General features: G+C 35.9%; 5 protein-coding genes and 1 long non-coding RNA gene across 13 annotated transcripts in view; 4 read left to right on the top strand and 2 right to left on the bottom strand.

Annotated features, from left to right (window-relative positions):
* Positions 1 to 709: 709 nt before the first annotated feature.
* nos1apa (nitric oxide synthase 1 (neuronal) adaptor protein a) lies at positions 710 to 77,606 on the top strand. Its single transcript, XM_043241906.1, has 10 exons — positions 710 to 1,393; positions 1,619 to 1,690; positions 27,947 to 28,039; positions 29,047 to 29,105; positions 46,638 to 46,746; positions 50,295 to 50,436; positions 52,621 to 52,778; positions 66,670 to 66,831; positions 71,806 to 71,971; positions 73,923 to 77,606. The coding sequence occupies exons 1-10, from the start codon at positions 1,289 to 1,291 to the stop codon at positions 74,366 to 74,368; spliced, it is 1,512 nt and encodes a 503-aa protein (XP_043097841.1). The 5' UTR covers positions 710 to 1,288; the 3' UTR covers positions 74,369 to 77,606.
* A 3,944-nt stretch (positions 77,607 to 81,550) lies between these two features.
* On the top strand, positions 81,551 to 88,699 carry LOC122346973 (uncharacterized protein C1orf226-like). The gene is made up of 3 exons (XM_043241907.1): positions 81,551 to 82,249; positions 82,999 to 83,290; positions 85,885 to 88,699. Exons 2-3 carry the CDS (start codon positions 83,010 to 83,012, stop codon positions 86,432 to 86,434), a joined length of 831 nt encoding a protein of 276 aa, XP_043097842.1. The 5' UTR covers positions 81,551 to 82,249; positions 82,999 to 83,009; the 3' UTR covers positions 86,435 to 88,699.
* Positions 88,477 to 94,620, bottom strand: LOC122346974. 2 transcript variants are annotated; one of them, XR_006251185.1, is made up of 5 exons: positions 94,481 to 94,620; positions 93,911 to 94,130; positions 90,756 to 90,835; positions 90,595 to 90,665; positions 88,477 to 90,108 (listed from the first exon to the last, which is right to left on the bottom strand). It is a non-coding gene; the product is annotated as an uncharacterized LOC122346974 (long non-coding RNA). The 2 variants fall into 2 exon arrangements; XR_006251184.1 differs by having other exon boundaries at positions 93,911 to 94,603.
* A 2,290-nt stretch (positions 94,621 to 96,910) lies between these two features.
* On the bottom strand, positions 96,911 to 104,629 carry uhmk1 (U2AF homology motif (UHM) kinase 1). Of its 2 annotated transcripts, none has more exons than XM_043242041.1 (8): positions 103,968 to 104,629; positions 103,154 to 103,446; positions 102,621 to 102,812; positions 102,389 to 102,483; positions 102,236 to 102,312; positions 102,048 to 102,146; positions 101,861 to 101,949; positions 96,911 to 101,251 (listed from the first exon to the last, which is right to left on the bottom strand). In XM_043242041.1, the coding sequence occupies exons 1-8, from the start codon at positions 104,266 to 104,268 to the stop codon at positions 101,105 to 101,107; spliced, it is 1,293 nt and encodes a 430-aa protein (XP_043097976.1). In that variant the 5' UTR covers positions 104,269 to 104,629; the 3' UTR covers positions 96,911 to 101,104. The 2 variants fall into 2 exon arrangements, with proteins under 2 accessions (XP_043097976.1, XP_043097977.1); XM_043242042.1 differs by having other exon boundaries at positions 103,343 to 103,446.
* Positions 104,630 to 105,250: 621 nt separating this feature from the next.
* On the top strand, positions 105,251 to 115,519 carry uap1 (UDP-N-acetylglucosamine pyrophosphorylase 1). Of its 3 annotated transcripts, none has more exons than XM_043242410.1 (11): positions 105,251 to 105,406; positions 106,013 to 106,305; positions 107,355 to 107,559; positions 108,449 to 108,624; positions 108,936 to 109,108; positions 111,957 to 112,150; positions 112,611 to 112,751; positions 113,328 to 113,516; positions 113,702 to 113,743; positions 114,241 to 114,307; positions 114,787 to 115,519. In XM_043242410.1, the coding sequence occupies exons 2-11, from the start codon at positions 106,029 to 106,031 to the stop codon at positions 114,877 to 114,879; spliced, it is 1,557 nt and encodes a 518-aa protein (XP_043098345.1). In that variant the 5' UTR covers positions 105,251 to 105,406; positions 106,013 to 106,028; the 3' UTR covers positions 114,880 to 115,519. The 3 variants fall into 3 exon arrangements, with proteins under 3 accessions (XP_043098345.1, XP_043098344.1, XP_043098346.1); XM_043242409.1 differs by having other exon boundaries at positions 114,232 to 114,307; XM_043242411.1 differs by lacking the exon at positions 113,702 to 113,743.
* A 1,849-nt stretch (positions 115,520 to 117,368) lies between these two features.
* Positions 117,369 to 121,896, top strand: part of ddr2a (discoidin domain receptor tyrosine kinase 2a) — a 29,044-nt gene continuing 24,516 nt past the window's right edge. For all 4 annotated transcript variants that reach the window (XM_043242696.1, XM_043242694.1, XM_043242695.1 and 1 more), the window contains exon 1: positions 117,369 to 117,550. In XM_043242696.1, the coding sequence (XP_043098631.1) occupies positions 117,430 to 117,550 (121 nt within the window). In that variant the 5' untranslated portion in view covers positions 117,369 to 117,429. The remainder of the gene's footprint in view (positions 117,551 to 121,896) is intronic.

Here is a 121,896-nt window from a genome sequence, read left to right as displayed (position 1 = left end):
TGCACAAAAACACATACCATGCATTTTTTGAATAAGCATACATGACTTGATTAGCTGGATCAGGTGTATTTAATTAGGGTTGCATCTTAACTGCAGGGCTCCAGCTCTCCAGGAGTTTGACACCCCTGAAACAGAGGAAATCTGGTATCATTTACGTTTCCATATTTATGCATTGTGTTTAGTAGCATTCTGTGGTGAAAACTAGTGTACTGGAAATTCCATTTTAAAAATGTTTGGCCTACTTTGTCCTGCTAACCCTGTTGAGAAAAAAAATTAAGATATGTTTGGAAGCTAGGATGCTGGTTTAAGCTGGTTTACGCTGGTCCTTTGCCAGCGCATGACCATCATACATCAGCAAAGGAACAGTTTAAACCAGCATAAACCAAAAAATACCAGCATTTGTTCCAAAAGGGAAGGCTGATTGCACTTTTTGCATAACTGAAAAAACTGCATACTAACAATTAATAATACTTTAATTAATGTACTTAATAAAAACTTAACCAAACCAACATCCTCCATCACCATTTAATAAACCACTTAATCATCTCACTTTGTTTTGGTGCTAACTTTTGCAGAGTGGGATCATGCTCTGAGCCGTGTTCATTTAACACTGATTAGTTAACTAGCTGGTCAAAGTAGTTCTTAATGCTGTCTTAACATAGTAGCTATGTTGCTTAGAACTTAGGTACGTTTTCTAATTTCCTTGAGGAATCAGCATGTGATGGGCATAAGATTAGATCTCAACTCGTACCGAGGTCTGCCACTAGGTGCCATTCTCCGCTCTCCTTGAACACCATTGTTGGGTGTTGAATGTGAAGCGAGGTTTTTTTTCTCCTCCTCCAAACCTGCGATGAAGCCGTGTTCCAATGAAAGCAGGTGGAATTCCCCCTTTCAACCAATGGCGCTCTGCCCTCGCAACAATCCTTTCGAAAAGGATGTGTGGGCTCGGTTATGGCGCTGGCGTGAAGTTGTTGGAAACGGACAAGCCCAGGAAGCAGGATTTTGGCACTACTACACCAGCTAAAGCTTAGGGCTGCCCGCTTGAATGGGAACAAGTGAGCGGACCGTTCATATTCGCTCAAACGTACACCTTGGAAGCCACTTCGGCGACGCCGGATTGAAAATAGTGATTTCAACAAAAGTTGCTCTGTCAAAAGCGAGCACGCATGAGAAATAAGAGTAACCTCGGGCTTAAAAAAAGGCATGGACCGCAGGAGTTAGACTGAGTTCCGACTCCCCTCGAGCTGTTTGTGTTTTTAACTGACGAGAAAGACTAAAAACAAGCACCATGCCTGCCAAAACAAAGTACAATTTAGTCGATGATGGACACGATTTGCGGATTCCTTTACATAACGAGGAAGCGTTCCAACATGGGATTAATTTCGAAGCAAAGGTAAGTTTCTTTTCACTTGGAGACGTGTTTTTCAGCAGCATGTTTTGTTTACATCCTGCTGCGAATCCTGTTTCCAGTCCCAGGAGACATTTAAAGTTGTTTTGCCAGTTGTTTACATTCCGTATTGTCAATTTTAATTGAGCGCGTCAATTCTGAAAGCACACTAAAGCCCAACTTGTCGACAGGCGATCTAATACATTTCATCTCGTTGGCTTTGATTTCCAGTATATCGGTAGTCTGGATGTGGCTCGACCCAACAGCCGTGTGGAGATTGTTGCGGCCATGAGGCGCATAAGGGTGAGTTTCTGTGGAACCGGTCTACTTGTACTGCTCCCTAAAGTCGAGTAAGCTTATAAAGTTTACAAATGTCGGTATTCAGAGCTGCGTTCGTTGGTATTCCGATAAAGCGACGCGACGTGACTCAGCCTCTGTTCCACACGGGTGGTCTCTTCACGCCTCGAGCAACAATCAAAACACAAAAGCAGGACAGATCAATGAGCAAATTGCTTACAAAATGAAAGGCTCGGATATTGAGAGCCCTGTCAAAGTTGCTTTGATACATACACCGGTTCTGTACGTTACGTCGCCTTTGGCAACCACAGTGTTTGTGGGTTTTCATATCTGTAAACAGAGAAGAGCCCTTTGAAGTGGGGGTCTTCTGCGTAAAGCACTTAAAGGGCCAGTTGTGGCGCCCACCAATGATACTGATGAGAATGTGCCGCCTTCTTCTGTGGCTAGACCCATTAATAAAGGTATCCTGCAGTGTTATCGTGTTTTGTCTTTTAAAGACACGTCCCTGTTTTGTAGATGGATTAGTTAAATAAAGCCATCCTATGTAGAAAGCTAGTTATGCTCCCTACTATAAAAGCTCACTTTAGCAGGCCCATTTCGCATTTGAAAGCCCAAAACTTAGTGTGTTTGTCCTGTTCGAAATGTTATTTTCACTTAAAGGAAAACGACAGGTAATTGATAACATTTCCTTTACATTGAGGTTTTAAGTGTGACCTTCAAACCAACCTGTTGTTGTCTGTTAGCTGTATTCACGGCAGGTTCTCAAACATTCACTACTTTATTATTGGCAGGGAGAGTTGTTTTACCTGGAGATATCTACTTCCTTTTCCTGGTAAATTTTGCAATGTATGGCCCGACTATTGCAGTGAAACTTATTTCAGGGAAGTGTGATGTAAGAGGGGTTTGAATGGAACAATTGAAAGGCTTTTTTTTTTTTTTTTTCTCCCAACATCCTGGATTCCAGCATGGCAGCAGACACCAGGTGCAAATGATCCTATTAACCTTTTCAGTGTGCTGGATCCCCTGCTATGGTCTGCCGGCTAACGGGCGACTATACGTGCCTATTAAGCAGGGAATTATTGCGTTGTAAAGCTCAAACAAAAGTTACACAAAACCAATCATGCTGTAGCAATTAAGTAGTTTTAAGATCAAGCGGTGACCGCATCGTTTGAAGTTAACTGGTTGGGGCTTGCAGTATACTGCCGTACTAAGACAAGACACATACAACGACGACTTTATATATTCATTTATTTATATTCCATATAATTTTGTACACTTTTTTTTTATTTATTTTTATTTCTACATATATAAACAGTTATGTCACCCATACTTCACTAGATGGATTTTGTCAGATCTATTGATTTATAACTTTTTGCACTTCATTTTTAAACGGCACATTGCAATTAATAATGGCTGAAATATTACAAAAAAAATCACATATAAAGATTGTGATATTTAGATTATGAGGAACAGTTATGTTGAACATTTAGAGGGACGGCTTTATGCGATAATGTTGACAAAAGAGATCCTACTTGTTTGGTTTCAAGTCCCATCCACTGTAATTTATTTGGCAAGCGGTTTGGCAAGCAGCTTCTCTGTATTATGGTCTATTGTTTATTGCTCACAGTTTGTTACTGTTGTGTACTTCTTTTACAAAATGTGCATCATGGCGTACGATAATACGTTCTAGCATAGGACATTTCGGTCTGAGGAGTCGTGTAACATCTCTAGAACGCAGTTTGCAACTTTAGACTGGCAATGTCAATGGGAAAGCTTCATATGCAGTGAAGTGCATAAATAGCTAAATGTTTCAGTGTAGTGTTAAGTATAAATCTGGTGTCAGTGCTTTCTGTTCTCAGGTATTTCACTTTGTAGGATCACATGATGTGGTGTCTGTAAATGAAAGGAGAACCTTTCAGTGGCTGTCAGAAATCATTTCTCTTTAATCTGCCTTTGATCTTAATTGCCATCACCTCGATGAAAGAATGTGGGATGAAGAGATCCAGTGATTTGTGAAAAGGTTTAACTGAAATCGAATAATGTAGAAGAAAAATATTGAGGTGAGATCAGGTGCCTCAGACATTTTGGTCGATAGTTAAGTTAAACACACACTGAGACGCTCTATTTGTGCAGGAAGGGGTGATTTAGAGTCCATTGGGAATTAAAAGCTTACAATCACTGGCAGTTTTCACCACACCCAGATTCCATTTACTGAGTATAGCCTGTTTTATTTGGTGCAAAGAATGTTTGTTATTTTAATCATCTAATAATAGAGATATATAAGTGTAAACATCCCTTATAACAGCTTCCCTTTTGTCTGGAATTTTTTTATAATGGTTTGTTATTAGACTGCTAGTTTCTCAGCTTCACTTTATTTCCACATGGAGCTTCCTCTATTTACTGTCTCTTTATTCTTGAGCATCACAATAACTGGCTTCAAATCCACTTGAGCTCCCTTCCTTGACTTTTAAGCCCTTGTAGTGTTAAAGATGGAGATTCACTTAAGCAGCAGCAGTAGTTGTTTGTTTTACACCAGTGTGTGACAAGTGCCTTCGTTGAAGACTAAATTATAGGCCTACTTGAATGTTTACTCTAGCGTCGTTGATTTACGAGATGCCTAACAGACACCTCATAAGAAAAGAGTCTGATTGTGACATTATCTTTGTGGAGATGATTAGCATTAAGTTGATGTCGCTGTCAGATTCGGAAAGGGGAATATTTACAGTCTTGCAATCCTCCCGTAAAAGCTTTCAGACTCGTAGCACAGCGCACTTTGCTCTTATTGCTGTGCCTAAAATTTATTGCTTTATATATTGTTAGGTTTAAGATGGTCAAGCCTCACTCTTTGCAAAAATTGATGACCTGCACTTTAAAACGGCACCTTAATTAACTGACTGATTAAGTGGTGTTATGAAAGAGTTCTTTTGGGCTGAGATCCTTCCTCCAGCATTGTGGAAGTGGAAATGTTGACTTGTAATTTATAGTTACGAATAGCTTTTTTTACTTTAGCCTTTTTCTTCATTGATTTAAGCTAAAATTAGGGGATCTTGCCTTGCTGTGAGACACTGCTGTTATAGCCTATCTGGTGGAGACCAGTCCCAGCTGAACCCTGTCAGCAAAATAAATTGCCTTATGTTCATATGGCAGCATGATTTTATGGACATTCCCTGAATTTGAATGTGAACGACTATAGTGCTTCTTTAAAATATAGGTTGCATGCAATAGAATAACCATTTTAGCTTCCCCAAAGAAGCATTCAGTTAATAGTTCTTACAAGGACCATTTTTTTTGTGTGTGAGGAGTGTTTTAATACTCTGAGGAACCTTTTGTGAAATGAAAAAGTTCCATGGATGTTAAAGTTTCTTAAATGCCATTGAAGAACTTTTATTTTTGAGATTGTACAGTTACTGGTTTCACAACGGATTTCTACTCCGCAGGGTTAGGTAGAGGGCTAAGCTCAACATTTTGGGACAGGGCCAGTAACTCTGAAGTTGTCACTGAATAGATGCTTTTCTGTTCTCCTTCAGTTATCTCTGTTGAAGCAGAAAGGTCACAAAGAGTGTTCCAGTGACCATTATTGATTCTCCCTTTCTGTTCCCCTCCATCAAACACCTTTTGGAGGGAAAGCTTAGAGTTTAGTCTAACTGTAGCTGCTGGTTAATGTGTAACTTGGTGGTTTGAATTTAAATTCATGATAAAACCAAAGTAGTGTTCGAAGAAGATCTTTTCTTTGTGTACCAAAGGAAAACACACAAACATGCTAATTAAAAAAAAAACTTCAAACAAAAGTCAAAAATTAAATGTACAAAAATCAGAGCCATTCTTTATAAAGAAAAAAAATAATAAAAAAAAAAAAATTAAAAATTAAACATTCGAAATATTTTATTTTTTGGTAAATAAAAGGGATGTACTATTAACATTTAAAGAAACATTTTGTGATTTGTTAGTTTCTTAAAGTAAAGTTTTATGAATGTAGTAGTAGTAGTAGTAGTTTATGTATTTATGCCCTTACTGAGATGGCAGATGCTGAAATCACAATGAGCATCACAATCTTCAGTGTATGTAGTAAACTACACTGAAACTCGCAGAACATGTAGTATTCATATTTTACCTGATTTTTGCAGCTTAATATTTACAGATAGTAGTCCATATAGCAAACTACAGGCTGCATTCTGCCTTTACAGAAATAATGGGGCCGTACGCGTGAAGAAGCGGGTTAACTGGGTACTCGGTACCACTGGTACTTAAATACTGGTACTGTGACGTTTTAAGTTCTTTAGCACCAACTTGGTACCAAAGTACCGGGTCTTATGACAACACTAACAGAGTGAATTTTACATTTATTGCAAAATGGCTTTGCTACAATAGGTAAGTATTTGCCAATTTTTCTTGCTGCCAATAAAATGGGTGACGATCAATATTTTTACTAATATTCGCTATTTGCTAAACTGGATGACATTTTGACTGCACCGTACAGTTTCCAGCCATAAGAGAGACTGTTGGCCAGGGTCCATTCTGTTGACATGCCTCATTTTGTCTGCAAAGGGCCTCTTTGGATTTAGAAAAGCTCTCTATCCCCTCAAGAACTGAACATCCTCTGTGTAACATTGACTAGCATCAGAACAACAAAGCCATAGGATACTCGAGCCTGTCCCCTTGTTAACCATAGTAACGGAGAACAGTAAATTGACTCATAACTCTCTTCCTTTCTCCTTGGAGTGTCTTTGCCTTGCAATCTGTTAGACGGATCTCTTTCACCCCAGAAAATTTCATCTTAAAACATGTTTTGTGCCTTTCATTGTAACAAATGAATAATCTGGACTAATTCGGTCCTCCTTTTTAATTAACGTCTACAGTGGCTCAAAGGTATAACTCATTCCTTTTTCCTTTTTTTTCTTGTGAGGGTAAAAAAGTCATTAAGCATCTCTGAGAAAAATCCAGCAACCAGGTCTTGTTGCATATTGCATTTTTATTTATTTATTATTTTTTTTAGCCGAGGTCAGCTTGATTAATAATGTTCTAGATGCGAAGAAATCACTTGATAAATTAACAAGCTTCAAGAAAACACCTTCACTTACTGTGGTTTATTCAAGTTTAATGGCCCCGGTGCAGCACCCGCTGTATTCCATCAATAAACTCTACATCTATTGATCTTTTCAGTTTAATAGTAATTTTTCTTTTAATCCAGCCTAGGTTTTTACATTTTGCGTTAAACATTCTTTAACATAAAATATGCCCCACACTAAGAACTCTCTGGAGTGGTTCAGTCATGAACATCTTTGAACTGTGATTTAGTATTGTGATACTTTCTCCCTTTTATAGCTCTCTTTCTAGTGTTGTTTAACCCACTTCGAACCCTATAGTGATTCAGTGTTTATTTTACTAGAATTGTGAGATTTCTGTTTTTAAATGTATATTTTTGACTTATTTGATCTATGAATCCTCAAACATATTTTTAAAGCATTGTTAATTTTAGTGTATTTCTCTACAAGCCTATACGAATTGTTCTAACCTTTTTTTGACTCAAAGGCCACCTGCTTTCCAAGACAGTATTTGAATAAAATTTTATAATAAAGGCTAAGCTGTTTATTGTATTACCTGTGCTGTAATTTTGACAGGTTTTTTTTTATTATTATAATAAATAATAAAAACTATTATAAATAAATTATATTTAATGGAGCTTTATTGATTTCAACAATATTATATTTTATTAAAGAGGGGTGTTTAAGAATTAGTCTAAAAACTAATCTTAAAATGAATTTAAATATTTGATTAATTTAAATACTCGTAAGTGTTGAAAAGCACTAGTCTGTACTGTTTTGTATATTAATTTAAGCAATGTTAAAGTAGTGTGGTAAGTAATAAGTTGGTGTTGAAACCAATCATTAATATCAGGGGAAAATGAGTATTCTACTGCATATAACTGTATTAATCATTGCATAATTAACTGTGAATGCTATTAGAGTCAGTTTGCTGTTGTTGGATTAGGTTGGCTTTGTGCTCTCGAATTTCAAAATGGAAGCGATATCTTTTAATCCAATATCATTCTGCCAAGCAGTTTTGCAGTGTGAATTATTGACCAAATGGACAGTTGTGGCATGAAACGCTCATGCCAATTAACAGTCAGTGGGCCAGTGGTAACAAATCAATGCTCACAATGATGTGAATTTTCTCAGCCCCTTGGTGCTGCTTCTCAAATCAGAAAGCTAAAAAATAGCCTATTCTCAAGCCTCTGGTTTTACGGGCCAATTTTGGCCACCTTCTATAGGGAAAAATCCACATTGTTGGCTACAAGTACTGCATTGATATGCATGCTTTTAAAAGGCAAATTAATTGCCTTACTTGACTTAATGGATATAAATTAATTAAACATAATCCAAAATTTGCCAAATATATATGTGGGTTTTTGCCAAGTGTTCATTGGTAACATTACACTTCATTCTGAATGAACTGCTGACAATCTGTCATTAAATCAGGGAAAAAACCTTCTTTACCCAGCAACATTAATGAGCTGACAGTGAGTATTTGAATGCAATCGTTCCAGTGCACATTGTCTTCTGTCTAAAGTCATTTCAGACCTGTCATCTCAGAATCCTTCTGTCTCTGGAGATAGTTTGGACTTGCGTTTAAAATATTGAAGCACTAATTATCTGCATGCTTTTGTTTTTCCAATTTTTTTTTGAGTCCTTCCTTCACATTCACAGCTTGAGTCATTACTATGTTCCACATACCTTTGATTATTCTCCTAACAAGCTCCCATCTTTACTATTGATTTACGGACACTATCATGGCCTCATCAGCATCAAAAATCGTTGTCTCTTCTGTTAGTCTGTAGACTTCTTTCCAAGAGGGTGGTTTGCTCGATAATATCTTTCAGCCCAATAAGTACCTACAAGCCAGACTTTCCCCTCCATTTATTGCATTTCTCACTATCTTTCTCGACAGCCTGATATTTTTTTTTATTCATGTGCTGGTGTTATATGAGGAGATTGTAGCTTTTGTGTAATGTGTAATGGTTAAACTGAGGCAATTGATTTGATGGTTGTTCATCATCTGAATAACGATGCATATTATGGTTAACAGGGCAATTGTGGAGTAAAGCCGTGCTGGGATTGACATGCAGTTTATGCTAGAGTAGAGTTATGGAGTGGAATGGGTTTCCTGCATTCAAGCCAGTTGGATAAATTAGCTTTTTGCCTAATTTCCCCTTGAAAAGGCCAGCCAACATGTTATACTAAATTATAACTCTTATGATCAAGCCACAAACAATTGAATGTTTTGATGCACCTAGTCATTTAGGTTTTTTTTTTTTTTTTTTTTTTCAAACTTTACAAAAATAATCCAAAATAAAAATAACATGTAGAAGTATAGGCACTGTGTATTATGCTGCTGTTTATTAGTACTTTAATCAATTCTCATTTTTTATTAAACTATATAAATTCTTTAATACCAAGAATATTATTTGGTCTACCCCTGTTTTCAGTATTAAAATGAACATAAATGAAAATCTGAAGAAGGGATATGCTTGCAGAAATCTGTATCATGCAATCACTGAATCATTGTTTACTGAAACAGTCTCATGTAGCATCTCATTTGCCCCAGATAGAAACATATTTGGTGACCAAAAACTTGTTAGTAATCTAGAAAAATTCTCTAGATAGAAATATATGCAGCATGAAATATATTTATTATAATCTTTACTGTTCTTCAGTGTTTAATTGAAGTATAAATAAATGGCCACCATAAATGTTTATATTTCAGAAAAGTTGTAGATATATAATTATGTAATTTTATTATAAAAAAAACTTAATTTGAGTATTTTAAGCATTTGTACAAATCAGTTTATTTTAACCTTCAATACTAACACTCATGTACATGTGACCTTTTAATCTTTTGAGAAAATTAGGTACACTACCTGAGACAGAGGTGTGTATATATATATATATATATATATATATATATATATATATATAATATATATTCTATAATCGAATTTAATTGAATCAAATTTGTGCTTTACTTATCACTTTTAAATCCACTTCAGATGTGATAACTTGTCATATGAATGTTGAGGTATTTGTAATGTATTAATTTTTTTGACTTCTTTTTATTCTGAATTCCATTTTACTAGTTGTCTGAGCCCTCGTTACATTAGAGTTCACCCCAAAATTAGCATTTTTTTCAAAATTGTCACCACCATATTGAAACCTGCATGACTTCTACAGAACTAAAAAAAAAAAAGAAGTTAAATTTGCATTTCTCAAATATATATATTTTTTTGTAACTCGAAAATGTAAATTTTTGAGTGAACTTCGGGGTGGGGGAAACCCAAACAAAAAATGTACTCTGATTTAGTACAAACTAGATGGTGCAATGTCTGAAACATTGTATTACGTGCAACTTATGTTTATTTACCTCTTTATGGTGAAATGCTTGTTGCATTTCTCAATTTTAAGTAATTTTCGATTAGTTTCTGCTAAATTAATAAATGTAAATGTACGAACTATTGCTTGCATTAGCCTTGAGTAATACACTTTGATCTCCATTGAAGCCAGAACAGTAGCATGAACAGCCTTTGTGTTTAAGCAGGTAATGACGTTGGCAGATGCTCTGCGATTTGTCACATACTGGTGGCATGAAACTGTAACCACCCTCCATTCACACAGCCCAGCCCCCAAACCATATGCTCATATAACTCCCGAGGCCTGGGGTATATGAGCCACGGCAGGAAAGCTTGACGGGAGAAAGGAAGTTAAAGAACAATGAGACAAACCACGCTGAGATGAGGGATGGGGTGCACATGTACGTACAACAGTGGTTTGGATGGTTATCAGTGCTTCGGCCAAAAAAAGATTAGGCCTGTCAGGAAGGAAGGAAGGGGATCCATGGTTGGTCAGTGCTTTGCTTGTATGGATACACCAACAATAGAAATGTTTATAGCATTCACCACACCTATGTCAAATATCAAGCGTGAGGAAGTGCTTTGGCGGTATACATACGATTGTAATGTCAATCATTCGTTACCATATGCATTTACTGAGCAATATCACTACTTGTATAACCTTTTTATTCCCTTTCATGTCTACAGCTTATATTCCAGAAATGTCTAAAGGCTATGTCTTTTTCTCCAGTAATGTACTGTATAACTCGGTGCTCACTGAAGTTGAAACAATTTGCCCTCTCAGAGTAATTGGTTGAAATGAGGGATTACTGCCCTGCCAGAACTTATTGCACATCATCTGGAAAGGTAGACAGCCTTTCTGACCCCTCAGGGCATGTGTCTGCATTTAGGCGGCTCGGTAGGCAGGGAAATCACAGGCACCTCTGCCAGTTGAGGAAATAACACGACCTATACATCTTAATGATGGGAAGCTCCTCAGTTTTGTGACACTCTGAGGGCCACTGGTTAGCCAGTAATTGGTTTCATTTGCATAGCTTTAAAAAAAAAAAAAAAAAAAAAAAAAAAAAAATCATTTAATTACCTTCATGCAATTCCAGCATATTTTCACTTGAAGCATAAGATCTTAGGTAAAGTGTTTCAGGTGAAGTATGCTGCTAGTAGTAGATGGTAGTATTGCTACACGCTGTGTGTGTGTGTGTGCGCACACAGGGGCAGATTTTGATTGGGCAAACCAGTAGGTGAAGTAAGCAGCTGCTTAGGGACCTAGGGATTTAGGGGCCCTGTCTGATTGGCCCTGTTGGCAAAAAATGCTTGGTGAAAATGTTCACTCACCGCTCAAAATGCAGACTTTTTGTCAGGTGCAGAGTTCTGCAAGCTAGTGAATCGTCTTATTATAACAAAGTGTAAGTAAATACGACAGAAATAGGAATTTCATTGTGCGGAGAGCTTATTAACGATTAACGATCGCATTGAATTGAAGTGAGTGACAGCTTTTAGTATTAGGCAGAGCGCTCTTTGCATGTATTCTAAGCTGTATAATACAGTCTGACTGTCACAGAACGGATATATTAACTTCAGAGAAGAAAGTATTGTTTTGTTTCTTGATTTTATGTCTCACCTTATAATAAACATGAATACATTTTTGAATGCCCATTTAAAATAAAATACACTGTTGCAGAAAGCTACTATGTTTTTGCTGTTTTTCATCACAAGCAGCTTTTAAATATGATCACCTATAGAAGGTGCTCAGTGTCATTCACACATACACTAAACACCATCAGCCTTATTTAAACTAAAATATACATTAAACATTCTTTTAACAACATTAGACGTAACATACAACTCTAATAAACATGTAAGAACATAATAAACTGATAAGAACTGTAGTGATTTTAAAGAAAACTTCAAATTTAATTTACCCCTTGGCTCGGTGTGCCCCCAATCTGCCCGGGTCCGTATACACCTACATACCCTGCATACCTAGACGCTACGCCCCTGCAGTTGACAGATTATTTACTCAAGTTGTGAAGGGGTAAATTAACTAGTTATAGCTTAGCATAAAATAGCATGTAGTTGTTGTGGCCCCCAATCTGCTTATGGCCCCCAATCACTAAGTCCGTCCCTCTCTGTGTGTGTGTGTTCACTAAGGCTAAATATCATGAGTTTTTTACATTTTTAAAATGTAATTGTTGCATCTACTGGCAAAGCTGAATTTTATCAGTAATTATTTCAGTCTTAAGTGTCAGGTGGTCTTCTGATATGCTGCTCAAGAATATATATTTTATTTACTTTTGAGTGTTCAGTAGAACAGCGTTTGTGTAAAACAAAATACACTGCACACCTAAATGTATCATTTTGTTATAAGGTTCTAGAAAAGAACTGTATGAAACTTATATATGGTTATATTGCTAACAAAATATCTTCAAAAGAAATGGACTATATCACATTGTATTGGAAAAAAGCAGCCTGGCTATTCTGCCTTACATCTCAAAAAAAAAAGAGGAGGGGGAAAAAAAATCTCTGAATGGAGCAACTTAAGGATAAGAATGTTAACAGCTTTCTTCAATAATCTGAAATAAAGGCCCTCTCTCATTCCTGTCGCTTTTTTGAGATACAGCACAGCCCTTATTTTCACGTAGCAAGTGAGCAGAGGAGGCAATTTTTGCAAGTGTAACTAAATGAACACAAGCCTCATAGGCTCTTTTATGGCCATGGCAGATGCAGCCCTACACGCTCCTTCTGGTGTCCCTCCAATGCTAATTGATTATATGCATCAATGAAAGTCTCTAAGCCACAATAACTTCCAGTGTAGTCTCTTGCTGAGGCCACAATTATTACAATGTTATGGGCTTGGTGTTTAACATTGATCATGTGTTAATTGGGGAGTATGACAGTGCAACCTATGGCTTTCAACCAACGCTTTGATTAATGCCTCCATAGTCTCCCATCAGAGTACACTTTCTGCACCAAAGCCTCTTATTTACTTACTATGTACACTTACCTCATGCTTGACTAACTAATAATCAAATCAGTGAACCACAGCTTGACACGGTTTTAAAAGCGAAGCCGATGTTGAATGTGAGACTATTATACTTGTTTCAGGGTTTGAAGGCTAACTAGATTTCAGAGCTACGCAATTAAGGTTAATAAACTGGAAATAATTTTTGGTGAAAATGATTCCCGCTCTGAGTAGATGTAAAGCTTTTACGTTTTGTGGAAAGGTAATTTTTTTTTTTTTTTCTACAAAAGGTAAGTTTATCATGGATTTATCCTTTTTAGTTTTATTAACTTCATACACTTCGAACTATAATCGAAAACATAATTTTGTCTCTCAAGACTATGTAGCACATCAGTTACCCAATTAGAGCATTATGAGATTTGTACATCTGCAGCTTGAATGCACCGTTTTGGTTATCATTCTGTCTTTTGAAGTACTGCAACAGTGTATTTGATAAATAGTTGAAAAGGGAAGCCTGTATTTGAACTTGGCCACTATAACAGTTGATTTTCAGCTCATGCTGAGCCTCTGTAGGATTTGTAACCAAATGTTTGCAGTCCAAAGGGTTTCAACAGCAAAGAGTTCACAACATAGACAGGATGGCGTGTCTAACAAACTAGCCTGGAATCTGATTTTTGTGTGTGGCTTGTTAAAAATTAATTTATTTTTAATTTATTAATGAAGAACTGTTTTAATTGATAATTGTTTTAATGTTTTATTTATCATCTTTACAAAAATTAGTTTGCAGTTTCATTATTAATTGGAAATGCAAATTGCTGTTTTATTTTTTCATAATTTATAGCTTTGTGGGTTTAGACCAGCATACAACATTGACATTGCCTAATACAGTTTAATATAATGATTAATTTACTGGTGACGTATACTGTGTTTGAATACTAAACTCTTTATAGAGAAGATTGTTTATAAAAATAATAATTAGTATTTTGTGTTTTACTTGCTGTAGTCCTATGTTCATTGTCATGTAAGCAGAATATCATATCCGTGTTATTTTAGTGTCATTGATATACTATTGTAGTATTTATTAATATTGTAAATTATATTTTTTTATTTAATATATATATCTCTCAGCAGTGTACTGTATATCTAATAAACATTTATGAAGACCCACAAATGCATACATGGGGAAACTTGCGCAAATACAAATTTCCTCTAATGGTTTCTGTGATATTTTGTGACTACAGGGTTCAGGAAGTATTGAAATGTAGATGATTATAATGGGAAATGGGGAGTAACCATGGAAACCTCACAAAAGTCTGTAGAATGACAGTAGGAGTTACAGAGAACAGTGTGGAACAGCTCAAGCCTCTTTTGATTAACTCTCAAGGCAGAAACATCATGCCTCTTGAGTAGAGCATTTATTCAGCAAATCTGTATGGTTTCCTCTGAAAGGAGCTCTATTCAACCGCACATGAAATACTTAGTGAGAAGTCTTTTGAACTTGAGTTACATTTTGCAGTATTAGGTTAATGCTCACATGTTACGGCTGCAGGTTTGGTATCTGTATCACTGAAACTTAACTTGGTGACTTGCGCTGTTTCATATAATGCTTTGTTTTGTCGTAATTGTCTGTTTCTGTGACTTTCGAAGGAAACTGAGCTGATTGCTGAGCCTTACAGAAAAGCGTGTGTATATTTAACAGTGAGATAGCAGTGGCTCTTAACACTGGCTGAGCATCAAGAGAGCTGCTTCATCCGTTTGCAGCAGGGTAAATCCTGCCTGCTGACTACTTTGATACATTACTCACCCGCAGCATCGGGGCCTTTGAAAATGCTCCAATTACATGGCTTCCATTCAGAGGCTTGCATATCTTCATGCTTCGTCTGTTGTGCACTGTCAGGGCTCCGTTTAGGGGAGAAGTAGGACGAGGGAGACGAGGACGACTGGATGATAGTGTAACGCCACTGAAAAATGTCAGTGGCAACTAGTAGCTTCGCAAAGGAGTTTACCGCTTCTGGGGTTTTGCCAATAAAAGTTAACAAATTAAGATATTTTTGATGTAGTCAGAGAGCCATCTGACCATTCATATAGCAATACAACTGAAATGATCTCAGATCCAGTATAGTAAATACATCAGTAAAACGGTGACATCGGTGGCTTAACTTCAGTTTTACGATGCTAGAATACACTTCCTGTCTCCAGAGGTACCTTCTTCTGCAGCATAGATGTATTGAGAAATACGGCCAGAAATTGAGAAATGCCCACTTTTGTTCTGCAGAGACCTCAATCTCTTGAAGATTACGTTCATGCGCCTGCTTTCCTCCTAGAGGTAAACAAGGCTGACTCTTCAAAGTGGTGGAAGACATAACTCAGGGGAAAAGTAAATTGTTGTTTTTGTTTTCTTAGAGCAAAAATATTCTAAAGTCGCAGAACCAAAGTTGAACCACTTATGTCACATGGACCGTTTTAAAATGCATTTACTACGTTTCTGGATCCGGGATCATTTCACTTGTGTTGCTGTATATGGATGGACAGATGGCTCTCTATATACATGAACATTATTCATTTGTCTTTCGAAGATAAGCACAGGTTTTATGGGTGAGTATTTGACAATATTAATTTTGAGGTGAACTAACTCTTTAACTTAGAACCTTGCTTGTTTGTATACAATTATAAATGCACAATTTCTAATCATTTGTAAATGAGTTGTATTTTTACATTTCTTATCTAATATATCTGCATTGGCAGCTGTATTTGAGTGGAGTGAGGGAGGCCCGCCTCCAATCACTTCTTCTCAGTTACAAACAAATTATCTTGATGGTGTTTCTGATGAGTTTCTCAATCTGCTATTATTGACCTGCTAGAAGATCTGTAATTGAGTGATACTTGAAAATTGTGCACCAAGATAGAGTGATTAAGCTGTTTATTTAGAGATAATAATTATCATTAGGATTTTTTTTAAGAAAATGAAACAACAGATGGTTACTACTTCTAATGCACTGCTTTAATTTCAGATGTGTTTTATTATTAGGAATGTAATTCACATGTTGTGTAGCATTCATAGCATTTGCACCAATAGGATCAACAATCTTTTGCAATGTGAAATTGCAGAATTTTATATGCAAAACATCGCCTTGTCATCCAAATATTTGTAGTCTGCTAAACCACATGATGATGATCACACCTGAATGCTACATACTTCATACCAATCTGTTTATATATTTCATAAAGAAATGAACCCTGTCGTTTTACCTTTTTGACAGATGTCTGTTGCTGACTCTTTACTAAAATATTTAACAAGGCACTTTATAAGAGATCACTCACCATCCAATTTAAATGACTCCATTTGATGTTGGCTCACGTAGCCAGGAGTGCTCTGTGGGGAGAAAAAAAAAAGTTTTCGCTTTAGCTTTAGACCAGAAACAGACCGTTATCTGGAGAATTTTTTACATAGAGAAATGTTATTTGATTTGACAGACTTCCCCCCCCCCCTTTTTCCCATTTTGGCTTCATTCCATTATGGATTTTGAAATGATGGATAATAAAACTTATTTTCAGGATACTCTTTAGTCGTTCAGCCCTAATTTACACAGACATGGTCAGGTTTTGTTTTTTTTTTGTCCTTCTGTCACTTAATTCAGTCGTGAACTACAAATGAAGAATACTGTTACAAAATATATGTGATTCATTCACACAATGATGCTGGCACATAAAGTCTATCTGCCTGTAGCTTTTGCACGTCATTGATGGCTCCAAGGAAATCAAAGAAATTTGTATGCAAACCATAGTATTTCACAGCCTGATGGCATAGTGATTGTTTCCACTGTCAGTTCAGATTTTAACAGCCAAACCCTTAACGTGTGAGATTTCTCTCCTTCCTTCTGTGTGTTTCCTATGAGACCCTTTTGCTATATCTCTCTTTGAGACAGATAAGCTTGCAAGTGAGGCCGGTCAGCTTCAATAATAAAAACGCCAGTTTCTCTGAACCCAGAGAGACATGGAATGCTGTGGTCATCAGTTTCATTCCCACAGCAGATCCCCGTGGTTTTCGTGGTTTTAAGTGTTGGATTTGATTTCACAGCAGAAATGCGGAGCTGTAGCATTGACGGGCCTTTGCTAACTTTATGAATTGCAGTAAGCAGAGTGCCAATAGCCATCCAGACTCCGAAGTAATAATGGTTGTGGAGACACTCGCAGCCTTTCTGCTGAAGGCCAGATTTATTTATTCTGCTTTATACCGCTCAGCGATCATACAGCTGTTATCACAAGACCAATAATTCAGTATTTGACATAAACAACTGCATGTCTGTTTGAGACATAATGTTGTTCTGCCCATATCAGACTGCTTTTTCAACAAAGTTGATTAATTAAATTAATAATAGTAGAAATAATATTTTTATAGGATTGTCATAGCATGAAAATAGTAAAATTTCCGTAAGAAATATGCCACTAGATTATTGGTTGTGCGGTATAAAGCTGAAAAGGGCACTTTCATGAAGTGATCTCATCTGCTTTATTACATAGCAATTTTAAAATGCATAACAAAAGAGCCTTATGTGTTTTGTCTCCAAAATAACACTTCATCTCCCTTTCAGTGGAAATTGAAGGCACTATATATTCATAGCCGCTCAAATTGAGAACTCATTCAGCTGAGGAGGCCATCTGAAGGAAGGATGATGGCCATTCTGTTTATATAGATAGCAAATGTGAGCGCAAGGTCAGAGGGGAAAAAATGGTAAGATTTCATAAGTTTTAAGGCAGAGAACATTTAAGAGATTATGCCTAGAGCAAGATTGTGTTTGTTCTGCGCAACCATGGTCAAAATCTGGTGTGCATTACGACTCCCACACAAGGAGAAATCCCTCTGGCTCTAGATGCTTTTAATTGGCTATGCAGTGAAGGGCTGTTATGCTTATCTAGGGCCTATTTGAACAATAATAGGTCAGCCTTTGTTTATGAGAGGGATTTCATCCATATAGGTCTCATGTAAAATCTGAAAAATTATCAGGAGCAGCACGCCACTTATGAATTTATTTTTAGAGTGTTGTGAATGTGAGATGTAAGCAGAAGTCGTGCACTCAATTCTGTTGCGTTGCACATTGAAGGGAAAAGTTATTCATCGTTTTGTGTAGTTTTGTTGTTGATATTGAACTGAATTTATTTGGTCTTTGTTATTTTGTTGACCTTGTTTTGAATGGACTTTCAATAGAGGAACTGTAGTAAAAATAAATTAGATTAGATTTGTTTTCAGAGTATAATTACAAAAAACTATATATAAATTTATTGTACTTTTTTTTTTTTTTTTTTCTTTTTCTCAATTATTACCATTTTAAAATTTTTACTTAAAGTAAAGGTCGTCTGTATGCACAATTAAATATTCATTATTGGCCGATATGATTAAACAAAAAAAATCAATAAACAATTAACCCTGCACACCTGCAGGATGATCGATGGGTGCATTGGGCATAGGCTAAAGTCAAAAATTAACATTTGAAAAGAAAAAAACTTACACACCATCCCCATATTGTAAAAAGTATGAAAAATGTATTATTTTCCGAGCCAGGAAAGGCCAATGTCTCTTACAGTGCAGGGTATATTGGGCATTCCTAGTGCTTTTGCTTTCTGCTTTTTAACATTTATTGGCCTTGCTGTTTGTTTTGAGACCTTCACTCGTGCATCATTAAAAATGTTTTCATATTCACAGTCAAGAAATAGTGGGGAACTTGATTCAGTCATAGCTCATTATACAGTCATTTCAGTTTCCTGTGGTCTTAGAAGATTCATCTTGTTTTTTTCACAGAAGTAGTGATTCACAGGACTGCGGCTAAATATCATCTCTGCCTACCTGTCAGAGACTGTTTCTCTGATTTTCCTTAAAGGAAGGGGTGTGGGGGCTGCAGTACTTCCTCTTGCCATGCATATTCAACTTCCCGCAGGTTTATTCAGAGGCTTTGCCAGCCCTTTGTTTTTAGCAATGACAGCAATCAATTTTTCCAACGCAAAATGGTGCACAAAGTGCCCTTAAATTATCGCATTCAGTTTAGTTTATTTGTACATGATGCTTCTATGCATTTTTGGATTGTATAACTAATGATAGAATCCTCATGATGCCAAAATATTGTGTGTGTATGTGTCTTTCTATAACAGACTGGCAGTTAGTGTTTGCTTTCAGCCAATGTTCATTATGAGACTTGTTTACTCTCAATAATAACATCCCCACCACGCAAATACGCATTTACAGTCTGTTTTGTTGTTTTTTTTTTTCTGTTCACCACAGTTGACTCACTGCTATATTGAAAGAAATGTTAGCAAATGTGTTCTTCAAAGAGTATGAAAAGCATTGTTGCTTTTAAAGAAGATACTGTAAATTTAAGATAATTGTATGCGGTGGCTTCAAACCAGGACATCCAAAGTGCAACGGCGCTACAAAGTCCATACGAGGATCTGAAGAATTCAATTTTAACAAAATTTGTAAGGTTTCCCACTAACTGTTAATCCCTGAGAAAAGGGCTTGGTCGACCAAAATGTTTTTAATCACTTAAATTGCAGGGGAAAAAAAATTCCACAAGAAGTGGTAAGGTCTAGCAGTCACTTGCTAGTAAAGGGCACCTCTTATGTAAAAACCACATTTACTTGATGTTTACTTAGACATAAATGTGTGTTGGTAGTGTATGAACACAACACAAACACCACTTATTTTGTAGTCTTTATTCAACCAAACAGTCTCAATAGGCATGCCATCAACTGGCATGCCATTTTGATTCTTAATAGCAATATATCACATAGCTTAGACCCCACCCACAGGATTTTACTGAGATCCCAGATTTGCCATATTTCTGCCTTCAGTTGGTTGTACACTGTTCTCCATCTTCATATGTTCTGAGGACACCCAAGGCCAATATTATATCTTGTAAAAAGAGGCATAATATATGCCCTTTAAAATATTGTCATGTTTGATCATATCAGATAAGAGTAATACATCTTTCAGACTTGAGTTTAACTTGTGTGCACTCACAATAACAACAAAACACGTGCTTTTGTAAAATAATAAATAAGTCTCTGCTAACTTGAGTGCATCAAAAAAAAAACTCATGCCTATGAAGCTCAATGTGTGACGTTGTTTTCGTTCCTTAAGTAATTATGCAAAAATTAGGCTTTATAAATCAGAACTGTGGACCGTTATTTGGTGTGAAAATTTAGGCAGAAATGTAGGTAGAGGCACATATTTTCAATGAGCCTATGCTTGTGGAAAGCTGAATATAACTTGCATGATTTTAATGAAGCCAGTATTGCAGAATTACTCATTTAAAACTTTAAATTGAAGTCCCACCTTGTCAGTTTCAGAATGTGTGCATGAGGATTGTTTTAATATAAACCCTCTGGATTTTTACATATTAGTGCAGCAATTTAATAGCAAGGCCAAACTGATTTCTTTGATTTTGTTTGGTGCTTGGCTCTCAGGCGCAAATTTATCTTGAATGTTTTGGATTGCTTCTTAAATAGCATTTGTCTACAGTGATGAAAAGAGAGTGAGGTTTTTTCCCCCCGCTACTCTTTTGAGAAATGGCCTTTTTTTGGGGGAATGTTTGTAGGTCAGCCTGCCATTGCTCCTGTAATGAAACAAGCTTTTACCTGTAAGTTCCAGCTGCGTAGAAAGGCTTTGCTTGCTTTCTATCTCAGTGTCATCTTTGTGGGTCCCTGACAGTGGTGAGAGGGAGAAAAAGAGAAAAGTATGGATGTGAAGAGGCTGTATTCCCCAGTGGGCTTTTATACTGAGAGCCTCTTCACAGCCAGTCTAATTATAATGTTGTGTCATTGTGCCTCTTTCTGCCCGTCTTCAGGGGAAAAGTAGCTATAAGCCAAAAGCCAATGTTTTCATGTTTTTAAAGGACTGCTGATCATGTTTTATACATATAACACTTTAAGTGTGATAGTGTTATATTATTTTTTTTTGCGTAATGATCGGAGTGTTACAGAAACTGGGGGGCTCTTTTGAGTTGGGCCAGTAAGCAGCAACCTAGCAATCATCCTCAATACCCTAGCAACCACCCAAAACCACTTAGCAACCACAACACGCCCTCAACACTCTAAAATTACGGCAACTTTTTTTTCGTGGCATAGGAAATGTAAAATTTAGTATCATGTAATTTTATTCTAAAGAGGGTCAATGTATTTCTTTCTGCCTTTCATTTTACCTTGCAGAGTGTAATGAAATCAGATCTTTTGTGACGTTCAGAATTGAATCTTTTCAAATTCATGAAACTTGGTTTACTCCATATGAAATAAACGGATTAGTTTCCCATATCTCACTGGAAGTTAATGCTAGACTAAAGGTTGGTTACTCGGGGATAATAATTCAAGATCAGTTTGTCAAAACTCATCGATTTATATTCAACAATTTGCTGTCCTTCTGGACGCCTTGAGGATGTCTTTATTGGTTGCTATGGGAACGCCATTCTTGATAGTATCTTGTGTAGCCATGGACACTGAAGAAATCTAAATGTTGATTCAGAGCGTGTCCGTGTCTTGTGCTATCATGGAAAAAAGGCTTGTTGAGTCAAAGTCAAAGTTTTTCCTCAGCTGTGGCAGTGAAATCTAGGTGTCGTATATCATCTGGATATTATATCAAGATTAGATTTGTGACACATTTTCAGTTGTTGTTTTTTTTTTTTTTTTTTTTTTTTTTTTTTAACTTCCAAAAGGAATGTGTTTCTCTCCAGCAAGGTCTGTCTCTTCTGAGACCTTTTTCTTCTCTCTTGAGCCTCTACTTTTTGATAAGCTGCAGAAATTGTCACGCAGATCTACCATGTCTGAAGATTAATGCTGACACGTTGTCTGTCCCATTGTGCTGCTGGAGGATTGTAGATACGGACGGCCCTGTGACTCACTCGCTCTCTTGAATGCAAAACTCTATCAAAAGAGGTGTGGTAAAGAGCCACGTCGTGACTTTTGTAACCCTGGAAAGTACAGAGTGCATTGATTTCATTTCTATTCTTTCTTTCCAGGAACTGTCAGAGTGCCCTTGGTGAAAATGAAAATGTTATAATGAATTAGGCCAAAAATATATGGTTATGTTATGTAAAGGCTCTGCAACATCCTTGAACATCTGTTATGATGAATAGATTAGATCCCTAAATACAAAGTATTCTCATTGATTTTCAGGTATTTTTATAATATGCTAATTTTTTGTTTTTATATAATTTAGGCTTGTTTTTGTTTTTTTTCAGTGTATAATTTCATGTTTTAGTTGATTTTATTACAAAATTGGAAGTTTCCAATATTTTAGATCATTTAAAATGATTTATTAAAAATGTACTTCTGTCAGAAGATTCTTTTAAGAAATATATATATGTATATATATATAATGTTTTATTTAGCAATGATGTATTAAACAATGATGTAAAAACTTCATATCAAAACTTCATACAAATAAAATATTAAGCTGCTGTTACCAAATCGGCATATTAGAATGATTTCTGAATAACACTTTTTCTTAACAGACGTAACTGAAAGTATCAACCACTTGCGAGTCAGATGTTGTTTCAGAAGGTGTTCTGACGGATTCAGTGTATTCGTTCAGTGAAGGTTTCATCAGAGTCGTTTCTGTATAAATTGTATTCAGAAAATAGATTTGAGGGTAACAGTTGGATTTATGGATTTATGAAAGCAGTTTGCATGCTTCTGAGTCATGCGCCAGCTGAGCAACTCCTATTGAGTTTAACGGAAATGTCAAAGAGTGGCCTTCACCAGATGCGTTTTCTATGCACGGTGCAAAAACCAATTGTTTATGAAAATCATTATTGACTTGAAGATCAAATTTTAGTGATTAGTTGATGCAGCATTATTTTCAGTCTCACCCACATGCATGATCAGACTATCAAGTCTGCCGTGTAAGTATTGTTGTCTGGGGACGAGACCAAAATAAAGTGTCACCTATGAAAGAGGGTGTCATTATGATGGATTGCCCAACCTCTCAGGGCGGCTCAATAATCAGCCCATAATCTTACATGTTTGGATGGAATGAATGAATGTGTCAGATTTAGTAGTGTAGCAGTGTAATAAAGGAAAGTCTTTGCCCCAGCCTGTGTACGTTCATGTAGCTGTCACCAGTGACCCAGGATTTGATTTGTAGATTGCTGGCAATGTATCCCCCTGAATCTCCTGATCCCAGGAGGGTTACTAAAATCCTAATCTAGCCTCAACAGCGTGTGAATGTCATTCTGTTGAAAGATGCCATTTCTCAAAGGCCAACGACATAGGATATTGTGAATGCTGTTGCAATGAGCAAAACGAGCCTGACATTTTTTTAAAGGTGCACTGTAGATCAAATGAATGGCTTCTGCTCTGTTAGTTGTACGTTATATTTTAACCACCTCACAGTGGAGGAATCTATCCTTGATATCTGTGAAGTGCATAATGGATAATAGCAATAATGATCCCTTAATTTTTATAGCAGAATCAGCGTGACTTTAAGGCCTAATAGGATCTGTATGTATAGTGTGCTTGTATTATTTAGTCAAGCTGTAAGTGTAAACTTCAATAATCTTTAAATAATTTTTGTCTGAGGAACAGGATTCCTATAGGATTTTGTTTGTGTAGCCACTTACTGCAGTTGAGTGAGTAATTGAAGACAGTACATTTGAAGAAGTCTTCTGACCTGTTCATTCTATCATTAACACTCTAGTGTTTCACAGAAAAATCCTGAGAGAAATATATCATGTCTTCTACAGTTATTGATATTAATAAGAGATGATTCTGACTAAATTCGCATGAAGGATTATGTGACCCTGAAGACTGAAGTGGCTGCAAATATACAGACCTTACAGTAATAAATGGCATTTTAAAATATAGCAAAATAGAAAACAACCGTACTAAACTCGCTGTAATAATACATAACAATTATTGTACTTACTGCTTTTTTTGAGTTTCTTAGTTCATGTTTACTAATGTTTTTAACTAATGTTAACTTATGAACCCTATTGTGAAGTGTTACCAAAAAATCTTATAGACCCCAAACTTTTGAATATAAGTGAAAAAAAAAAAAAAAATGTTGCTTTATTTTTTCTTTTTCCCTAAAAGTAAAATAATAATAAATCTTTCTGGTTTTGTTGCTCACAAGCTTTAGTTAACTGTAGTCAATTTTTGTGTCTAACAATCCCTTATTGAATAATACATCTGGAAAGGTGTATCTGTGCAACTGTGTAGGTTTTAAAGTGCATGATTTCATATCAACAAACAGTTACTCTGAGAGGTTGCTCTGGCTACATCGGGTCAATTCTGGTCTTTTTGTGAAGGATTCATAGTTTGTGCATTTGAACAGTTTATTAGAAGGTTATGTCCATAAATTAAACTACCGGTTGTGCTGTGCTTCTGTTACTCAAATGATTCTTAATCTTGCTTGTTGCTTTTTTGGTTCATTGATTCAGTACAGAAATCACTGCCATATTTGTATTCAATTTTGTATGATTATAGATTTTTTTTTCTCTGTTCTCCTTGTAAAACATTCAGGTTTAGCTCTGAAACCGTTCTGAAAGCATGGTTAGATTTCTCATCTGGTCATTTGAACTTTGCTGTGACCTTGTAGGTTCAGCTTGGAAAGGAATTCAAGACAAGCTCAATGCTCCTCATTGTTTGACTTTGAGTATGCATGTCTCAACTTCGTTCTGTTTTCAACACCAGTGTGAAGTTTTTGCCATGCCTGTTATGCACATCTTGAGCTAATTGAATTCTTTCTTAAAGGGAACCCTGGGTATTAAGACTTGTATGACTGAAATGATATAAATATCCCTTACTGAAATATGTAGAAGAAAACCAATGAATGGTTTTTGTTGAAAAAATCACATTGTTTTATGGATATTTTGGACTGGAATGGGCACCATTATTCTGATTACTTAAAATAGTTGCGCTCGGTGAGCTAGACAACTCAGAATACACTCGGGAAATAAAATACTGATATAATGACCACAGAAAATGAAAGAGCTTATAGCATAGGCTTAAACCAAATGAAGATGGAGACAATTTTTTTTTTCTAAATGCCCTGGATATTGAGGGAAATCCACGATAAGAAACTCCTCCAGTAATAATAAGTTTGGGTATTTGACATCCTAATGGGATGGCATAACATTTCTTGTCTCGGCCGTTTGTAAGCTCTTTCGGGAGCTGTGGTCTACTAAAAAAGTCAAAGGCATCAGAGCTAAAGTGGACAGGACAAAGAAAAGGTCTTTATGAAGTTTTATTCCTCTACAGGCATTTTCCCATTATTTTGTCCGACTCTTATCACTAGGAAAATGGCTAGGAAAGTCACACATCACTTCACTTATTGTGTCGTCTTTGGTTGTAATTTTTGGTCAAAGAGCAATATGGCATCTTATCAGAATATTATTTTCTGAAACGTTTATTCTGATTTGTTGCAGTAAAAAGCGCCAGTAGCTCACAAAGTTCAAATGTTTGACGTCATCGACATTCTGTGAACATAAAATAATGGTGCTATTTCTTTTTATTGTATGGTCAGAACCTGAAAAGGAAAGTTGAATCACAAAAGTAGTTTTAGGCAGGGTCTAGTGAAAAGGTTTTATCTTTTGGTTTAATCTTTAATTCATATGTCTCTTACAGACAGCAGTGTATCTTCTTTGACCCCAGTGTGTCAATACTAGATGAAATTTCACTCAGCACCTGCTGAGAGACAAGAAATGGGATCCAGGTGGCTGAAAGAAACTCAATTAAAATGAGACAAACAGGAAGGCATTACTGCAGAGAGGGGGTAAAAATGAAAAAGAGCGGTAAACAGGTTAGTGTTAACACCTAGGTGCAGCCTTGACAGCTTGTAGATTAGTGCTTTTGTTGTAATATTTTTTTTATTTATTTATATTTTCTGTGCTGTGCTGAGTGTTAAATTGTACTGAATGATGATGGGCCCTTAACTGTAAAATAAATATCATATATAGGGCAGGGGATTTTATAAAGTAACCCTGACATTTCGGCGTATGCTTGTTTGCTTGTTCTATTTATGTATCATTCTCTTGTTCATGTATGTTTTCATGAATTTTGTATTTTTTATGACTGTGTGATACGTTGAATAGTGTTATTTTCAGTATGTTGCCGATATAATTGCTTTTACATTTTTTTTTTTTCCTATTGATTCCTATTTAAATGACTTGGATGATCTTGGATCTTTCATCGAGCAATGGTAAATGTCATATGATAAAATGTTTTAATAGCATCTGTCATTTTTAAAGTTTGATACAGGGTTAAGTGAATAAAAGTCTTTTTTGCGTTCTTGATTTAAAAAAAAAAAAGAAAAGAATAGGGATGTCATCATATATTTTAAATGTTTATTGAACTATTTTAATGGTTTATTTATTACTGATATGTATAGTGCCGGCCAAAATGATTAGAGCACTAGTATTTTTTTAAGCCAGTTATTTCCATCTTTTGCTGTAGTGTCAGCAGGAAATATCCGTTTGCATATCCAGTGCCATTAATTGTAATGAATCTTTCAATAATATAACTAATAACTAATCAGCATGCAGTCTGTCTGGAATGACATAAAGAAACAGAAACTCAAACGGACTAAATCCAGAAGAACAATGTCAATGTCTTCAAGATGCTTCAGACCTGCAAAGCTACAGTACTGGGAACATCCCAGCTGAAGATAATGAGGAAATGACATCACTCCATTTGCCAAGTGCATTCCAAACGACCAACGTAATGGCACGCACATGCTCTGCTCACTCACTCATGTCTCCACTAACAAGGTGATAAGGATGATCACTTTGACTTGGAAATGCCTGTGAATCGTTCAGTACACAATACGCGTATCATTATACTCCTACGATCTTTCCTATCGACACACTACAGCAAAAGATAGAAATAACTGACCTAAAACCATTTTTAGCTATTGGAAATACCAGTGGTCATTACTCTACATGTATTTTATCCATATAAAGGTATTCATATTGTATTTGATCTTATTTAGTGCATCTTGGTGTTGCGTTTTTGTGACAGTTCTAGCTGGTCTGAGTTGTGGTTTGCCAAAACAACCCAAAATGGGTTATACTTTTTTTTTTTTTTTTTAATCTTTCAAATGTATGTCTGTAAGAAGGAGGACACATAAGAAACTAACTTTCTCCTTATTATCTAACTGTATCTAGCAAACAAACAAGATGCCGAGAAGCTAGAAGGACTATGCTGTGGTGATATTGGAGTAAAAATTTCAGCACGTTGCTTTGAAGGATGTTAGGCTCGAATTTAATGTTCTGTGTATTAATTAAGACCCAGTGGCAACTTGGTGTACTTTTTAACAATATTGTTTGTGTCCCTATGAATGTGTATACTGTACATGAGTCGGAATGAGAAATGAGAACACTCTGCTCTTCATGCTGTCCCTGTGGAGACTCTTGTTTACTTGTGTAAGAGTGTTTGCTCACAGTTGTTTGTACCGACACCCTCATCTATACATCTCTAAGCAGGCTAATGCCTCTCTGAATAGCGGAAGAGCGCTGCATACATCATAAAGTTAACCCAGAGCTGAGAAGCTATAGAGAAAGCCATTTACTAGAGAACTCGATTCTATCCAGATGCACTTCAAAGGCTTTGCTGTTCCCTTTCCGATTTCCACACTGTTGATAAGCGCTTGGCTCATTTAAAAGTTCCAATCTTGCATTTCATTTGTCGAAATGTTAATGGCATTTGAGCTCGTTCTCCGCAAGGGCATATGCGCCAATAAAAAGGGTGAAGTTATTGATGTTTGCAGAGGACGGACCACATGATTTCTGTTTAAATGGGGTTTTGGATTGAATTTAATTAATAGAAGTATCCTTGGGTGTCCTGGAAGGGTGGAAATTTAATTACTTAGTATTGATATTTCTTCCCATAATGATCTCTATCTTTCCTCTCCTCTTTACAGTATGAATTTAAAGTGAAGAATATCAAAAAGAAGAAAGTCAACATAATTGTGTCCGTGGACGGGGTAAAAGTAGCGCTGCGGAAAAAGAAAAAGGTAAAGTTTAAAACTATTTATGATTTAGGTTTCATTTTTTTTTTTTTTCTTTCATGCATGTATTATTATTTTTTTTACATTTATTTAATTTGTTACATTTTATTCATTAATTTATATATTTTTCATATTTTTAGCGTTAACAGCTAAAAGATGCTACAAAATTCAGTTATGACAGTATATTTTGCAATATATATTGCAGTATATATTTCAATACTTGTAACTAACTGTTTGTGTTATTCTGCATCAAATTTTTTTTTTTTTTTTTTTTTAAGTGCGCAAAGTTTATGCACATAAAATGCAGCAGGAACTTTATATTGTAGCATTTTCTTGTTTCAGACCGTAGAAACCTTGTTAATTGTCTACAATTTTAATGATTCAAATATTGTGACATAAATAGTTTTATTGGGCTGTAGTAGAAATTGATTCATCGTAAGTGTTAACTTTGAATGTGAACATTTTACATAACATATCTAAAGGCAAGTTGATTCAGTGTCCGTTCGCCAAGGTTGGTCTGCTTAGTTCCTACCTTGTTTTCAGTAACAATAACTGCAGGTCATAATTTAGATGCATGTTGGGAGCAATCTAGTGTAAGCTTCAAGTAGCTTTAAGCATAGAGGCTGAGGGTTCGAGGAGTTTGTTTGTTTGTTTGTTTGTTTTTGTTTTGTTTTAGTTCAGATGAGAATAACATTTTTATCACAGTCTAGCTCTGCCACGTTCACACTTTGGCAAGACACTTTGCCTTAAGGTGGTTGGCAGGATGGTTTTGTCCTTTAGCAAGATGCCTAGCTCAAAGTTAATAGGTACAGTCACTCCCTGCAATTTCTGCATCTTAAGTTGCCTCGTGCTGTTCATTTAAACATAAATTATTGATTTACACAGGTGCTTTATCTCTTGGTTTAATTTAGAGCTGGAACGTAAATGAGAAAATTGATAGAGCAGGCTTCTGCCTTGGATATATTATCATATATTAAAGCCTGAACTGAAATGATCACTTTCATTTCCTGCAGAAAAAAGAATGGACCTGGGATGAAAGCAAGATGATGGTGATGCAAGACCCAATATACAGGTGAGGAGCTTCATAAAATAGCTCTTTTATTTTAACTGCATTCAGCACTTGACCAATGTAGCTGTCAGTCTTGAAAGTAAGTGAGTAATGCTGTGAGCCAGCTCTCAATGGGAGGCTTTCAGTGGGAAAGGAGAATAAAATGATCGTGTCATGTTTGCCCCTAAACTGTGTACCTAAATATATCACCTTCACACTCACAATGGCAGCGTTTGCAGTCTGTGTTTAAGACTGACAGCCATTTTAGTAGCAGGTGAGTCTCAGATCGTCTGTACAACAGCCTGTTATGATCAAATTATTTCTGAATGGATGGAATACTGAAGTCAGTCTCCTTCTCTATCTTGAAAGCAATTACTATAATAATAGTAGTGATGGGTATTTTTGTTCTTTTAGTGTTTACACTGTTAAAAATAAAGGTGCTTAGAAAGTTTCTTTAACTGAACAGTTCTTCTGTGTCATCTCTGTAAAGGTTCTTTTAAAGGGCCGTCTCTTTCGAACCTTTTATAATTTGAAGAACCTTCTTTTGCCACAAAGAAGCTTTTGTGAAACCGAAAGGTTCTTTATGGAACCATTTAGACAAAAGGTTATTCTGTTGCATTGTGAAGCGCCTTTTATTTTTAAGAGTGTAGATACATACAGAATTTCTTCCTGCTTTATTTTGCACCATAATTGCACATAATCAAGTTGTAAATATTTAAATAGTCATCTGTAATTCCTTATCTATCTATCTATCTATCTATCTATCTATCTCTATATATATATATATATATATATATATATATATATATATATATATATATATATATATATATATAAACATAAAAAAATAACTCAACTTCATTTTCTTGTTTAGCAGCCCAAAACAAGACAGAAAATCATATTTTTCTGCTGTTTTAATTTTACCATTGCCATGTGTAGTTCCTTAACCTTAAAATATTTTTCAAATCTATTAGTAAAATAAAGATCTCAAATTGTGATCTCTACATAACAAAAGTCTGTTTTTGCTATTTTGCTTGGCGTTGAGTGTCTCGCTCTGCCAACACACAAACTATTTTATTTCATTTTAGAACCTGAAAGAGGGGGCAGCCTTTAAGGGATAGATCACCCAGAAGTGAAAAATTGTTGTTATTTACTCAACCTTGTGTCTAAACCCATAAGAATTTTTTTTTTTTTTTACTCTTCAGAACACAAATTACAATGTTTTTAATGAGACCTGAGATGTTTACCTAAATCTAAATCTCTGTGACCCGAGTCATTTCAGATAAAAAAAAATATTCTTTCATAACTGAGCTCTATGTGAACGCATTTAGTTGAGCACTTCAAATAGTACAGAAAAACATATTTTGCTCTTGTGTGAATGTAGCCAATGTGATTTCGCTGTTACTAATGTTTTGTTTTCAGGCTGCAATTCTCCATTGAACTCAGACTAGTTTGCAGCAGCCCTCGTCACCCTGAACAGATGAGTCCTTCTAAAAGTCTGTGATTATCTTTAGTATTTCTCTGCTATATGAGATTTGCAGTGACTGCCTCTTAAATGCCACACATGCCTAACCACTGTTAATGTGTTACATTTCATATAACAATAAAAGCCGTCGAACAGGTACCAAAATAACACGCATAGTCAGATCGGCAAACTTCAAATAGTAAAAAAGGCCTCAGTTGCTGACCAGAACAATTTAATAAATGAGATGGAGAGATTTAATTGCGCTCCATTTCATTTAAGTAATTAGACAGTGGGAGGCTCAATTAACACTAGGATTAGTCTTTTGATTATGCAAATTAGGACATCCAGTGTTGTGCAAATTGGAAAAAAAAAATCATTGAACATTGCAATGAACTACTCATTGTATTGCAGAGTATTGAATGCAACCTTTATAGTAATGTATTTTGGAGTCTCTCAAGGAGAATCTAAGTGAATTTTGTGGAGCAGATCAGTGTGCATGCTGTTTGCCTACTGTGTCTGTCAAAGCCGGGATAATGAGATGTTGTGGTTAGAGTTCAAATCTTTGGATTAGTCTGAAGAAAGCAATGGACTGAACCCATGTGGTGGCTGTGGTACAGATGGGACAGCAGACAAGGTCATTGTTACCTTACAGCTATTCCATACACAGCCAGTGACTGTGTTCTAAGTCTAGCTAAGGAGAATGCAGGACCCAATTTACCAGTCGCTGACAGACTTAATGAAAAATGAGACGACTACCGCACTATGTCATCAGTATTAATCTTCGCTTGCACTTATGCCCCGGTGCAAAGCGTCAGGCTGATTCAAAGCTGGCGGGGAACAACTGCATTGTCACAAAACCTACACCCAGTGCTAACCACAGGACCGTCTTCTGAGACTTGAAGCGAAGAGATGACAAGGAGCATGTTATACAGCTCTAAATGCCATCAGACGTGACTGGTTCACAGCCCATGACCTGATGGCTGAGATACAGTCTTTTTCTTGTATCCACAATATTGCAGCCACCTGGAGCACAAGTATTTTGTGCAGGATCTGGTTTATCCCTTAGACTCAAGGGCATTTCAGTAAAACGCGGTCGTGTTGGTGTGTCTGTAAAAAATAAATAAATTTAAAAAAAAAAGCCATTTAAATGTGGAGTATAGAGAAGCTGATTTACACTTGATCTTTTGAGAGTCTTTTCTTGGGTTAAAAGCGATATGAGGGATTATTTATATACATGAAGTAAAAAAAGGTTTGCAGGTTTGGATGTTACTCAATTTAAGTAATTTTTCCATTGGTCATTTCTACCTTTCAATAAATGTAAGAAATTCAATAATAAATACTCTAGTCAAAAAAGCATATTCGGATGTTGAGATGCACTATTAGTGTGCATATTTGTTTCTAAAAACATAGGGTCAGTAAGATTTTTTTTTATTTTGTATTAAGGATAAGGCTGGGTATCGTTCAAAAAATGTTGATACCGATAACCTGAGTTCAATACCGATTCCTGAATACCTTTTTATTAAATCAGTTTTAATATTAAATTATCTTTTTTTTAGCTTGTTGACATTTATACAGACTCAAAGCCTCATCTCATGAGCCACTGCACAAAGGAAATGGATATCCAACACAATAAATCAGTGCAAAATAGTTTTAAAGTTCAGTTTACACATCTGTCATGCTACCTTTACACTAGTGTGTTCGTTTTAAAATGCATATAGCTCAGACAGTATCATAATTTCTATAAATTTTCCACAGATTTACAGATGAGCCTGTATTTTGTCTTCAACAATTGCAGTTCTGACTTGGAGGAATTAATATTTTTTTAGCAACATTACATGACCAAAACACACATTAGATGGCAATCGGAAACTATTGCAAACACTCGATGGTGGTTTGAAGTGAGCTTTCAGTAAATGCAGAATATAAATCAGAATATAAATCCAAACAACCAAATGCAGGACAAAACGGCACGTTTTTAGCGTTTGAGTAGCGTTGTCAAACTCTTTAATACCGTGCTGTTTCGTCTTGCATTTGGGTTGTTTGGCTTCCCATAGTCTGTGTTTGACTTAAGTAGCATTGCCGCGAGAGCTACAGAGAGCAGACTGCTCCGTACATGTTCAATCTGTTCCGCGCCATTTCTAGTCAAACACACCGGCTAGTGCTGCAGGCTTATTGGCTCACTGGTGTTGATGAGATTAACCCCTTAGGTATCGAAATTTGGTACCGAAAGAAAAGACGTTTTTTGATACTCTGTGGCAACGAGGCAATTCGGTTGGTACCTAAAAAGAACTCGATACCCACCGCTAATTAAGGATGCAATAAATTTATTGAAAAAGTTGAAGAAGCGTATAACGTATAGTTTGGTGATCAAACCATAAGTTGTATGTTTTGAAAGCCATATGTACAGTTTTTGTTTTGTTTTTTTTTTTGCTTAATGAGCGTTTGTTGAAAATCAGTCTCCAATATTAGGGCATGCAATAATTTTGTTCATCAACACATCTTTCATTGATCACAGTGTTGGGATGGGTCCAATACAATAGCCAACATCTACATCAGCACTGCTGCAAAAGCCCCAGAATGCTTCATCTCCCAGGCAACATGCAAGCACAGCGTCCCCATTAGAATATGAAAAGCTTTCTCCATCGTCCTTGCTCAAGGGTATGTGTGTGTGAGCACGTGTGCATTTGTTTGTGTTTGTTTGTTTGTGTATTGAGGACACACAAACCATTAGTGGCATTTTATGAATACACTCCCATTAGTGCCAGAGTATCCACACAAGCAGCCGGTAATACATGAATCCATGATTAAAACTAACTCAATCATGATGGATACCCCACATACTGGCATCTTCATGTTTATGCAAGGTTTCCAGAATTGGCAGGCATGCATTACTCCCAAATGCATCTTTCTTTTACTGCAGATTGCTTGCAGTCTCTCTTATTGTCTAGAAATATGGTTTTAGTAGATGTTTGGCAAGACAGATGTGATTGTTCTTCCAGATCCTCACGTTCCCTTTGCCAGTATCATTGGTGAAATGCTTCGACAGTCCCCACAAGAGGTGGACTACATTACAGTATGTACTAGGCGAAAAGCACATAATCTCGAGATAATAAATAATGAGTGGCTGGTTTTTGTACCTACAGGCTCTGATCAATGTGTTTACGAGTCTACCGCTACCGCAATGTTCACCCAATCCATATAGTGTGATTGTGGCTGATTGCTGGCTGAAAGAATAGACCAGCATATGAATCAAGTCAGCTGTCTTAATTATAAATAAGAAACTGGCTGATCAGAACATCAAGGACTACATTTCACTGTTTGTATAGCAAACACTGGGCGACTGCATGGAGAGCTGAATGCGTGGCAGGTTTTAATATTTATAACTGGAGCTTTGAAGAGCTTACCTTAGTGCAACAGGATTTTATGTGATGTCGAGGTTTTTGTCCAGTTTGCATTCCCTGGGAGTCTTTGTCATCATTTTGCTCCATGTAAAATTTAACCAACCCTCAATATAATTCATGTCTCAACACAACAAACTTAAAACCATTCTTTGCCTTTATATTGCCTGTCTTTTTGAAATGTGCGGTTATGTTTGGGTGAAATATTCTTTTAATATAAAAAGTCACTGCATTTCCTCAAAGGTTTATATTTTGAAAGATTAAAAAAAAACCTTTGCTCACCAAAGCATTAAATTTTTTTTATTAAAAATACAGTAAAACAGCAATACTGTGAAAGCCCTATGGAACAACCCTTGTGGTCCTAAAAACACACGCCTGGACACATGTCCTGCCCTTATATTCACCCTTTGAGGCCCGCATTGGCCTCATGCTTTATAGGAGCAGTTTCAGAATGTAGACCACCAAACTAGCTTATTCCTCAGATCCTCCCACTGTAGCATCAGCTAAAATGGTCCATGAAAATTCAAAAGAGCTCATTCTAAATGCCATCTCATGCCTTCATAATACCTATTTTATTAGCTTCTCATTCTCATGCTGTAGCCGTGGACCATAATTGGGTGGGTGTTGTAGAAAATCTTATCATGTAAGCCATACCTCTACTGCTCGACTTCCTTTGTTACAAAGCAGAGACTATTCATTTTATTCCTTTTAATGAGTGTTGCTGTGGCGATGCAGTATCACTTTATTATTTAATGTGCTCGCACATTAACCTGATTAAGCAGTATTTCAGTGTTTATGCTCTGTTCCAAGTTCGACAGTTAATAACATCCGTTATGGATCATCTGATGCCGAGCGTTCGGAGTAGTTGACACGCATCTAAAATGTGATTGCTTGTGATAGGGTTTCAAAGGGAGGGGCCATATGTTATCATGTCTGAATGGTTTTCCAAATGGTTTTGTAAGTTGTGTCATTTGAGATGCATTTCTGGATGTGCATGGATGTGTGGTTTTAGTTACTGGATCCATTTGAACATGTTACGTTACATCTGTAATGCTGTCCACTTCCATGCATACCAGGTTTATCTGACTGCATCAGACCATTTACCCAATAGCTTGTGTTTAGTTTGAGTCACTAGGGAAAGGGTGTGAAGACCCGGTTATGGGTGGTGGCAGATTGATTTTAGTGTAAATACAGTAATTAGGCAGTCACTATATTCTGTGTGTGTGCAAGTGCAATTTATTTCCTTTTGAGTGCACATGGCATAGCTGCCAAATGTTGTTCTAAACACACCCTGATAACCGTTATATTATCCAAATAGTTTCCTATGCTGTACGACCAATGAAAGCTTTGATCACACTGAAGTCAATGCAACTGCAGATTCAGTTCAAAGAGAGAAAATATCCTTTGTTTTTCTTCTTTTAATTGTTTTTATTTTTTTTTTTGCTGAAATGGCAACTTGTGTGTTTTTAGTTTGATGTTGCTACACAAACAATTTCTGGTGCTTTCCACGTGTTAATTAGTACAGTTTAAAAGCTTGGGGTCAGGGAGTTATTTATTTACCATGGAAGCCCATTTCTGCCAGTGAATGAATAAGTAAAAAAAAAAAAAAAAAAAAGAGAGAGAGAGAATTGTGATTATATTTTTTTTTTTTTTTTTTTTTTTTTCTTCACAATACTGACTGTTTTTCTTTATAGGTGCTACTAATAATATGAAATGCAAAATATAGGGCCTAAAGTTAGTTTTTTTTTTTCCTCAGAATTATGAGGTTATATAGATCACAATTCTGAATCAATAACTCTCAATTGCAAGTGTTATAAAGGCAGAATTGCAAGATACAAGCTTGTAATTCTGAAAAAAATAGTCAGAATTGTGTTGTGTAAACTCGTGATTATGAGTTATACTGTAAGCATTGCCAGTTTATATCTCAATTCTGAAAAAATTTAGTTCTTAGATGAGCTCACAATACTGACTTTAGAATTGTGTTATAATTCTCAGATAAAAAGAAAATTGGCTTTTATTTTTTTGGTTTTGTTTTGTTGATAAGTGGCGGAAACAGGCTTCAATAATATAATATACTTTTAAGTACTTTATAAAATACTTTAAGAAATTTAAGTTCCTCTATTATAGGTTATAGAAGGTTTGTATTTTTAGTTTTAGGTGTCCCCAACGACAGGTTGACATACATGCAAGGTCAAAAAACACTTTAATTTTCTTATGCATTTATTTTTGCCATATTTGTTCAACAACTTTAATAATTAATTTTTCCAATCCACTTCAGTGATTAGTCTATTTCAAAAGCAGTGTTTAGGAGCTTTTAACTCTCCAAAAGCAGCACCTAGTGGCAAATAATGAGTTTGCATTTTAATGCAAAAATCAAGATCTGCACGTGCAACAAGTGGGCGGGCATTATGATATGGTTTCACTTTGATGTCAACATGAAATGGCTTGGGACTGGAGTATGTTTTAATTGACTTAGAGCTGTTACACACTGCATGAAAGGTCATTTTTAAAATCCACAATAGGGGCACAAAATTTCTTTTTTTTTTATTGTATGGAGCACATGGTTCCAAGTCTGAAACCTGAGTGGATGAACCATGTCTAAAGTTGTATTCACCTTTTTCCTGTGCGCGGAAATAAGCCTATGGGTGGGGCTTCCAATTTGTTAGACGCTATAGGGAAATAACAAGGAAGATTACAATGTGCAAAAACATTAAAACTGTTTGTACTAGTCCCCAGTGTGTTCATAATTAAAATAATGCATTAAAATAACATGATAGGACACACCAATTTTCAATATCAAGCAGCAAAACCAAACTGTTTTGTACAGCTAAAAATAGCTGGAAGCTATACCCATACGATTTACAAATAGCAGTGCCCATTTTTGCATCAGGAAAAAGGTGGATACACATTAAATTGAATTCTGTAGTAAGGTGCCAAGTTGCTATATTGCTTGGCAACTATACACAGTTTAGCTAATGAACTGAATTACTTGGCAGTACAATTGTTTATTTTGATACATACTTTATTTTAATCTACTTTCACTGAACATTGTTTCATTGTATGAACTATAAGGCAGCCAAGGCAGTGCGTTACAGTGCTTCTTCCATGTTGTGCAACCTTAACCACTGTAAAATGTACTGCACAGGCTCATGTGGGTTACTGGGGTTTTTAAGTTTGTTGATGGACAGCTCTGTCTAGACTGACATCCAGTTCCCTGTTTTGGTAGTAAGATGTACAGATGTGAACGTGTACTCACAGTAAGTGTACACATTTACAGAGAACAAAGTGTCTGCATCCTGGCAGGAACAGTGGGAAGCTTGTGTTTGAATTCTTTACAGCGACGCATAACCCAGCATGAGCTGTTGAAGAGCCAGCAATGTAGGATTTCCCCAAAGCTTTCTTTTTATTTAGTTCACTTTCCCCAGATTTTTTTTTCTGTTATCCCGCTACCCTTTATCAGTTAAGTGTGCAGGAAAGATTGTAAGCCCTTCTGGGAAATCTTTTCCATACCGACACAAGGGTCTAGTTGTCTGTGTCTTATTAAAGTTCTGACTTGTTTCCATCTAGAAGTTGATCATTTAATCATTTCCTTCAGTGATTCCTGCCTTTTCTCAAACTTTCCCTAACTAGAGGTGTAGACATCATCCCCCAAGTAACTTTCCGTAGCTAGGTCTTCCTTATACTTTTAATTATTATTTCATATGTAGGAATGAATATTTGATTGCTGCAATGATGCGCATTCAGGTTTATCAAAGCTTTCATTGGATTGCAGTTTAAGAAGTTCCATAAAATACATGAATCTCTGATGAGTTCAGTTAGTTTGTGGGTGTTTTCACAAAGTCTAAGACCACATTGCAAAGCTTTGTTTGTCTGCAAATTTATTTAAATAATTTATAATCAAGTAAAAGTTGAAGCAGAAGCAAATATTTAAAATTCATTTTAAACTAAAAAACCAACAACAGATCTGTGATAAAAGAAAACGAATGGATAGATTAGAAAAAGAATATGGAATGGTAGCGTTAGAGGGTCATTATTTATAGTAAATAAAAAAAGAAAGTAAAAAGTATTGGAGAATTCTACTGTCACAATAACTAAGTCAAATCAAAGTCTCTATAATTTTTGTGTTTAATAGGGGAAAACATTGTCCAAAAATAAAAAGAAATGGTATTGTTTTTTGTTGTTTTGTTAATCTGCACAGTTAATTTTGCATGTTTTCTCTGAAAAACATAGAGAATGGCTGTAATTTAAAGTTACAGTAGATCTGAATTGCAGATGTCTCTTGTGGAATGACCTTGGTGCTCTTCAGAACTCTGAACTTTATTCAGCAGACATTTTCATCAGCAGAGTAGATGAGTGAAGGCCAGCAGGAAAACTGCTGACACAGTGGCTGATTGGAATTGATACTCTTTCTTATACCACTGACGCAAGTAATATGGCTTTAAGAATGCAACATACAGAGGACTTTTATTGTTAATAAAACAATCAGGTGTACTTAAAATCAGACTATTCCACTATTTCCATAATGCTTTATTTTTTGAATAATTATTTTGCTTTAATTATTTTGCTTTTTGGAAATTGCGTGTGAGAGTAGGCCTGAACGATTGTTGTTATTTTATGTGTTCCTTGAAGAAAGTCAGAGATGAATGTTATCAATTTATGTGCCAGACGGATACGTAATTTCCTTAGCCATGCACACGAACTTTCATTTGCGTAAAGCTCATCGTGTAGCACATTTAGCTTGTAGCACTGCATCCGATATTCCATGAATACATAAAAGGTCCAACGCATTGGTCTTCTAAATGAGCCTCCGGAGGCCATGCAGGGTGTGAGGTGTGTGGCTAATGAAATGCGCCGAGCACGTCCTCTGTTTGTGTGTGATTACTGTCAGAATGCTCTGAATGGCTGTTGATAAAGCAGAGGCAGAGGCAGATTTGCTCTCGGCAAGGCTTACTGCATAGACAGAGGCTTGTCTATTTCCCTGTTTAGTGTTAAACTCAATTGCAAGAGGCTTGGAAAGTCATAAGCTATAACTTTAGCAGAGATCGTCCATGAGAACCCATCACACACCTCCAGAACACTGGTATTTGAGACTTTGTGGGTTTAGACCTGGAGGGATGCACATAAAAGTTCTAAATATCCCACACTGTTTGATCCTTAGCCAGCCTTGAAGAGGTTTAACTAAGCAGTTGTACAGTACATGGGGTTGACTGCATCATCTTCACTTCGGTGAATTCGGTAATGTGAGCGTTGAAGTTTAGAAAGGCACCTTAAGCACAATGTAGCTGTAGTTGTAGGATTGAGGCTCTCTTTTTAGTTGCATATATTTTTATTTATTTATTTTTTCTTTTCTGAAGTGTATTTTGATGGACTGTAAAGTCTCCTCTAGGGTTCTTTAGTTACACAAATATTTTTAATAAAGTGAAACTTTAAGTTAGATTTTATTTTATTTTTATTTTTTTAAATCAAAGGCAAACTTTTAAAAACTTAATGTTTTTTTTTTTTTTTTTTTTTAAGGCATGGATAAAGTTGTATTATAAACAATTAATAATTTAGTAGATGTGAGTTAGGTATGAACTTCATATAAGCTACAGCAGTGCCAAATTTATTTATTTTGTGTTTTTACCATAAATTTTCTGAGACCACTTAATGTTTTTTTTTTTTTTTTTTTTTTTTTTTCTTCATTAATTCTTTATTTTTATTTATTTATACACATTTTTTAAAAAAAATGTTCATCAGGTTTTACACATCCCCCTGCCCCCAATTCTCCTGAATTGTTCTGGTGATGATTTTATTTCTTTCCTTTTATTAGAATTGGAAGTGTTCTTAGATTCTTAAACTCATTCATTTGATCCAAACTTCAGATTGGCCCATCTGTTGGAGCGTTTTTATTGTGTTTTATGCATTTCTTTGTTTTCTTTGGTTTTACTGTGAGATGTTTGAACTGGGTGACACCATTTGTCTTTGGAAGGAGACAGCTGTGTGTGTGCTTGCAGATTTCCAAGAGCAGAGAGAGGTCTCATTAGATGTGTCAGTGGGAGCTCAGAGGAATGGACGGATGGCTCTTAATTATTGACCCGCTTGGCAGCTTACGACACTGAGATTGAGATTCCTCTCGCCTTCCTCTCTCTTTACTGCCCTGTCACTGCGAACCAGACACATCCATTCATAGTCCGTCAAAGCTGCTGAAGGAAATACAAAAGTGATTACTGTACAAACTCATCTATTCCTCTTGAAGAATGGACATTCAAAGTTGATATGTTTTTCCCTTTACACTGAACAGATCTCCTGAAAAAATCGGTTCCGTTTTTAGAGAGAGGAGAGAGAGAGAGAGAGAGAGAGAGAGAGAGAGAGAGAGAGAGAGAGAGATTCTGTTGCTTCCTGCTGATTTTTTTTAATGCTTGTCAAAATAAATGATCTAATAGGTTATTCATTAAATACAAACACGTTTGGAAGAGTTCATTCAGCTTTAAGAACATTTAAATCAACAATTCAGTATTTCTCTGGTGCAGCTGAAGTGAATGTCAAACTCATGCATTTCACGTTTCTGACCTGTCCTGATGTTATATCGTTGCCATCTGCTTATCCTATTCTCTCCCGGTTTCGTGTGTGTGTGTGTGTGTGTACACCAATGGCAGTGCAGTTTTGTTGCATGCAGAAGGGCTATAAGTGAATGTTAGTCAACAGTCTTCTTATCTTTTATTGTAGCTGCATTAATACAATAGTTTGAGTATGGAAATCATCAAATAAAAGGCATTTTCTTTTTATGTTATGCTGATAGCAGAGAGAGAGAGAGCAGGAAATGTTAACAAGAATTGAAGGAAAAAAGATCAGGAAATGACGCAAGCCAAACCTAAACTCCCACTGGAACTTGTGCTAACTGCTAAGACCCCTTGAAATTGAACAAAGACATTTCAGCATTTCAGAGTTTAAAGTCCTAGAAAGGCTTGTGCTGCTGTTATGCTTTTCCTAATGAAAAGTTTAAATGGCTGTGTCAGCGCTAGACCTCTTTTCCTCCTTCACTGTCAGGAACGTCTCTCCCCCTTTCATTGTTTTACTTTCTCCCATGTTTTTGTACAACAGCCAAGTCAGGAAAGTCGGTCTAGGCTTAAATTCTCTCATCTGTTTGATAGCACTTGTGAAAAGCACAGTAAAAAAAATAAAGCAATGCGTGATGCTTTTTGCCAGTAATTAAGTGGCAAGCTATTTTTTTGTTTTAATGAACAATTGTGCATTTAAATATTTTGTTAATTAGTTATTCAGTTAATTGAAATTCAGGAGAGAAACTGTCATCCTCAGCTTTTTTTTTTTTTAAATGTAACATGTCAGCGGTATGCTGCTGTTCAGCATAAGCCCTCAATTTGCTTTTAGCCTCTTCCGTTTCTACATTTCTTGCCATTTTTCCCTGTCACTGCCATTTTATCTTCTCGTTCATCTTTTTCATCTACAAATGTATAGCAGAGGTCTGCTATGTGATCCAAGCCTGAAGGGACCCAACCGTTCAGGATTTAGTTTAAATTTGTTTTGAGTTTGAGTGCTGTTGGGTTTTTAATGCAATTCTCTTATGCTTCACTGAGGCTGCATTTATTTGATCAAAAATACAGTAAAAACCGAATGGTGAAATATTACAATTTAAAATATCCATTCCTCATCGTTTTTAGTTTTTTTTTTTTTTTGTTTGTTTGTTTTTTTTTACTTTTAATGTCTGTGTAGACCATTGTCTCTGAACAGTTCTGTGGTAAGCTTTTGTGGTGTAGATTGGATTTTTAAACAGTGCTTTTAAAAGCGCTCGAATGTCTCAAGTAGACATAAAATACAGTTAGACTAATTTATTTCAGAAGTATTTATGACCAGTAATCATATATTCCTACCACACAGTAGAGAAATGAATCATTCAAGATGCTGCTTGTTGAACCATAACTGTTCTAATCTACTACAATCATGCCAAAGCGAGCAATTTTATATTCATGAGCTCATTTTGTGCAATCATAGGAATTAGGCAGTAGACCCAACATGCACTTTGTGTTTGCAAGAACATGGTGACATTTCACGTAGAGGTACTGTAATGGCAGTTGTGTACCTGTACATATTAACTAGAGAAAACCCTCAGAAAATTAATCAATTTGCATGCCATGTAATTTAGGCTTTTTAAAGTCACAGCAAAAAGTGAGTTCAGTCACCGTGTGACCAAAAGACACCCTGCTTGTTTTTGTGAAAATGAAAAGAATCACCTAACATGTTCTTCTGTGCTTTTCATTTCTGTAGCTCTGCAGAAAATGCAAATATTGTATGGTAATCAGAGTGGCAGCAAATAAGCTAGAGGAGAAAGTGCTTAGAAGTGTTTGTTCTTTGCAAAGCCTTTTAGCAACGCAGTTGTTCCTTATGTAACCGCTGCTGATGGTAACAGTATAAATGTGCAGTTTAAAATCCTGTTTGGCTGTGTGTCCGCAGCAAATGCAGAATCGCATGAAAGCCTAATCAAAACACATTAATCATCTTCGCCAAAATTTGCTGCTTGAACTTGACAACATGCCCATGCAATCCCCTGACTCACTGGATGAGGCAGCTGACATGTCAGGACAATATTTATTTTTATCTGGCAGACCTGAACCCAGTTAAACGATTGGGGTCTGTTGGCCCTCTTGAATGGAGGCATTTCGTTTTAAAATATTTAGAGTTGGTTAGGCACAATGAATGAATACACAGTCACATCCAAAATCATTTCCATGAAGATAACACTTGAGTTTGACAGTAATTTGTGCCTAGTTAAGTGATTACAATGAATATTGCGATCCAACAGCCTGCTAAACCAGGAGCAGCAACCCCGGGAGGCTTTTGACAGCTTTTGCAGAGTGTGTTTGATTGCAAGCTGAAGAGACTGAATCATGTCTGTATGGGGACTCTTTTAGGATGATGGGATTGGGACCGTGTCAGCTCTGAAGGTGTGAGGATGTCTGCTGTTGCCCCCCTTCTGAAGAGCAATGGTGACATTTGTGCGTCTTTATTGTCACCCAGAGCATAAACTTGGCACCAGGAGCAGGGAGAACTGGCCTGCTGGTATTAAGAGATAATAAGAGGCATCTATAATTCAGATCTCCTATTTGTAGTAAAGTGCAAATCATGGCTCCATCTACAGTCCTCATGACTGCACTTGCCTGTGTAGAAACATATTGGAAAAATTCGCAAAAGAGGGACAGTTTGAAAGTGATGTAGGTATAGGGCAGATTTGTTACTTGAATTGGTCCAGTTTTGTTTTATGACCTTGTTTTACATTTATTGTAATAACTCTGTTTTGTTAGTTTTGTAGGTGGTTGTTAGGGTATTAAGGTATTATTGGAGGTTGACACGAGGTGGCTGTTAATTGTCTAATTCTGCATTTTTAAACTCAAACGAACTGAAAATGAACAATTACTAGCAGTTTGTGTCTGTAAATGTCTTTTACGTCATTGACTCATTCATTCATTCATTCGATTCCTTTTTAAGCTCCTGGTTCATTCAAGAGTGAAGTAAATGTTTATGAACCGGCCATCGAATCATTGGTCCACCGATTCAGTAACAAATTTGAGATAGTTCTGCTGTGTTTGTATAAGTAATATTTTCATTGTCAAAACTTAGCAAAAACAGGCAATGTTGTAGCCCACCTAAAATATAACAACTTCTTATGTACTGAACTGTTGTTTAAAATCACATTTGCACTGATGCTTTTCGGGACAAAACAACACTCATTTGATATTGCTTGTCATATGATGTAAATACGAGACAAAAACTCATTCAGGGGAATTTTTTTGCCCCATTATGGTAAAATTTATGGCAATATTTATAAGTTTATTTTATAGGCTACTTTGCTGTTGCCCTCCATCGTACAGCCGACTGTATGAAATGTAGCATACAGGTCTGGGGCAGGGAGAGCGTGTTAATTCTAAAATATATTAAAAATATTTGTGTTTTTTTTTTTTTCCATGGCTAACTAATTGAGTTAAATATGCTAAAATGACAGCCATTATATTTAATAATTCAACAATTTAGGTATAATTTATGGCATAATTGTATGCAATGTCTGTAGCATAAACAGTACAGAACTTGTTGCATGCCAGTTTAATAGAAAGTTTAATAGACTGTAATATACTTCACTGTAAGTATGAATAATAATACCTGGGTAAAAAATAAAATTGTGCAATGTCCTGCATATGACATTTTTAGCTAAGGCAGGCATCTCTAAAAGTCATCACTATTGATTTTCCTTTTTTTCATTAAATCCGGATGAATGCTTTGAGATTAATGCTAACTTATCATCGCTTTAGCCTTTTCTTTCCGTGTTAAATGGGAACTCTTAGAATATAGAAATAGCACAACTTAGTCAATTGTATCTTATACATCTCAGAAATGGGCAAAGCATCACTTTGCCTTCTAGTAGATACTTTCATTATATTCTTAATCAGACATTTTTCGAGCAGAGCAACCCGTTAAATAAAGCTACGTAATGGTTGTGGAGTAAAGTCACTCTCTTTCTATGATAATGGGCGGAGTGGTGTGCATTACATATACTCAGCAGATACTTCAGCTCCTCATTTTACTTTCAGACTTGATGAATTAAAATGACAGGGAAAAAAGCTCTTAAACAGCATGTGTCATCTGTGCAAATCGCTGATGCGGCATGTCTGCCTGAAGTGTCAACAGCAACGAAGGAAAATTCAATTAAAGAGTGGGGTGTCTCTGCACCCATCTGTCCAGCCCTGTGTATCAGAATGTATCCCTGAGCGGACTGCTGTTTAAGTACATCTTCTTTTTACAGGGTGTATTCGATCACTTTAGTATCACTGCAATCTTGTATCTGCGAGCTCTGACATGTAATATGCTGACATTCTCAGTAGTGTGAGCGTCGGATACATATCAAGTCTGCACTGGTCCAAATCAAGACTGTAGTGATCGTAAAATAAATATTTAATACACTAGCTCAGGATGTTTGTGAGCTTTAGAAACAGATTTCCTCACTATCAAGCCTTTATCACGAAAAGTCAACCTACACTTGTTCTTGGTGAGATCAATATAGTATTTGATTAAATTACAACCAATAAGTTTAATTACCATTTTTCTGTTTGACCCTGCAATATAGTGCTTATAGTGTTATTTTACCCTAATTATTACATTTCTGTAGCTGAATACTACTGTTATCCATAATTTTATTTGTAATGGTTACATTTTATTTATGTTTATTTGCGTATTGGTTCTTATTTACTGGCTGTTTACTTGCCTTTAATCATGTCAACTTTCTTAGGCTACTATTATTTGCTGTGGTTTTAAAAAAAGTTCTTGAAGTGTAATACAAAAACAATGTTACATTTAATATAAAAAAGTGTGTGTGTGTGGGGGGGGTTACGTGTTTTTAGACATTTTCACACAACTGTAATTTTTATCTCTGTGAGAATTGTTCTCAAGATGCAACGTCAAGTTTTAGAAACTCATCTGTTCAGTTGAGCTGTTGGATATATGATGGCCTTTTTTCACCCTGATGAGCAGTTTTTTTTATTTTGTTTTGTTAAAGGTATTGTGTGAATTAAAGTAAAGTTCAGTGTTTCTAATCCATATCAGAAGTTTCCAATTACCACACGTCCGTTTAAGTGTTTTGTATATACAGAAAGATGCACACACAGATTGCTTGCATATGCAATATCTGCCTAGCTGCCTTACAGATATTGTATGATACACGCCACATGACCTTCCAATCTGTGTAATGACTTTGCAGCTTCATATGAGTCACATTCTCCGCTCTAATTGTTTGGTAGTTATGGCTGCACAAGTGATTCTTTGTAATTAGAGAGAATGAAGAGTCTCTGGGTACCAATACGTTTCTTTCATATCCGTAGTATCGTGATTTGAATGCCGTTTTAGGCATTTCTGCTCCGTGCTGCCAGTTATTCAGTCTCTGACAAACCCACTGAAACAATCTAAAATTTTTCTTTTTGTCTGTCAAGGTTTAGTGATAGCAAAATACAAAGTATCCCCGCCAAACTGGCAGGCACTAAACCAGCTTGCTTTTTCTTGGTGAATGTGTCATGTTGTCTAGCAAACTAGCTATTTGTCTATCATTTCTTTGGCACTTTAAGGTTCTCTCTGAGATTCTCTGAGGATGTGCATGAAAGTAGTTGCAATTGACAACATAGATGTGTTTTATTCGTGTTTTTCAACAAGATATCTGCTCAGGAATTTCCTCAGTGCTTTGTGACAGCTGCGTTGTCTCCACTCTGTTGTGGAGGAAAATTGATCTGGATTTGCATGGTGTCAGTTATTTATCTTTTGGTTTATGTAGTGTTTTACACTCTGATCTGCTTTGCTACTCGTTTCTTGCTTGTTTGTTTCGGGCTAAACGCACTCACACAGTGTCACACTAAAACTGAATGTGATTCTTTGACTCATGTTGCTTTATTTGGTGCACTTCAAGCACCATTTTTGTCTGGATGCCCAACAAAAATACACAGCCAAAGGTCATTTCTAATCACAATATTAGTGGATTCCTTCTAAAAGGGTGCACTGTGGTCTTTTGGACCAAAATATAGCAAGACAAATGCAGGAATAAAGGGTACAAGCTTTTAAGGGTACAAGAAGTTTTCTAGTAAATACTTTTCTCGTTTTTACTCCAACTTAACCTACTGTCCATGACGGTACTGAACATTGTTGTTTTTTTTTTTTTTTTAACAGGATATTCTACGTATCGCACGACTCTCAAGATCTGAAGATCTTCAGTTACATAGCAAGAGATGGACAGAGCAACGTGTTTCGATGTAACGTCTTCAAATCAAAGAAAAAGGTAGGAATCTCTTGAGCGTGTCTTCTAGTCAGGACATTGAGTGCTGATGGTTTTCCTTGGACAATAGAATCCTGTCATTGAAGCTCCAAGCGAATGAAGGCTACTGACAGTTCTTTCCCTCTTCAGCACACTTGTTTCATTTTACTTCAAGGCATATAGTTGAAAAACCCATCAGAAAAAAGGGAACAGCAGCCCTTGGCCATGAAACTGAAGTGCACTTTTCAGAATGGCTATATTTTTCTTCTCAGTCGGTCTAGCATGCAGAGCACTACAATGATCCAGCAGCAGCTCATGTAGATGATATACTGACAGCGCATGCTTTTAGTTCTTAAAGCTGTCGAATTCTGATCCCTTTCATGCTTCTGTACTGGATTTGAATCAGGCAAATATGAAAGCTAAATAACTGTTTAAAGACGCCCACCACCTCTGAGAAGGATTTGACATCTGAATCTGTTTTTCTCTGCTTGACTGCTTTAAATATTTATTTTTAATATTGGCAATTAATCTACAATGTCATGAGAATCAAAATAAGATTTTTGAAAAAGAGAAAATAATTATTTTAATAATTTTTTCCTCTCCAGAACTGGTGCCTACACAGTCTATAAATATATAGAGGAATTCATGTTCGGCAGTAGTTGTCACCATGACACATCACATCACATTATGACAGAAGTTTGTATACACAAGGATCTCTGAGCGCTAAGGGCTTGAGAACAGACTGTACAAGAAGTGTATGTGAAAATACAAGACGTCAAATAAGCATGGGGGTATGGGTACTGTACTGGACAAATACAGTATGACTGCATTAAGTCACCACGTCATCTGCTGTAGTCGTTTCTTTCTCTCTCAATCACTGTAAAAAAATCTTTTTTATAGGCAGTTCCTCCAGAAATTCACCATAAAAATAGTGTCAATCTTTACAAATAAAAATACAATTGTTAATTGTTAGTCCATGTTTGCTCAGATCCTATGAATAACGATATTAGATACATACATACACAAAAATAAATAAATAAATAAAATAACAAACGGAACCTTCTGAATGTTTCTTTGCTTTTGTCATTTGTCACCATAAATGATATGGTAGTTTTTTATTAAAAAAAAAACTTTTTTAAAATGACCCATGAATTATTATATTTATTTTAATTATTATAGGTTTTTTTTATGTTGAATTAACCAATATTTAAAAAATGTGTTAAGACCTAAATGCAAATCACCATCATATTTTTCCACTGAAACTAGTCTGTGTTTTGTTTGTTTTCTAAGTCTGAGCAGACCTTTCACATGAAAGACTCTAAGAGACACAACAGACACTAATCTGAATACAGCTTTCCAGTCATCTATAATCTGACTTTGTTTGTTTCATGCCTCGTTCTTCTTTAGATGTGAAATTGCAAATAGCATACAAAATGAGCATACTGTGATGAGCTTGCCACAATATTAAAAACTATGTAGCATAGAAAACGGTTATTATGAAAGCCTGACACATGGACTAAATTTTACCCATGTTTCTTTCATCATTAAAAAAAAATGTGGCTCATCAATAGCCATAGAGTTATACAGCAGAAGTTTGGCCATGGGGAAAGGCAATCAATAAAACAGTATTCTTTGTTTAACAAAGATTCCTTAGAAAGAAGTCGCTCATTTGAGTTGAAAGCTTTGTCTGGCCCATTTCACCCCAGCATCACGGAGCGATTCAGAGCTGCTCTGGGTAATTGTACATCAACTGCTCGTGTGCTCTCAACAAACTGAATAGATCTGCACTGATTTAAATTTCATCTCTTACGGTCTACAGACATTTTAGCTGAAATAATGTTGTTGAATTTTTTTGCCATCTATCAAAAACTGATGACAGTTCTTCAGCATTTTGTGGAATAGGTCATTTTTTTTGCAATGCTCTTATGGAGTCTGCAGACCAGCGGTTGTATCCGGTGTTTAAATGCAGCTTGACTAATGTTTTAACACTTAATGGATTTTAACAACTAACAATTTACATAAACTGACATTCAGATTAGAGTCTTATTTCAATGAAAACTGAGAGGTTAAATTAATTGAGAAATTTGCATCAGCTTTCAATCAAATATATTTCCATACCTTTTATATATGTTACTGCATTGCTTCTGTGCAAACTATGGTACTTAAAAATATCTTTAACACTTTAAAGCATTCTTAAGTTTTAATATCAGATTTAAAAAATTGCTAAACTTGAAATTTCCTAGTGGCTGCACTTCTGTTTTCCACATTTGCTGGCTTACAACAAACCTCTAAAATTAAGTGTGGAGTGGAAACCAAAAGCTGTCATGATTTTATCAAATGAACAGGTATGAGTCATATGAGAATTTCTCTTTTGTTTGAGTCCTTTTGTTTTTGTTCCCTGACTGAATGGAGTCTTCAGAGGCTTCTTAATATCCTCAGCCAGTGTCAGATTTTGACAACTTTCAGTTGCTAAAGATCATCCAGTGTATATACATATATAATTGTATAAACTTCCTATTATAAACATATATTATATAAACATCCAATTTTGCATATCCCTGTCCAAATGGTAATTAAACATCTTGAAGTTACTTTATTTGTACATTTCGCTGACAGTCATCAGAAGAAAGTGCATATAACATAGCGTTTCTGACAGCGCGTGATCCAGATTAATTCTGCAATTCTGTGTATGTGTGTATTTAAGTATTCACGCAAGCATGTCTGTTCTGTCTTAAGTGAACAATTGGGGAGCTGATGAGGGAAAAATATCTGATGCGTAGCATTTAGATATGTGCAATAGCCTATCTCATATGTTAATCTAAGATAAGAGGAAATCACCCACTGCACTTCACTGAACTTTTGTAATTTTAATAATCAATTTATTTGTAATGAACACACTGCAGTGATTTTTATATTTTGATTCTTTTTTTTTTTTTTTTTTTTTTTTTTTTTTTTCCCATACGAAAATGCTTTTGTTTAGTTGTAAAATGATACAGTCAATGCATTATTGGTGTCATTCTAGGCGATATCAGATAAAGGCAACAAATCATAATTGGGCATCAAGACCTGCAGTGTCAAATTGTCTGTTGGTAGAATATACAGAATGTGTACGTGTGTGTACTATATGTCCGCTTGTGTATATCATACGCAATATGTATCTGTTTATGTATGCTATATTTATCCTGTATATCCTCATTTATTAATTTGATCTTTCATGGGCTTAGTTATTTGCTTATGCATTTGCCTATTTTTTTTTTTTCATTTATCTGCATACATGTTTATGTATTTGTTTATTTTATGAGTCAGTGTTTTTTGGTTCTCTAATAGTTCTGCATATTTTTTTTAAAACCAGCATAAGAAATGCATGTCTAGAATGTATAAAGTAAACAGTCCGTCCATTTTTATTTCTAATAAAGACCCTTGTGTTATTAATTAAATATAATTATATAATTAAATATAATGAATAAATTAATAATAATTAAATTAAAAATGACTTCCAGAATTTTTGTTTCCACCAGGAACTTTGATTTCGTGGAATTTACATTACTAAGCACTTTTTCATTGCTCTGTAGAGCCAAGCCATGCGGATAGTGCGGACAGTGGGTCAGGCTTTTGAGGTCTGTCATAAACTTAGCCTGCAGCACACCCAGCAAAACGCAGATGGCCAGGAAGACGGCGAAGCTGACAAGACGTGCACAGATTCTGGAGTAACAGGTATTTTAATGAGCTGTAGCCTCTTTTCTTTCCACTTCTTTGTCATATCAGTGTAGTCATCCTTCACTACAGGTTTTTATTCTTCAAACTCCCTCTAATTGATTGGCTGTTTGTGCCCCTTGAACTTGGTGTGATGAGATTACAGATGAGCGATCTTCTTGATGATCCCTGACACACTTTGATTTAGCAAAGGGAGGATCCATGCGGTTGTTCAAGGTATTTTGGTGCAATCCAGCGCAGTGCGTTAGAGGAAGCCTTTGTGAGCCGGGAGCTTTGATAGGCAGAATGGAACAGCACCTATGATTGCTTGTGTCTGAGGGGCAGATCTTACGGTGCATGGGCCAGAGGTTCAGGCCGATCATCCTCCCACAGCTCCCTCTGGACAGGTTTTCTTTTTCAAATGCAAATGAGCTCTCATTCACCCACGCGCTGCATCTAATCCGCACAGGATTCCCCAGCGCCAACACTCTGCAGTGTCACATGGAACGGACTCACTACGGTTAACAGCTCCACTGCTGTCCCAGTGATAGGACAGGGAGACCTTAATAACCCCTTTCCATAGGGAAACAGCAAACCGGTCTCAGAGCTGACACTTCAGAACCAAACTGCGTAACTGCTTAAATTACTGCAGAAGCTGCCAACAAATAAGTATAGTGTTTTATAGCCTATATTTAGTGGAACAAATGAAAAAGAAAAAAATAATTGGTGCCACTTTATATTAGGTGGCCTTAACTGTGTGCTTGCATCAGAAAAAATAAGTACAGTGTACTGTTCTTATGAATTACCAAACACTTTTCTTGTTGTTGAGGTGGGATACAGGTAAGGTTAGGGACAGGTTTGGTGGTATGGGTAGGTTTATGGCTGGGTTTAGTAAAGATGGGTCAGCAGTGTAATTACAAATGTAGGTATAGAAACTAATTACAAGTGTAGTTACATGCAATATTTTGTTATATAAATACATGTAAATGCAATGTAAAAACATGTACAGTATTTACATGTTAATTTTTTATTTAATTTTGAATGTAAGTACATAGTAGTCTACTTAATATAAAGGTTGCATATATGCCAGCAAGAGATGTTCTTAACGCAGAAATAAAATCTGTGTTTTGTAAATGTGCAAGAGAAATATAAAGTAGCTGGAGATTTAAATATATTTTTGCATCTTTTTGCGATGTCAATTAACCTAATTTCCAAGTATATAATTGAATTGATATAAATTAGCTTAAATATTCGCATGCTATGAGTTCAGATTTGATATTGGACAAATGTGGGAATGTCTGTACATAGGAGTATTATTTTATTTATCTTTTTGCATCTTCCTGAATGCAGACTTTTTTTTTTCTGCTTCAGATTTGCCTTTTAGACAGTGGAAATACTGGAGAAAATCTGTGAGGGACTGTGTGTCCCATTACTGTACGTGTGTTTAAGTGTACAGTAAATGCCTCTGACCCCAGTCCATTTCCTTTTTTAACTCTCATGCTATGTTCGGTAACACAATACAGAGTTTATGATCTGGGTTAAACTGTCACCCTAAAATAATTCCTCCAAATTGTATTATAATTTGATGCCAGTTAAGTTATTGATTGATTTTTATTTATCTAATTTATAAATGTGTGTGTGTGTATGTATTTATTTCTTGATTGTAATTTACTTCAGTGTGACAAGTTTTTCTAAATATAAATATTCCATTTAGTCCTTCAGTTAACGTAATAAATCCAATGCATGATATACAATTCCAGTAAAAGAATGTTGTTCAGAATAGTTTTACATGTAGTATAGCATGTCGCACCACAGGATACGGCTGTCACTGCTTGCCATGTCATGTCAACTATCCATTTCCAGAAATACTGTACAGACCGACTGAAGGTGTGGTCAAAACATACATGGGGCCCCATATCAGTAACACCACCGTCCTACATGGGATCCACAGTTAACACACTCAACATCAGTGTTTGGTCAAAATGAATCTGTGTATATACCTGCTTGTGAATAAAAGCATCCAAAAAAAAATCAGTCCCTTTGAAAATTCCCATGTTCCAACAAGACAATGCGTATATAGGTAGACAAACTACTAGGCTTATGCTTAATTTAAGTTTTTTTTAGTGAATTTTTCCCTTAACCCCTATATCATGCTTTCCGTCTCGGTAATAAATATTTATCAAGATGAATTTTTTCTCTTCAAAGGGCGGGAGCTCACAGGGGCCGAAAAGCCGGCTGCGGATGAGACAGACATTGATGCAGAGGAGCTTCCCCTCCCCGACAGCACAATGGACGAGTTCAGTCGTGGAGTCACTGACCTGGATGCGGCCAAGAAAGAGGAAGATGTCACCAAGGACAAAAAGGTATCCAGCTGCGGCTCGCTTGCCCACTTAATTATTCAATCCATATCAATAATTAACCACAATTTCCATAATGTCGAGCTCTCGAAGTGGTTTGCTAAAATGCTTTAGATCAGCTTTTACGCACACATCCTTTGCGTTGTATCTTCCAATTAACTTGAGTAATTGAGGGAAGGTTATTCAGCACGTATTTATTGTTTTGCAGATTAGGTTTGTTTTATGCTCGCGGCTGTGTTCAGCCTGGGGTCCAGATGTAGCTATAAATCCATTAGCATAATCTTGTACTGTGAAAGCCGCTGTGCTGCGAAGGATTATGTAATGATAGTGTGACCCTGACTAGCTCAGACATTCTTCAAGAGAATCATTATCGTAATGACAGTTTAGTGCAGAGGAGAGGAAAGTAAGAAACAAGGTACTGGAGTATCGGTTGCATAGAATCGGATTCGTCTCTATGAATAAGTTTCACCATCTGGACGTATCCAAATGACAAGCATTCTAATAGAGTTGGACTGAGGATTCGAGTCAGCCTATAAATAGCATTATGAGTATTCATTCCATTGAATGCAGGCTTTCTGTTGTCCATATAGCTTATTTGTTCTACCTCGCTGATGCCTGTTTATCTTTCCGCTCAGGCATAATTTTGCGGGTTTGTTGCATCAGTGTCTGAGGCGATGAGGCTGGAATCATGTCTGAGGCTGATAAGACACTCCTCTGCTCAGGAAATTACAATGTCAGAAATGTTTGGGTTGTCTCAGATGATTGTTCCATGATTTATAAGCCAGTCAGAAACTTTTACTCTGTGCCAGAGAAAGCTTCCATGCCAGCCTCGGAGGTACCGTGTCCTTATTTCATTTGGTTTCAAAGGGTTTTTTTTGACCCAAATGGAAATTTTGCTATCCAGTATAACTCAAATGAGGTTTGGTCTCATGGATAAAGGGGGCAGTGTGATTAACAAAAATGTGGCTCCTAGATAAAACCCATGCCTTGTTGTTTCCTTGAGCATCAGCTGCTACCTGAATTTTAAATAAGTATCATATTTTTTGTTATGTCTTCCTTTGGTTTGGGCTTTATATTTGAGAAATTCATACCAGTCTTAATTCCAAATAAAGAGGCTATGGCTAAAGTGCAGTCTACAGAATGTGCTTTTATTGTTTGTTTAATAGATTTGTTGTTGGGATGAACAATATGTATGTTTTATTAAATTAATTTATTGATTGATTGAAGCAATTGCATGCAAATAATTTATTGTATTTTTCAATATTTTATTTAAAGTTTTGGCATAATGTAGTTATAATGTAGAATTTTTGCATTTAAATACAGAGTACTGCTTGTACTTACAGTACTTTATAGTTAGGTATTAATTGCCATTTAGTAATTATTGAAATACTAATTACACATAATGTATAACAAAGACACCTTAAAGTGTTACCTAATATACATTTAAAATATTGGCTGTTTATCATTCTCTGGCCATTATATGTATGAACTTATTTGTCAGATTTTTACAACTATTTGCGACAAGCTCACTGTCACAGACAAACTTTATCACAAGTTTAGGTGTGTGATATGACACCCACTGACATTTTCTATTGACATCTGTTACTACTACCATGGTAACAGATATTATTCAAATTACTGACTTCGGTTGCTTGATCATACAGGCAGTATTTTATCCTTTTCTGCCTGCTGTTGTGTGAATGGGACAGTATAAGATTACCAGTAAAATACCAGTTCCAAACGCCAAGAGTGTGAATGTAATCGAAAAGGTTGTTTGATCTTAAATATATAATTCCCGTTTTTGGTTTTCAAAGAAATGTCACTTTTATAACTGAATCATACATGTGTACATTTGGCACTTTTGGCAGGAGGTTAAATTTAGCATTTCAGCAAATGTCTTTATGAATAAAGCCTCTGAGAGCATGCTGTCATACTCCTACATAAGCAGATCATTTTAGATTGTTGTACACTGCAGAACAGGGATACTCATGCTATCCTCAAGGACTTGTGGAGGGGAAACGGACTGATTGTGTAGGAGTTCATGCTGTTTTTTAGGGTTGGTACAAGTGTCAGAGCTGTTCGTAAGCCTGCAGTCAGTTGTGCTCTGTGTGCGTGTTGAGTACCTTTACCAGTTCAACAGTACCTTTTCGGTGTGTGATAACAAAAAATTTGTCCATAACTCTCAATTTCAACATTTTGAAGATTAAGACCCTAGAATTTTTTAATTATTATTCTTTATTTATTTATGTATTAAAGACATGAAACATTTTTTTGGAAAATTGAGTGGTTAGTGAGGATAAATGTGACAGTGAATGGAATTTGTGAAAACATATATTATATTCTGCAAAAGCAATAAAAGTCAAATATATTTCTGTTTGCTGTGAAGTTTCTGTGTGTATAAAGTATATGATATAATGCTAGTTTTCTCAAATGAAACAGTAAAATTCTTATGACACAGCATTTCTGGAGATTTAAATTCTTGTTCATGCCGTCACGTAGTGAGCTGCAGAGGCCGAAAATGACCACGAGTTCACGTGTGCTTCAGTATTTGTGTAGTAAACAAAACCGCGTCTCCGCCATTCATACATATTGAGGTAAATGAAACATGCAGGATTCATATTTAAACCGTCTTTTGCATTTTAATATTCACATACACTAGTTCATGTAACAATTAGAATGAAGTGACCGACCTTCTTTTATTCATCCAAAAAGTGATGATGAATTCTGTGGCATTCTGTGGTATAGAGTAAATTATGTTTCTATGAATGGACTCCGCCAACGAGTTTTTGCAGAAACCGTATGACCATAGAAATGTAAGCACACTTCAGAACATTTTGGTTCTGCCCTGTGTGTCGTGTTTTAAAGAGTTGCAGGGGTGACATGTCACAGGGTCTCTCTCGCGCTCTCTCTCAAATTCAAATTTTATTTGTCACATACACATACATACATGGTACGACATGCAGTGAAATGTTCTTTACAACCGTCCAGCATCAAAATAGAAAAACAAAATTTAAATGTATATATAAATATAAAATATACATTTAAATTTTGTTTTTCTATTTTGATGCTCTCTGTTTCTGTGTAACATGCGCAATAAGATGTGATCTCAGGTACCAAAATTTGGTATCGATTGATTTAATGTGAATCAGTAAATTTTTTTATTTATTTTTTTTAAACCTTGCTAATTCTCAGATAATTAATTTCTTCATCAGTAACTGAGAGGTTTTAAAATCCCAGTGCATGCTTTAAAGAGAAACTTTACCCAATTCATTCTTGGAGATCTATTTGTAGAATTGATTAGTAAGTCAAATATGTGTGAATGGTTATAATGAATGGATATAGTTAGTGAGCAGAATGCAGATTTTTTTTGGCCCTTTCTGAAATGGAATTTATATATAAACAGATTTTATTTTGACTGGTATTTCACTTAGGAATGTGACCTTTTCTATTTTAAGTGCATTTTTAATCCACATTTTGAACATGACCTTGTCACTTTATTGTAATCGCTAATCAAAATTGTCAGGCAAAAGAATAAATGAAACTCAAATGGTCTAGTGTGCTACTTCAATTTAATTTAATTTTAAAGAGAGGTTTTTATTTATTTAATTTGTTATTTTTTAATATTGTATAAATATTTCAAAATTGATTCATTTTAGAACCAGAGCCTGAATCTTTATGTATTTTACCCACATTAAATGTGGGATGGTTGGCTTTACATCAGTTTACAGTGACATTTACAAATATGATTTGTGTGTGTGTGTGTGTGTGTGTGCTTGTTTAATATGCAAAGTAGAACAAATTACCATGTTTATTGTGTTTCCTATCCTGCAGGCAGTTAATTAGAGCAGCAAATCTGTGGTTCACCCCACCATATTGTTTTTGGAAATTGGCAGATGCTTTCTAATAAAAAGAGAAGTTTGGAGATTCTGTGACTGTTTGAATGGCGTTCCTCTCTGAGCTTTGATTATGAATGGGCTAGAGACTCTTGGTGTGCACAAGTGGTTGCATCCAATTTTATAAGAGACCGCAGTGTGCTTTGGAGGATTTCTGCACAAAACGACCACTGAATAACTAATGAAAGCAATTAGTCCTCAACAGTTCTGAACTTTACCCAATGTCAGGCCTCCGTACCACAGTCTGGAAACTCTGTGGCAGCCTGCTGCTGTGGGAATTTCATAGCTGAGGCTGAAATATAGAGAAATGAGGCTACCTCAAAACTCTGATCATATCAGACAATCTCTGCCAGGCAAACAGCCAGGTTTCTACCACAAAATAGTTCCCTTTAGTTACAGGGCCCATATATCTCCTGGATTCAGGTAGAATAACTCTCTAAAACCAGCCAGACCCCTGAGGAGCTGGACATCACAGGCTGAAAGTGAGAAGACTGTGTGTAAATATATCCCTGTTTCTTTATTTTGAAGAAGCAGTGTCTATCCAGATCAGACTGTCGATGTGAAAAGTGTTTGGAGATGGGATTTTGGGGAATGGGGGAATGGTGGTATGGAGGCTCGTTCTCAAGAGCCCTCAGGCCTGAAATGCTAGATGGTACCCGTAAGCCAAAATGTGCTTCAAAGCAATGTCAGTTTCTCTGGATAATTCATGAAGAACTGGGTTCAGCCCATGTAACCGTGCAAGAGGCAGCTTTACTTTTGCCCTAGTGCTCAATTTTAGAAAATCCTCCCCAATGCATTGCTGTTTGTAGCAGATTGGAGGTTAGACACTTTAGAGAAGCCAGAGGGTTAGGGTGTGCTGCTTCACGTCTGTGTTAGATGGGACTAGAAATTTGAGGCTTTCCTCCCCCCTCATCACTCCAGTTTTTGTTTTTTATGATGTTTGGTTTTTGTTTAGTTTTTTTTTTTTTTTATCTGCAGTAGATGGGATTATAAAGATTTGTGGTTCTTATTTAAGCCCCCCTTTACAATTCCACTTAGTTAAGGATAAGTTCACTCCAGAATTAAAATATCCCAGTAATTTATTCACCCCTATATCATCCAAGATGTTCATGTCTTTCTTTCAGTCGAAAAGAAAAGGTTTTTGAGGAAAAACATTCCAAGATTTTTCTCCGTATAGTGGATTTCAGTGAGCATCAAAGGGTTAAAAGTCCAAATTGCAGTTTCAGTGCAGCTTCAGAGGGCTTTACACTCGGTCCCACCCGAGAAATAAGAGCTTTATCTTTAAACGCTCTGTAATTTAAGAATAAAAAAATACTACTCTTGTGTGTATTCATCTGTGTTTTGTTTTGTTTTAATAACTTTTGTTTAGTAACTTTTATTTAGTTTCCTAAATTTCCTAACTTTCTTGCTTGGCTGGTCAACACAAACCCACTGTCCTTGTTGCACACAATAAGAGAACATGATGCCAGCAATGTTCAGGTCATGGGTTCCATCTGACAGATGTGTCGCTCAGAGTTGCTTTAGATAATGCTGTCTTGTAAACAAGTTTATATATAGATTGTATATATTTATTTCTAGTGTTTGTTTTATTTCGCAGCTTCCAGTCTTCCTGTTCCATAATATTCAATTCAGACAGCAAGCTCACAGCGCTTAGACACAATTTCTTTTGCCGTGTTGCTATAGATTTGCCTTACTTTGCCTTAATTAGCATCCTTTTCCTTTGTTTTCCCTCTAAATGCATTCACTTGATTGCAGCTGAGAGGCGACATTAAAGAACCGACTCGGCGAAGGAAAAGCTTTCTGCGTTGAGAGCCTTTGCGGCCAGTTTTGTTATATCACTTTGAAGTTTGCCATTCGTGAGCTCTTGAGAAATGAACTCATATATACCTAGAAAAGTTAGTTACACATTTTACTGTTTACTTCGCAATTGCAAACATAAATCTTTTAAAATAATGCATGTTAGTTCGTAAATGTATAAAAGCTTTGTATTTTGGTACTCCAATGCATTAGAGTGTCACGAATGAAACAGAAAAAACTTAAGGTGCTTTTTCTTCTGCAATCTTTAACAAAGGAGGAAATGCAAAATAAGAGATGGACAATAAAATAAACACTTTTGATTTAGTATTCATGCAGAAAACTGTAACCGTAGGAAACCAAACAGATGTTGAATCGTTTCTGCTAGGTAACAATGGATCTCTAAAAAAGCTAACTATAAATGAATTTCAACTGAGCAACTTCGACTATGCTGGGACGTGTAGTCTAAATGCTGATAAAGCTTTGGCATTTCACTTTCAATGATCTTTCAGACATTATAACAAAGCCCTTTTGTCTTTATAATTCATTCAGTCATAAATTTAGAATTTTTCGAAAGGATGCACGATTATTCAATGCATGATTAGTTCATTCACTTCTATCCATATGCTAATGTGTTACAGTGACATTTAACATTAGTTTGAAAGCGTGGAAGACAATAAAAGCCAACAGCTTTATGGTGGCACTTAATCATCCTTGGTGTTAGTTAGCTATTTAACAGCTTGGACCTCTTTTGATTCTCCTTCAGAGTCTGACAACCATCCCAGCTCATGATATTTAACGCCATTCTGTATTTTTCAAGGTGCTGAATGAAACCACCACAGTGGGAAAAGGATCCTTTATAAATTCGCAGTAAAAAGTCGTTATTTGAGATTGTTTGATGTTTCAGGTCATTGTTCTATAGTCTTTAAATCCTGACATCTCAATGGAGGAAATCCACGTGGACTGTGTTTAAATAGACACGCTAGTTTTGTCTGATCTTTTTGAAGCTGTATTATTGTCTAGGGTGTGTCGGTACCCTGAGGCAACTTTTAGTGTTATAAGTATAACAATGCAAACGGCTTTCTCTTGTGACTTCTCAGACATTATTGTCTTGAGACTGTCATGTTAGTGAGAAAGGTAACAGTGCTCACTTACATCCTCACTGACTTTGCTGTTAAAATCCTTTAGCATTGTATTGTAGTCCCCAATGTCATGTTCCTCTCCTCAGGGCTACTCAAGTTTGAAAAGCTCAAGGGCCTCAAAGCCTCAAGATCTCAAGAAGCCGCATGTTTGATTTGTCTTATTAATGAGGCTGGTAGACTACAAGTTAATGTAGTCTACTGTAATTTAATATCCAAGTAAGGGTGTTTTTATCACATCTGAAGCCTTTCTGTGACACTGTCTTAAGAGTAGGCTACAGTTTCTACAGAATTCTTTTTTTTTCTTTCTTTAATTTAGTTTCCAACCATTTATCAAACAAAATGAATAAATTATTTTTTGCTAATTATCTGGGAAATCAGACTTCTAATATTTTAATACCCCCCCATGTTCTAGCTTGTACTTTTTTTTAGATTATTTTTAAAATTATTAATGACTAGCATTGTTGCTAGTTATTGCCTTATATTCATAATTTGCTCATTACAATGAGCTTTGCATAACATTATCAGCTAAATAAATGTAAATTATTCTTATTTTTAAACATTTTTCTTTTCTTTTTTTTCCCCAAGCAATTTTTTTTTTGTGACTAAAGAGTGAGACACCTTTTTGTCAAACAAAATTAATCAATTAATCATTTAGTCTTTTATTATATTACTTTAATTTCACATTATTTGCTTAATTAAAATTCAGAAGTAGCCAATCTGTGACACCTTTTTTTTTTTTTTTTTTTTTTTTTTTTTTTGTATTTGCTATGAAAGTGCTGTAGTAAATTTTGCAATCAAACGTTAACGAACATTTGTATGTAATATGCTTCTCAATGCTGTCACAAAAAGCTTCTTGTCTGAGAAACCCAGAAGCTAGAAAGCAAATTTGTGTAACATCGCAGTAATTCCCTCTATACGTCTCTAACACTGTCAAGGACGTCTCAGAAAAAAAAAGTCAATAAACAGGAGGCAGCAATCTGCCTTGCAGAAAGCCCTGAGCAGAAAAGCAATGAGGGCATTTGTGTGGCCGCTAGCAAATCTCAGTCAGCCCAGCTGTGAGCTGAACATTGCTCTTTTACCCTCGTTTACCCTCAAAGGCTCAGTGCTCTCACTAGAGTACAACTGACACTTCACATATTCAGAAAGCTCGAAATATTGCACAGGTTTAGGATAGGCAATATGTCTAGTCTACAGACATGAGTTATAGCATTTTGCTCCCCAGCTTGTTGTATTTCACGTGCTGCTGAGTGCGTTTCGATGTGTGTCGTTCTGTGTCTGACTGGAATATCAAACAATCTCTTGAAAAAAAAAACCTCCTTATTTACATTCAGGTCTTTAAGTTTGTTCCTTGTATAATGAATATGCAGCGCTGTTAGACTCCTGAATTGTTTCACCAATTATCAAAAAGACCAGCATAGTAATTGTGTGCTTGAAAGAAAGACTTGCATTGTAATACTCAGCATTTTTTTTTTTTTCATGCAAGATGTGCAGACTTTCTCAGGCAGAGGTGGATTAGTTTGTTGTTAGATGTAATCCACTTTTATATGCATTGCTTTCAAGTACAGAACATCCATCCTGGGCTATCAGAGACCTCAGCACATTTTCATCTTGGCTTTACGTGCCAGATAAGAAGTGTTTTTTTTTCTTTTCTCTTTTTTTGATGTTTAGAAGGATACATGTAGGCATCAACTTTTTTTTTCCCCAAGAAGTTTCTCAGGTTGACAGTTAGCTCAACTGCTTTGTAAAGTCGATACACACTTTCGCAAACTTTGGGTGATGTTTTTTGACTAGTAGGTGTCTTAATAATCTCAGCCTCAGATTTACCACTCACAGTGTTCACTGGCTGACTGATGGGTTTTGTACAGGAAAATAGTGAGAGCTGACTCAAAAGCAGCTGTTACAATTTGATTGGCTCACTTTGTCACAATTTTGTGCCTTGAAACTACTTTTGAGTGTAAGGTAATTACCGTATATGATAAAATTGGGCTGATTTGTGCCAACAAATCTTCAGATGCTGAGAGATTGATAGACACTCAAAGCAAGTAAAATGTCAGCGAGGAAAAAACTTTATAATGTTTAAACAACGTTTTGCAAAATGCTAAAGGGATTAATTTTTACTGTTTTCGAGATTGATAAGAAATGCAACTGACATTATTAGAATGTAATATTGTGAAATATATAGTTAATATATATAGTATATAGTTAATTCAGTGTTTGGTGCATTTTTGATCAAATACATTCAGCCTTGGTGAGCATGAGAGACTTCTTTCAAAAGCAAAACAATCCCCAAACTTGAACTGTAGTGGAGAAAAAGTCTGTACTTTTACATGTGGATGGACAGAAAAGTCTAGGTTGGAAGTTTGCTTGTGCAGAGAAAGCTGCAAAATGGAAAAGGCTTTCTATTGGTTGTCAAAAGTCTGGCAGTGCAACACAAATCTGTGTGACACACAAATCTAAACAAGTTTTTTAAAGTTAGCGTTATATACCTTCAGTCTGTATGAATTTTCAGTCGGAAAAACATTCAGCAGCTACCATAATAATGGATTAACATGGGCACAGAGCAAAGAAAATAAGAGCAAAAACTTTTCTGATATTGTTATTCTTCACTTTGAAGCATGGAAAAAAAATTCTGAACTGAAGACAGCTGTAGAAAACCCAAGACATCTGCTGTGACAATATGAAAATATGAAGATCTGTATGCAAGCTGTAGCACCTGTGGAATTATAAGGTTATTTAATAACCATACTCCACCAGTGGCATTATATTTCAGGCATGCTGTAATCTATTGAAGTATGAGGTTATAATAGCAGTGTATGCCATAGATTGCTGTATTGTTTGGTCACATATAGACACCGTTTTTCTTTTCTTTTTCTTTTCTTTTTAATCCTCTTCAAAAATTTAGGGTTTTTATTCCCATTTTGATGTTATACTTAGACATTAGAGATTGTTGACATCGTACTGCATTTAAAGTCTTCCAATATTGAAGTCTAACTGCCACATGAGAATTGCCAACTACGAAAACAAGGGAACATGTGTGAAGATTTCATCGTTTCGTGAAAGATTCCCATGTGAAACGGCCTTTAGAGAGTTGAGTTTGTGAAGCATTACAGATGTTTCCACATTCTTCCTCACTGACCTTTTTCTGCCCGCTGTAGGTTTATTTTTGACCCATTCCGAAACCTCAGGTGTTTGTGGATCCTGGAGATGATCGGTAAAGCAGCACTAAAGGCTTTGATTACACATCCATCTCATAATCACAGATTAACTAATTATGTTTTTCTGCAGCGGTTAATTGAAAGCACTCAAATGAACGCTTATTTCCCATGATACCTTTTAACAGATGTGTTTTCTTCAACCATTTTACCAAAGACTGTTCTGCGTTGTATTTTCTGTTACGCAGCAAAAAAAGTGTACAGATTTCAGAACAGATGATAGTGTAATTATTCCCCGTGGAGTGATGGAAACATTCCAATAACCATCATAGATAAACTGTATTTGAGTTTCCACAAGGAAATGCTGGTGCTTACTAAGCAGCAAAAGCTTAAGCTCTGCATAAATGAAATCTCAAATTAGAACAGTCGTAAACTTTGTCGCTGTCATAATGGCTCGTGTCTTGTTTTCTGTCGGCTGTGCGTGATAATCCAACACGCAACATGGTTTCTGTGCCAGCTTCGCAGCGTAAACAGCTTTAGATGATTAAATATATGTAGGCAACAGATCTCAATTCCAAACTCGATTACACACACATTTTAAAAATAATTTGATCGTTAAATATTTTTGGATAATATGCCTCATTTTGAGAAAAATGCCAGAAAGAAGCGGATCGAAGTGTTTTGTTTTTTGACATCATAAGCTGCCAAAACCATGGTGACAATTCAATAGATTGAGCTCAAAGTTCAGTTTTAAACCATCCTGTGGTCTGATAATCTTCTTTATTTTTCTCATTTATCGTAGCAAGAAAAACACATTCTAGAAGAACGAAGAACTTTTCTTCTTTTCTATAGCCAGCATGAAAAGGCCCTTTAATCTGTCTCGCACATCAATGATCTGTTTCTGCAGCATTTGTCGAGCCCCGCTGTACAATTTGAAGTCTGTAAAATATATTCATCAATGAATCATTTATTAAGAATGTGCTAATTCATTAAGAAAATATTCATTAAGCGTTCAGACTTCTTCCCGTGCTTGTTTTTCAGACAGTTGCAGCGCGCTCGGTTCAGATACTCTGTTCATAAAAAATGACTTTGTCCATGATTTATGCTTCGTGATATGATGGCTTCAAACTTGCACGGCACAAAAGTAGCAGATATTTTATCAGCGGAGTCATGCTTATCTTCAGTTTTTCGGTTTATATCATAAGATGAGCAGTAATATAATTCACGGAATATTTTCCCCTGACACAATATGCAGATTTTTCGAGCTATGAATTCAGAGGATGTCACCGGTCTCTCCGGCTGAGGTAGATTCACTGCGAGACGTCTGTGAGAGCAGGTGTTGTTTACAACATGCCATTCTGCAGCACTGCCCAAATAAACAGCTGTCAGTAGACACACAGAAGGAAATCCTCATCAGTCGACCTCAACCACCACTCAGCCAATATGTAAGAAATGAAAAACATGAGAAGCTGAGATGAACATCTTTTCCAATATATTACCTGCAATCTTATTTTACATCAATCTTCAGCAAAAGCCTCCTTCGCTCGATGCTCGCTTTTCTAGAAATGTATGTAAAGGTCGTCTGTGTCTTTTGATTATGAATTGTTTAAAGGAAAATGTACTTTCTCTGCCACTTTCACATGTCAAGCAGTAGCAAATAATAGGCCTCGTTCACCGTTTTTAAAACTAGTTAAAACGCAGTAAACGCATAGATTAGACTACATGTCATTTGGCGGTGTCTTACGCTTAACAAGGCTGCACGTATTTGATTAAATACAGTGAAATCAAAAATCTGATTAAATATTGCTTCAATTTAACTAATATATATTAATATACAGAAATTAGCATCTGAAGTGGATCAACATCTTTCATTAAAACTGTCCTAAAACCAAAATGTGTTTTTGGAACTTCTTTTGATGTTGACTTATGTACTATAAATGTGCATTTTTTTGTGTGACGGCAAAAGCTGAATTTTCAAAAGTTGATTTGGTACTCATTATTATCATTATCTGTGTAGAAAAAGTGCTGCATCATTTTTTCTTTTCCTGAGGAAACCATGATACAGTTTTTTTTTTTTTCATTTTCAGTATTCTTTAATGAAAGTTTAAAAGAACTTGTTCCATGTTCTTTCTCCTTTTATTAATGTGTCCTTAAAAACAACCAGTAGTGAATATTAAAAAAAAACTTGGCTTACAATTGCTTAAAAACTACAGAATTTTATCTTATATACGAAATAAATTTTAATTTTGATGAATCAAGATTAGTATTTAAATTGTGATGATTTTACACGCTAACATCTGTTTATCATATTAAAATCAACAGTTCTCTTTGTGTAACACTCTCTAACACACACACACACACACACAATATCACGCAGGAATCATGGCAACTGCACTCCTCTCTGAGAGGCAAGAGAGCACGACCGCATGTGCCTAAAAGAAAGTAACATCTCCATTCGATAGTAAATTGTCGGTCTGTGTTAAATAACAGGCAGTGTTACGGCGAGCTCTTCTGCCACTTCTATCAGTCTTCTCTTGGAGCTCGTGCATAATGCTTGTCTTCACTCAGTCGATCGAACGCTTTGTTATGGTAAAAGCGCAAAACAAAATGGTCAAAAACCTGTCTTTTCTCTTGGTATACAATCACACTAAGTAATACCGCTTTGGTTTTAATGGGGGTGGGGACCCTCAGAATTAGAGCCCGGACCCTCCGAATGCTTGGTAAAGCTTCTACCGATAGACCATCAAAGCAGTATAATGTGTGCAAATGCATATATTTATTCACTACTATGAATACTCTCTGTATTAATTAAATTGTATTATTAATATTTCAATATAACTTAATAGTGCGGGTGCTCCCCCGCTTTACGGGCCCCAGTGCAGCTGCACTGTCTGTAGCTACGCCACTCTTAATAAAATATAAAATGCTTTTCAGCCCATCTTCCCTTTCTGACCTGCTGTTTTCCATTGTTTGCACAGGTAGTCCTTCTCAACTTTCAATCATCTTTTTTTTCGATCGCTCCAAAAGCAGAGCTTTGAAGCGCACTCGAATCAGGTGCTGAACAGCATTCTTGTCACATTAAATTGGGATAAGAGAACTTCTGGGGAAAAAGAAAAAAAAATGACACTTGAAATGCATGCTTTAGGGGCCCCATATCAGTTTTATGTCTAGTAGATGCTCATGTTCGATTTTTCAAAAGACTGAGGTCTGGTTTGGTGTGTCTAGCCATCCGTTTAGTGATTCAGCACCAGGCAATGCCTGAATATTTCAAAGGGCTCTTTGCAGCACATCAATCTCAGCCAAAATCAGTCTTATCTCTGGCCACTGCTGCTGCGGCTTTCATACTCGGTCCCTCATTCTGTACGTGGGAGGTCAATATCTGACAACTGGCATTACCATATTTTCATCCCGACTGGGGTATAAATAAGTTGGCCGTGTAGGGTAAAACTAACAATTTGTCACAGTTGACTGCCTCCCACCCCTCTGAGCTCTGTTTGTTTGTACAGCTACGCAAGCTGCAAGTGCTACTGTAATTAATATCTGAGTCTCAGTAGGAGCCTGCAAAGAGACGTCTTTTGACCACAGAGCTGGTCAGAGCTGTGCATTGTATCCTAATGGCAAGCATGCAGTTGTTTTTAAGGTAGAGACATCGGCATAAAGCACAGGGGAAAAAATGAGTTTGTTGTGTACTAATGACTGCTAAACTAGTTTGTATTGTTATTTTGCTGATTATTAAAGACCCTCGCCAATTTTGCATTGTCTGTTTTAATGCCTCTTCAACTTATTCTGCTTTTTCATGTCATTTGTTATCCTCATACAAAGCTATCGTATGGCTACAGAAGGCTTTTTTTTTATCATGAACATGTAGATTAATTACTGATCTTCACAAAACAACTCTTCTTGTCTCTTTCTGCAGCCCTCCGAAGAGCCCAACATCCTGCTGGCTTCCCCCAAGTTGCTGCTTCCTTCAGGCAGTCAGCTGCCAGCCAGCACTCCCCTGTCTGTGCACCACCAGCTCCAGCTGCTCCAGCAGCAGCTCACCCAACAGCAGCAGCAGACACAGGTGGCCGTGGCCCAGGTGAGATGGACTAAATGAAACCTTGCACTTTTAAGTGGATGTTTAATAGGGCTGGGGTATTTTCTGATTGTTGTTTGCATTTTTTAACTTTGTATAAGTGTTTAAAGTATGAGGTCAGTAAGTTTTATTTTATTTATTTTATAAAAAAAAAAAAAAAAATTAAGCCTGTTATGCTCACTTGCAGATTTTTCTTGATAAAATGGCAATATTGTGAAATTCTCTTACAAATTAATTCTCTCTTTTTTATTTCCATTTTAATTTATTGTTTCAAAAAATAATTTATTCCTGTGATAGCAGATTTTTTTAAAAGCAGTCACTCTGTAGTCTTGATCCTTCAGAAATTATTCTAAAAATGCATATTTGGTGCCCAAAAAACAATTCTACTTGTTGAAAACAGTGATTAATGTCTGTAAAGACATCATACTTTTTTCAGTATTATTTTGTTAATACTTTGAAATAAGTATTTTGTAACATTACTGTCACATTACATGTAGTGTCTCTTTTCGTCAGTTCTCCTTTGTTTTATAAAAGTACAAAATCTTACTGACCCAAAACTTTTGAGTGTTTGTGTAAGTGGAAGGGCGTATAATTTTAATTTAATTTATTTTTCCTCTATAATAACATGTATTATTTTTTTGAGCGTGGTTTCATTAATGGGATTTGTGCATTATGCAAATTGTTTCATTATGGGTCAGGTGAGTTTAAGTGATTTTATTGACTTTAATTTATTTTCACACAGTACAAACAATAAGTGTTCCTCCATAAATTAGAGCAGGAAAATTTGGTAAAATATTTCTCCACTGACAATCTTAGCATTTTTGTCAAGTGTCAGCTGTTTTGTCAAATAGTTTGCTCAATGTATTATTGAAATCCAAAATAATTTTATGTTACTCGTGTCTTATCAACCTTATTTGTGGAGTGAAATGTTGGTGTTCACCCAACATTGTTATTCTGTGAAGAAACTCAATTTCTTGAAGTAGCACTTTTACAAAAACCGTTGCCTCCAATTTGAAGTCTTTTCTCACGCTCGATAAGCTACGGTGGTCTCGATGTGAATCTTTGCTACAAATCTCAACATTAGAACTGGTTGTGAATGGCTTGGAGTGCACAAAACTACTGTATTCTAGTGTGTCTGAAGCATTTTCGTTGTTTCCGGCACTAGACTGGTTTATTTATTCTGTATTTAAGAGCATGCGGTTTGCTTGTTTAGCCACAGTTCTACACCAAGTGTTTGGCAAGAGGAGAAAGACGTTGTTTTTCAGAAGCATTATGCTCAGCCAGAGGGTACTCTCTCTCTCTCTTAAGAAAGTGCTTTTTGTATGTGTGTTGAGAGAGAGAAAGACACTTGGCACTCTTCACAGGTCTGAGAATGGTGTTACAGGGGGCGGAATTTTGTTCCACGCTCCTCTGACCCACATCTTTGTGCCTGCGTGTCGCTTTGAGGTGTGTTGAGGATAGTCAGGGATGTCCATCCTGTCATAACTCTGATAAGCGAAGCCAGCCAGTTGAAAACATACCCAGATTTGCAACACAACACGCTCAAAGAGAAACAAGCTGTGGCTTTGCTCTGGCTGCTGCGATGTCTTCAGTCAACGAAGAAGAGGAGACGCTTTGAAGCGCGCTATCAAAGCCGCACACGCGAGTCAATCGTCGCTTATTAATTTATTTCTCCATTTGTTTTGCAGTGGCTCTCATCCTTAGGGAAAATGATCGGCAGATGAAACGATATTTGCTTTTCTGAAGTCTGAATTAGTGTTGGAGTGGGTTATTTGTGGAGGAAGGTTTTTGTGTGTTTTGTGTGTCTTTTGGTTTGCTGGAAGATTCTCATGTAGACGGTTCATTAAAGATAACGCATTTAGCTTCTGCCATGTCCTGAAAACGATGCCCATGTCAAATCTCCCAAAAATCTGTTTTACATGTTTGTTTATTTTTTTCTGAGAGCATAATTTCTAGTACTGCACGAGTCAGATGGTTTCTCTTAAATGAAAGCCTTATGGTTGCTGTTTAGTTAAGAGATATATATACAGAGGGTTTATAGAAAATAGCCTCTCTGAGTGCTTCGTATTTCAGCACGGCTTGTTTTCCACTTATTTTCTTTCATGCCCTCTTGCAGCTTTCAGTGGGGTTTTTAAAGGAAAATCAACACTGAAATATTTGACGTAATTTCTTTGTGCCATTTGAGGGCAGCAACAATGGAATAAACAGCCCTATTAAAACCTTGTAATGACTACAGTGCAGTGGAAGAAAAAAGATTACATTTGTGCTTTGAAATGACTGTGGTCATGAAAGTCTCCATCTTAAATATGTGTGATTAAATAGATTGTTGGAACATGAATCACACAAATTACCTTTTTTAGAGCTCTCTAGGTTATGTTAGTGAAAGTGAATCATTTGATGACATCCAAGTGCCATTAAATCAGTTCTCTTGAGAAAGCATGGTAAAGGGTTTAGAAAACATTTAGAGGTGTTTTTACATAAGATTAGTGCATGCAGACTAAACATGGTTTTGTTTTGTTTTTAAAAGGATAGTTCACCCAAAAAGAAAAATTTTGTCATTAATTACAATCGTCATAAAACCTCCATTCTCCTTCGCGACACACATTTATATAGTATTGATGAAATCCGAGAGCTTTCTGACCCGGCGTCAACACAACTGACACATTTAAGTCTACCACAGTTTTTTCTTTGTACACAAAAAGTATTCTCATAGCTTCATAATGTTGCGTTTGAACCATTGATGTCACATGGACTTTAACCTCACTCATTTTCTGAGCCTTTATGGTACTTTTTTGTTTTCAAAGACTAATTTGGGATTCAAAAAGTAACTACAACTTATCAAAAAAACATTTGAAATGTAGTATTACACCATGATACCACCATAACATGATAAGAGTATGAAGAGTAATCAGGAAAAAAAAAATAGTTGATACCTACACATGCCTACTTGGACTTCACCTTAGAGGCTTCAGACCTCATTAAGTTTTCGAAATTCATGCCCTTGATGTTGAATCAGACTCTGCTCCACTTGCCTTGTAAACTCCTGCTTTTTTTTTGTTGTTTTTTAACCACAGCAGTATAACTAATATATCTCGCACTATACGCTAATATTGCTGCCAGAAAATATTGTTAATATTTTCCGCCACACAGTCAAAGATATTACTGTTCTCTTTTCATTTTCAAGCCATAATTGAACAGAGAACTTTTAATTGCTTAATTAGTAGATGTGATAATTAACTGAAGAATAACTGATTGCAGTGGCAGCGCATTGACGTTAAACAGTTCTTCATTCCTGCTTTTGTTTACTTTTTTTAATGACAAGGAAAAAGAAATAGTGCTTCTGTGTGTCATCGAGGAAAATGATCATCATCAAAGCATTTGGACTCCAATATTTACCCTGACTTGCCTTGCTGATGAATGTACCCCATTCAGATTGAGATATAAAACCATGACAGCATGAAATATGAGGCTTGTATACCTTTACATCCTATATCCTTTTGAAAACAACATCTTTTGTCATGGTAGGCAGCTCTTTCCCCAAAGACGATCACTCTTTGTCAGAAAACATACACGCACACATACATACAAGCACTACACTTCAAAACTGATGGCAGACGGCTCAACCTGAACTAAGCTTTCCGTCCACATTTACAGTATGGTAATTTTTTCCCCTCAATCTTTTGCGCTACTCCCTGCTGGCCTGATCTTGATGGCTCATTGGCTTTGTCTGGAGAATGTATTGTTCTTAAGGGCAGGCAGCGCGAGCAGGCACGCTGTTTAAGCTGGGTCATAAATCACCCCGGACCCCTTGGAGGGCAGCCGCGGTGGCTTTAGGAGCAAACAGACACTTAGACAGTGCTCAGGATAAGCTACTGGCGGAAATGGATTTGCCCGTCTATCGCTGGGTAGAATCGTCGGACTTATGAAGGACACTCAAGTGCATCATAATCGCTTTGGAAAATCTTTATAGCTGGCCATTTGTCATTAGCCGGACAAACCAAGCAGTAATTCATAACACAACGTGTGGAGTTTTTTTGGTACTAATGGAAATAGAGGTTTTCCTTTTCTAGGATTAAGTTAATTATTACTTGACTGTGTAAATTAAATGCTCTTAAGCTCTCAGTGATAATATTTATCTGTAATATTGAGTGGCTTATTTTGTGTTTATATAATTTTTTTGCTGAAAAATATTGCTCTGATTTAATTATTATTATTTTATATGTAAATATAAAAGTATTGAATAATGATAATAATATTAGTTGTTTTTTTAATGTAATTTTTTAACAATTATAACAGGCCTTTGTCTTGCCACTGTTGCTCGTATCATTATTCTTCTTAAAATACAGCTGATATCAGGAACACATCTTTTTAAAAGATATGTCATGATTTGACATTAAAGAAGCTTTTCGGATGAAAGTGCTCTTTAATTTGGCATGAATGCTGCTACCTACACAGTAAATGAGATGACCTTCATAGTAACACTTTATAAAAATTTGCCATATATTTTTCATATTCAATATAAATGTATTCAAAATATATTAAATAGAACTGCATACCAATTTGCTTAATGTGGTGACTATAGATGATTTTTTAAAAAAGATGTTTTACCTTAAATATATTAATAAATTAAAGTAGTAGTACTTTGAAATTCTTAGAAGAACTCTAAAAAGATTCTTTTTATTTCCTTGAACTCTTGAATCCCAGACAGGATCCCAGTGTGTTCAGACATATATTCTTCCAAAGCTGAACAAAGGCAAATTCGGGTATTAATTATGAAATAATGTTTAATCAAATGAAAACCTAAAACTTTTTCTTCTTTTATTTTTTAAAAAGTATCACTTTAAACTTACATAATGCTTTTCAGTTACAGCAGACTCTAGGATAATACAGCATATTATCTGCTGGAGGTCTCTGTGTTGGTTGGCTGGTAGACCACTCTGCTGTAGTTAAACATGCATACTTTGGTGTGTACTTCAGGTTCATCTGCTGAAGGATCAGCTCTCTGCGGAAGCTGCGGCGAGGATCGAGGCCCAGGCTCGAGTTCACCAGCTGCTGCTGCAGAATAAGGACCTACTACAGCATATTTCTCTCCTGGTCAAACAGGTTCAGGAGCTGGAGTTCAAGCTGGCTGGGAATGGCTCTAGTGAGTATCATTTCCTGTGTTCAGCAGTGCTAGGGAGTAACTTTAAAAACCTCCATTGTTTTTGTAGCAGTTTTTAAATGTGCCCTGTTTAACACCCCTCATAATGGAAGAAGCGCAAGCACAGGAGGTCTCTGTTTCACTAAAGCATCTTTTTTCATTCTTTATCTTTTGACCTTCTGCATTTATTAAAACATCTTTAATGCATTATTTGTTGTTAAAAAAAATAAGTGCGTTAAGATTGAATATACTTTTTTTTGCAAATATTTATTTAGAATTTGAATTAAGAATTAAGATGCCATAATTCACAAATAATTTTTATTTACTCTCATCCTCAGGCTGTACAGTACAATAGTTAAACCTGAACAAAACAAAAGTTGAAATTAAAAAAAAAAAAAAAAAAATTGTATAAAAAGATTTTTTTATGTTATAGAGTAAATATTTAAATACATTTATAATTTCATTATATTTTGTTTTATGTCAAACCTTCATAGTCTTGTGGCCAAAAATAACAGATTTCATACCTGATTTAACTGATTTAATTATATATGTATAGTTTCTAAATTCATCTCATGAATATTAATTAATTTACTTAATTCCAACAAGTCAACATGGTAAGATACTCAGCCCTAATTTTAACTTTATTATTATTATTATTATTATTATTATTATAAATACATTGTTTATAAAATAACCTTTAATAAATGTATTTTTCATATTATTATAATAATAATAATAACAATTTAAATTTAAAGAGGCCTAGCTGTGACAACCTCCAGGAAATTATGCTGGTACAGCATTCTAACCTTCACGTCAGAGTACAATGTGGTGTCATTATTAAAGCGGATATGAGAAGAGATTTGACAGTCATTTACAGCCATTTTTTACAAGGTGACTTAAGTGTGACAGTTGGGACAGTCAAGGATGAGAGCTCTTTATCATGCAGGCTAATGTAAAGACGCCACATCTCCAGGTGCTGCTGGTCTATGAAAGTGTGCTTTAAAATAAGCACAAAATTAACCCCTGTGGAGTGCCATGATGGGAAAGAGGTTATAAGGCAGAGAGATATTGTATGTGATGAGGAGGGAGGTGGAACAGATGGGAGGGTCTGAGTGAAAGAAAGCTGCTGAAACACATCAGATCTATTCAGAGAGGGCAAGTGAGGATGTTTTGCAGGGGTAGGAGCACTGTTATTAACCCACTGGAGCAGAAGAAAAGGGAAAAAAAAGTGGAGCAGAACTGACATTATGAAGAGTTATATAATATGAAGGAAGGCAGATGACATCCACAGAGAAGAAAGAGTGGAAAGACTGAACCCAAGGGTTACTTTGAAACAGTATAGTGCTAAGGTACTTTGGAACAGTAGTTCGAAAATATATGTGAATCTAAAAAGTTTTAAAACTGAGAATGCATCTAATAAAAAGAATAATAAATATACAAAAAATATATACATACATACATACATACATATATATATATATATATATATATATATATATATATATATATATATATATATATATATATATATATATATATATATATATTTTATATCATTTTAAAGGGTACTATGATTAAATCTAATTAATTGCAAACTAAATTTGAAAAAAAAAAAACTCAAAGATAATTTAAAGGGTTAGTTCACCCTAAAATGGAAATTAATTACTCATCCTCATGTCATTCCAAACCCCTAAAACCTTGTTTCACCTTCGGAACACAAATTAAGATATTTTTGACAAAAATCTGACCCTCCATATACATCAATACCACTGAAATGATCCCAGATTGAGAATTGTAACATTAATAAACACACATTAGTAATTACATTTGACAACTTCAGTTTTGCGACACTACGAGAATAGTGAGTAACTATGAGTTATTTAGAGTCCTTTACTTTAAGATGCTCTTAAAATTAAGTCTAAAAAAGCCCCAATCTCTTCTTTCCTCTTAATAGTGGGATCCCAAGACAGTCTCCTGGAAATCACCTTCCGTGCCAATGTGCCCCCAGTCCTATGTGACCCCACCACCCCCAGACCAGAGGACGCCATTCTTCCTCCACTCAATGATGGGACACAGCTATCCCTGCCTCTGGGCAGTCCTATAGGTAGGGACCAGTGCTTGATCAAGTTTGAGTGTTTCCGCTTTCTTCCGGGACCACCCCAACAGGAGGAAAGTCCTGACACGCCATCCCAAGGCATCTCGCCTTCATCACGGGACGAGCTTCTGGGTAGCCTCGAGCTGCTAAAATTCCGTGAGTCAGGTATCGCATCAGAGTACGAGTCCAACACAGATGAGAGTGATGAAAGCTGGGGACAGCAAGACGAGAGCACTCTTCGTCTGCTCAATGTGCTCAACAAACATGGCCCCTCTGACTGCTTGGAGGACGAAATTGCTGTTTAATGTGATTTTTGCGCACTGCTTGATGCTTTGCTTAGAAGGTTCAAGTCAATCAATGTCAATATTGTCAAAACATCTACTGCTGTTTGTACTACAGATGGAGAGACCGGGAGACCAAGGTGACATTAACGATGGCCGTATCGTTTGTCACATTTTATGTCATATATTGAAAATCAAAGAGTCCCAAGGCATAGTAAATGCTCTTGTCTTCATTTTAAAGTTTAGGGACACTCATCAGATGCCAGAATCTTGTATCTCTACTTGAACGTTCACACACTCAGCAATGGAGGTCGCCAAGTGGATATATTCTTGGTCATAATGACCATCCCTACTTCCAAGCACTCCACACACACACACACACACACACACACACACACTATATTGCCAAAAGTATTGGATTACTTTTCTAGTAACACTTTACAAGTTCAGTTTGTTAACATTAATTAAGTGTCATGAATTGACAGAATTATTTTCATTTCATTTTCAAATTATTTAGTAAAAATAAATCATACAAATCGTATGTATGGCTGGATGGATAGATTAAACTTATAGTGTAGTGGTATATACACTATAAGTACAGTATATCTTATATACCATTAGATATTTTGTTTATACTGTATATAATTAAACACATAAATTATGAATATTGAATAAAAATAACAATTATTTACAAATATAGTAATGTTTTGTTGTATTTAAATAGTTTAACATTGAAATGTAATTATAAATTATATTAGTATGTTTACTATATATATTTAAATAGTTTATTTTTTAATTGTTTTGAACTAATTGAACATTATTGTAAAGTTATAATATTTTACATTCTTGCATGTCGACAGCAACTGATTTAAAAAAAAAAAAAAAAAAAAAAAAGATAAACGTAGAAAAGTTAAATCACAGTAGGAAGATTATTTGTTCACCAACATCTTCCCTCCTATTGGTAGCTGCCACATAACTCATTTGCATAATATAATAATACATCCCTGGACGCTCCCACTTTTTATTAACTCCCGCTATTGGCTTTGACGTCAGAAACCGCTGTATGTGTTAACGCTCTTTTAGAGTCTACAAGCGAGTGCTGGTTATTCTCAAACAAGTAATTGTTTTTTAACTGCAAGAGATACATGTGAAACGTAGAACAAATTTTATATATCAACCTGTGAAATTGTATCTATGACATCAGTTGTACAGTTGCGGGTTTGCTTCTGGGCGGTATTGGACATGTTTGCTCTGATTTGCTCAGCCAGTTAGATCACCTTTCATCTCAGAAATGCTCAGAATGAAGACAATTACCCAGCTACATCTGTTTTAGCATGCACGACAGAACAGACTCTTAATTGAATGACTGTGGACTGAGGACGCTAAGCTAATTATACCCTAAGGGTAACGAGGCGTCTAAACCGGTCAGATCTTTACCAACAGGAACCCCAATTAGAGTGTCAGAGTTTTCACAACCCACATCCTTTATTCATTATTTTCATATTCAGAAAAGCTTGTCGTGTCTGACTGCTTCACATATTAACTTTTGTACACATTTAGCTTTTCTGCGTTTAGTTTTTCTGTGCTTCTAAAAAGTGATATTTCGGTGTCTTACCTGTATCTCTCTGATAAACTGCTGACTCTTTAACTTCTCTGTTTATATTTTGCAGTTTTTCCCTCTCGCTCTCTCTGTTTCTCTCTGTGTGCCCAGTGTCATTTAGAGGCAGACAAGTGCACACAATTAGACTGGTAATAATAGAGTGGTAAGCGGTTCGTCCCACACATTAAGGACATCGAAAGCGCTTTCTGTTGTTGGTTTAGTCTTAAACGTCTGTATTTTCATTAATTTATGCACTGATATCTTTTTTTCTTTTCTTTCCACCAAGAAAACAGAATTTACCGTCTTTAAATCTCCTTCAGTCTTGTAACGCTCTTCCCACAGATTCTTCACTGTGTCTGTAATGAGGGCTCATGATCAGTCGTGTTGGTTCACAGCAGGTCTGGAGGCCAAGACCCAGCTGTGAGCTGTGAGCTGTGGTCTAAATCCTCCACAGGAAAACGTGTCATCGTCTGAACAAAAAAACCAAAAACAAAACAAAACTGTATTTTCATTTATTTCTCCTCCTTCAAGGACACGGTATATTTGTATTAGTGGTGTTTGCTAAGGCACATGCATCACTGCTGCTGTTGTGTAAAATAATTTTTGGAGCAATAAAAGTGGGCTCTTTTAATTGAAAAAAGCAATTAGCATAGAACCGCCCTAGCAACTGCGCAGCAATGGCATGGAATCCAATCAAAACACTCAATTTAGCAGAGAGTTGCTTTTATATGATATTTATGCCTGAGGAAGCACGGCTAATTATTAAAAAATCATCATCATTGATCTTGTCCTTGAATACTGGCCACTGTTAGTTTTTGAAAAAAATAAAAATTCAATAATTATTCCACTGAAAACCTGCAGTAACCTACAAAGGGACAATTCATGGTTTATTATTCATGACACCAAAGGCTGTTTTCGAAGTATATGACTCATTTCAAAGCCATTTTAAATGAGTTGTGTCATTTTTAAGAGCTTTGCGGTGACACAGCGTGACTGTGTTCATTCAGTGTCATTCTCGGTGAATATTTGGTGACGCGCATCGAGTTGAATTAGCAGGTCAAGGAGTTTTATGAGCTAGTTTTTCAAATTGCCTATATGAACTGCCTTTACTTTAGTAGCAAGTGCACACTGGTTGAGTTACACACGCATCCATCCATCATGAATACATCTGATTGACTTTCCTAGTTAAACTGTGGTTCAGTCGTTCTGCGATTCCAAGAATTGCCGGCATGCGAATTGAACCACTTCAGACACCATATGCACACACAGCTGCTTCAAAAAATAGAAATAACCACTAAAACGTGTAGCGCTCACAAAACGAGCAAGTGCAGAGAACGCCATCTGAATCGCTGTGTAATTTAGAGGATGTTCTGGAGCGTCCCCGTCTCATCTTTACTCGCTCAGGGAAACGAGCTGCTGTCGGATTGATCCTTCTCCCTGCGGCGTAATTGAAATTGCATAACAATATCACATCTCATTTTAGTACAGCTGCTGCTTCTGAGAGAAGCTGTTGGAAACTCGGGTGCCTCTGAATTAGAGGCTCATGCCCGGGCCCACCTGCTCGCTCTGGAGGCTTTTGAGAACATTCATTCTTCTGAAGTTGCCAAGGTACTTTGACTCAAAGTGTTCAGCTCCAACAATTGCAGAGACCATAAACCTTTTTTTTTTTTTTTTTTTTTTTTTTTTTTTTTTTAACCATGGCCTAGTAGTGAACAAATCTCCACAACACAATGGAAATAAGCCGTGTGTGTGTGTGTGTGTGTGTGTGTGTGTGTGTGTGTGAGGGTGGTACCTTTCTCAAGTGATCAGCATTCAGCATTACTGCTGCTGTATCAGTCAGTGGTTAGTAGTCAGGAAACGGGACAAGGGAGTTATAAATTAAGCACAAAATACCGCACGTCCTGTTTAATACAGTTGGCAACTTTATGCAACACAATGGAAGTAAGTCACAACAAAACCAAAACATGGCAATGAAATTAGACAATGAAATTTGCGCAACACAACAGAAACAAGCTGCAACACAATAACAAATTTTAACAAAGCGAAATGACCACAAAACAACAAACTTAGTCTTGTGTGTTGTGTTGTGCACTACTGGGCCACCATATTTACTCCATTTCCTTTTAGAATTACAAAATTATGACCTACACGGATGCCCAAGGAGGTCCAGGGCATGGTCTCTGCACTTGGCTGGAAGAAAAATCCTTCATGTTAAAAAATGAACTCCAATACAATTGAATTGATTTGAACTCATTTATGCCCCACAAGGGTGACACACCATGAAATTAAAAACTGCCTTTAAAAAAATTTAATTAATTGACTATATTTCATAATATGTGCCGTTACGCGCTGTTAGTCCAATCAGACTTTAATGATTTCTTCAAAGACACGTGATCGTCGATCAAGTATAAAAGCTGTCATTATCTGGCATCACAGTGTACTTGCTCCATATCCCTTTATTTCATCAGTGCTAAACTTGCAGATTGTTGCACTGCATGCATGTTGCTGCTTGACATGACGTGTCGGAACCTTTGATTAATTATTGATCTGAAGATTTGAAGGCGAATGAAAACGGGGGTATTGTCCCCCCGTTACGTTCACTGTTATTTTTACATTTCAGTGGCAGAACATTGCCATAATAACAGCTCCACATCTATTTTTGATGTGTTCAGTGCTGCTGTTTGGTCTCACCTTAATTGTAAGACTGTTCTGACATTTTTTTTTTTTTTTTTTTTTTTATTTATCATATTTCAAAAATCAATTTTTTTGCCAATGCATTTTAAAGTGCTGTTGTAGGTTTCAGCATGCCGCTTAACATACAAATAGATATTGACCAGAAAAGTTTCCATGCCATCTTGGGTGGTGGTGTTTTTGTTGATCTTTAGGGGATATTTATTCATTTATTTCCTTTCAATCCTTTTATGTGCTTCAGTATATCTACAGTACCCAAGGAGACTAGTCAGCCAGCAGTGCTGTTCAATAGAGATAAAGCTAATGGATAGCCCTAACAGTGCAGTTTACTTGTAAGGTTTTTTGCCCTTTTCATTTAAGAGTCCTTAGATTGATGCTATTATTCTGGGTTGCTGTGCCACTACGGTGCTCCACCTCATTTGTGTTAATGATTGAGTTTATAACAGGGAGTCAGTTGGTGCAAGTGCATTCTCGAGTTCATCCACCTTGACCCTCTCATCATGTGTTATCCAGGGCTAACTCTTTTTCCCATCCCCCTGCCCTTGATTAAATATTCATGCTAGAAAGGGGGTTCAAATGAAATATTGATGGTTGACCCATCTTCTGCTGACCTGAACATTGAGGTCAGCCAGCTTGGAGATAATGGGTTAAATTGCTTTATTTATTCATTGTTATTCTTCGATTTGTCCGTGTAGAGATGGTAGGCTTTTGTGTTAAATGATGTAGTGCATCGAAATATAATCACACCAAAATGTAGCGAGTCATAAGAGAACGCAAGTCTTTATTTCGATTAGTCTACTTCAGACATTCTAACTAGCAGTCATTAGAGTATTAGTAGACCGTCTGCTTAATATCTTCTAAGACTTTTTAACTTCCTTGCAAGTATATGTCAACTTATTCTGCTAACCCTAAACATAACCTTACAGTTATTAACTCGGAGTTTGTACATGTATTTGCTAATGAATGAGAATTAGTTGTATTTGCATAGTTGCTTGTAGTTAGTAGAATGTCTAAAGTGGACAAATCTTAAAAGCATAACAGGATTTTATCATCAGTTAATGGAAAACCTAGAAATATGTCTTCATATATATATATACATTTACAATTATTTCTACATCAAAAGATAGATATGTATTTTCTTTCTGAAATGGAATGTCTTTTCTAAGACTTTGTAAAACTATGAATCATTTTATTATAATAATGTCCAGCATAATTGTAGAATTTTGAAATTGTAATAATAAAATATATTTTTATATTTTATATATTTAAAAGGTATAATTTAGATGTTGTATTTCCTATAAAACGTCACTGTCAAATAGCATTTTTAATCCATGTATATCTTTTAATATTTTTTCAAATATAGTTTTCATATATATATATATATATATATATATATATATATATATATATATATATATATATATATATATATATATATATATATCAAATATTATAGCTTATATAATAAGTTTGTTATAATAATTGTAGGTGCATGCGGTTATAATTTCTTGAATAATTGGAATTTCTAAAATGTGACAGATACTGAACACTAAAATATTTAATCAGTAAAAAATTGTGGCTGTAAAAAAAAAAAGTGTAGGCTGTAGAAGATTTTTTAATGTCTTCATGCACTAAACTCAAACAGCTGGAAATGTCATGGAAATTAATTCTCAGAAAAGAGCGTCAACCCATGTGGCGCGTGCGTGCGTGCATGTCTCTGTGTGTGTGTGTGTGTGTGTGTGTGTGTGTGCTGGACAGTGTTTGGTCCAGAGGTTTCCTGCTGGGACACATCAGGAGCTCATAAACCAGCCCAGAATAGCAGCGTGTCAGATGCCCTCCTAGCATTTGCTACTGTGGCGGAGTCTCAGTGAGGTATTTTAAACTGCAGCCTCGAGCCACACGATAATGTCCAGCCCTGTGGAGAAGAATCAATGATCACTGCATCACACTCAAAATTGGAATCTGATGATTTGCTATACATCCTTCTCTCTCATTCTCACTCAAAATCTAGTCTCACAAAACTATGCAAGTGATGAAGCATTTTTTATGTGTTCTTGAGTGAAAGCTACCGAAGGCTGAATAACATATAACTCAACCAACCCATGCTTTGATTTTAGTTAGTTTTTGGAACAGAAAAAAATAGATGATAATACTAGAATAATAGGCTGATGAAAAATACTTTATACTTTACAGTTACACCATTGGCCAGTGAATTTTGAGTAACTATTAGACTAGGTTGGAATGAAGCCCAGTTAAGTTGTTTTACTAGTTGGACTGAAGGTCTGTCAGAATTTCTAAAGAATTTGTCCCTATGGAGTCGTGGTGTTTCACACATACAAGTTTATTTGTATAGCGTTTCACACAATACAATTAAAAATAAAAGTTATATTTAGGAGAAGCAAGGTCATGTCCATACGTCAGAAATGTACAATAAAAATCGTGCAGTTAGTTGATGGCATGTATTCTGTTAACAGCAATGATTGCAGCAAATGTGTAGCATTATTTGGTAGTTTTGTACATGCACACAAATGTTTTTGCTTGTGTGTGATATGCATCAGACGGTCAGTGAGAGAAATGTAGGTGGGCCGTGGGTGGCCCGTCTGAGGCCGGTACTACTCAAACATAGTAGAACCGCTCTGTGTATTGTATCATCAGCCAGTGAAGTGTTTAGCAGCTTGGGCATCAATTATTTCAGTTATTAGCACAGATAAATATGTGCAATGATACAATCACCTGAAATCACAGACGAGTACCATCTTTTCTCCTTCTCATTTCTCTCTAGTACTCATTATAGCAGCATGCTGTGCTAGTTTAAGCTTCATAGCAAAATTAATTCAGTGTTATGACGCACATTGAAGATCAATTCTGTGAATGATTTAAGCTGGTCTCGTTACTCAGCGGCGCGTGTCTAGAAAAGAAAAGCAAACCCGTCGCAAATGGTAAGTTGTGGGTTTTTTGTTGTCATTTTTTTTTTTTCCCTGATTGCCATGACAACGACATGCTGTTTTTGGCACATAAATTTCCCCTCATTCATCTGTTTGTCTTTGCCTGCAGAGCCAAGACATTGTCGGCATCAAAATAACTTCGCTTTGTCAAATATTTGTGTGGAAAATCCTCTCTAGTCTCGTATGTGGCCCGTGTTTGTCGTCACTGAGAGACTGTCACAAGCTAATGAGAATTCTTACTCTTCCGTGAGTAAGTGTTGAAACTATTTGAGTTTAACAAGCTGGAAATAACTATGCCACATCAAATGCCTTCAAGAGTTTCGTAAAATCACATTTGATTAGAGCCAGAGTAATATACAGCTTTTATTGTAAACAGTTTTGAATGGCCTAAATTGAAGCTGAAGTTGAAATAGAGCACCGTGTCAGGGTTGCTTTTGTTGGCAAATTGCAAATCTTTCCATCTTTGTCAGTCTCCCTCTCTTCAGTCACTCTTTTAAAAGGTAAAAACTTTGTGTTTTGTTTTTTTTTTTTAACATTGTGATGTCCATTGGCCTATAAATACTATTCGAGTTGCATGTATGAGCATTAATATACTGTTTTGTCAGCTGCAAACAATAAATTATGCTCTCTTTGTTACTCAAATGCCAACCATGAAATAATGGTTCTGAGGTAAGAAACGACTTCTCCTGACCTGCCAAATGCTGTTTTTTTTTAATTATTATTTTATTTGAATGGCTATTTTCTGCCAATGTTGATGTCCCTGTGTGTTTTTTCTTTCTGCATGAACTTGTCCATTGTTCAACCTTTGATGCATAAAATTTTGACTATGATTTGAGATATATTTATCAACATGAGAATCCAGTTTAGAAGGTTGCGATCCTTAAACCCATTTGTATTATTTATAATGATTATGATATTATTATGAATTTATTGTTTACACTTTACAATGAGGTTCAATTTGTTTACTGTATCTAATTAACTAACATTAACTAAAATGAGCAATAAGTATTTGTTCACATTCACAATTAGGTCTATTAATAAATACTTTTCATTTTAGTAACTAATAAATGTCAGAATCAGCATTAACTAAGCCTAGTGAATGCTTTAGAATTATTTTTTACTGTTAGTTTAACTAATGTTCACAAATGGTACCTTTGTTGTAAAGTGTTACCAATTTATGTAAAAGAGCTCTCAGTTATCAGCCAAAACATGATAATGCATCCCTACATTTATTCTTAAAGATCTTAGAAAACAACAATATTGAGTTTATGTTGAACAAATTGAAAACTCTTCCATTTTAAACAGTCATGCCTTTAATCTCAGCTCACCTTTAAATGTTAATGTGGCATGAATGTTTTCATTAAAGGTTCCCCAGTGCCTCCCTTTGTCTGAAAACCTTTTATTTTTTTGTTCCTTAGTGGACCAAAGCATGTTTGAGAACTGCAACGCTGCAGAACAGCCGAAGCTGAGCTTTCGACAGGCGGGCAGCAGCACCTCCACAGACACATCTGCGGGATCAAAGACGGGAGGCAGCCAACGCTTTCAGAACGCTTTCAACTTGGGCAAAGCCATGGGAGCCAAGGTAAACGACCTGCTTCGACGAAAAGATCCCAGCAGCCTCGGAGACATCGGAGTCACAGAGGTGAACAAGAACGTGGAGCCAGTGTGGTCCAGCCTGGCTGAGATGGGCCACACTACAGCAAGAAACAGGTAAAGATTTCACCCTCGCTGCTGCAAAAAACCAATGACCTCAATACGGTCATTATATTCAATTGACTTCACGCTTGGAATAAAATTGCTAGGAAGTTGTCAGCCATGGTACTTGCTCTTGACATTTAAGGCCCATAGTGCCTCTACAGAGACAGATTCAGGGCTGGACTGCGTCATGTCCCAATTCGATACCCCCTCTTCACTGTCCCGTCTAATAAATGTCAAATAAACAAGGAAGTCAACACAATATTCCTCTAAACGTGGGGAGATTTTTTGATCTGGTTCCAGTACGCCTTCACTCACAAATGCTGAATGAATGCATTTCATCCTATTAAAAAAATATATCAAATATTATTATTTCTGTAATGGCTCCTTAAATGATCTTTCGGGAAGTGTGGAGTGTTTTTTGGTTAAAGAAATTAATACTTTTATTCAGCAAGCATGCATAAATTGATCAATTGATGTTGCGTTATGTGTCCTTACAAGATTTCTATTTCAAATTATTGATCAAAGAATACCTTAAGTATCACTGTTTCCACAAAACTGTTAAGCAGCACAGTTTTCAGTATTGATAATAATAATAAATGTTTCTTGAGCACCAAATCAGCATATTAGATCTGAAGGATTGTGTGCTGCTTAAAATTCAGTTTTGCCATCACAGAAAAAATTATAAAATTATTATTTTAATATAAATATAAATTTTATAATTCAATATTTTGGTTTAGATTTGAAATAATGTTATTTCTTAGTTATAATCTTTTGTAGAATAGTATAGAAAATTGTAATGTTTTACATTATTACCGTTTTTATTGTATTTTTGATCAAACAAATGCTGACTTGCTGAGCATTAGAGGCTTTATTTTAAAAACAAAAATGTAATTAATCCGAGATACATCCCAATGCTTGTTGATTAGTTCATTCAGCCCTTCTAGACGATATTTTATCGTTGTAGATGGCCTGTACCATTTCTCTATTTCTCATCTCTTTCAGCATTGAATGTGAAAACAGGACAAATGCGTTCTGTTGTTATGTGAACTCCGTTCTTTCTAGCAGAGATTTGACTGACATCTCTTTGAGGAGGGGGGGGGGGCATCTGCCATCATTATCAGCAGCCTTCAAGCGAATGTACATGTGTCTGTTTGTGCGAGTCCATGTGCATGTGTTGCATCAGGCAAACTTTGGCTTGTGTCGAGGCTTTGGCTTAATTGGCTGGATTCTTTCTTGTTGTGTAACATTTAGTATACACGTTCCTTACAGCTTTTTTTATTGTACCTGCTCATAAATTTTATTGGAATAATGCATTTATAGTAAGTTTAAAATTATAAAGCTTGTTAAGACGGTGATTGACAGACATTTCTGCTTTGAGTTAGTGCTACAAAGACAAATGTTAAGTAGTGGACTTCACAATTTGTGCAAGAACTCTTAAAATTCAGGGGCCTGATGAGATATGTTATTAGACTTTATGGCTTTCAGCAGCATTTTTATCTTCAGCAGAAAAAGCGCAAAGTCCACTGTCATAAAATGATACATGAAATGATGCATTTACCAGAAACCAACTTCTTATCATTTCTAGTAAGGCTATTATTGCCCAGATATGTGCCATTATTGAGGGAATTGTGTCGTGGTCCTGGGATATTTATAGAAAGTTCACTAGAGGAATGTCACTCGATGACGGTGAGCATCTCATGTGACTGGAGAGGACAATGACATCATTGCATCTGCTATTATTGTCCACTGACCTTTTTTCAGTGTTATATTAATGTATATGTTTTACAGTTCTGTAGTTCAGTAGCTTGGGATTTTGAACGAAAACTCTCTTTCTCACCAAAATATAGTCAAAATAACTTCTTATACTTTTAATACTTCTTTTCCTACTATCTTTATTCCTTTTAATGGTAAGTAAATTTTACAGTCATTATATCAGTCTTCAATGCCACATGATCCTTAAGAAGTCAATCTGGTCAATAAAAAGTTCTTGTTATTGTCCAATTAAAAAAATGTTACTCCATGTAAGTCTGTCACCGAATTGCTTGCGTTCAATGCATTTTTGCTGAATGTAAAATAAATTAATAAATACATTTATACTTTTTTTTTTGTTTGTTTTAGTTTATTGTTGTTGGGTTTTTTTTGTTTTTTTCATAAAACATTTGTTTTTCATAATAATGTCTCACAAGTATTTTAAGTAAACTACAACTTTCACAATCCAAAGTTCAAAAATATTCACATTAACTTTCCTCCTTTGGAAATATGGCAAAGCTAATGAGTTGTCCAGCTGTTTTTTCATCTTTTTATCCTGTCTAAAAATGATCCTCTGAATTCAACAGAAAACCTGTTCTACGGTTTACTTTTGCCCCTTCTCCCTTACTCCCAGTCTGAGCTTTAAAATGTATCTTTAATAAGATTTATTCAAATGAAGTGTGATTTTTGTATTACAGAGGGGAAATATCAGAAGGAGTTGGAGTTAATCTTTACTTTTTAGAAGGATTATTTTGGAGAATAAAGAAATTCAGGCCACATATTTGCTCTGATCTTTTGTGGTCATTATATCTTGTATGATTACATTGTGTCTTTTCTTTTCTCTCTCTCTCTCAAAGTCACATCTCCTTGGATTCCTTCCCTCGGCTGGATCCCCCACCTCCCACCGGCAAAAAGCGTCTCCCACGGGCCCTGAAGACCACCCAGGACATGATGATATCTTCTGACCCCGTGGTAGCCTCCCCAGAATCCTCCTTCGTCTCCTCACCTGACAAGATCTCCAAAGATAAAGCTGAGCTTCAGCCTGAAGAGTCCGGCCCTGAGAAACCTTCAGGACCCGGCGACCGTGTCGACAGCCAGATGGAGAAGACGCCTGGTTCAGAACTAAAAAACGAGCCCACAGCTGTGGTGACGGATGAGAAAGATTCAGAGGAAGTCGATCAGTCACAGCTGCTGCTCTCTGTTCCAGATCTCATTCACAAAGACAATCTGGACCCAAAGAAACTGGCCAGCTCGGAAACTAGAATGGCTTCCACCCCGTGTCCAGGGAAAGGGGGCTGCCGCATCAGCGTCACTGAGGGGGAATTGTTGGGGAATGGCACGGCGGATTACCGGACCGTCAGCCTGGAGAACGAAGAATCCCACCCCGACCTGCTGTCATTCGAATAACAGGCTTGAGACCCTCAAGATCATTGATTCTCCAGGCTTCTGCGATGACAAAAACTGCTTTCATTCTGCATTTCATATTTTGCCTTTAAGTACCGCTGATTGTACTTAGTTATTTCATAGATATAATTATTCAAATGATAAAAATCACTGTTGTTTTTTGTTTTTAATCGTAGCACCATAATCAATTTAAAAGATTGTATTTTAAAGTATTTGTGGACCTGTAACAAACAAAACATGATGAATCAATTAACAGAAGCCAAAGTCAATAGTACACTGCAAAAAGGAGTTTTAATTAGTATTTCTTGGCTTTTTTTCCAGTCAAATATTCCAGTAGAACTTCAAATGAATTAGCTTGAAGCAACACTACTGCAAAAGAATATTAAGGCTTATTCTCATTATAGCATAAATATTAGTGAATTTTGTATTTCCTACTGCACTGAAAGATTGTTTCACTCAATTTAACTATAAAAAATGACTAATAATGATACAAAAGATTTTGAATTCACATAAATGCTGTTCTAATGAATTTCAAATCAAAGAATCCTGACACAAATGCATTCAGGATCAGCATATATCTGCATTTTAGACTGATTTCTGAAGGATCATGGAATAATGGCTGTTAAAAATTTATTTTATATATAATATATATATATATCAGTTTCTTTTTTTTTATTAAATATTTCAAAGCATTTGGTCAATTAATTGCAGCATTGTAGTTTTAATGTATTTTACTTTTACATTTTGTATGTAAAGAGTATGTAAATGTGTTTTTGGTTTGAAGGATTTTTAGACTATTTTACTGGGAAAATAGCCAAAAATATTCATTAAGAATAGAATTTTTCAGTGTTATTGTTATACCTCTAAAGCTGTCTTTGCAGTTCCGCAAGTACCATTTCAAGTCTTATGTGTTGTTTTTTTTTTTGTTGTTGTTGTTTTTTTTTATAGTTTCATATCAATTCTACATCCATGGCTAGCTGACCACATCTCTTAGCTTGTGCTCTGTGGCAGTATAAGCGAGCGCACATGACCTTGGGTCAGTCTATAAAGCGTTATGCACCTAACAGCAGCAGTATGGGCTCCTTCCAAGTTATTTTTGACACTATGTGACCTCCAGATCAACTTTCCCAGTCTGATGGAGAAAGTCTAGGATCCTACCTTTGTAGGCAGTGTCATAGTGATAATAGTCAAGGTGATGATGGCTCGAGGAATGCCAGTAATGAGGCTCAGTCAACATGAAGGTATGCAGAAGGGTTCTGAAATTTCCTGGAATGCTATAACTCAACACTAATCTGGACTCTCGTCCTCTTGTTTGTGTAGACAGCCTGACTCCCATGACATTCTCTCAGGCCTGTTCTTTATCCCACACAGAGATTTTGAGCTATTCCGATGCTAACAATGCCACTATTTTCACTCCTGTTATTTAAAGAGATATACTGTCATTCTGCATATATGTATAGATGTACTGAGATGTTGATTGTAAGTCAAAGCTGGGAAGAAATGGCTGATATGCGTTAATGAAATTGACTTTGTATGTATTGGCAATATAGCATTAATTAATATCTGAGCTTCCGTACCATGTTTTGGTTACACTACCTTTGTGATACCAATAGTGCAATGATGCATAATTCATAACACTACAATGAGAACTGAGAGTAAAGTAAATTCATGCAGATACGTTAACAGTTGATGAATTAATGTGGACCACTGATACTGTGTAACTGGACCGTAAGATATGAAGTGTTTTATGACGTGACTGTGTATATGTGCTGGTGAGACTACAGCCGAATGAATGAAAGGAAGGAATATTTATCTTTTGTTTAGCTTTTAAAGACACTCTTTAAAGTTGAGAAGATGCTTGGTGGGAACTTAAAGGAATAGTTTACCCAAAAAATTCAAATTGGCTGAAATTCCACTCAGCCTCAGGCCATTCGAGATGTAATGCTGAATTTCTTTAAATCTCTTTCAATAAAGAAAAATACTCATCTTAATCTTAGATGGTCTGTGGGTGAGTACATTTTTTAGCAAATTTATATTTTTGGGTGAATTATTAATTTAACGTTGAATGTCGAATCTTATTTCTTCTTTTTTTTTCTCTGTGTGATGATTCGTGTATATTAATTTCAATCAAAGCGGTCCCATCATTGTCACGGTTTGTTTGAATGAAGAAAAACGAATGTTGAAGGAAAAACGCATGTATATGAAGGTTTTATGACTGCACTGAAATGTATTTCGAGAAGCTGGGTATATTAAAGTGATTTCCCATTATGCTAGCTGTCTATTCATGAAGTTTGGGTGCTGGTGCCTTTATTTTCAGCAAATGGATTTTATGCAACTTTACTTTTCATTGAAGGCAGTTTATTGAGCAGAATTTACAGGGTCTGCGTCGCTGTAATTAAAGAGCCTGCTTTAACAATAAAGCATGTCTTAATGATTGCTGTGCGAGGTTTGGTTTTACAGAACTGATTCACAAGTTTGCCATCACCTTGAATCCACACCAGACTGTATATTTCAATCAACCTTTCCAGTCATGTTTAACTTAAGAAATATTTTATAGATTCAGGTGCATGGACGCTTCATAGCATTTTCTGATCACTACAATATCATGAAATTTAAAGCTGCTTTAATCACTTTACTACTCTTTATTAGCTGAAAACTTTAACTACCTTTTAATTATATTATATATATATATATATATATATATATATATATATATATATATATATATATATATATATAATGTATGCTCTACTTCAGCATACAAGCAATGCACATTTTTTAAAACACTTAAATGCTTTATTTCGAAATAATTTCATCTCTTAATCCAAAGGAATGTGTGAAATATTGAATCTTAAGTTTAGACCGCATTCTGGTGCTCTACACAGTTTTATCTCCAATTAAGCTTTTGCTGAATTAAAAAACAAGCAAGCAGTTAGATGCAAATTCTGATCATTTGGGGCAGTGGGTGGGATCTTTATCCTCTGTCCCATCTCAGTGTTTATTGTAGTTTTACCATTTCTTTTCCTAAAATATAACCTTGCATCCTATTTACCACTGCCAGCCAGACATTTTGTTTAGACTGACTGCTTTGAGCGTGAGGGTAACTTTTAATTCGAAGGAAAGATTTTGTCATACAAGTAGAATAACGGGTGATGATGGAGTACTGAAATCAGTTGTGGAGTTGAATTACTTGTCAGTCAGTATAATATATGGGGTTGTCGTGAGACTGAACTCGTGATCATTGTTACATCTGCCCACTTTGCTCACAACATTTCTCACCTGTTCCTGTGCAATTCAATTTGTTCATCATTGCAGTTGTTACTGGTGTTTTATACCGAAATGTACTTGTGATTCAGTACGTTATAAAAATAAAATGTTAAGGCAAATGGCATTCTGTTGCATTTGTTTTATTTGGACTTATTTTAAATTGTAATATTTCACAATGACTGATTTTACATGTGTTTTTGATCAAATAAAAGTAGCACAACCCAAACTTTTAAATGGTTATGTGTGTGTGTGTGTGTGTGTGTGTATAGTAATTTTAGATAAAATCCCACTACAAAGGATTGCTGATACTAAGAATCGAGATCAAATAAGACATTTTTCAGACTGGATGAATCTGCTGCCACCAGACTTCTTGGAGAAGGGAGGGACACTTTAATTTAGTGCTGGATTTCCTGCAGGACATGAAGAATGCATTGTCAGAATTCATTTGTTGTCCTTGAATGTCTCTCTGCAGGGTTTGAAGTATTTCTCTCTTTTTCAGTCTTATTCACCTTTGAATATTTAACCTTCTGTATCCCAAAACATCCCGCCTTAAAAGAGTCCCTTATGCAATGTTTATAAGTTACCCATATTGCCCTAGGATCATTAAAGATTGTGTGAAATGATTTGAATCTTTGGTCATTCGTTTCACAATTAATTATCGATGCGTGTACGATATCTATAAACAATCACTTTGCATTTATATGTCGTTATTGTGAGGTAAAATACACAAACAGAGATTGAGCCTGTTTCCCAGTATAGTCACTCAGCAGGATCCCAGGAGAAAATACCACAGTTGCCATATTGGCTGAAAGGGCCAATTTTGAAAGATGAGAGAAAGTTTCCAATGACAAGACTTATTATGAGAACAGCAAATCAGGAAGTACTACGTCACCCACCTGGAGCTCCTGGCGCTTCTGCAGGCATTGTTCCACTTCAAGTGCTTTCCGTTGCACGCAGACAACATATGCTTTTGGCAATATGGAGAACAGACGCATTTTCTATTTGATGTCGTCTAACAAACATATCAGATTCATGATGGTGAACCACATGAACTTACGTTATATGTAGCTTGCAGTTTACAGGTCAGCAGCAGCAGCAGAAACAGTAGAGCGAAATCTGCAGGCACGGGAGGTTGGTCTGGGGAAAAAAAAGTGATAGAAAAATCTACTAAAACAATGGCCTGCAGTCTGTATGCTAATGTGATAGTTTAAATTTACATGACAATGAATATCCAAATAATGTGGTCTGAAACCTCATGTAGGACTGGTTTGATAAGCGTAACTACCTAATTGCAATAAATGGATGATTTATTCTTAATAGTGTTGAATATTAATTCAAAAATAAATCTGTGACCCACAATGAATGCGTACATGCATGAATAAATCGGTGAATCAATGAATACTGTTAACGAAGGACGTTGCATTCGCATGCGGTTAACCTCTGTAGCGCTTCTTCTGCGATGTATTGTTTTATATTTAAGATGTAAATGAATTGTGGTGCTATTTGTGAACTGGCACTAAACTGGTTTAGATTCTACTCGTCAGATTTCTGATATCTTGTTTGTGCAAACCTGAGGTAACAATGGCAAAATGCGATGCGCCTCCTTTGTTGTTCTTTCTGGGTGATATTATTAGCAAGCATGGCATTAGCATTTGACGGCCTCTTTTCTAATGTCTCTCGTTCATAACAGCGTTTTTCTACCTCATAAATATGTTTCAAAATATCTTTCTATTCGAGATGCAGAAAAGCTCAAGACTTGATTATTGTAATGCACATTTGGCTGGATGCCCCAGTGTTTCCATAAATAAGCTGTGGCTTGTTCAAAATGCAGCAGCAGAGATCAACCATATCCAGAAAATATGATCGTATCAGTCTAATATTCACACATAAACTCAGATCACCCTCTTAGTTTAGTCTAAACTGAACACTTATCTCTTGTAAAGTCGTAGTCAAATTCCTATAGTCTGTAGATGGGTTTGTTTGGTATATATATATATATATATACTGTATATATATATGATGAGCATTAAACCTGATGAAATATCATGTATGTGCTAAAGAATCATATTAAAGGTAAAAATAACTTATGTAGACACTAAATAAAAGGATATTATGTTTTACAGAAAATTAGGACTGGAACGTTTACAAAGCCAGTGCTACACAAAAAAATATTAATAAACAGAAGACATCAGCTTGAATTGTTATGCAGGTGCCCAAAGACCACTATTAGTTATTAAATAACATTAATTGTTAAACATAGCCCAAAGCAGAACTCAACAGGGTCGAGGTACATGGGAAAAGGGAGCATAAAATGAAATAATGACATGAAATGAAATTAAAATAAAATAATCTCTGCAGGGTCTGTGTTTATCTGATCATTTAGTAGCATTTGCAGGAAAGATAAAACCTCTTCTAGTACATCCTTCCTGATCTAACAGTTGGAGAATTAAGAGGATTTCCTTGTAGGGGCAGGATTTGAGTCATTTGGCGTTCGTGCACAAATTATTTGGACTCCTCAGCAAAAAAAACAACTCATTTCAACTTCCCGTAGAAGAAACAAATAAAATATTTTGGCTTCTAGGTTATCATATATTTACTCCAACGATTCATATCAACCTCTGAGAATAGTAAGTTCTGTATCCATTTAATTGATTAAAAGGCCCTACCGTTATGAATGTTTATGTGTTTCCATTATTAACCGAAATCTCTTTTATGCACCAAAGGCATGATTACACAGCAGATCATTTAAGTGTTAAAAAAAAACATGTTTTTGTACCAGTTATGTTTTTAAATATAGAAACTCTAAAACACCTCCCGTATATATATTTGCTGTAGCATAATTTATTCCCCTAGACGTCCCAGAGAGCCTTCAGCCTGCATGACTCTTTATTCAATAATAATACTCAGCTAGAAGTCCAGTTTGAATCAGGAGGGTTATACTGTGAAAAGTGGAAAAATAATCATGTCACCGGTAGGGTGCTAAATAAAGATGACACGCTGCGTATTCACAAATCTGCCTCCTGTTTACATTCCAGCTCCCGTTCATCTGTCTGCCAAGAGAAGACCCAGAATGCTGTTTGTGTAAAGAGACTCTGCAGGCACAATACTAAGAACAGAGTTTGAATTGTTATTGTGTTACTATGGTGAGAGAAGGTCACCGCTGTGCCTTTGTACAGCCAGAATGAGCAAAAGCCCATGCATTTTTGACATGAAAAAGTTGCTGCTTGCCTAAAAAGCACAGGGAAAATAACTGGAATGTTTATGACAAGAATTGTCTAGTGAAGAATAAGCTTGAACAACCGTGCAATTGAAATATTAAGAAATATCGAACTGTGCTAATAATGTTTTTTTCCCCACATAAAAGGACACAAAAGTATCATAAAGCGGTCCGTATGATTCATGCACTACATTACAAATAGTCTGAAACCATACAAACCTTATATGAATAAAAATTAAGAAATACGATATCTAATATTATTTTTAAAAAGTAGTGTTATTTACTAGTGCTGTCAAATAATTAATCGTGGTTAATCGCATCCACAATTTATGTATGTATAAATACACAAACATACAGTGTATATTTTACATTGTATTATATATGTTTAATAAAGTAATATATTTTTTATATACATAACAAATACACACAGTATACACACATACTATGTGAACAACCTTTTTAATCATTATTAATCGCTTGATAGTACTATTATTTACTCATATGCATGTCATTCTAGACTCATATGATGAAGAAAAACTGTCCTAGTGGCTCTGCTTTCATGTAATTACAATGAACAAAGACTAAGGCCAATTTCAAAAAGGACACAAAAGTGCCACAAGGTATCATAAAAGTGGTTTGACTTTTACAGCTTAGTGCAAAAAACAGGCCAGCACCTAACTGAATCATTGAATTAAATTCAAAGCCTTGAATCCATAATCCAATTGCAGTAGTAGAAACATCAGTGAACGATGACAACAAAGGTGGCTTTGAGTCATATGGACTATTTTATGACACTTGTACAGTGCTATTGCGTCCTTTCGGGAGTTTAAAACTTCGGTCCCCATTCGCCGTAATTGTATATAAAAACTTGTGTTTGTGCTCCACTGCAGAAACAAAGTCATTTGGGAATAGCACGAGGTTGACAGACTAGCATAGTATTGACCGTTGTGTACAGTATCCCTTTAAACTTAAAAAGCACAGTCCAGACCACTTACTGGATCTTCCAGAAAACTGGAAACTGACGGAGAAGTTCGTGAGATCTGGACACAGCGCTGCTGATAAGAATCAGCCATCAGTCGATGCGGTGTACTAAAACGCAGAAGACTCCTGGCTATGTGGATATGGCCATCTTTCCCCCGTGGTCTGCAATCACACCAATCATTGATGTTTGGGTCTCACGCAGATTCCCATCAGTGATACCCTGACCTCTGAGTGCTAGAAGAGAACACAATGAGACTGTATGAGTCAGCTTCAACCCACCGAGTTATCATTTATCTGTCTTATTGATCGTCACGGTGCAGCACACGTGTGTGTATGTTTGTTTCAGATAAGGAGCAATGTTTAGTAAAGAGCCTTTCCCCCAGTAAGGTTCCCGATTTATCTACACGTTTATGGTCAGGCCATATATGAGTGACAAGACGAGAGAGTTGAACAAAGAGAGCGAAAGGGAATCTGTTCTATTTTTAAGGTATTTTGAAATCAGCGGCTCTAAGAAAATAGCTAGCATTAGTGAGGAATGGGCAGTACAGCGGCAAAGTAAATACGCTCTTCTGGCTGTCTCAGACCTGTGCTCTGTGGTCCCCGCAGCTTACGATTCCATCCACTGTAACCGAAGGCAATGTTTTACATTTTTGCTGTTCAGTCAAGTGTGGTAAGGCCTGAAGCATCGCTGAACTGGTCTGGGTCCGGTTCTAAGCTGTAAGAGCAGATCTCTCAAGGATGGCATTAAACAAAAAAGCATCAAAACAGGCTTTAGTAGGCCTATGTTTGTTTGTTCTGTAAAGATTTTTTAAATAATGTATATATATATATAAAAAACTGTGCAAACCCAAGTGTTTAGTTTGTCGAAAGAAAATGCTACATCTCCATTATTATATTATTGTATATTACATTATTTTTTAATATCATATAACAAAAAAAAACATGCTGCAGTTGTTTTCTCCACATACAACAACATACACAGTACACTTACATCTATTATGCAAATATGAACTTTTATTTGGGATTTTTTAATTGCCCTGCACTAAATATATAATACAATACATAATCTAATACAATATAATTAGCTCACCTTTTTTCAAATAGCTGCATGTTTTGAGGTATCACTCATATGGTGAAAGTGTTGCAAAAATCAATGTGCTAAAAATTATTTATAGGGAGAGGGGTTTATTAAAATCCCTAACTACGTATAAGAACTGTAGGAATACTGAAGCTTGCCTTAACAAACAGCCTACTAAAAATGCATAGGCTTGGAATTCCACAAGCATGATCGAGAAATGCTGCTTTATGATGTTTAAATTAAATAGGATAGTCCTTCTCTCAAAATAACGCATAATCCATTTAACAAAAGGGTAAGCGTGCTTTCTTGTGTGTTCCAGAACTCAAGGTGTAGGTGTAGGTGCATGTGCATGTCGTCAGTATGGAGACACTGTAAGCACTTGAGTACCCAGAAGGCAGTGATCCTGAACCATAACATTCCCTGGATTCCCCTGTCATTTTGCCATACATATGCAGAAAACAAGATTGTGCAATCGTGCATAGGTATTATGCAAATTCAAGTGGCAAAGGCTGCAATGCAGGTTAACATTCACTTTCTAAACTAAATATCCTGATTGTGAACAAGCCCTTTTATTTCAGAGAATTCTGCACTAATTAATACCCTCTCATTAAAACTTCTCCTCTTTTGTAATTCGTTGAGTTGACAATGTTGGGAAAGCGCCTACCTCAATGAGAACCCTGCACAAGGCCTCTTTTATTAGACTGCAGTAAATTGCTTGCTCGCCAGGGATGTGGAGCTATAGAGAACCGCAGGGAACTGATGATACAGACGTGCCATGGGGGTCTTGGGAATGTAGTTGCCAGGAGAGGGTATTTACGGTCTCCATCCTAAATGAGAAATACAACAAAACCTGAACGACTGAAATGTTTTTTTCCTACACTGTTTTATGACTTATTACCCCAGATGGAATCTGGGAACGTTTTTGCGTTTCTTTTAGCGAAACATGAACAGAATGTTTTTAATGCAACTGAATGTATCTTTGTGTATTTTTACGACTTTCGAGCCCCCTACAGTTACGTCAGTGTAATTGCATTCGCTGCTGCCGTAAAGCGTTCCGCCCTTATCGTAGGACGCTTTTAGAGGGAGTGTGGAAAAGAGACAGAATCCATTTAAAGTTGCTGTATTTACGTTTTTGTCGTAAAAATACCATAATATGTTTACAGATACTTTAATGCTAAGTTAGCGTACTTGTTTAGCTGGAAAAACAATGCTACAATCAGTTATTCTCCTAAATGTGCGTTCAGGGTCTTTGTTTTAGTCTGTGTAACCTACCCACCGCCAGTTTACTCAGCTGTATTGTGAAAACACGTCATATTTCATTTCATTCATGGTCATGTTTTCTCGTTCCTGTTGATGTCGTCAATCTGGCAACATGCACGTGCATCAAGTCTGAGGAGGCTCGTCAGAATTTGATTTACTACATTTAAAGATGAAAACATACAATCGCTTTAAACATTGTAAATAACGTAGACAAATATATTTAAATAAGTATTTAATAAACATTCAAAGGGTTAGGAGTTCTTATTGGACATATAGGAGATATTTTACACTAATCAAGTACTAGGTAACACCTGAAACCTTTGTGTATAATATAATATTAGTTTTCATGCATTATGCCTTGTTATGCTCCTTACGCATTGTACAATTATTATTCTTACATGCTTTTACAGCTGTGCATGAATTCAGTGGCAAATTTGCTTAACTTTCAGTAATGGTATCCATTTCCACAATACCCTTACTCATTTTCAAGGCAGTTGCAGTACACTAACAGTCAGAAAGGCAGAGCTGCCATCTAGTGGTCTGTAAATCGCTTGCATTATAACATTTTTCAGTTAAATTTGAAATAAAACTGTTCTGTTAAGAAGTAGCTCGAAGTTGCAGCCTCCATCTTAAAAAGAAAAAAAAAAAAAAACACTCACGAAACAAAGACACAAGGTCATGATACAGACATTAACATTTTATTGTGAGAAACATGAATATTATTAATTCCATCCAGAGCTTTTAATCAGTCTCCCATGATCCTCAATGGACTATCATCTGCTCTAATACAGAAAACACTCATCCTCACACTCAATATTAGATCACTTTTATACTTTGTAGCATGTTCAAGTTTAGTTTGTTTTCCCTGCCACATATTATGTGGACTTTAAGGCAGAGCTTCACAAAGAATTGTCTTTCGACCAATCACATCTCAGTCACAGGGATAAGACAAAAAAATGAGGAAGGTAAAAAAACAAAACAAAAAAAAACAATACATGATTGTCTGAAAATGGAGCAATATAATGGTAATGCAAGCCACCAGCACTACACCTCCAAAGTTTCATTCAATTTCTATTTACCTTAACTATTAAATATTATAATCTCCTGCTACCAAAGTGAGCTTTACACTTTAAACATCTACACTAACAGATTTGCAAAAAATCTTGTTAAATGTCAGCCTGTAAAACATTTTTAATGCTTTGGAGGGAGTTTTCACTGTTGAGAATCTGTATTTTCAGTAACAATTAAATGATTGGCAAAGATGAAAGCACATAAACATGTTTAAAGGGAACACTCGTAAATAGAGTCTGCATACAAATCATTGATAAGACATTTCATCAGAATTCACATCATTATCCTAACTGCTTTGATCCTAAAAACCCTGCACTTCAACCACTGTAACGCACTTACGTATCACAAATGTACTGTAAACACCAATTATACAAACCTTTTGATCATGTTTCTATACGCATTATATACCTTTGTGAAGTCAGAATGTTACCATAACTTCACTGCAAACAGTAGATCTCACACTAACTCACTTCTCTTGTGTTTACTCAGCTTTCAAATTAACACGTGGTTTGAAGAACCATCTAAACCTCCGATCCTCCAATGCAGTGCAGAAAAAAATAGCTGATTTCCATAATACACAGTTTTCTTGATTGTTTTTCACCTTAGCGTATTCAGTCTTTGGCCTTCACCCTTATATTTTATCATCTACACGATTCATGCCAACTTATCACCTTACTGCCTATGTTCACGCTTCCCCATTAAACCACTGTCAAGCTCTTGCCCTTTTCCTTTAAATGGTCATATGCATGCAATGAGATATGTGTGACATGTATGACTTTACCTTTCTTTATTGCAATACTGAAACCAAGAAAGAAGCCAATACATTTTTAAGAGGGTTGCAAAAGAAATGATCGTAAATACGAAGGTAGAAGTCGTTTATGTGCATCTTCTCTATTTCCGATTAAAACTTCAATACGTCTGTTCTAGTAGTCACCAACTCAAAATCTTTTTCACCATTCAAGCTGCCATTTAGTTCTCCAAGCTTTGTCGAGTTATTAAGGCCCAAAGAGCATTTCACTCCCATGTCTATTTGTGGTTACACCCTGCAGTGTTTTCTCTTGGGAGGTTCATTATTCACTACACAGACACAAAGGCCAACTAAACTCCAGCACTGTGCTTTACTGGTTATGTGATCTCTGGCATCGGCATCCAACTGGAACACATTTTATTGTTTCTGGACACATCTAAAGGCATTTGAATGCAATTTAAGATAAAGGTGTATGCGGTGTATATATGGTTTCCCTGCAGTCTTGGGTATTTCTCCTTGGTTGCTGGTGGCAGGGAAGAAAGGAAGGCTTTTGGCACTTTTCTCACAGTCTGGCATTTACTGACTGTGACATTATTACAGCATACAAAAAATTAAGGCAGCATGAAATGATCCCTGACAGACACCCATCTCAGGTTCTATGCAGTAGTTAATTGTGAAAAGAAATCTTTGTGCTTTTCTATTTGAGCAGCTTTGATGACATTGCTTGAGCGAAAAGTAAATGATCGTTTTTATTTTGGATTTATAATAATAACGGGGTGGATTTAAAGTATTGATGACTCACAGGCAACTATTGCTGTTGTCACATTTATGTCAAATACTGAACTCTTCCCATCCTTTTTCAATTTTTTGTTGCATGTAAGCAATTTTCCTTGACCTGCATAGTTCATAAACAACATAGTTCCATCATAATGTAAATTTTGTAATAATATCAGAACTTCTTGTTTCTGATTAAATATATAGTGTCATTATTTAACATTCTAAATGTCAGTTATTTGTTCAATGTAGGCGTTCTCCGGTCTCAAACAGGAATAAAACAAGACAATGTAAATAAGCAGCCTGGGCTACTTCATTCATTCATTCAAACTCATACAGGTTCTCTTGCTGTACTTACAAGGTTTTCCCAAACAAGTAACGCCTACAATTAGTAGCACAATCCAATGCGTAGTGCATTTAAAGACAGTCAAGCTCAAATGTTTTAGCAACTGATTTTTTCTTTCCAAGAGTCACATTTACCAATGGCAGCAGTCCAGATTTACATGGGCATGATACTAAAATATCTCTTGCTCACCATCTCCATAATTCTCTCAAATGTCATCACCATTAGCGTGGAAGAGTGTGAGAGAGAGAGATATGAGTGTATAAAATCTAGATCAATAACAATTTCTTTCCAATGCTCAGTAAATAGCCCATTTCTGGAATGACTAACACTCAGAAAACGCATAACCAAAGTGCCCTTTTCCTACAATAACAGTCCTAAAACATTCCCCTCCAAAAAAAAGTGAATAATAATAATAACTATTGGCCACAATGCCATCTAATCCACAAAAAAAGTAGTTAAAGCTTAAACCTCTACATCTAGAAAACCAGTCTGTTTTTTTCACACTGTCTTGTACACTTATCATATTACAGCTTGGAAGTGAATATCATATTTCTATAATTTAGGACAGAGAAAACTGACTTTATGGCATTGGTTGGACGGTAAAAAGAAAAACAATCAATGCTGGTCAATCCAGGATGACTGAAAAAAAAGAACCAGGCGATATTTATGAAGTAAACTTCCGAAGAGTGTCAGAAAGCTCTGTACTAGAACTATTACAGACTCCACATCATGCAATCACAGACAAACTGACTGGAAAACACAATGATACCAGGAACACTATACCTATCACAACTGGAAAAACCTTTATATAGCGTTATGATTGCAAAATCACTTGTCATTATTGTACAGATAGTAAAATCCATTCAAACAGTAGATATAACTGACTTAAACGTGTCTGTAGCAAGCATTTTAGCTTTAAGCCTTTCTGAAAAACATTTTTGAAGTCAATGAGTCTAACAACAGCATTATTTCTCAATGCACCAAGGCAGTCCATCTTAATAAAGACACAGATTAGATTATTTGCTCCTTAATTTTCACATATTTGTGCTATGAAGGTATGAGTTACGTTATTTCTCTAAGTCCACTTTAAATGTTTCGATGAGTTTTCAGACACATTTTTTACTAAAACTAATATTATCCTTTGGAATTCAAGTTCAAAATTCTAAAACTATTGTATAACGTTCAAGAGGTTTTGGATGAGAAAGATTGTGGCTTTTGTGTTAGACATGGAGCCTCATTCCAGTCAACCCTGAATAAGCAAAAAAAAGTCACTTAAGAATGATCTATAGCACAAGGCTACCCGCTCTGTCGTATTTGTGCTCTCTCTGCAGATTTCCATCTTCAGTTTAAATGCGGTTAAACAGCTTTCATGGTCAAGTTGAACATAAATGTTAACCACGCCACAGTGCATGCAGGCCAGTGTATTTTGCCAGTAGTTTATAAATATGTGCATAATTACTGGAAATACCAACATACCTTCACTAAAACAACAGAAAAAAAGAACGGAAGAAAACAGGCCACATAAACTACACATTTTTTTTTAGAATCGTAGACATTCAAAAAGCATGTAAACCTAGTCTCTGAAGTGATCTGTTGTTTAGAAGGCAGTGTAAACCAAAGCAGTGCATCAAACCCACTGCAAAAAAAAAAAAAAAAAGCATACATATTGAATGTCTGCAATCATCTATCACACGGTAAATATAATTGTCTTATTATAGTGTGACGATTTAGTAAAAAAAGGGAAGTTGGAAGCAGGCACTAAAACTTTTCTCCTTGTTCCACCCAAGTTAAATTGCATGTGTGCCTATATTCACAACAATGTTGATCTATGTGACACAAGTAAGTATTAAAGGTAGCACAATAGTATAATGCACAGATCAAGGGTTTGAAAGCAATCGCATGATTGTAATTTACATGTTTTGTATGCAGCCTTACTGCACAGTTTGGTATAAGTAACCTCTCTTATAGGCACTCAGTGGATAAAACGTAGTGACCACGAACTTGCCATCAAACGTTCGTCCTGTCAGCAGTCGCTGGGCTTCTTTGGAGTCTCCAGCATTTGCATACTCCACAAACACCTGCAAAGGTTATTTAAATAATAAACCTTCACGACTGAACAGTATCCAGCACAATACAACCTGAACCATTGCCTCTCTATTCACCAGGCGGTGGAATTGACTCCTGCTGCACTATTTTGCAGTTGCTGAATCAACAACATCATGGGAAAAACAATTTTTTTTGTGAGCTTGAAAACAGAAATAAATGTGAAAAAAAATGTGTAAAAAACATATACGTTTGTAGTTATGGTATGATAGTATGCAAGTACAGACAATCTTTATTTGAAATCTTTTTTTTCGTTTGTAAATATTATTTCTATTAAATTACAGCAATAATATAAATGTAATATTTTTCATTTAATTGTATTAATATTTTAATTTATATATAACTAAGCAGTGCATTAAATAAAAGTCAATAAATAAGTCTATTGCATCGTCTTGTACAAATAAAAGTGTAGTCTAATTAAAAAGAAATAAGCTCACAATACACTTCAATGTTTTTGAGCCATTTACGGTTGCTGGATAATAATATTTTTACATCAGTTTTATTGAGATAAAACATGTTTATATAATGAAAATGATAGGTTGAAAGAAAAATGACATTCACTATTCAAATTCCATTTTGCTCACCTGTCCCTTGCCGGGATTCTCTTTTGGGATCAATAAGGATACAACCGTGCCATACTTCTGACATTCTTCTTTCATATCTTCTATTATATCTAAGAAAACCAAAAAATAAATGTAATTTTGGAACCTACTAAATAAAGAAACCATAGTGAAAATACATTTATATCAGATAAAACAGACAAAGACTCACCTTCGTACTCATCCTCATTATACAGGTGGTTGTCATCTATCACGTTTAGTAGTCTCAAGACAGGTGTAGGCAAAAGAACCAAATCTTCAATATGAGGTGCTAAAACCCAAAGCATTCCCTCACTCACAAAGTTTTAACACCAAACACTGGGCAATGTAGCAATGTTTTAGATGCGGAGTCATACAAACCAAAGGGAATGCTGAAGAAAGGGTTGATTAATGCGGTCTCAGCTGTGCTTCTCAGTTTAGGGTCATTGTGAAGCATACTTGCAACGTAAAGACACACATTACTTATTTTAGTCACGTCTAAAGAACACACTAATACAATGCTTAGATACTTACCTTTTGATCAGATCCCTCAAATGAAAAACAGGGATAGCTGGGTAAACCACAGCATTGCTCGAAAAGATATGATCTACTATTGCAGAGCTGTTATCCTGTAGAGACACAACAACACAATGCTGTCTTAGCGAAGCTAAAGAGGTCAAAATAGCTCGAGGAACAGCAGACTACTAATTCAAGATTTAAATCTGACATGATTTAAGGCCATATAGAGTACTGCTTCACAGCTGACCTTCCATTCCTGAGACTTCACAGTTTCTTTTAGTTTGATTCCTGAGAACATCTCTAGAAGAATGATTCCCAGACTCCACAGGTCCACAGCGGTTGTGCAGCTAGAATCGCTCTCCAGACCTGCCTGGGCCAGTGAGTTCTGCAGCTCGGCTTCAGGAGCCCTGTATCCATCGGTCTGGATATACTTCACATCCTGTAAGAAACAGGAAAGAACACTTAGGCTCACTGCTAGACACCTAGATCTAAATACTGAGGCACATTAATACTACACTACCATTTAAAAGTTTGAGGTCAGCAGTATATTACGATGATTTAAATAATATTAACGACATAAAAAAAACAAAATCATTCAGCTATGAAAAACATTTGAATATTATTGTTCAACTATTTTTATCAAATTAATGAACACTTGGTGAACATTTGGAACACAAAAAAAATTATACAGACCCCAAATTTTTTGAACGGTAGTTTACGTGAATAAATTCAGACAGCAAATGAATAGGTGTCTCAGGCAAACCATATCAAACTCCTCACCTGGTGTCCCTCTTTAAAGCTAAGGCCGAAGTCAATGAGCTTAAAGCACTCGTCATCAGCGCTCCAGAGAATGTTGCGGGGCTTGAGGTCAGCATGTACGTAACCTTCTCTGTGCAGGAAGCTAAGGGCCTCCAAAACATCACGGGCACAGTGCTGAATCAACCACATGGAATGCCCCTGATTACTCACCCTGACCAGCAATTCTGACACACTCACATCCAAAAGCTCCAACAACAGGCAATGAGTGGCCACACCAAAAGAGTTGTGATTGGTGAACATCCCATACAGCGTCACTGGAAAATATCAACGTTACAACATATCTCAATGGCAAATTGCATAAGAAGAAAGTAAGAAAGTATATAAGATATAGCATATAGTAGTATATATATATATATATATATATATATATATAGTAGCTGTACTCATTCTATAGGTTACACCTCTCTATGAATGACTAGGTAAAATTTGATTCCAGTCATGATGTACAAGGGGTGCAAAAATGTTGCTTTTGTGTAATGGAGGGAAATCATGCTTACTATGGTGAAAGAAACATCAATTTAACAAAATTTGGCTTTTTTAACATGATTTTAATAATAATAATGGCATACAAAGCTGTTTAAATCAGTGGTCCCCAATATACTCACAGGCCAATAAACCCAACAATATAAGTATTATGTTGTACAATACTTTTGTTTTTAGCACTTCAACCTAGATTATACTAATATGACTAAAAAATGTACTCCTGGCTTAATTATGAGAACCACTGGTTTAATTGTGTATTTGTTAGCTTGTTCTTTTTGTCTGTGTGGTTTACCGATATTTTTATGTCCCTGAATCTTTTCCAGCACAGAGCTTTCCTTGAGGTACCCGTAATCTCCGCCCTGCGCGTCCACCTGGAACTCTTTGACTGCAGAGCTCGCCCGGCCTGAGTTCACCCGGTACACCGAGGCCGAGACGCCCTGTCCCAGACGAGCCTGCACGTTCCAGATCTTTCCGTAAATCTCAAATACAACTGGGTTTGTCTTCTGATCCACGGCGTCTGGTGTCACTGCCACGGTCGGTGTGCTGACATTTGGACCGGACATTTTTGCATTGGAGCCAGAACTACAAGCCATGAGTAATATCAATAATAATCGGAGTTAAATACTATTAGGTTTGTAGTGAGTAGTGTTTGCTCCATTAGTTGCCCTTTGCCGAAACTTTTTTTTTTTGCTAAACTGATCTTTGCATAGTGATTTTCTGCATGCCAAAGTTTACAGCTTACTACCAACTGCTAACGAACATGGATTCAAATGCCATATTTTAAAGCAAACGCCCAAATTGGTGCGAAGTGGGGCACCATAGTCGGATCTTAACGATCCGAAAAGCCTAGATGGCGCCTCAAAGACACAGCGGATCCATAAAACCCAGTTTTGGACCGAGTTGCCAAATTCCTGCCACTGTTTTGGTGGCCATGATACCGGAAATGACGACTTTGCTATTCAAAGTCGTGTTTTCTACGGTCAAGAAAATTAAGTTTAAATTGTGGAAAATGCTCCATGCCTACTCCATAATACCATATTAAATAAAATGAATGGAAATTAGCAAAGGTATATGTATGGTAAAAATATTATTCGTACATCTTGGCTTTTATTATATTTTTGGGAATCCACTATTTTAAATATTTTTTAATAAAAAAGCATTTAACCCCATTTACCTTAATTAAAATTCGGGTACATGGCTTGATATGATGCTATATGTGAAGTATTAAGTATGATATGAAACGTAATTTTAATCAGCAAATTCTAGATTTAAAATGCTCCATGTCTACTCCATTTTTATTACTCCATTAAATTAAATCAATGTTATTCATTAATTAATTCAAAAACAATTGATTAAATTTTAAATTTGTGTTGTTACATTTGGCTCTGCAACTGCGCAAATGAATGAAAACTTGAATACAAATGTATTTTTCAGTATTGTTCCGCCTTTAACCTAAACTCTGTTTCACTGTTGGCTACGACGATATGAGTGACAGCTCCCCTGTCTATTCGCAGACTGCATAGAGGCTGTTAGACCCGCCTCTAAGTCTGAAGGAGGTGGAGCTTTCTGTAAACTGGTTTGGCGTTTCCGCGTGTCCTGCCACGTCAGTCTCTGACGGATCTCGGAGGAGGATCTCAAGCAGTGAAGGCGGTGCTCTCAGGAGATGTAGCCGTGTCTTTAGTCCTGCTGAAGTGAGAGGGAAGTATTAAGTGGTCAGCAGCTATTCGAAAGGTAAGAATATTATGATGTTGTTAAATTTGCCTTGCGACATTATTTCGCATTGTTTGGTTCGGCAGAGAGCCGTAACGTTACTGTTGTCAACGACAGGGTGCAGGCGACAGTACCGCCACGCAACTCTAATCAAACACAGTTTTACCAGTCTATAGATTTGAGTTTGAGAGAAAATATGGGCTAGATGTGGGTAATTTTTTACGGGGTTCATATCTAAAGACGACGTGTTCCTTTTTATTAATGTCTGTGATAAATTTTGATATCTTGTCGTTAATAAACCAGGTGTTTTCATTCATTAATGTTGAACTTGTTATGTCTTGAATATGGGAAGTATCAGAATTGTATCAAACTTAATTACTGTCTCAAAGCTTTCAAATGACCAGAAATGGTCTATGTTATCTTCCAGCCAATCAAAAATGATACTAATCTTTGAGGAGAGGAAACACCTGACCTTAGACTTAGCCAACCTTGGGTTTATTCGACCTAGCACGTACACAGAGTAGTTATCAATTTATGGGTGGGATAAGAGAGGGATATCTGTTGGTGAGGTTCTTAGATAAACCGTGTCACTTGCTTCTGCCTCTGTTCCATCACTGACTGATCCAGATCTAAAGGAAAGACCATGGACACCAGAAAACTGTCTGAGAGACTCGCTGAAGCCAGACAGCCTCATGTTCTCCAATACTGGGACCAGCTAAGCCCCGAGGAACAAGCTGAAATGTTTGAGGATTTGGAGAGCCTGAACTTTATGGAGATCAATAAATTCTTTGAAACTGCCATGAAGGCGTCTGGGCAGAATTCACAGGAGAAGGTGGACACCAGAATGGAACCGGTGCCCCGAGAAGTTTTGGGAAGCGTAACACGCGATCGTGAATGTCTCAAAGAATGGGAAGAAGAGGGTGAGTTCAGATATTTTAATGTTTCACAGCAATCCTGTGTCCATCACACGCATTATTGAGCGTCAAGTGCCATCCCAAACTAGCCAAGGTGGAGTTTAGCTGGTCAGCCGCTTGGTTTCCTTGTCTGACCAAGCAGACAGGTAGAGGATTTTATATAAAAGGCTGTTTTAAAAAAACTTAAAAACTTAAAAAACTTATGTTTCATATAATATAACCCAAATGTGATAGTAATTCTTTTAAGTCTTTTTTGAGGAGAAAAAAATGTTGCTAAGAAATATTGCACAACAAAACATAACGACTGATGCAATGTCTTCTCCACCCAAATGGACCCCAGAGAACCATTCTTAGTCAAATCATGACTCCCAAGACAAAAGAAATCAACAGCCTAGGAGTTCTGCCCAAAGTCTGTCTAAAAAGGTACTCGGTTATTGAAATAACAATAGGTTTAAAATTCAAATAAACACTGTTTTGTCCCAGAACTCCATTTTTGGGTGAGGATGCTTCAAAATGGATTGAAAACATCTGGTTCTGGTTAGATTTGATGTAAGTGTTTGCAACAGTCATGTTGAGCTCATTCAGCATCACATCAGCTTTAATCATACCATTCTCAACAAGATTCTCAAAGAGTGCGTCAAAGAGTGTGTCATGTTTTGTTTGCTTTTTTTTTTTTTATTTAATAATTTTTTTTTACTAATTAATTTTTATATCGCATTAAAGTCGTATTTTACCATATTCAACGCTGTTTATGGGTGAAGTAACGTCAAACATGACAGTAATTTATGTTAGATAAACCATCCCCTATAAAGATAATCTGTTGTTATCTGCAAATAATTAGACACACATTGTTTGCTAAAGAATCCAGGTTTTATACCTACAATATCCATCTCTTTTCTTGCCAAAGTTGAGTTTCAGTTGTACATTAAGGAAGCATATTTCACTTTATGGGCTTGCTCAATGTAAGCAATGACCTATGTTTGTTTATTCCTTGGTTTGTATGACATAGTATTAACACCTGCCTGCCTGACCTATCCTCCTATCATTTCACACAGGCCTTCGCTGTATATCAGAGAACAAAGTGGCAGTTCTTCTATTGGCTGGAGGGCAAGGGACACGGCTGGGTGTATCATATCCAAAAGGCATGTATGACGTACGCCTCCCCTCTCACAAAACCCTCTTTCAGATCCAGGCGGAACGAATCAGAAGACTAGAACAGCTCGCTGAAAAACAGCACTCGAGGAAGTGCTGTATTCCATGGTAAGATGATCAAGAAGCACAAATCAAATGTGTTCTGTTACAATGCACTTACATTTGGAGCCGTAGGCAACCATTTCCAAATTCCCAAAGGAAGGAGTAGTCAATGATTGTTCAAATTACTTGGATTATCAGACTTGTTTTGATCTTAAGGAAGTTTCTCCCCTTACTGTAATGCAAGCGACCTTCCCGCTATGAATGTCATTAAATGGTTTAGTCAGTGTGAAATCAGGTTGACGTAACCAGCATGTCGTCCTGAGGAACTAGGACAGACCTCAAGAAAAAAAGATTTTATAGCCAAAGTCTGCCCAGCAGACCTATGATACGTGATGCCCTAATGATCACCTCAAATCATAGGGCATTATTTAAAGACTAATGTCTATGTTTGATATCTAGTCATATGAGCGTATAATTTAAAGAACACCACAATTTTACCATCATTTTTAGAAAACATTATTGCCAAAAAAAATGCATTGTTCAGCAAAAGTGACAATGAAAAGTTATTTGTAAAATTCTACTGCAAAGAAATGCAGTAATTTTTCTCAAACATATTAATTAGCAAAATTTTTAGTTTAATTTTCAGCTGTGATGTTATGAAATAATTGTTGAGGACTAAGTCCGCATATCGAAATGATTTCTGATCATGTGTCTTAAGACTGGAGTAATGACTGTTGTAAATTCAGATAACAAGAGTAAATTATATATATATATATATATATATATATATATATATATATATATTATATATATATATATATATATATATATATATATATATATATTTATTTGTATTTATTTATTTTTTTTCAAAAACAATAAATTACACTTTAAGCTAAGATTCTGTCAAGAGATTGGACTTGCAGTAACATGATCAATGTTTTGATTCAATCAGGTACATTATGACAAGTGGCAGAACAATGGACATGACCAAAACTTTCTTCATACAACAGAAATACTTCGGCCTGAAGGAAGAGAATGTGTTCTTCTTTCAGCAAGGCATGCTTCCCGCTGTAGACTTTAATGGGAAAATTATTCTAGAAGGAAAAGGCAAACTGTCCATGGCACCAGGTAAGGTTTTTAAGCAAGATTATCATCTCTAGTTGTATAGACAACTTTAAGCATCTTCACTCATTAGGTATGCATATAAATAATGCATGTTAGTGAGTGAAACATTGAAGCCTCCTCAAGTAATCTGAACCATAGACCATATTTTAATCAAAAACACTTTTCTAGAACCCATGAAAATATCCCAAACCCCAGGTTAATTAGACTTTACAGTTAGCCTGCAGCATGATAAAAAAGACTGAACGGATTCAGAATTATAAATACTCAAGTAAATATTCACAACTTGTATATTTTCTGTGAATCTTCTCATTCAGATGGAAATGGGGGCCTGTACAGAGCTCTTGGGACACAGAACATTGTGAAAGACATGGAGATGAGAGGAATCTCCTACATCCATGTCTACTGTGTAGACAACATTCTTGTGAAAGTGGCCGATCCTGCTTTCATTGGCTTCTGTACACTAAAAGGAGCTGATTGTGGTGCAAAGGTCAGTTCTTAACATACCAGCCCTGCCCTTGCAGGTATTTCCTCTTCTATGCATAATGCAAAAAGCTTTATGGAAATACATTTTGCATACGAATTTGTTCATTTAATCATTAAGCTTGTGCACCTTATCTAAACAACTTTTGTGTGTCTGTGTGTCTGTATTTATGTTTGATTCCCTGGCTCAACTATTTTCTAGTGTTTTATTGTGGAATTCAGAAGTTCATTGACACACATTTAAAACAAATCCTGTTTTGTTAGTCCACCAGATGGAGCAGCTGCTCCGGAAAAAAACTAAACAAAGTAGATACAAGATGATAATCCATAATTGTGCACTGATATGTAAATGTAAACATTTCGATATTAAAATACAATGAAACCATGGCAACCATTTACCTTAAAAGTCCATAGATATCATTATTTAATACTGCTTTTACTAATAAAGTGAATACCATTTTTTATTCTGGGTGTTGTGAGGTAACATTCCACAGATACCCCATTCAAACATGTTTAAATTAGATGACATTTTATTTAGCAAGCACACATTACATTGATTAGAAGTGACCGTGATAACGTAATGCAGCTCGTTTGAACTTTCTTTTCATCTGGGGCAACAAAAAAATCAGATTCCACAAAAATTCAGATTTTAACGTTGATGATAATAATAAAGAATGTTTCCTGGGCACCAAATCACCGGAGACTGAAGTGACTGATGAAAATCAAAGATTTTTCTTTTGCAGGAATAATTTACTTTTTTTAAATAAAATAGTTGAAGATTGTAATATTATATTGTAAATTATGACTTTTTTAATGTATTTTCGATTTAAATACATCTCTCTTTTTGTTTTTTCTCGATAACTCTTAAAATTGTTTAATGAAGTTTACTTTCAAACTGTTTTGATGGGACCCTGTGCTTAGCCACGCATCCTTCAGTAATTAATTGTGGTGTAAATTCAGGTAACTTGTTCACATGTGCTTTTGCAATCTGCGTACACAAGAAGGGAAAAATACTTTTACAAGGAAAAGTGGTTATTCTGGACATTTTAAATGGTCTCCAGTCAAGAGCTAAATTGCCTTTTAAAACTCTTATATAACCAGCCTGGTGATGCAGGATACCAATTAATTTAGCCATTATTCTCAGTGTAGCCTCGGTTTATGACGTATTATAGTGGTTATTATGATGCTGTGGAAACCAAATTACTAGGCTGAACTGCTTGCATGCATTCCTGTTTGTTTTATGGAATGAAGATGCTTTTAATAATAAAAATGCTAAATATGTATCTGTGACAATTGTGAAATGATGCACAGTGGGTGTGTTTCTTTGGAACCATTTACGCAAGAGTGAAACTCGACATGTTTTTCTTGTGTGACCGGTTAATGATGTAATGACAATAGTATTTCTCAAAATCTGGAATTGCTCGTTTTACGTCTAGATAAATATTTCTTTAGACTTATCTAATTTTTCATAGAAGTATTTTTATTTTAAGTAAGAGCTTGGTTTTCTAGTTCACAAGGTGAACAAAAAGCGTCCTTTGAGTCTCAAACTGCATCATAAGTGTGATTCATGAAAGTGTTTGCATGTGACATTTGGTTCAGACATAAATACTCAACAGCTGGTCTTGAATACTGAGCTCTCTGAAGCTGCTAGCAATTAAACAGTTCCTGCGTGACAGGGGGACGATGGTAAGAATATTTGGACCCACCCACCCCTCATAATTTCTGAAGCATGCACTTAAAGTGGCTTCAGCTCGATGCTTCCCCTCAATGCTAACCCGTCATCATCTGAGAAGTTTGTAATTTGTTACTCAGATGAATGGAAAGGGTTTTCTGCTTTTGCCTCTGCTGTAATTTAGCACAGACCTCAGGCAAACACGGCACACTGGAGTGTGTGGCTCATTCAAACACTGCAGCTCGTCTAGTACTTTTAGTAAAATTACACTTTATATATTGATAGATTTGTCTTTTCAACTTAAATTCCTTTTAATGTTAAAAAAGACTTTTTTAACAAATGGTTTTATTCTTGGGCTTAGTACTTTACGTACTTGAGAACTGTTATCAGTTGACACGTAATACAATTTTTATGACAACTGATAACTCGGCACAAACTAAATCAAATTAAATCATTAACAAGAGTTTACAAGGTTTGTTACAGTAAATCATTTTTTTTCCCCCAGCTATTGTGTAATCCAAACTGCTTTAACTACCATCATATATAGTTAGAATTCTTTTTTTTAAGTTTAGACTGTATTCTTATTACAACCATAAACAATAACTGTCTATAAAAGTAAATTACAATATGAATTTAAACGTCAAACATCAAAACTAGCTTTCAAAAGTTTGTGAAAAAGTATAAAAAAAAAAAAAAAAAAAAAATTACATTTGCAAAGGCTGATATAAATATATTATAAATTCATAAAAAAACACTAACATTGTGAAATATTATAAAAAAAAAATTTTTAAATAAGTTTTAAAATGTACTTTCATTCCTGTGATGGCAAAGCTGTATTTTTCAGTGCTTAATATACCATATCTAATATACTCATTTGGTATTTGACATTTCTCACAGCTCAAAATGGTTGTGCTGCCTCATATTTTTGTGAAAACTGTGATTTGTTTTGTTTTTTTTTCCTCCATGATTATTGTACATTTAGATTAGCTACATTTGGGTTATATTTAACGGTAATGTAATTATGGTGGTTATTAACCGATATCAGGATTTTACAGTGAGCACTGGATTGTCTAAATAGAAGTTAATCTGTAGGTTATGAATGGTTTTGAATGCAATAATACTGGAAAAAATGCATTAATGTTGTGCTGTTTCCAAACATTGATCTGCTGTTTCTGATTGACAGGTTGTGGAGAAGACCAATCCGACAGAGGCAGTGGGCGTGGTCTGTAAGGTGGATGGGCGTTATCAAGTAGTGGAATACAGCGAGATTACCTTGGCAACAGCAGAGAAACGAAGCGCTGATGGACGCCTTATGTTTAATGCCGGCAACATAGCTAATCACTTCTTCACCCTCACATTCCTCAAAGAGATTGTGAGGTTGGTCAATATCCATGCTTTGTATGAGTCAGCTGTTAATGTCACAGTAGTTTTCAATTAATATTTCACATTTATTTTTGGCAAAATATGTAGGTTAATTTTAGATCTACTCACAGCTTTAAGACCTGTTTAATGATATTTTGTCGCTAGGCAATGATCTCCGTAACATATTAAACAGTACAGCTATTTCTATGAGCTATTTCCAATGAGGTTTGCCATCTTGTAAATACTAGACAGGATGGAGCTGACTTTAATGTGCACTGAGAATGAGGTAAAGTCAGAAGAGGAACATCTGCAGTTTTTGAGTGTCTGGTATTTTAAACACAGATGACTTTGCCAGACGTGTTCTCTTATTGTCATTTTTATGAAATTTTAACTGAAAGAACATGCTTCACTTTTCTTTCTGTTACTGTCTGCCTGTCCATCGCTCTGTCTTTATACCTCTATATCTTAATTTTAGGACTCATGAGCCACAGTTGCAACACCATGTGGCACAGAAGAAAATCCCCTACGTGAACACACAAGGACAGCTAATCAAACCTGACAAACCCAATGGGATTAAGATGGAAAAATTTGTCTTCGACATATTTCAGTTTGCCAAGTTAGTGTCCGGACTTTTCCCCCATTCCTGTTTTTAGTATGTGTGCTATTGGCAGGAATGGTCCTCTTTTACACCTGTATCATAAGTGTTTTAGGTATTTTGCAGGTTTTTACACACAGTGTGTAGACAGTGCAGTGTACTCGTGTCATTATGAAATAACTTTAGAAACATGAAAAAAAGCTTTTAAATGACACCTCTGCTCTGTCATACGGTTCTTTGAGACGTTAATTCTTAGGCTTAAAACAAAGGCCTAAAAAGCCTCCAAACTGTCTTAAAGACTATAATTAAGGCTAATCATATACAAAACAAGAACATTATTTCTAACATCTTTTCTGTATGCTAAATCATTTAAAATGAGAATGAGTGAACTGACTTAAATGGATAGTTTAACTGGCAGTTCTGTCATTAATTACTCTTTTATTGTTATTTTTAATGAAATCTGACAGCTTTCTAACCCTTTTCTATTTTTTTTCTAAATAAATAAAATATCTAAATAAAATATTTTTTTTGTTGTAAAGTTTGCTTCAGGCTTGTTCAGTTAGTTAAAACTTACCGAAACATGTTTGTGTGTGGCAGAACATTTGTGGTATATGAAGTTCTGAGAGAAGACGAGTTTTCTCCGTTGAAAAATGCAGACAGTCAAGATGGGAAGGACAACCCCACTACAGCCCGTCAGGCCCTCATGTCCCTGCATCACCGCTGGATCTTAAATGCAGGAGGACATTTCGTTGATGAGAATGGAACCCCTATACCTGCTATACCCAGGTGACGCATGCACACAGAAATTAAAATTCTGTCATTATTTACTAACCCTGGTGCTTACCGAATTTTCATTTCCAGCTAGTATATCTCTTTAAACCCATATTTCCTTCCCACCTGTGTTCAGCTTCACTCCCCTTTATCTGCAGCTATAGTTTAATCACGCTATATTTCCTGTGTAACATTTCTAGACATGGACCAGCAGGGACAGTCACACCTGAAGTCAGCCAGAAGTAACTATTCTCACTGTCGTACGTAGTGCATGGTGATGGGGCTTCGCTCTTAGTAGATTCCGTGTAGCTGTTAGAGCGCAGTGGGAGAAGGTGTCCAATCCCTGATGACCGTGGTAAAGGTTGGCGTCTTTAAACTGGCTCTGACCCAAACAGCAGCTACTAACGAGCAGAATAATATGCATGCTGGGAAATGGGCATCAGGCATGCTGAATGGAACGAGGCTGCTCGTCATTATAACACATAATCTGCTTTAGGTGCTTACCAAGTTTTCCACAACTGCAAAATGGCAGCTTTCTATTATGAATATTTAAATGTATTCAAAATGTTTGCATTGTGCATATAGTAATTGTGGTGATCTAATGGGTCAATCATTTGGAGTGGAATTCATTTATTGTGATTACTGAAGCAAAAATTGTTTTAATCATATTTGACATGATTAATCCTTAATCTGGCAGTGCTATACATATAAAAATCTATACGTCTTTTTGGTGCCTCAGCCTGAAGGATGGAACAGACCTGCCAATCAAATGTGAGATCTCTCCTCTTGTGTCTTATGGTGGTGAGGTAAGTGTCACAAAGGCCTATTTTATTTTTAATATCAATCCCAGAGTATTTTAATCTGACATGTGACCCTCAAGTAGTATGGTTATACTTGTAGCAATAGCCAAAAATACATTGTATGGGATTTGATTTTCCTTTTATGTCAAAAATCATTAGTATATTTAAGTGAAGATCATGTACCATGAAGATGTTTTGTAACTTAATTTTTATTAGTAATATGTATTGCTAAGGACTCTCAGTATTATTTTTTTTGGCACCCTCAGATTCCAGATTTTCAAATAATTGTATCTCAGCCAGATATTCTCCTAACAAACTAACAAGCTTATTTATTCAGCTTTCAAAAAATTGACCCTTATGACTGGTTTTGTGGTCCAGGGTCACATATAATGTTTAGGTGCAAGGAGAAAAGAAAACATTTTAAGCCTCATACTCTACTTGCTAGTTCCTATTTCAAAAAATTAATAGCCTGTCTTGTTTCCAAGGGGTTGGAGCATCTTGTGAATGGAAAAGCTTTCCAGCCCACTCTGGTCATCGATGAGAACGGCGTCCGCGAGCTTGTGAAGAACGGCCTGTAAAACCTCAAACCAGCTGCTGCATTTGAAACCAAAATGAAGGCTTTTATCTCTTCATCTTCATCTCACTTCCTGCCAGGGTGGAGGAAACCATGAAATTCTTGTGCAATAAAATGAACGAAGGGTGCCAGAAGGCTAATCACAATCGAATAATTTTAGAATCCAGCTATTTATTTTGCGAAGACTTATTTTTATATTAATGTGCAGTGCTTTTTTTCTAGAATTGGAACTTGTGTTCAGTCATTTAATTTATATATAGATGTATCAAATGATACGCTGCATGAATGGTCACTGCTAAGATTTTAGGCATTTCCTGTTCAACCTGTTTCGCTCTTTGAAAATGTACATACATGTAAAACAAAGTTTGGTCTTCTCTATGGATGTCTGTTTTTAACAGGTATGCTTTCGACGATAAAAAGTGAGTGGGAATGTGACACTGCATCAGACTTTCCAGCACAGGGTTTATGGGAGAAGTTCTGATTGGTTGGAATCGGTTGCTGCCACTGACGGTGCTTCAGAAAATGTGTACTTTGAGACACCATCTCACTTTTTACAGTCTAGCTGTCCCACTCCTTCAAATAGCCTTTGTCTGCACCGTTTATGTTTGTTTGGGCACATCCATGTATAAACTAATTTATCATGATGAACGACTCCTTGTTTGTTTACCTTCATTTCTGTATACTTTTCTCAGTTACCATTTATAGGGACGCCTTGATTTACATTTGCACAAGATGCATGGAAATTGGAAAATTACATTACATTTAATTTGACATTTGAGAAAATTGCTGCAATTTTCGCATTCACATTAAAGCAGAGACAAATGCTTCCTGGTTTCAAGCATGTGATTACTATAAACAGACATATTTCTAAATCTTTTTTTAAGCTTGGTATTTTTTGTCTTCCTTTTTGGATACGGTGAAAACACTTTCTCGGAATTCTTGGACTTGTGTTGCCTTCAGCTGGCAATGAAAGTATCAGTTCCTGCCACTTAATTTGGTTCTCCAGGAATTCTGAAATGATTTCATTGTACCCAAATACAAAAAAAAAAAAAAAAAGCTAAACATTTTTTTTTTTTTTAATGCATCTGTTTACACTAATCACATAAATGAATCTGGACAATGTTTGCATCATTGCTATAATGAGAAAATATTAAATATATACTTTGACCTACTGAAGGTCCATCAATCTCAATCCCAGAATAAACAAAGCTCATCAATTAGAGGATAATTTTTTGGAAAATTAATGTGCAGTGTTGAAGTCATGAGGATATATTTAATTGAAAACATGAAAGATTTTAAAACATTGCCTGCATAATTTTTAATTGTTCACAATCAGATGCAGACAATCCAGTCTGTCTCTTTGTGTGCTGCCACTTTTCTGTACTTCAGGAAGATACTTTAACTCAGGCAGATGGTTAGTGCAAATAATGCAGTGTTTGTGGTTTTGGATAATGACAACTCAGGGGCCATCATTTGGGTTTTTAATTTGGGAAACTTTTGATTTTTAGTGGTAATCAAATTAGGCAGTGTACAGATTTCTTCAGATGAATGGAGAAGTTTGAATTTTATTGAATTTGTTCCCCTATAACAATAGTTCTGTATCAGTTTTCCATCTATAAATTATAATTGAATATCCTGTCTCTAGTCAGAGCTAATGGTGAAAAAAGTTGGGACTGCTTTTCTCATTATCTTGCAGAATGATTTTCCTCTATAGAGACGGAGGAGGGATTTAAAGGGGAAAGCAAACTAAATTCACAGAAGTCACTGAGAATTATCTAGCAATCACTTAAATAATCTTTAAAAAAAAAAAAAAAAAAAAAAAAAAAACGTAATGGGTATTTTATTTACACTGTATATAGATTAACAGTTCCAGAGTTATCTTTCACATACCCTATTCATAGTTATCCAAGAATTAATTAACACATTTCATAAGGATACAAGACAATAAATGCAAAGAAACGTACATATGGAAAAGAAAATTCGCCTAGAGCTAATTTTAAACAACTACCAGTAATGAGAGCCGACATAAGGCAAAGGAAAATAGCTGATTATGTGCACATAAAATATTTAGAACATTCTGAAAGACGTTATAAACTTAATACTTGCTGTCCTGAATTTTGCTTTTGCTAAATGATGTTGGACTTTAAAAAAAAAAAAAAGAAAGAATATTCAAGAAAATCTTCTGATTGGCCACAGGAGTCTGACTTAATTGAAACCTTCTGTATGGCACGAAGAATTCTGGGACTTTGGCATTTTCCCAAGAATCCTCAGAATGTTAGTTTTTTAGTCTCTCTCTCTCTCTCTCTCTCTCTCTCTCTCTCTCTCCCCTCCCTCCCTCCCGCTCTCTCTCCCTCTCTCTCTCTCTCTCTCTCTCTCTCTCTCTCTCTCTCTCTCTCTCTCTCTCTCTCTCTCTCTCTCTCTCCCCTCTCCCTCTCTCTCTCTCTCTCTCCTCTCTCTCTCTCTCTCTCTCTCTCTCTCTCTCTCTCTCTCTCTCTCTCTCTCTCTCTTTTTCCCCCTCATCCAGCGGTGTCTTACATCAGCTTACTGTGCCTGAATGTCTGAAAGAGAGATTCGGAGAGAAAGAAAAAGCCTTGTTTTTATCTTCCCGATTATAAACACGTTACTTGGAACTAAGAAATCATTGGACAAATGGTTTGAAAACAGCAACCCAAGCAGTAAGTTTGCATACCGTCTCTTTTCTTTGTTTTCTTTTATTTTATTGAAGGAAGTTCGACACTTTCCTTTGTCTGGTTCAAGAGAATATGTATATAACTTTCTGTAATGGTGTTAGGATGACAGAATGCGTATTAATGCTGTTCCGTTGCCTTTTTCTTCATACTTGCGGACAGCCAGGCTGTTTGCATGGCAGACTAAAATAGCGGATAACAGAGCGACTTGATCCAGACAACTTTTGCAATCCAGCTGTTCTGTATTGACTTTTTTTTAACAAGGCAGTCATCGTATGTTCTAGCTTGTTAAACTTCACGAAAGTGTACTCAAGATACTTGATTTTGCTCGGAAAATTACGCATTATTGTAGCTTATTAGTTCCGTCCCTCAGGACTGGCTTCCTCTTATTTCCTTTCCTTTTCTTTCCAGCTTTGCAAAAGTAAATGTGTCTCTTTTATAGTTGTTTCAGATTAAGAATACAAATTTTGTATTAGAAAGCTCTCTGTGAGTTAACATGAGGAGGCTGTTTCCTATCAATTATGATTAGTTTGAGTTTTTAGAGTTCGAATGGCGGCTGTGATATATGTAAAAATTAAAGGACTGTGACTTAGTATCTGTAAGAAGTATTAGAATAGTTCCCTCTCTTTAAAAAATGATTAGAGAAGCACACAATTTAAGCAAAGCAGTTCACAAAATTGAAAAACGCCACATTTAATTTTTAAATGGGTTATAAAACGAACGCCAAGTATTATCCAAGTATTTTTTTTTTTTACTCAGAGTTATCGTCATGAATTATAACTTTACACCTGTTGTTGTTTGCTAGGTCCACCTGTGTGAACTTAGTGTGAACTTGTGGGGAACCAACTTCATACATCCTCTAAAAATCACCCTAAAAATGTTTTAACATTTTTTAATGTAATTTAAATACTTTTGGGGTCACTGTATGTTCTCCCACTGGTATGTGTGTAGGACATGACCTTTCCAAGACATAGGATTCATGTAAACGGCATATGGTCAGCTTATACATCCTTAATTTACATTTAAGAATCCAAAGCTTTAAGTTAACTTAAAGCTCTTTTTTTTTCAGCAAATGGCTGATAGGTGCATCAGGGTACTCAATATAACGAACGTTTGAAGAAATATTGCTTTAAAAAGTTTCTTTGTATTCACAGTACATAATTTAACTGCAGTAAGGGTCGAAGAAGATTATTCAAGCCTGATAGAGGGATAATTTGTGTAAATCAGCTTTAGTGCTTGCACTTCTTTTGGGTGCGAGCAGGGCATGGAGTGATAGAAATCTTGTATGGCAATACCTTCAATATTTTTTAGACTTCTTAGTGGATAAAGAGATGGCACAGAGACTGCTGATACATATCAAAAAAACATTAAAAACTTAATTTAAATACCCCAGGCCTTGCTGAAATGTAATACAGTAATACATGTAATACATACATAGTAATACATGTACCTGTTTTTGTGATGCTTACATTGCAAAGCTATTATTGATTAATATTGAGCCATTGTATATTAAATGAAACTTTTACTTGGAGTTGGAGCCCGTGAAACCATTTATCCATTCAACCATTCTTGCATCTAACAACTTTAACTTGCGTTAGTCTGGATAAACAAAGAGAAGAAAAATATGTACAGTGTATGTATTTTAGCATGTAATGAAAACATATATGAAAACTAGCAAGCAGATGATGCCCTGTAATTAATTGCTGCGGTTGATTCATATTCTGCGTGGCTGAATTTAACTTTTTTTATTAGCTCAAATCTCCTCTTTTTGGAAATATGTTTAGTTGATGCTTCAGAAAGAAACCACTGCTTGCTTTTAGTCTTGTATGATTCATGCAACACTTCGTAAACTAAGCTTTCAGAAAGGAAATGGAAAAGTTTTTTTTTTTTTTTTTTTTTTTTTCACTGGCGAAGTTGTTACGTGTAATTTAAGTCAGAAAGCTCAGGAGAGAGTATATGTTACATTCCAGTGTGTTTTGTGCAGGTGCACAGATGAAGTTCACCAGAACCATGACCCATGGACCATATAGCTTTACAGCATTAATAATAAAAATACTGAACGCAATCTTCAACCCTAAGTACTTCTGACTACTTATAGTGGTTTAAATAGTTTAAATTGTGAACGATTAAGCAATTCCTCGAAGCTCTGTTCTCTCTTAAAGAATATTTAAAGATTTTATGTCTTGATCTTTTTCATACGTCTATTAAGCAAAGTCAAATTAGTCACTTTCTACTGTCTGTGGCCCTTTATTCTTTTAACTGTGATTCGATTTTGTCCAGTATTTAAAAAGACAAAATGAAGTTTTTTAGTCACCTGTGCTACCCCAGAAAAAGTAGAAAACATCTACTCATCACAAAACCTCATGATTCTGTAACATGTGTCATTGCCCTTGCGTCTGTTTTTGCTATCACCTGGCTCTAATTTAGCTGGAACTGCCATTTGATTTGGATTTATGCATTTCCATGAAAGTAAAATATCTGCAATGCTATGACCATTGCTTCAGGGAGGAATGAAAGAGGTTTCAAATGAAAAACACATGTTCTCTTCATACCTAAATTTACAGGCGTGTGAATATCATCCTGGCAAATAAGATCCATTGACTCCGGTGGTACGTAGAATGCAAAATAAAATGCACTGTTGTAGTTGTGCTAATTTCAGATCTGAGTTACACTAAGCTGCACTCTTGCTCTGAATTATATTAAGCTACACTGAAAAAATGTGTAGAAATAATAGAATAGGTGTAGAAATTTCACTGTCAAATAACATATTGAAGCAAACATGAAATTGTGAAGTAGAAAAACTGAAATAGTGTTTTGTTTTAAAAAAACCTCTGCAATAATATTTGTTTTATTGAGAACTTAACAAAAAAGCAAACATTTGTAGATTTATATAGAAATGTTTATAGGAATCAAGCTGTTGTCATCTAATCCAGAAGTAAGTGCCTAAGCTGTGCATGCTTTTGAAATACGTGATTATGAAGTTCTCATTGCCGTAATTTTTGAAGCCTGTGATAAAATTCTGACTGTTAATTGCAGTGAGCAGTGAAAGGAGGATCTACAGCATAGCCAAAAGTGCTTATAGTTGTCTTGAAAGGTGGCATTTGAAGAGCCCTTCACTGTCATTTTGGGGTTGTTGGGTTGGTTAAGTGACGATCTCAGATCTTGGGACGCTCTCACTTACAGGGCCACAAATTGAAAGCAGATTTTGACACCGATGTGCAGAGAGATTTAATTGAGGCCTTTGGATAACGTATGGCCTATCTGTCCTCCGATCTGTATGAAGCTGTCATTAGTTTATGTGCTGCATTCTATAATGAGAGACTGGTTAGAGTTAGGATTTGTTTATGTTCAGAACAAAGTTTCTAGGAAAAATATTTATAACTTGCAAACTGTTTTATTGTACTGTTAAAAATCTTTAGTTGTTGTTAAAAATATAGCATAACTTAAATACAATACAATATTTAACATAATATTCTACTAATATTCTTATTGTTTAAAATGTAATATCAATAATTTTTAATTTTTAATATCAATAATAATGTGGACATTTTTTTTCACAGATTTGTTTTTTAATGAATGCCTTATAGATATGAGTTGTCTAGAAAAAAACTTGCATTATAAGTGAGACTGTTCAAAATTGAGGTCTGATAATATAGTATAATATATCAATATAAAACAGTATATCATTATTTTAATGACTTCACTTCAATATCAAAATCTGGTTATGATATTTAATCAAGACCTTAGGTATGACTTATTTGTCCTCCAGTCTAAAGTTGTTATTTATTTTCTCTGCTCTAATGAGAGACTGGCTAATGTTAGAGTTAGTATTTCTTTAAAAAAATCATGTACATAGACTATTAATTTAGCTAAACCTGCAGTGCATGAACTTTTACATGAAATTTTAGTTACATTTGGTATCAATATAATATTATTAGTGCTGTCAAATGATTAATTGCGGCAAATCACATATATACATAATATATGTGTGTGTGTGTGTGTGTGTGTGTGTGTGTGTGTGTGTGTGTGTGTGTGTGCTGTGCATATTTATTATGTTTACAGTAGTCAACATTTGAAGTTGATGAAAAAAGTGTATCAAAGTTGCCCTAAGAGTACATTTAGGTTTTATGTTTTAGGACAACTTCGATGAATTTTTTGATCACATGCATGTATATATTTAAGAAAGCTATGTTGTGTGTGTGTGTGTGTGTGTGTGTGTGTGTGTGTGTGTGTGTGTGTGTGTGTGTAACAAAAACTTATTTTGATTGTAATTAATAATTTGCCAGCACATAATATAATATAACATGTAAGCATCATGTCAAATTACATTTATC

Source organism: Puntigrus tetrazona, chromosome 6, assembly GCF_018831695.1.
Source record: "Puntigrus tetrazona isolate hp1 chromosome 6, ASM1883169v1, whole genome shotgun sequence".
NCBI classification, from domain to species: Eukaryota; Metazoa; Chordata; class Actinopteri; order Cypriniformes; family Cyprinidae; genus Puntigrus; species Puntigrus tetrazona.
This window is presented reverse-complemented; position numbering and strand designations above follow the sequence as displayed.

What these genes read in the sequence shown, in the direction of transcription:
- uap1 (XM_043242409.1), top strand. Translation starts at nt 106,029, where the DNA reads ATGGACACCAGAAAACTGTCTGAGAGACTCGCTGAAGCCAGACAGCCT. An exon ending in TTCCTCAAAGAGATTGTGAG is followed by an intron (nt 112,151 to 112,610) that starts GTTGGTCAATAT and finishes TCTTAATTTTAG; the next exon opens with GACTCATGAGCCACAGTTGC. An exon ending in GACATATTTCAGTTTGCCAA is followed by an intron (nt 112,752 to 113,327) that starts GTTAGTGTCCGG and finishes TGTGTGTGGCAG; the next exon opens with AACATTTGTGGTATATGAAG.
- uhmk1 (XM_043242041.1), bottom strand. Translation starts at nt 104,268, where the DNA reads ATGGCTTGTAGTTCTGGCTCCAATGCAAAAATGTCCGGTCCAAATGTC. An exon ending in GCTTTAAAGAGGGACACCAG is followed by an intron (nt 102,813 to 103,153) that starts GTGAGGAGTTTG and finishes TGTTTCTTACAG; the next exon opens with GATGTGAAGTATATCCAGAC. An exon ending in TTTCTTCAGCATTCCCTTTG is followed by an intron (nt 102,147 to 102,235) that starts GTTTGTATGACT and finishes TTTGGGTTTTAG; the next exon opens with CACCTCATATTGAAGATTTG.
- LOC122346973 (XM_043241907.1), top strand. Translation starts at nt 83,010, where the DNA reads ATGTTTGAGAACTGCAACGCTGCAGAACAGCCGAAGCTGAGCTTTCGA. An exon ending in CACACTACAGCAAGAAACAG is followed by an intron (nt 83,291 to 85,884) that starts GTAAAGATTTCA and finishes TCTCTCTCAAAG; the next exon opens with TCACATCTCCTTGGATTCCT.
- nos1apa (XM_043241906.1), top strand. Translation starts at nt 1,289, where the DNA reads ATGCCTGCCAAAACAAAGTACAATTTAGTCGATGATGGACACGATTTG. An exon ending in ATGCAAGACCCAATATACAG is followed by an intron (nt 29,106 to 46,637) that starts GTGAGGAGCTTC and finishes TTTTTTTAACAG; the next exon opens with GATATTCTACGTATCGCACG. An exon ending in TCTTCAAATCAAAGAAAAAG is followed by an intron (nt 46,747 to 50,294) that starts GTAGGAATCTCT and finishes ATTGCTCTGTAG; the next exon opens with AGCCAAGCCATGCGGATAGT.